Below are 144,179 nucleotides of genomic sequence, written 5' to 3'. Positions count from 1 at the left end.
AGTTCTCTTAAATTCCTAGTCTTTAACTCCAACATCTCTGCTATACCTGGTTCTGATGCTTGCTCCGTCTCTGTGTCTTCAAATTGTATTTTTTCCTTCTACTATACCTTGTAATTTTTCACTGCTAGCAAGACACAATGTATCAAGTAAAAGGAACTGCTGTAAATAGAGCTTTAGTAATGTGCTGGAGGGAGAGGGAAATCATTTTGTAGACCTATAATTGGGTCTTACTCTTTTAGTGAGCCTATCCCTCTGGACTATAAACTTCACAAGTGTTTCTCAGTGGTTTTCTCCTCCTTTAGATGGGACAGAATGGCCAGAGTGAGCTGGAATTGCACGTTTCTTTCCCCAGGTCAGTTAGGATGTGATAGCACCACAGCAATTTAGGCTCCTTAGTTTCCCCTGAAGGCAAGACTTGTTAAGAAAAACAGAGTGCTTAGGGGCACCTAGGTGGCTCAGTTGCTTAAATGGCTGAGTTTAGCTCAGGTCATGATCTCAGAGTCCTAGGACTGAGCCCTGAGTTGGGCTCCCTGATCAGTGGGGAATCTGTTTGTCCCCCTTTCCCCAAATTGTGCTCGGTCTCTCAAATAAATAAATAAATAAATAAATACATCTGAAAGAAAGAAAGAAAGGAAAAGAGAGAAAAACAGAGTGCTCTGACATTATTTTTAAATGATTCTTTTTCCTCTCCTCTTCTAGGAAGCACAAGGATTTTTTTCTCTAATATTTACTATGAGAACCTGGCTGAACTCCTGGAGGTAAATCTTACAATATTGTGGGGCCCCTATATGACTGGGGTCTCCCAGCATTTGTAACTCTCAGGCTTATCCCCACTGAACTGCCAGCAATTCATCAATTGTAGTTCAGGTTTTCCAACCCTGGCACTGTGGGTGGGTAATTTCCATTCTCAAGTCTCTGTTTCAATAAGCCAAGGCTCTTTGTATTTTCCTGTCTGTCCCCCCAATCTGGAGGTTTATCTCCCCTATGTTCTTCTCTCTCTTATGGATCCATGAAGAGCTATTGATTTTTTAGTCTTCAGCTTTTTACTTGTTGTTAGGAAAGAGAGAGGATTTTCAAGCTCCTTATATGCAGAGTCAGTTGTAGATCTTGATAAATGCCAATGTTACTGAGAGTTTTTATTCAAGGTGGAAGAATTTAAGATATACCAGGAGAATCCAGATGCTCACTGAGGTCTAATTATAAATATTTTACTCTAACTACAAGGATCAATTGTGAAGAACTTGGTTGGAGTGATGGATGGGTTGAAGATTACGAAAAAGTCTTGCTCCAGTCACCAGGCTACCTAGGCAAGGTGCTGGTCTTTCTTTAATCTCTGTAATCCCTCTTGGAAAGGCAATTTTCATAATGAAGGGATCTAACTTAACTCAGGCTTGGGCCTCCATAAGGCAATATCTGTAAAGCGGGTATATTTCTAGTTAGTAAAAATACTCAGAGGATTTACTGTATGTATAGTGTTGTGTTATTTTTTTCTCAACAAATCCAATGTAGATATCCCATGCCAATTCTTTCTATCAGTTCTAACTCTCACCTATTTGTTTTTTGAATAGAAAGTGATAGAGTATGATGTTTCCTTTAATACTGAAAATTTCTTAAACAAACAAACAAAAAGCCAGGTTATTCATTGTGGGAGGAAAGTGAAAACCAGTGTGTTTGTATCTTTAAATAAAACACAGCCTAAGAAATAATACAATCTTTTGTATTAAGTTGATGATGCTGTGTATTGCATATCACAGTGCTTTTTTGTTTTTGTTTTTGACTCCCGCTAAGGTCTGGTAAAGAATCTGCAACCCTGTGTTGAGAAAAGGCTGTGTTCTGATGGAGCATAGGAGAGATGGGTTCTGATAAAAAAGGCCTGTGCCTCCAAGTATAATAGCAGTGCCTTCTGATTTTGCAGTATCTCTAGTCAATGAAGCCACAAGGTGAGATCATTTGGAACATTTTATATTAACTTAGGGCAAGATAAGGGAGAGAAGCAAAACTTTAAAACACAATCTGGTTTAATCAAAATCAGAGGACCATGAACTATTTGGGCCTCAGGTGGGAAAAGGAGAACTTGAAAGTGGTTATAATAAATGAGCTCCAGTGCTGCTGCCTGTGATGGCTTCTACTTAGTAGAAAGCTGTGGTTCTCCAAGGTAAAGATAACAAATCTGATTAGGGACCTGCCTGAACAGGGAGTGTACTCTGACCTCTGGAAGAGGGTTTTGCCTTCTCAGAAAGCCTCGCCACATCCTATGTGTACACTGGATGACTAATATTTATTATAGAGCCATGTGATGGAAGAGTGAACAAAGGTTGTCCCTGGTCACCTTGGGTCCATCCTCACAATTGCTCCTCTTGTGGAATGTGACATATTGTGGCCTCCTTCAGCAGTTTTTGAGCCACAAGCAAATGCTATTTTATGAATACAGCTCAGAACTCCCAGGCATGTGTTAGTGTAGCTTATCAGACATATTGCAGACTCACCCTGAGTCTCAGTTGCGAAACGATTCTCCCAGTACTTCCTTTGCCTTTCCTGTGCTTGGATTGGCTATGAATGATGTCATGACACTGTTTACTTTTCCTGGTGAAGGCGAGGATCTGAGTGTGATGTGCGTGTCCACGTTGCATTAGGTAATAGGAGAAACTCTGTGCATGGGTCTTGAACCATGTTGGACTCATTTACTATGAGTCTATGATGTGGCAACTGAATGAAATACACATCAAATGTGTGCCCTTTGTTATTTACAACTTTTGGAAATGTCTGTTTACATCGGGCCCTTCCTCCTGTACTATCTCTCTAAGTTTAGTATTCAGGCTCTACTGTTAACAAGTTGTGTCTTTCCACAAACACAAGGCAAACTACTAGGCACAATTTAAAAAGAGATTTATTTTTTTTTTTTTTTTTTTTTTTTTTAATATTTTATTTATTTATTTGGCAGACAGAGATCACAAGTAGGTGAAGAGGCAGGCAGAGAGAGAGGAGGAAGCAGGCTCCCCGCTTTGTTTAGCCCGATGCGGGGCTCGATCCCAGACATTGACCTGGTCTTTGCAGAGGCTTTAATCCACTGAGCCACCCAGGCGCCCCTAAAAAGAGATTTATTGATAGAATTCTGCCTTGACAAATTTTTAAGACAAGGAAACTTTGTTTATATTGTGTGTTGAATTGCAGGTCTTTGCAGCTCATTTCCACAAAGCAGAAAATACCCAGAAAGGAGGCATTTGACTAGGTGGCTTTAGAAAAATATTAACATATCTCAGGAGCTTAGAGTAAGTTAGATACTTCTCATTTCTAAGGAGGTAGGAAAATACTCATCATAGAGTCTACAAAAAAAACTGTTTAAGTCATAAAGTTGAATGTATGTGATTATACTATTCAGTCAGATGTCATGGATGTCATGGAATAGACCAAATTTCAGGAGAGATAAAATTCTATCAAAATGTCTTCAAAGTGGTTTCCTTTTTTTTTTTTTTTTTTTTTAGAATGATCTCACTCTGCTCTATACAAAATATATTCCAGTATATTTGGTTGGACAGTCAAAATAAAAAACAATAATTTTTCACAATTACTTTTGTTATAATTTTGGAAATAGGATGTTCAATAAAACATTATAGACTCCAATTAAATAAAAATTGCATTAAGAATCCAAGGAGCATCCTGAGACATTGTTTGGCTCTTAGACACTTAAAGCTTTCACATCCTCATTATTCTACGCACATAAGCCTAACAAACATTTGTTAATGCTGGTAAGAAATATTTCACATGATTTTAGCATACCCATAGAAGCAACTGTATATTAAAACATTCCTCAAGGTTAATTCTTATTTCATTGATTATTTTGGCTGTCTCCATGGGATTTCCAGAAGTTTCATTATTCTTTTGGGCCATTTAGCACAACTCACTCACTTGAAGCTGTGTTCCTGGACAAAATTCAGAATGTGTTGCTTTTATTATACCACATTCATATTCTAAGAAGCAAATTTACACTATAAAGATTGATATAATTTTGGATTCCTATTAGAGTATGTATTTATCTAGAACCTATCAAACTTTTTTAGATAAATATTTATAGATATTAAAAATTTCCCAAAATATTTAAAATTTTGAACTTAAAAAATAAAATTACTGTAACCATATTGAAGAAGTTCTATAAGGTATTACAAATCACTAGCCTATACTGTGCTTTGTAGAATCACAGCTCAGACAAGACCACTTGGACTTAAGGATAATCTATGACTCATAACATCAGCCTGTCCTCAGACACTTCCTGTGATGGGGAACTTACCTTTCATGATAGCTCTTTGAACTTTTTATAGCTTTTAGAGGAAATTTAGCTGGCTGACCTTGCTTAACATTTTTAACCTTTCAGGTCTCAATTTTTTCACTTGTAAAGGTGTTCAAGACATTTTTTGCATTCCTACTATGGGTTAGGCAATCCCAATTTTTTTGGTTACCCTGGGTGGAAACCAGGGTAAGGTATAAATAGATGGATGAAATGAAAAAATAAGGTGCACAGAAACTTTAGGCTTTGGGGATATAAAGTGAATAAGACAATAGTCTAAAGGGAGAGACTGGGACATACACAAATAGTTATAAAGACAATACAATGAATGCTTTAATAAGGTACACAGAATTCTGGGCACACTAACACTACTATTTTCTCTTTTAGCAACTCTCTTCTACCCAACCTCATGTAACAACCTCAAGGTGTTAATTTCCGACAAAAACTGACCAACAGCCATGCCCTCTGGATCTGGACTTCTCTCTAGGTGCCTTCTGTCTATTGTCTCTATTCCCTTCAACTCCTATCAAAGCAGGGATTTCATCTGTTTTGTTCATCCAAATGAACCATATCCAGAAACTAATGGGGAGCTACCAAAGGAAGTTATATAAAGTAGAGACATGAACTTCCCTTTTCTTATTACCTTATCTGTAAACATAATTCTGTTAGCAGTGGAGACATGGGTCAAAGAAGAGATAAATGGCCATGAAGGAGGGCATTGCAATAATTCAAGTAAACATGCACAAGGGGTTAAATAGGGTGATGCTGAGGATACTGGGGCAGCCTCAATGACTGGATATGGGGGTGAAGAAGTGACAGAAGTTGAGAGAATTACTTTCGGAGTTCTGGTTTCATATTTCTGACCAAATTAAGGCACCTGGGAGGAAGAGTAATTTCTAGAGGAAGATCAGGAGTTCACCCTTGGACATGTTGCATTGAAGTTAACTGTGAACAGTAAGATGAGGAGACAGGCAGTGGGCACATGTTAGAAGAGGTGTGGCGCTGATGTTACTGCTCTTGTTGACACCTCAACACCTATTCTGGTCCTCTCTCAATGTGATTTCGAAAATTGACCTCATCTTCAACATAGGCCTATTGATCTAAAAGTGCTTATCTAAATGTAATTACATGCCAGGAATCAAGGATAGGCACGTGATCTAATTCCCATCAATGAGAGGCAAAGAGAGATTCGCAGGAGGCTTTTGGGAGAGGTGCTGGAAGCCAGGCTTTCTCTCCTAATGGATTTGGACGAGGAGATCTACAACCCTGGTGCTCCTGATGGCTTCCCTAAGCCACAAAGATACCCAGCCACAGGATGAAGTCAATTCTGAAGTACAGAGTGGGGAGAGAGAATCTGCTTCCTTGATGGCATTGTTGAACCAGTGCATGTCAGCCATTTGGGAAGTTTATACCACCTCTGGACTGCCTCTTATATGAACATTCCAGTATCTTTTATGATCATTTAGGTGAGAATCTTGTTAATGACAATTGAAAGCATGTTAACTGAGGCAGCTGAAGATATAAATTTGGCAGTCACTAGCCAATGGGTTACAGCTAATACCAGGGGCATGAAAGAGATTCCCCAGGAAAAGTGGCTGAAAATGAAGTTCTGGGCACCTTATATTTAATCACTGAGTGCGATTCTGAATTCCAGCCCATGGCTCAAGATCCCTTTTTAATCAAACTCAATCTCCTTCAACAAGTCTATCCTTTAATAAGTAACTCTGTGACTCTGAACATTCTGCAAATCATGTAGGTGTTTCAATGAACTCAACTGTGAATTGAGGGTATGTATTCAGTCTATCTATCCATATGGTCATATTCAGGTTTTCTACAGTTTGAAATGCACAGAATTTTGAGAGACCCTCTTAAAAACTGGGCACAAAATCTTGGAAGGAACCTGTGCAAGTGACCATAAAGCTTCAAGGTCCATCTTCCTCTGCTTAGCCTCCAGGTTATTTTGTGGAGTGAGTAATTGTTCAAGACATATTAGCTGGTATGATTAGGAAGAATTTAATACTAGACTTAATTTAATACTTTAAATTAATTTATTAATTAATAAATCTAATTTAAATCTAGATTGTGGAAATACACAAAATACGTACTTTTAGAATTTTTGTATTGCTCATTTTAACTCTGCCCTCACTTCTGAGCAAAGTGTTCTTCCTATCTCCCTTACTCTCCCTCTATCCGTAGGGCTAAGTTAGCCATAAGACACAGTGGGCACAGTGTCTTGGGCTCATCATTCTTTTAGGAGCACACAAAAATAAGTTTATTTCTTTTAAAATCAGAAGCAAAAGATGAACTTTTTTTTTGTTCAAAAAAATTTTTTGAAGAAAATTTATAATGCATAATAAGAGGGTAGTTATCTTTATTCCAATGAAGTAGTAAAATCTCATCTTTAATATTTTCTTCCAGAAGAAGGCAAAATTTCCCAAGGCCCACAAAAGTCAGAGCATAGCCTTGCTGTCTGCTTTTCCCTCTTGTGTTGCTTTTTCTCTCTTCCCATTATTTTTTACACATTCTTCTCTTCCTTGCCTCTCTCTACTCTCCACCATATTACTTTTCTTTAAAAAAGGCTTTATTTATTTAATTTAGAGAGCCCACGAGTGTGAGCTGGGGGAAGAGGCAGAGGGAGAGGGAGAGAATCCTCAAGCAGACACCCCACTGAACAGGGAGCCTGAGAATGGACTCCACCTTTGGACCCCGAGTTCAAGACCTGAGCTGAAATCAAGAGTCAGCACTGCTTAACCAACTGAGCCACCCAGACCTCCCTCCACCATTTTACTTATAATTCTCCCACCTCTAGCATTTTCTGGCCTCTGTCTCTGTGACTCTCTCCTGTAAAATGAAAATATAAAAAATAAAAACAAGCATTTTCCATGCGTTAGCTTTTCTTTCCTGTCTCAGCTGCTTATTTCCTCAGGTTATCAGCTTTCTGAGAAAGATACATAATCCCTTTTAGAGTGGAGGGCTCAGAAGAGAGTTCGAGACACTCTTTCTGAGATGGCAGCCTCTTGAGAACCTGATTCCCAGTAAAAGAGTGTTGCCGCTCCACATTTTTCACACAGAGCACAGTGAAGACAACGAACATTAATTAGGATTACAGAGCCAGGGAGGCTTACCGCCCTGTGACAGCTCACAAGAAAGAGAATGCCACTTCTTTTTTTGGATGCAATTCTGAGTGTCATGTATGTATTAATTCTTGGGCTCAAGCCAAGTTACTTTGGGGGTGAGATGTAATCTGTTATTTTTAGGTCATATCGGGTAGGAGTATAGGCTATTATTTTAGGTTAGTAAGAAGGTAGGTTTGGCTAATTTTAGATGATCAAGTTTCCTATTATGCACCTTCCTTCAAAAACTGATTTTGCAATGTTATCATTTATAGTTCATGCTTATGAAGAATTTAATGGTGGAAGCATTCCTCAGTTCAAGGGGATTTCACGCCTGGGTAGTTTTCACGTTTTATTGTCTTCCAGCTTACTTGCCTGACTTAGGATCCCTACTGCTTCTTAAATTTCACAAATTAAAAATGAAGTAAAGAAAAAAGCATACACAACAAAAACAAACCAACACTTAGTTCCCCCTTTCTGACAACCCCACTGTCCAGAGGGACATACACTTATGTGTAAGAAATAAAGTGGCAAGTTTCCTGTTTCATGAATGCCTTGGATTCTAATTATTTCTTACAGACAGATTTAAAACAAAGACTTATGAATAATGTACAGATCATTAAGATTGTAATCTCTAAACTCTGGCATATAATACAAGCCTCTGATTCACCATATGAGTTCACACTGATTACCCAGGATGATTTCCAGATGTTTACTCTCTGCATGTAATTAAATTTTGGTAAAAATTATAACTTAGCTGCTTAAAAAAAAAAAAAAAAAAAAAACAACAAAAAAAACCTCTCAACAGAAACATGAAAGAAGTTTTCACTGAGACGTTTTGTCCCCCCACAGGAGTCCCTTCTCTCATGATATAAATCTCCTTCCTCAAAAATCTCTGGCTTGCTTAAACCCACTCCTGATTGTAACCAGAGAAGAGAGTGTTGCTCTAAGAAATGGTGATGGCTTGATCACCTCAAGTCCATCATTTGAGAGGAAATTGCCACAGAATTTGCATAACTGATAGAAAACTGATAGAAGTAAATTATTGAGTATTCACAAACTTTAAAGGAAATAGGAACATATTACAATGGGCAGTAAAATTAAATCTTCAGGGAGAATCAAAGTATCATGGAAAAAACAGGATATGAGCATTGTCTTGTTATGTGTTGGGAACTGAGATTCTAAGTTTGAGAAAATCTGTGCAATGTGTCAACTGGAACGTGACAGGATAACGTGCAACTACTAACAAAGAGACAGACGCCCCAAGATGAAAAAGGAACAAAAGTTAGATACGTAAGAAAATATCTCAAAGATACATATCATGTAGAAATCATTTAAATATATCAGAAAAGAGGAGATGGAAAATAATCAAATACAGAGTAATAAAGGAGAGAGTAGACAGAGAGACGAAGGGAGAGGCAGAATAATTTGACAAGAGAGAAAGGATGGAGAGATAGAACGAGAGCAAGTGCTCGGCACTGGTTCCGTAATGACCTGTTTCTCATGAAAAATGCATTATCCGAGAAAGGAATGATTTTTCTCCTCCCTCACACTCCTGTGATTTGTGTGTCTACAACATGCCAAGCCCATGGGGATGCAGCCGATGGATTCAGAGTTCCAGAATGATCAACCAGAGACTGCCATTCCAGAAGCCAAATGCAGTGTAAATAATTAAATATCAATGCAAGTCAACTAACATTTCTTGAGTGTGCACTCCCAGAACAAAGCACGCATCAACATTCTGACAGAAGTTTTAGGATCTTGACAGAAAAGCAAAAACCACCGTGGTGACTCTGGTTTGGGGGCGGGGGGGAACGTGACTCAAAAAGGGTTAATGTAACTCAGCCTGGAAGTTCTTGACCTTGTTTGGAATAATGGATGTCATGTTGGATGAAAGCCTCAGATGTTTACCCAGGAAAATACACATTTGTGTGTACAAACAAAATTTTGTTCATATTGGGAGGTTTAAGGATGTTCTGAGGTCTGTGTTCCCCCTAGTTGAGGATATAGAGTTCTAAACTTAATAGAGATACAATATGTAATATGTCACTATTTAAACTACTTGCTGATTCAGTTCAGTTACAATCTGAGGAATAATTGGAACTATGGAATTTAACTAATGAGTGAGGCACAGATGTTGTCTCTGTGAAATCTTTATTCAAATAGCTACTTCCTCAGTCTTCCAGCAGGATTTGAGATTTTGGTTTGCTTATGTAGTGTTTATACCTTGTAGTGTTCTAGAAAAGAAAACTGATTTTTAAAACGCATACACAAAATTACAAAATAAATACTTGGAGAAGGCAGGGCAAAAGGAAAACATGGATTAAAAACAAATAAACAAACATAATGCGGAGGCAGCTGGCTGGCTCAGTCAGTAGAGCATGCGACTCTTGATCCTCGGGTTATGAGTTCAAGCCCCGTGTTAGGTATAGGGCTTACTTAAAAATAATGTTGTTGTTTTTTTTTTAAAGCTCACAATCCAGAGACAAAAATTAAAGCATATAGTCTCTGGGGGTCAAGCAAGAGGCATGCTTTAATTACAAGATTTATAAGAAGCCACACAATGGAAACCAATCTGGTGGCTGGATTATTGGTTAGAGCATGTTAGGCTGCAAGTAACAGAAAACACAACTAATAATGGTCTCCATGAATTGGTGGTTATTTTTCTTCCTCAACAAGAAGTTCAGAGGAGGCCAGTTGTTCAGTGATGCTATCAATCTAGGCTTTTCCTGTGTTTCCCATGGCTCTTAGGGTGTTGTTTTTCTTCACTCTTAAGAGTCTCATAGCCTCAAGCCAAATGAGGACTACACTCTTTCACCAGGAAAACAACTGCCATCCAAGAAGTTTCTTTGCAGACTTCTTTTTATGTTTTATGGCCAGACTGGATCATGTGACGACTCCTTGGCCCCACCCTCCCTACCAAGAGGCTGGAACATTGAGCATCTACCTTTTTGACTTTTATAGAAAAAGAAGGGCAAGTGAAGGCTTTGGGGATGGCTTTGGGCTGACATTGTCTAAGCACAAAAAGAACAGTTTTTCCTGCCATTGAGCAGCCTCACTCCTGGGTGTTCTCAAAAGGAGGACACTGTCTATACCTTTGCCGATGCCCTCAGCATAAACCCCTGCAGTAAATGCACCATCAGTTTCCATCATGTTCCATGGAACTTCATGTTCCTCTTCTGAGGCTGATGGCTTAGGCTAAGGGACAAAACTGGGAAACGTAGGTCTACAAGGAGTCAAAGCAAGACATCAAGTTTACAGACCTGTGATGACCTGGTTTAACTCAAGGGTGATATTTAGCCTGTCTAGAATAATGTATGGGCAGCAATGCCCTTGAACCACTCCTTTGTAAATATTATTTCTCACAACTGGCCTTTGAATAAGAATGGATCCCCAGGGAGTTAAAGCCTGTAATCTCCAGCACAAACCAAGCTGGAGTACAAAAGTCTGCATGGCTGATAAGGGCAGGCTCCTGATTTAACAACCAACTAGCAAGGAGTACTAAGTGCTCTGTATGCAAATTCAGAGGCATAACAAAGACATATATATGCCTGACAGATAAACATTCATCCAAGAAGAGGTGCTCCAAGAAGAGGTAATCATTCTTTTTACAATACTCCCTTAGCGCTTTATCTCAGTGATAGTATATTTATGTAACTCTATTGCTGGTTATGAGCCTACTTATTTTGTAGCCCCAGACCGTGTTATTTTTCATATAACAGACTTATGCATGTTTTTAGAAATAGGGAGAAAAAATTCTTCTAGTGAACAGCGGGTGGTGGTTCACTTAGGTAATAATTGGAAGGACCTCTTTGCACAAAGAAATCAGTGACAATTTTCTTCATGCTATTTTTAGTAGTAATTTTTTTCTTTTTTCTTTTCTTTTCTTTCTTTCTCTTTTTTTTAGAGAGTAAGTGAAAGAGAGAGCATGAGCAGGGGGAAAGAGAGAGGGAGAAACAGACTTTCCGCTGAGCTGGGAGCCTGACGCGGGACTCAATCCCAGGATACTGGGATCATGATCTGAGCTGAAGGCAGATGTTTAACCCACTGAGCCACACAGGCACCCCTATTTTCGTTAGTAATTACTTGAAATAAGCATTATTTGAATGCTTACTGTTTGAAGATTGGAAGGCTAGATGCAGTGGTCTAGGCACCAAGGCTCATGGGAGGGTGGTGGGGGGAGTAGAACACATCTGAGAAAGGAAAACAGAAAAAATGGTGAATTCTACATGGAGCAAAAAAAGGTACAATTTGATTATAATCTTTTGTATCTAATTCATGTTTGATAAAAAGGATTAAGGTCTATGACTTGTTCTTTAATTGGAGGCGTTATTAAATGAAAATAATTGGTAAATGGGTTACCTGATGTGAAATCTTAAAATGTACCTGTGAGGGGCGCCTGGGTGGCTCAGTGGTTTGGGCTGTTGCCTTCGGCTCGGGTCATGATCTCAGGGTCCTGGGATCAAGCCCCGCATCGGGCTCTCTGCTCCGTAGGAAGCCTGCTTCTCTCTCTCTCTCTCTCTCTCTCTCTCTGCCTGCCTCTCTGCCTACTTGTGATCTCTGTCTGTCAAATAAATAAATAAGATCTTAAAAAAAAAATGTACCTGTGAAATATACCCTTCATCATTTGTAATCAAGCCACATCTTTTGCATTGTTGGTTTAGAGTAGAAACACAGAAACACACCTTGCTAATTGTTTCTTGCCACTAGAGACACTAAGGAGGCATTCCTGTTTTATTTGGGGTTTACTAACAAAGGGAAAATAACATCACACAAATTACACACTTAGTTGCAAGAATAATAGGAAAAGGAAGATGACTAAGACATACAAAGTGAACAAAATGCTCATTTAGTGTCACAGAAAGTTAAAGAATTAAGAGGTGGGATGTCAACTGGGGAGCATGAAATCCTGGGCAAAGAAGTTCCAATTTTAAATGCTAAGAAATAGAAAGTGATGGTGCTTTTTAAAATTTTTGCATTTTTAGATTACAAGATTTTTGAGAGTAATAACTGTCATTGATGTTTACATTTATTCATTTACACACTATAGCACTATGGGGGATCAAAAATAAATAAAAAATAATCCTTGCTCCTCTCTGGCTCATGGTCTACTAGACAAGAAGTGATGTTTATGTAAAAAGCTGTAATAGAAGGTAGACTGTTTTAAATCCCATGGCAGAAATATAGATCGAGTTCCAGGGATTCTGATAGGAAGGCTTATCTCCAGCTGTAAGGCATCAGGAAAGGCTTCATAGGAGAGGTGACATTTGAGCTGGAAACTAAGGGATCAGCAACACTTTGACATAGGGAGATGGAAAGAAGAACATTCTAGGGAGGAGAAACAATGTAGCTTCAAGTGTTGGTGGCAGAAAAGAGAGACATATGTATAGAGGATAGAAAACAATGTAGTGTTTCTGGTCCACAAGAGCTCCTTTAGTGGAAAAATGAGAGATAAGGTTGAGGTCAGATTCTAGAGCGTCTGTTAGGCTTAAATGAAGGCAGTTGAACTTCAGTTGGCAGATAATGAGGAGCTATGGATGTTTTTTTGAGTACCTGATAGACGCTGAGCATATGTTTTCTGAGTGGAAGAGGCATCAGATGATAAAAACTGCAATTTCACTCTGCAGGCCTAACATGGTGTTAGCAAGGAATAAATGTATAACGGGATTTGTAAACTGTCCACAGAGAAATGTACCAACAGGGAAGCTGTCTCAGAAAGCTACTGAGAATGTGCGAGGTCTGAGAGAAAACCAGCAAGAGATGGCCTGAGGAAGTGGGCGGGTGCTCAGTGTTCCTACCCACCCCTGCGGTGCGCACTCCGGCCAGCACCGGGGCTGGGAGGCGAGCGTGGAGCCGCAGGCCTCTCGGGCTCCCTTCTGCTAGGGTCTGAAATGCTTCCCATGGGATTTAGAAGGCAAAATGCAAGTGGAGGTCATTTTCATTTTTACAACAGTGGCAGGTTCTGGCAGAAACGAGTTATTAGGGCGCCTGGGTAGCTCAGTGGGTTAAGTGTCTGCCTTCCACTCAGGTCATGATCCCAGGGTTCTGAGATCGAGTCCCACATTGGGCTCCCTGCTCAGCGGGAAGTCTGCTTCTCCCTCTCCCTCTGCCTGCTGCTTCCCCTGCTTGTGTTCTCTCCCTCTCTGACAAATAATAAATAAAATCTTTAAAAAATAAATAAAAAAAGAAATGGGTTTTTGCTGTGGACAGACTTCCCATCCCACTGTCTAATGACCAGCTTCATGAATGTGCGGCAACTGTGAAATTGGCAGCAGGTCCTTGATGTCGGGGTATTGATCGTGATTTCCTAACCTCCAGCTCACGGCTACCAGGTTAGACACATGGCAGCAGCATGCCTTTCCATTTAGTGGGGTCTCTTCCCTTACATCTCTGTAGCTCTACCAATGCTTTTGTGGCCCCCTAATTCCCTGTATTCAATTCCTTTATACTTGCAATACCTAAAATGGCTTCTGCTTCCTGCAATGAACACCCACAGGAATGGGGGATGGGAAGCTTGCAAAACAGAGGGAAACTCATCAAGGGATGACAAGGACAACTCTTTAATGGATGGAAGGAAACAAATTCAAGTCAGGGGTCCTTTCGCACTACAGAGGGCATCGGTGTGCCTTTCAGTCTCATTTGTAAACAGTCCACAGAGAAATGTGGACCTGTGTTCTGGGTCCTCTCTTCTATCAATCTAAAAAAACACACAAATCCCCCACCCCATTACAAAAATAATGTAGATTCACTCTAAAAAGCTTGGGAGATATGCAAACTTATACAGAAGGAAATAAAAATCACCTGTCGTGATATTCAAGCTGTGTCTTGAATCGACAAGGATGAGGTTCAACTATGACTGAGAAGTCACTCTAGCAGTCGCTTAAGTAGAGCAGACACACATTTCTTCCTCTGTCACATAAATAAATTCATGGGTAAGCGCTCCAGGGATGGTATGGTGGCTCCATGACCACTGAGAACCCAAGCTTCTTTTCTCTGGTACTCTTTTCTTCATATGTTCCCACTTAATTGTCCAAGCTAACTGGCCTAGCTCACCCTCTCATATCTGCATTTCAGGCAGCAGGAGGGAGAAGGAAGATTAAGAGCCTGCTCTTTCAGGAAACCATATGTGACATTTTGCTCGTGTTCCTTCGTTCCCAGTGGTCACATCTATGTGAAGAGGAAGGTGTGAAATGTAATCTTTATTCTGTGCAGCTGTGTACTCAGCTAAAAATGGGGTAAGGGGAGCTTCCATCCTTTCATCTTCCATCGTCCTAAGGGAGGAGGCAAGAAGGGATACAGAGGACAGTTAGCACGCCCACTCACATCACCAAACCATCCCCTCTCCTTCCTCCAAGCTTGCTGTTTTCCTTTTCTTTTCTTCTCAGGTCCCAACACCACCCTCATCCCAGGTGGTAATCTTGACCCTACTGCCGATGTCGTTTTTTGTCTCTGTGCCTGCTTCAGTGCCCTTTGCCTGGATCATTTCACTCAGAATGATTCTCTTGGCCTTAGCTACTTTCCTTTTAAAATTCTTTTTCTGTCTTTTTCTGACTTTCCCTCTCTCATCTTAGAGGACTCCCTGAAAATGTAACACCCACTGGGCCCCCCCAGGGCAAACTTCTATAATGCCCTCTTGTAAAGTCATTCTGACCTGGCTTCTCAACCCTTCTCCAAGAAGGGCTTCAGACTGTATGGCTCTCCTCCTGACCCACCATTCTATTTTTCCCTCTAAAAGTGCAGTAGTTCCTGAAAATGACATCTTTCCTGAAACTTCTCCTGACTAACTACAGCCCTTTTTACACTTCACATGAAGCTCCAACCAATGTTCCTTGTGTGCCTTACCAAGACTGCAAATCATGTTCTGTAGTATAAACTACATCTCTTCTGATTTCCAGCCAGTACTCTTTTAGGGCTCTTTGTAGTTTGTGAGTTTCCTCCAACTATATTTTTCTTTTTCCTTTTTTTTTCCACTTTCACATTAAAAACTGCTCAGGGACTGAAGTTCTCTGACCACAGAAATATATGAAAACAGACACGTAATTCATGCATCTGGTTGATGATGTTTCTCTCTTGGCTCCCTTGAGGCTGAGCCAGTCCCAGTGAAAATCTTCCCGCATCTTCTGGAACTTTCATGGCTCTCATCTGCAACACCCTGGGCTTCTCAAAACTTGAGGCTCTGAGATGCAAGCCTAGTCAGTCTACTTTGGTGAAACTCCCTAGAGAAATTTCTGGCTGTGAAACCTTCCAGTGCCTCAATAAGGTGAAGATGCTTTCCCAGCAAAGCTGAGGATTTGACTTCAATAGATTCAATATTTAATCTCTGTGAGTGTACCAGCTCAGTGAAAAGAGAGTCATCTGGCCCTTCAGCAATTATAATGGTCTAGGTCACGTTGCCATAAATCTGCAAATCTTAGTGGCTTTAAACCAAAAAGGATGATTTCTTGCTCATGCTACTTACCTCATGTGGGTTGGCAGCTGAAGTCTGACATAATAGATATTTGAAGACTCAGGCTGACAGAGAAGCTACCATCTGAAATACTGGTGGTCCCCATTCCAAAGAGGAAAGAAAACTCTGGAGACTTTTGCATCAGTAATTCAATACTCCGGTCTGGAAGAGACCCTTATCACCTCTACTCACTGGCTAGAACTAGTCACATGGTCCTACCCAACCACAACCACAAGTAGACCCGGAAGCACATTCCACCTTGTGCTTGAAAGGACAGAGAACTGGAAATATTTAGAGAACAGCCATAATAATATCCGCAGAACCTAAGAAAAGTTGAGCCAGTTGTGATAATTTACATTCACAGGCCACTATCAGGCCCAGACCAACTTCAGGCCATTGCAATCCATATTTCTAAACCTCTTTGTGTCTCAATCAAAGGAAATAACTTTCATCGTTTTGCTCCTAATTACTCTGTATACCTCTCCAAGTGTTCCTACTTCGAGGTAAAATGTTTCGAGAACCGTGGTGCACACTCCCAGGACTGTCTCAGCTTCCTCGCTGACATCCTTGGCATTTGAGCTCTCCTTGAGTGTCCTCCCCAGCCCCACCACCAGTCCCAGCCTCCCAGCTCCCTCCCGCCTCCCCTGTCACCCTGGGAGCTGCTTGCATGCCTCACTGTTTCAGCGGATGGCAGCAATACACAAGGGCACCTCATTGTTGGAAAGGAACAGCCTTCTGCCTGCCAAGGACAAATGCAGACACACAAAGCAGTATCAAGCAAGACTTCACATCAAAGGGAACCCTGCCTGGGCTTGCCAAGAGCAGGGCTGCCTCTGAGCCTCTCCTTTCAGCCTTGTTGGTATTCTTAGGGCCTAAGGGGCCCCCATGGTGTTCCTGCCAGGGCTCCTCATTTACCCAGCACTCCTGTTCACTCAGACACCTGAAGCTGAAGCTTTCCCTGAATCTGGACTCGACCACTTGAACAGAGCAGACTGCCAAGCATTTAACAATGTTGGGCGATTAGGAAGGAAAATTCCTGAGGAATATTTACCCCGTGAACTCCCGCTGAGTAAGAGAACGGAATACTCAACTTCTTCAAGGCAACAACCCAGAGAAAATTAAGAAGTTCCTGCCTTGGGCCTCATGGAAAAAGACACATGAAGGAAGGTGTGCCTCCGGAGGAAGCAAGGATGCCTTAGGAACGGAAGTTGGGGAACATGAGAACCGAGGCCGAAATGGAGACCAGTTGTCCTGGGCAATTAGGCCTGGTGAGGAGAAGTGGTGTGCTAGACTGAAGACCCAGACAAACCGAGTTCTCCTTTAAAATCAACATGAGGGGACGCCTGGGTGGCTCAGTGGGTTAAAGCCTCTGCCTTCAGCTCAGGTCATGTTCCCAGGGTTCTGGGATCAAGCCCAGCATCGGGGCTTTCTGCTCAGCAGGGAGCCTGCTTCCCTCTCTCTCTGTCTGCCTCTGCCTACTTGTGATCTCTGTCAAATAAATAAATAAAATCTTTTAAAAATAGATAAATAAATAAATAAATAAATAAATAAAATTGGCATGTGAATTCAGGCTCTGTTGCTTTAAGGAAGAGACAAAAGTCTTTTGTTTTAAAAGAAGGATGAGGAAAAAAACCAAAAATGGAACCAAGAGGGGACAGAGATAGGGATGAAAACTTGATTTTAGAAAACAGGTGAGGCTTTCTGTCCCGGAAGCTGAAGAACTCTTTTGGAAAGATGCATGAATTGTCAAAATACAATGGAAGTTTTAAAATCACCTCCTGTGAGAGCCAGGAGGGGAACTTATGGTTGTTGGTCCCTTCCAGATGATTTTTTTGAGTTCAGAAAATCTGAGGCTCAGGGAGTTCAAAAGGCTTTTTTGCAGCCACAGGAGCCAGTTAGTGGCAAATCTGTTCGAGCTCCTGCCTCTCAGGCATGGTGGACAGGGCAGCGCTGGGCATGGCATATGATCAGAGCACACAGCTCCACGACTTCATCAAGTACAGTATATTTAACTCCGTGGCTTCAACCTTTTGACTAAGATCTTCCACTGTGGCCAGCCCTACCACCCTGTTCCAATAGCTTCCCAGAACAGTAGTAATTAGAGCGAGAAAAATAATGGATAGGGCCCAGAGAAAATGTCACATTTCTGCAAGTGGGAGGAGGTGGAGATAATGCATTTACACAATTTCCAAACTTCAGAGCACTTCATGTGACCATAGGTCCATGGAGAGAACCCAGACATTCTATGACAGAGAAAAAGAAAGTTATATCTTTTATTAACCTCCCATTGAAAGGAAGCATTTTCTTCATTATGACTGTAGGCAACAAACCACAACAGTATGTGCAGTCCTTGCACTCTGTCACTAATAGAGTTCATAAGTATTCTCATATTTTATTAGTTGTGGTAGAGATCTTGAAATATCTTTACCCTCATTACCACTCTGAAATTATGGCAGTTAGATCTCCCACTAGATCTTGTTATTTAGTGTTTAATAAATAAGCACATATATTACAAAGCCACAGATTTTTATAAATATTTTGATAACAAACTTTCAATGTAATTAGATTTCTTTATAATTATGTGTTTTCTTTAATGCAGTTAAAGGTATTATTCTGAGAAGGGATCTGTAGACTTTGCCTGACTGTCAAGGGCTAATTGGCACAAAGATTAGGAAGCCCTGACATGTGAGGGGTGAACAAGTGTCAGGTTGCTGTTGGAGATCCATGACACTTGGTCTCATGTCCCTGTTCCATCGCCCTGTGGGCTCAGTGTGACAGAGATGCTCCCTTGTCATTCTGGCTTGGAGAATTGCCAGTGTCTCCTGCCACAGACTGTGTTTGTAATTTCAGGGCACACCAGCCTTTGAAAGCTGGTATGACTGTATTACAAAATGTGACAGGAGAGAATCCATTGTGCATTATTATTAAAATTAAGGTTGATGGGGATTTTGTGGCATTTGCTTTAAGAGGGTGTATTCACATGCCCCATGGAAGTTGACTTTTCCCAGGGAATGGGCACTCCAAGGTCTACTCACACGGAAACTAGTTTTTTCAAGGATAGCTAAGTTGGTTTAGTATGACAAATAAATGCTTAGAAAGAGAATGAAATTTTAAAATATCAGGGCACCATTTCCACCTCTCAAATATGCAAAGAATTTAAAAGATGTAATTCTCGGGACTGATGGAATGTAATGAAAGGAGTATTTTCGTAAACTTCCCACAAGACCAAGAGTTGGCATAACTTTTCTAGATGGCAGTTTGAGCCCTATGTTTTAAGTGCTTTTCAACCAGTAATTTCACTTCTAGGAATTTATCCCACAGACAGAATTATAAAGATATTCTTACAAGTAATATTTCAATGGACATCCTTGAAACAGTAAAAAAAAAAATTGGAAATAATGTGAATGCCAACAATATGAGGCTGGGGGAAGTAAGTCATGCTACCTCTGCAGGGCAACTATGATGCTGCGATTTTTTTTTTTTTATTTTATTCATTTATTTTAACAGAGAGAGGGAGAGAAAGAGAGGGAACACAAGTGGAGGGGGGTGGGAGAGGGAAAGGCAGGCTTCCCGCTGAGGAGGGAGCCCAACGTGAACCTCACAGGACCCTGGGATCATGACCTGAGCTGAAGGCAGATGCCTAATGACTGAGCCACACAGGCACCCCAACGTTGTGAATTTTTAAAAAATCACCATTTCAAGAATATTTTATGAAATAGAAAAATGTGTAGATATAGTGTCAGGCTTAAAATGCACGGCATAAAACTACAGGGGTAAAATTCTGTTTTTTAGATTGAAAAATATTCATTGAATCTTTTTGCAATCTTACTTATATACATATCTGCATATAGAATCTGTATGTGTTTTAAAAAAGACTGACAGGAAATGTGTCAAAGGGTTAGGACCAGCAGTCTTTGGGTAGTGGTGTTTTAATTATTTTTCTTTACTCCTTTTTATTTTTTTGTATAATCTAACCTTAGATAAAGCGGTAAGACTTTTTAAAAAGATGATTTGGTGCCACATGAGCTCATCCAATGTTTGCTGTGCCTTCTTGTTGCTCCAGACCAAAGTTTGTTTTGCTGGTTGCTACTGAGTGTTATTTTTCTCCTAACCTTTGCTCTCTTTCTCCACCATTGGCCTCCAGATGTTGGATTTAACCAAGTTCAGGGCACTCGACTCATGTCCTTCTCTCCCCTAGCTTGGACAGAAAATGCAGAGACTATAGCAAAGCCTGCCAACCTGAGAGAGTCAGCACCAATGCAAGCGTCAATTAGAAAGCCCTTGGCAGAATGAAAAACCGTGTGAGGGGGAATTCGAAGCTCTGGTCAACAACCTCGAGGACTGAACTTAAAATCGGGTGAGGCTTCCGGGAGGCATGTGCCCCTCTGCTCTCTTCACCTGGGGCTGCATCTGAGCTTAGAGCTTTGCATGCGTCCAGAGCCGGGAGGGAAGAGGACAAAAAATTCTTGCAGAACTACTTCACCTTTTGCTGATATTTGGTTGAAAGGGATATATTTTCCAACTTCCCTTGCTTATTCAGCATGTAGCATACATAAATCAGCTGGAAAAAAAAATCTGTTTGGCTAGATGAAGACAGATTTTCTTCTGATTTTAACTTGTAAATGAGAATCATGAAGGTAAGTTTTCCATATTTAAATGTTTGTTTTCAAGGTTCTACTATTTGCAGTGCCATTTAGAAATTTGAAAACACTAGAGTCTATATTCTGTTCCTTCTCTCTTTCTTGAACTTGGATCAATTTTCTCCTGGGTGAAGTTTAAAATAATAAAAGCTGAGAAACCATTTACTCAATGCCTCCTGTTGCATAGCAATCTAAACAAACAAGCCCCTTTCCTCTGTTTAGAACTTCCAATAAAACAAATCACAAAGGCTGTGTTTTAAAAAGATGATTTCCAAGCCTCCTTTTTTTTTTTCCTTAAGATTCCTTAAAAAAAAAAAAAAAAAAAAAAAAAAAGAGGTCAAAGATTGCTGGCAAAAGACTCAATTGTCTTTTCAGTGATTTCATTTCACTTCTCATGCTACTGAGGGATTTGAGAACGTTTTTTGATTGTGGCGAGGCCTGAGGTGCTGAGCTGGATACATGAATACCAAGCCAACCAAAGCAGGAGAAACACTAAGAAATCATAATGACCTTCAAGTCTTCAGTACCTTCTGCATGCCAGGCTCTGGGCCATGTCGATTACCTAATCACGTAACAAACCTTCTGTGTTGTGTGCCTTCCATCTGCACCCCTGGGTCGCACTCGACTCTTCTCCATCCTGTCCTCTGTCCAGGAATGATGGCCTATACGGACTGAAGAGAGGGCTCCTGCCCAGGCAGGAGAGGAGTGGGAGGAGGGAGGATGGGCTATTTATTTTCCTGGTTACCTCCCTGCTGCTTGCAGCATGTTGGTTGTGTCCCCCCACCCAGAGTCACAGCTCCTGCCAGGCGGCCCTCGGATCCAGCTCCGCTCCCGGAGTCCAGGAATTGCACCTCAGTCTCTGCCCTTTTGGGGTTTGCGTTGGTAAGAGCTACAGAGGATGACTTGAGCTCTGATGGCAGAGTCCAGCCCTACCAAGACTACCAAGACCGCTGGGAAGAGCCCCTCTGTTAACCCTTTTCAGTCACCCCTTTGGTGCAGGTCGTTGGTTTTCTGCTTCTCTGTTTTCTCTGCCACCACCCTCGAGGAGACCGGCAAAAATTCTGCTGAAGAGGACAGCACTGGCCTCCTAATGGACTCTTATGTTCCAGCTTATTTAATATACTCTAGCAGAACAAGCCTTTCAAAGGCACTGCTAAGACGCTCCATCGACCCCCAATGCCCAGAGGAAAGAGTTCAAACCTGCCATCTTTAGACTTTCCTGAGCTCTTGGCTTTGGGCAAACAGTTTGTGCCCTGTCCCTTAGAGAGATGGTGCAAACTCCTGTAGGATTGCTCACAGAGTCAATGGGCTTCGGCTACCCTTCCAAAATTACACTCATCCCTCAAGATTGTCTTCCAACCCCACCTTTTCCAGTCAGCTTTCTTGCCCTGAGGTTCCATTTGGAAGTGAACTCTCACAGCCTTGTCTTCCTGTGGGATGTGCTGGGAATCAGTCAGCTAGCACCTTACTACACATCTTCTGGTGTCTCGGAAACATGAATTACATTTTAAATTCTTTGTCTTTTCAGAATTGCGGGCTTTGGCACCAAGGAGTTTTGGCCTTAACCATCAGCCCTGTCAACATTGGAAACGTGTACAACTTACTAACCTGGCAGATCTTCCTTACTCAAAAATGAAAGCATAATAGTAATACCTGCCTTATCCCACAGTGGGAGCATTACGTTTACGCATATAGAACTCTTATTACAGGGTGCGGCAGATGCCTATTATTTTACTTCTCTTTTTTCCTTTTCCTTCCAACTAGGGCTCAAAACGAGCTAAAATTAATTGAGTACTCTTTATGTGTCCCCTACTATTCGAAGCATTGTGCACACATTAATTCATAGGCAGCAATCCTGTGTCCTGTTATTCTCCCCACTTTACAGATTGAAAAACTGAGGTACAAAGAGGTTAAGAACCTTGTCCAGGGTATACCTGGACATAAGATGGGAGCATTAATTTACAACTATCTCGTTGATTTTGGGGGGCAAAGATCTACTTTATACCGACTTGCTTTCTGTCTTTCACAGGGCCTCACAAGATGTCTTACACAGAATATAGCTGGTGTTCAATAAATGTCGATTTCATTCCAAGAGGCAGAAGCAATGGATCTAGTGTTGCAATAGGCAGGGGGCGAGAAACACACTTGGTCAAAGCAGCAGCTGCTTGCATTAAGCGAGCAGTACCATGTGCAGCTGGGAAAGGGTGGGATGCCAGGTTCTGGCAACCGGGGAATGTGGCCGCTGCCGGGAGTCACAGAGGGGCCAGCGAGAGGCAAGGCAAGAAAGAACCTGAGCCGGGAGGCCAGCAACAGTGCAAAGTTGCTCAGCTGAAGCCCAAACTCCTCTTTTAGCTATCCTCCAGGGTCTGAGGAGACAGTAAATCTCCCTCCATCCTGTAATTATACCACACGAGCATCTTTAAAAATACTTAGCCCCAAACTGATGAGCCCTTTCCTGCTGCTTTTCTACCTGAGCCAGCAGCCTCAGAGCTTTCTGGGATTTCTGTTAAAAACACTCAGATCCCAGGAATCCTTCCCCACCAACACAATTGTTGCTCAGGCCAAGCATGGGACATATGGCTGAGCATCTGGGAGGGGGCAGATTAGCCAGGAGCGCTGGCGAGCGGCACATGCTTTCATTAGGCTGGACGTGTCACAGTAAATCATTTTGTAACTGTTCCCTCCCTTCTCTCTGCATAGCAAAACATAAAGGAAGATGAATGACCCAAAGCACCATAATGCTGTTGGGATATGCCAAAGCTTGTGCCTGAGACACTTACTGACATTTCCTTAAATATCTTTTTAATATCTTGGCCAGGTCAGGCATACCAATGACATTACAGAGCTTGCAAATCAATGCCCCAGCTGTTTTGGTTTTTTAATAAAACTGAATGTGATCTCTTTAAAATGATTGCCTTCCGCCCCCCCCCCCTTGCTTTTTACAGGGCTTTCAGAGAGCGGGACTGTGGGAGCCCTGAAGTCGGGAGCTGGCTCTCAAAGAGTAGTTGTTCCTTCGGCCGGTGGGGGTGGGGGTGGGGGGAGCGGCAGAAATCAACCATTTGCTGGATTATTGGCATCATCTGTTCCTGGTCCCCTGTCTGACAAATCCGATCTACATGATTCCCCAGACCAAGTTATGGTGTGCTGCTGTTGTTAAAAAATGAATTTACCAAGAATCTTGATGAAAAATCTGAAGGCTTCGACTTCTAAAAATCACATTGGTTTCTCCAACTGGGATCAGTCCAAATGATTTATTCATAATTTTATTAGAGAGATCTTTTTCCAGAGAAATTCTCTGTATCAACATAACAGAAATTGAAAGAGACACTCTACCAAGAATCCAACCGTATGCATGTGACTTTTGCCCCCTGAAGAAATGGAATATGTTAAACTGTCATCAGTGGTCACCATCCTGGCCACTGGAAAGCCACCATCCCCCAACTGCAACAGGAATTCCTCACGCAAATGACGACACAGTCCTGTCAAATGGGAGGTCCCAGTGGGAGGAAAAATCCAATATAAGTGCCTATAAATCAGAGTTTTATAATGATATTAGTTGACTGCTACCTATATGGGTCATAAATGTGACACCACAATAAACAGCCCAGTTTCTTTGAGGATGTATTTGAGGACTCTTTTTAGTGCCCTTGAGAAGTTACAGTACCTCTCTTATTGCTTTTATTTTCTGTAGCTTGTACAAAATGTCTAAACTTTCTTCCTTCCAACATTTTGCCTGGGCTACATTAGCGCAAGTCTGTGTTTTCCTGGGCCTGCAGAACCACAAGCCAAATTAAGACAAATGGGGAGTTGGAGCCTCAACTGGGCCCCTGGAGAGGCCTCCTCCCACTGCCTTTCCCCTGTGCTGACTTTTCACAAACCAGCTTCGAAGCAACTGAAATTTCCCTTTTTGATTTTTTTTTTCCTGACCACAGGCAAAGTCCTGTCTCCTCAGTTCTCTGAAAGTTATCCATTCCTGAATTTTTACCCTTAACCACAGTGGAGGAAAGGGAATAGCTGAGGTTAGGAAATATGGAAAGAATGTTAACAATTTACCACGAAAATATACATTAAGAATATTTTCAGCAAGTGTAATCTCCACGTTGAACTTCTAAATCTAGAATTCTCCTGTCACGTGACCTTCCTCGCACTGATGTGTGCCCCTCTGGGCCTCAATTCCTACCTTCCGGAACGAACTCTCTGGAGAAGGTAGGACTGATTAAAAATAGACAGATTCAGTCTCCAAGTTTCCCTCCCTGTTCAACATTTGGCCGCACTGGTTATAAATGTTCAAGCGGTTAGGTTAAAAGAGTTGTCTTTTGCATGAGCCCGTGTGTGAAGATCGCCAGAGATTTTAACAGTCATAAAAACAGAAGTGAAAATTCACGCAAAGATAGTGCCTTCAACGGAACAGCTACTTCTGCTAATAGAAATTCAAACTCATAAATACTTTAGCCTTAAGATTATCACAGAATGTCACTATTAGAAAGGGACTTAGAGGGGTGCCTGGGTGGCTCAGTCATTAAGCATCTGTCTTCAGTTCCGGTCAGGATCCCAGGACTCTGGGACCGAGCCCTGCATCAGGTTCCCTGCTCAGTGGGAAGCCTGCCTCTCTCTCCCTCTCCCACTCCTCCTCTTTCTGTTCCCTCTCTCACTGTGTCTCTGTCAAAATAAACAAATAAAATCTTAAAAAAAAAAAAAGAAAGAAAGAGATTTAGAGATCCTCCCACTTGTTCCCTCATTTTACATAGTCACGATTAACAATAATTACCACTGCCAGTGTCTCTGTATCATCTCATTTAATCCTAACCAGCCCAGAATATGGCTTCCCCATTTTGCACCCGGGAAAAAGGCAGGGAAACAAGGCAGGGAGGGGTAAATTAACTTGCCCAAGGTGAGACAGTGGAGGGTGGATCTCAGATTCCTAATTCCAAAGTCAGGTTGGACAGCCTCCAAGGACTTGAACCCTTGTGACCAACAACTGGCCTGGCTTTATGGGGTCCTTCTGTGTGGCCCGCCACCCACTCACCCTGTTCTCAGGTCGGCCCTGAGGGGCTGTCAGGATCCGAGATGAATCTGCCTCGGTCCCAAGGGCCAGAGCTGGTGCCTCTACAGACAGGCATGCCGGGCTGCATCTGTCACTAATGGCATTTCCAGATTTCTGCCTCTTCGTGAGCCCCCCTCTTGGCAGCTTTGCATGTCCGTGAACCTAATGTGAATAGTGTGCCTGCCTCTCAGCTGTTCCAGGCTGGCAAGAAAGCAACCACGTCTGTGGCCAGGTTACTTTTGAGGGCACCTGCATTATGGAGGAGATGGCCTCGCACAGGGTTTAGGCTTCTGGGTCCATCTTTGCAGGGCTGAAGCTACCTTGGGAAAGTAATGTGTAATGCTGACCCTGGACTCACCCGCAACTTGCTTCTTTAGTTACGAAGCACTTCATGTATATTTCTTTGTATTTTAGAGATTTTCCTCCCCTTCTTCCCCCTTTTTTCTTAGTGACATAGGATAGTAACTTGAAGGTCACTGTATTGTTCAACTTTGTTCCTCTCTCTTTCCAACTTTGGAAACCAGCAAATGATTTTTTTTTTTAACATTTTATTTATTTATTTGACAGAGATCACAAGTAGGCAGAGAGGCAGGCAGAGAGAGAGGAAGGGAAGCAGGCTCCCCAAGGAGCAGAGAGCTCGATGTGGGGCTCAATCCCAGGACCCTGGGATCATGACCCGAGCTGAAGGCAGAGGCTTTAACCCACCCAGGCCCCCCCGGGCAAATGATTATTAAATGCAGAACAGAAAAGCCTATAGTAAAGCCCTCTCTTCTTACTTGATGTAGTGGATTTTGGCCTTTCTTGGCTACCCACTACCATTCTATATCCCAACATCCCGCTTTCCTTTTAAGGAATTCTCTTTCCCTCACAGTGTGAGATCATGGTCACAAGTTCAGCACCCACAACCCACTCTGGAAGCTAAAGGGGGGGGGCCCTATTTCACAGGGTGATAACAAATGCTTAATGAGTGACTTCAGATAGCATCTCAAGCACGGACTAACAGCTCAGGAACTCTGAGCTCTTCGACGCAGCATTCTTCTTTGTCTCTTCATCTTGGTCTAGTTTGCCTTTTCATTTTTGTTACTATTTTTCGATTACTATTCCTCTATGGCAGTCTGCACTGGGCCACTCCGACTCTTTATCCTGGTATATTGAATGTTGTACAATTAACACAGGACAGGAGGTATGGTCCTTTTTTTTTTTTTTAAATTGTGAAATATAACACTACTTCAAGAAGAGCACATAAAACTACACAAAAGATTTATAAAGAATTGAAAGCAAGTGCCCATGTAGGACTACGGTCATGATTATTTGCCTCCTAGAGCCTCCTCCGTGCCCTTCACCAACTGAAACCCTTGTCCTCATTCAGGGACGACTTCATGGGTGTGTGAGCTGGGCAGTCACACAGGACTCCCTGCTTAGAAGTGTCTGGGGCTTGTGTTAATGTTCTGCAGTTGTCATCTCGAAATTCTATAATCTTTCAACGAATCATTCTGCATTTTGCCTGGGGACCTATAAATTATGTAACCCATCCTATCTTTATTTCTTGAGTTTACTATTAACCCAACTTTTATGAAGGTGATTTTCTCGCTTTTCTTTATAATTTCACCACCTGCATGAGCATCTAGAGCTCTTTGATCGCAGTGGTGTGCTCAGACATATTGTCCTGCTATAAGGCCTACCAGTCCTAAGATTCCTGTTTCCCCAGAGATGCCCTGTTTCCTTTCAGTATTCTCCCAGTACATTTTACTTTGCTTAGATTGCCAGTGTTGATTTCTGTTGCTTGCAAATGAAGAAACACAACTGGTACTATTTGTTACTAAAAGACTCTTGAAGGGCACCTGGGTGGCTCAGTCAATTAAGCATCTGTCTTTGGCTCAGATCATGATCTCAGGGTCCTAGGATCGAGCTCGGCGTCAGACTCTCTACTTAACCAGGGAGTCTGCTTCTCCCTTGGCCCCTTCTGCGCATACCCTCTCTCTCTCAAGTAAAGTCTTTTAAAGAAGATAAAGACTCTTTTGGAGACATAGACAGTATATAATGGTTTTTCTTTGTTCTGTTCCTTTCTGCACATACCCCAAGGTCTTATGAGTGTTCTATAGATTTGAGATTCATTTAAAAACCAGCTAACATTCAATCTGATAGATTCTTATTTTCTAGAAGAAATTGAAACTTGAAATTGTGAAAGCATTTAACTATATTTAGGAAAATATTCAGATCAGGCCATGAAGTCCAAATTCCCTGCCAAGGACACTTTTTTTCTTTTCAGAAAAATTACCTCAGGTTGTTCATGGATCACCACTTTCTTGGAGAGCTCCTTCCCACAACATGTGGCTGAGATAGGACTCTAAATCCCTGGCGACATGTGTATCTCCCATCCCTCTACCTTCACTAACTGGTGCAGGGACACACAAGGGACCTAAAAAAACCCAATAATAACCTTCTCTAGGAGGGTTCTGTTTGAACTACCGAAGAAGTTGATTTCTGGTCCTTGGAGTTCCCAGAAAGACATAGGCTTAGGACGTAGAGACGTGTAGAGACGGACGCCAAGGTGTAGAGACGGACGCCAACACACAAAAGGTGGTGAGCAGAGCCATGAAGCAGTAGAAGTTGTGAGATTTGGTAGCTGGGGATTTGGCAGTTGATTATGGCACAAAAGCAGAGGCAGAGAAATTCTGGCTACCACACTGCTTTGAGCCTCTGGGGTTACTGCAGTCTCTAGAGGAACATTTCGGTGCTCCACAAAGCTTGTCTTCATCTCTGTCAAGATGGTTTCCTCTGCTTGCTCACTTCCTAGTGTGTCCTAAGATAAACTTCCAACACCTGCATCTGCCTCTGGCATCAGAAGTGGCGCTTGTAAGAAAATGTATTTACAAAACCTGGACTGGATCATTTGATTTGAGATCCTAAAAAGAACCCTTCTGCAGACTCCCTGTGCTTGAACAAACCGTGTTCTTACTAACTCGGACTGGTGGAAGGATGAAGTGTAAATGGTTAAGCAGATACTTTAAATCCTGCTAAAATAGGAGGAAAGAGAAGAAAACCAGAAACGTCACCTCTAGCTTGGCCAACATGAGAAGAGCTGATAGGTGGATGACAGTGCATTTTGATCATATAAGAATATTGGTTTGTTTTCATTTTCTTTTAGGAAGATTTCTTTGGGGCCCCTGGGTGGCTCAGTCAGTAAGGAGACCAACTCTTGATTTTGGTTCAGATCACGATCTTGGGATGATGAGATCGAGCCCTGCATCAGGTTCTGTCTGGGTGTGGATCCTACTTGGGATTCTCTCTCTCATTCTCCCTCTTCCCCTCCCCCACTGAAACAAACAAACAAAAAAAGTATTTCCTTTCTTTAGAAGAACATGATATAAACAAGCAGACCCTGGAAGGCAATATCTTATGGCTGAGAGAGCACTGAACTGAGAGTAAGATCCTGGGTAAGTCACCTGACTTCTTGGAGCCCCTGTTTCTTTATCTGTAAAATGGGAATAGTGATAACAATTGAGCTTTCCTGCCTGTTGAGAGATGCCTCCGGAGAGAGTGTAAAAATAAAAACTGTTTTGTAAAAGACAGAGCACTCTGTAAATGCAAGACAGCTTAAACCCTGCCTATCATGGCCTACAAGAGAAGCAAAGCCAAGGAAACTGAATCAGTAAGCATCAGGTTTGAAGAATTGTTTCTGAACCAAAGTCATGAGATCAAACTTTATGATATCAATAAGTGGGAGGGAAGCACAGAAATCACATTTTCTTTGATCAAATTATTTTAAATAAATTCCCCTTATCAATTGTGCTATATTATTTTGGGGCATCCCAGGCAGTTTTCTACAATGTCATGGTGTTAAATCAACTAGTTGGCAAAATAGTTGCAAGTACTGAGGTTCCCCTTTCTCTTCAGCACAGAGAAGGGACACCAAAGGAATGGTCAAGAATGTATTTCTATCTGGGTCTCAAGTAAAGATGACCATTGGTACCAGTTCGGACTAGACTGAGGATAATCACAGGACATGCACATAGCTACATCCCCTCACCATGGCAACCATCAGCAAGCAACCACAGCACCTTTTCCCTCTGTAAGCCTGGAGATGGCCTCAGAACCCTTCTAACTCAATGGTACCTTGATGAGATCAGGGCGAAAGCCATCTGTTGTACCCAATCAAGACTGTTCATAATCAAAGTGTTAGGCAGGTATTAGGTGATGCCCTAATGCCCATGGAGAGAATCAAACCAACAACTTATAGGTTTGTGACTTCTTTCATTTTCAGAACACTTCATCGTTGCACTTAACTCTAAGCAAAGCAAACAAGTTCACAGGGTTCAACCAAAATGCCTGGGTTGTAATTCCATAGAAGTTCCTCTCTCTTCATCCAGCCATACAGGATATTTGATCCTTCTAATGCCTTTAGCTGTTGGCTGCAAACAACTGTGAAGAAGAGGAGGAAACCTGACACTTTAGCTGGATGATGTTTACACAGATGCAGCTTCTTCCTCAGCATATTTGGTTAGGAAGAGCTCAATGAGCTAGAGGCTGAATCTCAGGAATGTGTAAATAAAGTGACATTGACACAGACCTTTAGGAACATTTACAAACCCCACTCTAACCCCACTTAGAGCAGGGGTTCTTAACCTTTATTGGGCGTAGATCCCTTTGGCAGTCTAGCAAAGTTAATGGACCCCTCTCAGGTCTTTAAATAAAAGTTTAAAAAAAAATACACATTGGGTTATAAAGAAATCTGACTATCCTGAAATATAGTTATTGGGATATTCTTTTAAATCTGTGATATAATAACATGTGTGCCTCTTTATTAAGTATTAACTAACTAGGTCTAATTGCAGGTTGAATAGCTACCATAATTTGGGAGTAAAGATGAAAGCAAATAAATTGAGATATGTGGGACAACTGTCATGTTCTATAAAATTATCTGTGATTTCTATTGGTGACTAAATCACAGGTCCTGACTGATAATACTACTGTGGTTTGTGATCACAGTTAAAAGAGAAAAGTTACTAAATTTCTGAAAGAGGTTAGTAAAGATAAAGACAGATTTTTATTCCCTGCTCTAACTAAACATGAGCCCTCTGAATTGTGTTCTAGGATCCCAGTTACAAACCTCTGACTTAGACAGCTTTGGCCTTGGGGATCTATAAGCTTATGAGGGAAAACATTCTTACCTCTAGTTTTTCACTGTGGGAATATTTATATAAAAGAAAATCGTTTTCTGTGGGCTGCTTTGCTTTGGGGTGTGACAGCCAAGCTCTACTCAAAAATAAAATCTTCTGTAATCTCACAGCTCCCGCCCCCCACTGCCAGGGGTACATACAACTTAAACACATTCTCTGGCCTAGACTCTGTGCAGATGCGAGGAAATGGGGGCTTAAGCAGGTTAAGTGACCTTTCCTCCAGAACTAAACAATGGGCAGAGCCCTCAAACCCTACAGCCTCTCATTCCTAGAGGCAGAATAAAGTTCTATTACTTATGGTCATTTTCTATCCCTGGCAAGTTGAGGGTTAAGAAGGCCAGGAGCTCTTTCTAGATCAGACTTGAACCAGAAGTCCGAGAAAGGAATCTTGTAGGTAATCAGGGACCCCTCATGGTTTATTGGAGTTTATTTGACATAGGAGACTCTAAAGAGGTAGATGACCGCCCCCCCAAGCCCATGTGGTGTTGGTAGAACAGGCTCTAACAGGGTATCATTGAAGCATTGTTCGAGCTTGATACTTCTGTTTTGTGGTTGATCAAATGAAATCATGGATGGATGGGTGGGGTGGGGAACTGGGTAAGAGAAGACATTTTAGAAAATATTATCCCTAGGTCCAATAGCCTCTGACACAACGTTATAATTTAAATGCACGTTAGAATTTAGATTATATTCCTTATGTCAGCATTAAAGTTGACTTTAATGATTTATTTTAATTAATTAAATTTATTTTATTTTAATTGCAATATCACTGTTTTATTTATTCACAGGTGATCACAAAGGATCCCTTGAATTACTTACCACCAGAAAAATAACTCCCGAGAGTAAATCAAATAAACCATCTGTTTCTAACAATAGGGAAGCCCACAAACAAATCCAGTACTCCTAGTATACTACTTTCCTCTGGTTCTCTGTGCTGGCATTATTTTTGATGGCCAGGAGGGGAGAGGGGAGCTTCTGGGGCATCTCAGTTTCTCCTGAATTTAGATGATTGCGGGGAGTGAAGGGAAGGAGCAAAGACCACTCTCTACAACTTCTTGGAGGATCTCTGTCTTTCAATCCAGTGCCTTTTCTCCCACTGGGAGGAAAAAAAAATTACCCAAGTAATACATGCTCTTGTAAAAATGTAAATAATATGGGGGCACCTGGGTGGCTCAGTGGGTTAAAGCCTCTGCCTTCGGCTCAGGTCATGATCCCGGGATTCTAGGATTGAGCCCCGCATCGCATCGGGCTCTCTGCTCAGCAGGGAGCCTGCTTCCTCCTCTCTGCCTGCCTCTCTACCTACTTGTGATCTCTATCTGTGAAATAAATAAATAAAATCTTTTTAAAAAGAATGTAAATAACATGGAAGTGAATTAAATAAAAGTTAAAGTTTCTTTTTCTTTGCCTTCCTCTAACCCACCTCCCTCCCCAGAAGCTGAGTATCTTCTAGTGTTTGTATGTGTAATCACATAGTATCTTCTATGTGTTTGTATGTGTAAATGCACAGAAAATACATAAATGCAAAAAAATACATATCTCTACATAAATGGGAACCTATTATAATTATACATATTTTTCTTTTACTTGCTTTTTTAAATTAACAGTGTTTCTCAGATATCTCTTTGTGTTCGCACATGTAGATCTTTTTTTTTTTTAATGACTACAGACTGCCCATAACATAGCTGGGTGTACCATATTTGTTTCACTATTTCCCTATGCATGGACATTCCTGTTTGCAGGTTGGATTTTTGTTGGTTTTCTTCCTAACTAGAAACAGCACTCCAACATCATCCAACCTCCTTTAAGCGGCTCAAAACCATCCCTCAGTGTGTCCTCTCTCTCTTCAGGAATCAGAGCCGGGTGAGAAGAATAGATAAGGCAGAGTAGGCAATCGTTTTTCTTCCCCTTTGCTGGCTTCCTTTGCCACCCCCACGGGAGTTCCACGCAATGCACAACAGGAGAGCTCCCCCTGCTGGGAATGCCCTCCCTTCCTCCCTCTCACCTGGGGAACTCCTCTCAACCGGTAAGCCTCGCCTCACATCTGTCTTCCAAGGCCCCGCCCCCACCGCCACGCCAAGTCAGCGGCCCCTCCTCCCGGCTCCTTTGGCTCTTTCTGCGTCTGGGATCACTTTAAAGTTACCTGCCTGTGCACCTGGCCCATGAGGGGAGAGAAGGAGTTCACCGTGTGTCCTCAGCTTCCAGCACCTTGATTAGCGCGTTGCCCGGGGACACGCCGGTGACCTGAACCACAGGGCCCCCAGGTGAGCAGCTCCTGACGTAGTGTACGCTTGGTCTGGTTACCTACAAATCTCTGTTGAAGCAACACCATTAGGTTGTGAACCATCTGGATCGCATCTGAGATAGAACAAGGTGTACAGACTAAGAATAGCCTTGCAGAAGGTTAAAATAACACGTGTCGCCGGCGCGGGCCGGTCCCTTTTCTGGCTTGCCCACACTCATCACATCCATGGGGATCGCTCTGATCTTGGCAGGAGGCTCCCACGGACTGAAAAAGAGCAATACCGGTTCTGCAGTGACTCTGTTTAATTTGTGTTAGCGTTGGTGCTCATGCCCGGCCGGTCGGCTCTCATGCAAGTTGCTCTGATAGAACCGGTTGTTACTCCCTTTCCAGCTGCAACCCTGCCCGGCCTCGTGCCTCTGCCGGGCCTGCGGGGATCTGAAGGGCTTTCCGGCACCACGCTCCCAGCTTCTTACGACAGGAGGCCCCAGCGGGCTCACAGCTGCGGCGGAAAGGGGCCTGCCTTTCTCCAGCCTGTTTGACGTCGGAGGGCAGAGCAGGAAAAGACGGAAGGCAGATAGCACGGAAGGGGGAGCCTGGGTGGCTCAACATGGTTAAGCGGCTGCCTTGGGCTCAGGTTATGATCCCTGGGTCCTTGGATAGAGCCCCGCATAGGGCTCCTTGCTCAGCGGGGAGTCTCTCTCTCTCTCTTTCTCTCTGCCTCTCCCCTGCCTGTGATCTCTTTCTCAAATAAACAAGTAAAATCTTAAAAAAAAAAAAAAAAAAAAAAAAAAAAAAAAAAAGCACAGAAGGGCTGGAGAGACGTTCCGTCTGAAGTAGCCACTAGGTCAGATTCCAGAGTTGAGGCTGACATTTTGAATCCTAAAACTCTAGGCTGTACGGTATCTTGGGGATAAGATAAGTGTTAGAGCCGAAGGACGCATGAGAGCTGGTAAGCCTTAGAGCCGAAGAGCGGCTTGGGTGGAGGTGGGGAGGGCACCGTACTATGTAGAGCACGCGCCTGCCCGCTCCACCCTTCCACCAGATTGCTGCTCCCTATTCAACCTACACAGAACTTCTGGGGGTGACTCGCGATAGGCCCTGATTTCCCGCTTCGGCTTACACAGCTGGCCTGGAGTAAGCGCTGTTATCAGTTCAGGGCCCCCAACAGTGAGGGGGAGGAAGAGGCAGGAGGAGAGGAGATGGTGGAAGGAATGGTGTGGACTGGGTCTTCCTTCTGTCCTTCATTCTTCAGAGACGCAGACCGATGTCCAGAAGCGGGAGGGGTCAGGGCTGAGTCACTCAGCTGGTAAAGCCGTGATTAATCTCCACGCTCCTTGCTGCTCTCTTGTATGTCCCACATTTTTTTTTTAAAAAAGATTTTATTTATTTATTGGACAGACAGAGATCACAAGTAGGCAGAGAAGCAAGCAGAGAGAGAGAGAGGGAAGCAGGCTTCCTACCAAGCAGAGAGCCCGATGCGGGGTTTGATCCCAGGACCCTGAGATCATGACCTGAGCTGAAGGCAGAGGCTTTAACCCACTGAGCCACCCAGGTGCCCCTGTCCCACATCTTTGAGAAGGGAGAGTAGGCATCTGCGGCGCTTCTGGGAGAATCTTTGTCTAGGGGAGGGATGTACTATGGCTAAAATGCTTCCCTTACTTTCCAATACCTCCTCTATATTAGTTTTACTCTTTGACCTCAAGTTTGGCTCTTTTACAGATGCAAATACCCCTGGGAGAAGCAACAGAACCTCACCAAGAATAATTTCATTCAGTCTTTTCTGTAAAGCCGACTGAGCAAAGTAAGTTGTAGATGAGGAAGAGATGTGAATGTGTGTTAAGGTTTCCAACTATTTCCATCTATACTCCAGAGGAATCTAGATGCCCAAAGGGAAGAGATGCCCCTTGGTTTACTTTTTGCCTAGAGACTGGTCTGACATCAGGGACTCTTCCCCTGAGAGAGTGCGCGTGGTCACTCTGACCACAAAGTTCAATACGGAGTCACCATAGTTCACATCCTGGGCTGGCGGCTCCTACAGCTAGAAACTCCCACTAACCCAGATACTTCTTGGCAGCCCACAGGAAGGTGGGTCTATGCTGATAAGCACAATCATTCTCTAAAGTGGAAGATGGCCAGGGAGATGTGTCAGAAGCTCTCCTTAGCAGCAGAAGGTGGGGGAGCTTGCCTTTTGAGCAAGGTATATCCTGGGCCAATGGCTCATTTCTGGGCTCCTGAAGTCATCTGCTAATTCCCAGGCAGTAAAGAAGGCACCTCCTTTCCTCCCTCACAAGTGGACTTACAAGTCCACTCAAGAACAAGATCATTGCTTTGCTCCAAGTGCAAAAGTGCCTCCAAACACTGACGATTGCCCCCATTCTGGTGGCTCTACCTTCGTCGTTCATTTCTCTGGTGGCTCTACCTTGGTCCACATTTCTCCTGAGTTATAGAAGCCCAGAATAGAAATAAGGAATATGGGACTAAGACAGCTGAGCATGCTGGGAGGATTGCTTAAAAAGCCTGCCCCCCCCACCTTATCTTCATGTCCCTTGTGAGGTTGAATAAAAGAAAGTAATGTTTCCAAAGCTCTCTGAGCTCCTTGGGGAGAGAGATTATGAATGCCCAGATTCTGTGGTTATACAGGGCATTTAATAATATACTAACAGCTAGACTTTCCCCTCCTTGACAGAATTTGATTACACGAAGCTCCCAAAGGTCTCCTCTGAAATAGAATTTTCTAAAAGTCAACAAAAGTGGAAAACACTGCAGGCTTCCAATAAGGACTGACCCCAGGCAAGGTTCTGCTAAGTCTGGGGGAGGGGCAGCGTTTCCTATGGGACAGGCAGAATTCTTCCTCTCTGGAAGATCTCAAACACTGGAGCCCTAATGGGAAACACAAGAGTTTGACTACTGAGACTTAATAAGGCCTGACATTTCTATTCCTAATCCTCATATATATTCCATTATGGTGATTTTTCATGACAGAGCACTCAAAAGGAGCCCTCTTTTGTTCTGGCGGGGGGTGAGGGAGGATAGGGAGGACACAAGGCAAGTGGTGGGGAGAGGAGACTATAATTGCTATAAAAATAAGAACAATCACAAGTAACCCCAACAAAATTTCTGGAAAGCCCAGCCCTGACTCCTATTTCTCAAAAAATTCTCCCTTTAAATGATCTGCCCAGGCTCCAATGAAATCCTAAACCATTTTCTTCTGTGCTTAAAATATGAAATCCAATGTAAAACTAAACGTTTGAGAAATAAAGACACGAAATAACATTATGAAGAGCTGGGGGAGAGAAAGTTTGGTAAGTCAACTCTTTCTAAAATATCTGAGCCTGCCTGGGCCTGGATAAGGGAGGAATTCAGAACCCAGTCGTGCAGCTTCTTTCTGCGGCTGCTCAGCCATCCTTCAGTGGCTCTGGGCGGGGGTGGGGGTGGGGGGACAGGTAACCTGCTTCACAAACACTGAGCAGCTCCCATTTGAGACCATTAGAATGCACAGATAATCGGGACTGTATTCACACTGGTCCGATCAATAAGAGATTACACGCCTCCTGTGAAGGTTACAGTACGTACCATCTACCCTCGAACAGAATGAGTAATTTTGTGCTATTTTTGGATGGTGTGGTTCTTTAAAACAAAGTGATAAATTAAAGTGGCCTCAGTAATGCAGCAAAAATGTTAAGCTGTTTTAAGGCAAATGGAAAATGTGGTCTTCGTGTACAAAGAAGGAGTCAGCAGATGGAAAGGTTTGGAGTCGGCTCTCTACTGAGTTCAAAAGAATTTTAGCCCGTCAGTCTGGTATTGAACTTTGGAAACTATGCAGTGCCCAGGATTGTGCCAGGGCATGAGGAGTTATTAAAGAGATTTTTTTTTTTCTAATGCATTTCCACTTAATAGAGAATTCCTTGAGGGCAGGCATGTTGTCTGTTTTTTTCCATGATAATATCGCTGCGTTAATATCCCACCTTCCACAGTTCTCCCAGACCACTCAAATGGCTTCGTGTTGGTCACTGGCAGCACATATAACCTCTTCCACTGCTCCCCAAATCCAGGCCCTCTTTGTCCACATTTCTCTTAGCTAAATCCTACATCCCACACAACCTTCAAGGTCCAACATAGACCCCCGTGCATTCCTTACCGCCTTCAGCTGGTGCCGCCACCCCCCTTCTTTCCTCTCCCATTGCACTTAGGGTTAGACCACACAGAGGGGTTTAGCTGAGCAGCAGCGAGAAGGGGAACATCCAGGAACAGCATGGGCAAAGGCTGAGTGGGTGCCCCCCCAGTGATGCTGGGGGAGGTGGAGAAAGGGAGAGAATGAGGGGAGCGAGAAGGAGGAAGAAGAGGGATTCGCGTTCAAATCCAGGTCCCTCCATGCCTGAGGTGGGTAATTTGGGACAAATGGTGTCATGTCCTGGAGCCTTGGGTTCCTCCACTCTCAGAGACCTCCCTTTTGTGACTGACTGCCTCTAGTATCTATAAGACAAAAAATAAAATAAAATAAAATAAAAATAAAAATAAAAAAATAAAAAAATCCATCGAACCTAAATCAAACTGGTGCCCTGGGGTGAGGAGGGTACAAAGTAGTGGGAGTTTCAGGAAATCTTTCTGAATTAGGGTCTCCTCAGTGATCCCCTTCACAGCACCAAGTTATTTTTTGTTGCTGTATCAGTTTAAGCCCGGAGAGGTGTCTGTATGTGTGGGTGTCTGGCTCCCTCACTAGGCTCTACACTCCCTGGACATGGATGTGGTATTTCACTCACTGTTTTATCCCCAGGATCAGGCCCAGTGCCTCCTCAATAAATACTCATGGGGTCAATGAATGCGTTCACCCTCACTGAGCTGGTAGCATTTCAACCAACTGAGCTACCCTAGCACCCTTAGCTAGTAGCATTTTAAAAGGCACTTTAGAACGTTCTATCAATGGTGTGCTGTGTAGATAAGAGAGGGAGAGGCTGGAACCACAACTTCAGTGGCATAGCTTCTGAACTTGAGAAATTTCTGGCATTCGTTGTTGCTTTTAGTTCTTGCCAGCAAGGGTACTCCTCTTCTCAGTCCTAGCAACAGTTTCTGCTCTGTATACTTGCTACCAAAGATCTTCTAAGGGAGCCCAACACAGAATTAACCTCATCGTGTTTGATTCGACATGATGTATCTTAACAAGATTTATTGTGTGCTTGGTATGTGCTAGACATTGTCCTAGGGACTTGACATGTTGCATTAGAGCTCTCCAGAGAAACAGAGACAATAGGATATATATGTACATATATATTAAATGATTTATTATAAGAGTTTGGCTCCCACTATTATCCTTATTATTTGGGAGGAGCCAGGATTTCGGCCTGTCTGACGTCAGAGCCAATAGGCTTAACTAGTACTGTGTACTAGATACCTCACCCTGCCTTGGAAAACAATCCTAGGGTTTTCCTTCATCCTTGCAAGTGATTTTCATTTTATTTTATCAAATAAGATAACTTAGCAGCATCAAATAAAAATTTTAAAAGTAGTTTATTATTTTTATCTGTTACTTTCTAGTCCTCACTCACTTTTACATGTAATTTCAAAAAGGACCAGGTTTGCCTCAATTTTATACACAAAGTTAGAAGTGATGCTGGCATAAAGAGTGTCACCCTCATTTGGCCCTGGTTAGTCATTCATAATAATAATGATAAAATAAGGGACGCCTGGGTGGTTTAGTGGGTTAAGCCACTGCCTTCGGCTCAGGTCATGGTCTCAGGGTCCTGGGATCGAGCCCCACATTGGACTTTCTGCTTGGCAGGGAGCCTGCTTCCCCTTCAGTCTCTGCCTGCCTCTCTGCCTACTTGTGATCTCCCTCTCTCTGTCAAATAAATAAATAAAATCTTTGGAAAAAAAAAAAAAAAGAACAGGCTCATAACACCTTTGTTCTCAGCCTCCTCTTTAAAAAAAAAAAGATAAAATAACATGAAATTATTATTACCAATTGTGTTAAATAATTATTTAATGAATATTTAATATTATTAAATTAAATTAATATTAAATAAAACACTCTCTTCATCTGCAGTTCAGTTTCCTGAAAAGGAGCCCAAAAAGGTGAATCTGTTAGTTATCATAGCATTTATAGCAACTTCTCTTCAGATCAAGGGAATATAAGATATCAAATGTTGGATTTGAATGATAGGAATACAGGTAATTTGGGGGGCTCCTGGGTGGCTCAGTTGGTTGAGGATCCAACTCTTGATTTCAGCTCAGGTCACGATCTCAGGGTTGTGTGATCCAGCCCTGTGATAGGCTCTGCACTGGACGTGGAACCTACTAAAGATTCTCTCTCTTCCTCTGCCCCTCTCAGCTACTCTCAAAGAACAAAAAACAAAAACAACGCCCCCCCCCCCAAACCAGATAATTTTCTTTTGGTCTCTCTTTTCTGCCCTTTTTTACACATCATAAGAGAAATGTTTATAATTCACTTTGTTTTTTCTTATGTTGGACAATTACAGCATTAATTAAAACAAGACAAAACTGGGCCAAACTGCCCCTAAGAAATACTTCCTGTGGCTGAAGGAACATCAGGGCTGGTCTACAAGCCATCTCCACTTCCAAAGGCCTTTTAGCACCTTCCTTATCACATCTTAGTCCACAACAGAGCCGGAAGATACAGATCCCAACATCGATATCCCAACACATTGATTTCCTCCAAGATTCTTAGTTACTTAGTGACGGGCCAAGGAACAGAGCCCAGGCATCTAGATTCCCCACTCCCTTATCTGCTAATTATACCCCAAATTAGCCAGCTTTCTGAATTTTTTTCTTTTCTTTTTTTTTTTTTTTAAGATTTTATTTCTTTGAGAGAAAGAGAGTGAGAAAGAACATGAGAGCACGGTGAGGGGTAGAGGGAAAAGCAGACTCCCCACTGAGCAGCAGTCCTGATACGAGGTTCAATCCTGGAACCTGGGATCATGACATGAGCCAAAGGCAGATGCTTAACTGACTGAGCCACCCAGGTGCCCCTGAAATTTTTTTCTAAAAAGGTTTCATCACATGCATTTTCCTGCTTCATATTGGGTCCCCGGGTCCATGGCTATAGGAACATAAATACAGTAATTAGGAGCAAGGGTAGCAAAAACATGGTGTGCCCTCACCCTCCTCAACCATGGCTGACATCATTCATGGGTCAGGGAACTCTCTTCCCTGAGCTCAGCTTTCCTTTAGATTCTTCTCAACATAGTGCTCCAGGCCTCCGCTACAAACAGCTGGCTCCCAGGGTGAGTCTACTTGCTCTACCTGGATAGGGTAGTGATGTCCACCTTGATTCTTTCTCTTCCTTACATCTGGCCTTGGCTCTATACTGGTCATGGCTATAAACTTGCACTTCTTTCTCACTCTGCTTGAGAGAACAGATTTTGAAAACAGATCTTCAGGCTGGAAGCTACTTTCATCCCAAAGCAGGTTCCTGGGGCATGAGACCTGGGGAGTCACATCTAACCTGTTTATTGTGCCTGCTTTGAAAGCCTTAAATGACCAGTTCAGGCTCACACAGCTGGATTCAGGGCAGAACAAAAGCCACCCGCAGGTGAGCCGGCTCTTGGTCCAGTGCTCTTCACCACTGCCTATCTGACTCTGGGCTTTATCAGACAGAACAGAGAAAATGTTCCTGGGATCTGACATGTGTAAACACTCCTCCATCACCCTGGTCATGGCCGCTTGCCAAGATAGGACTGAGGCCAGATTTAGTGGGTCCTTCAGCCCAGTGACCCTGATGGAAACAATCCCGTGATGTAGAACAGAGGGAGCGGGAGAAAAATGTGCTGTCCTACAAAGAACAAAGCCTGGGATGATTCATTCTCCTGATCCTGGTGATTTACCCCGGGATGCCGGTCACTCATAATGGCTGTCAGCAAATTTGCTGGAATTCTGAATGCTTGTCCTGAACATATAATCCCCTAGTTACTTCCTCATTGTTCCCAAACGTTCAGAGCTTTCCTGGGAATGCTTTCCTGGTTGCCCTCTTAGTACTGTGCAAGAGAACTTTTTAAAATGCCAAATAGTCCGGAGGCCTTGGGTAACTCCCTTAGCTTCCCTGGGCCTCAGCTCCTCAGCATCCTTAAAAATCAGGAATTGAACTCACTGGCCTGGAAGTCCTATGACAAGACACATTTGAGGAAACCTTTTAAATAGTAAAAACTTGTTTGAGCTTTCTCTATCTTAAAACTTGTCTGATTATCTATGTGTTAACTGGACCAGGCAGGTAAGGTGGGTGGGGCAGGGTGGGCCAGGGCCTGGCTGTGGGCATAGCCCCACCAAGCTCTCACTTCCCTGCCTTGGATCTCCCACCATATCCTGGAGGGATCACTTATGTTCAGTTCATCACGACTTATTTCTTGCCAAATTTAGTAAATTCTTACAAAGTAAAAGAAAAGTAAATGACATAAACACCGTGAAAGTATTATGAAAAATCAACAAAGCAGAGTATGTGTATATACAAAGTCATATGAATACAAGTAAATATTTACATGGAAATGTAAACATTTACAACATTCCATTTTTAAGGGGACATGTTGTAGGTGTCCCCCCACCCACAAGGTGTATTTAGTTTTATTTACAGAAATGGGATCAGTTGGAACACATTACTCTGTAACATGCTTTTTTTGCACTAAACAATATGTCTTAGAGTGCTTTATTATGTCAGCTCATGAAGCCTTTTAAAATGGCTACAGAGTCCCTTGTGTGGATATATCACATCATGTTTTAGCTACTCCTTTTTGTCAACCACTTCTTCATTGATGGATATTTAGTTTGCTTCTAGGGTGTTGCTATTTCAAAAAAAAAATATGGCAATAAACAAATATTCTTGCCCATATGTCTGACCATAAGCAAAAGCATTGGGTTTATAGAAATGCACGTTTTACATCTGAAAAATTCTGCCCACTTGTCCTTCTGTATGGTAATACGAATGGGAATACCCATTTCCCCATCTCATTGATCTTCCATTGTTGTTTTATATTTGCATTTTCTTTATTACCAGCAAGGCTGAGCACATTTACATGTTCATTTGGCTGTTTATATTTCTTTCATGGATTGCCTATTTATACCCCTTGCTTATTTTTCACTTAGGTTGCCTTTTTTCTTATCAATCTGTAGGAGTTGAAAAAGGTTTTTAATCAGCTCGTGTACTCATCACCCAGTTCTGATACTGTAGACTCAGGGCCAGTATATTCTCCTATCCATTTCTACCCCATGCATAGATTCTTCTGAAGCAAATCCCCAACATCATACCAAACCATCTGTTAATATTTTAGTAAGTAAACCTAAAAGATCAAAGCTCTTAAAATATCCACAGTAATATCATATCCAAAAAGAAAAATTATTTCCTTAATATCATCAAACATTCAGTGTTCATATTTCCTTCATTAGCTCTTGTAGTTTTAAAAATAATTACCTCAACATCATCAAGTATCCAGTAAATTTCCTCCATTGGCTCATAAATCTTTTTTAACAGCTTGTTTGAATCCAGATTCAAAGAAGGTCAATGAATTTTAATTGGCTAATAGGCCTTCTAAGTCTCTTTTAATTTACAGATTCTTTCTCTCATTTGTTGGAGAATTCTGGTTCTTTTTCTTTGGAGTTTCCCATAGCCTGGATTTTGCTGATTGCATCTGATGATATCATTGGACATGTCTCTGTGTCCTGTGAGTTTCTTGAATACTTGTGTCGAAGTCTTGCTTAGATTCAAGATTGATGTTTTGACAAGAATATCTTATAGGTGTGTTGTGTTTCCAGCAAGACCCCATGACTCCTGCTGTGTCTGTGAGGTTAGTAGTAGGCATTCCCTTATATTTAATCATATAAAGAATGATTAACTGTGATAGGAGAATAACTGTAAAGAAGGATGATGTATGGTATCCAATATCTAAGGGAGAATACTCATGGAGAAATGAGCTTGGAGAGAGGGTTCTCCAAAGACTGAGGCTGCCCCTTAGTTGGAGCAGGTCTGGTTGTGCACAGCAAATGAAGGCAGTTGAGTTCATTGGGCTTCTTGGCCAGAGCTAGTCCACAGTCGCCAGGCAAGCCAGAAAGACTCCACGGATGCCGGCAACGGTGGGAGCTGGCGGCTGCTAAGGGTGGAAGGCCTGCGCGCAGCGTTCAAGTTGGGAACAGTGTCCTCAGGCACAAGTCAGCTGATGCTGAACAGTGCAGAGGAGGAGCTGGGGCTCCACTGCCCAGGTGAGGCCTGGAGAGCGCAGTGCCGAGTCAAGGTGATCGCTGGGCCCAGGCTAGGACTCTGAGGTCTCTGAGGGACTGCACGGCCTAAGCACGTGGCTGGGGCAGAGCAAGCACCCTTGAGAGGCCACGCGGTTGGACCAAGAAAAACAATACCTTTACGCAGACCGAGAAAAACCCCCATTCTCCAGCAGTGTCCCTCCTCCGCCCTCTACTGACAAAGCTTAACATTGCACTCATTGTTCAAAAAAACTGCTTCAAGAGTCCAATCCATTATTACGGAGCAGGTACTGAAGGGTGGTAGGGGGCTGAGAGACAATAAATTGATAACTGACACAATGATCAGGTCCTAGGCCCTTTATTTCATTAGAGGTTGCAAAATGGTTACATTTTTAATTCTCGCTATCTTCATTTATTAGCCGGAACACTCCTAGAGGGAGACACTTTCTACATCTCTTTGGTTGTCCTGAGGCACAGTATATACAAGAAACTGGCTCTTTCTCCACTGCCACTATTTCTCCCTGTGTCACAAAGTCTGAGTCCTTAGGGTTCCAATATTCTCTCTTCATTCACCAGATCTGAATATGAACTCTAATTTTTGCTCCCTTGCATCTCCTTCTTTCTCTGGTCCAATGTCTGACTTCAGGTTAAAGCTCTTTTGTTAACACCTCCTAAATCCTGACTCTATCTGTAATCCCCCAAATAGAACAAACAGGAAGTGGAACTTTTCATTCACAAACCCCAGAATCATCACAAACACCTTAGGAAGTGGATGTCCTCGTCCAGGTTTCACAGATGGGGCCCCTGAGGCTTAGAGAAAGGATGAGAGTGCTTCCAGTCCCCCCAGTGGGAAAGGGCAGAGCTGGGCCTACCCTTAGCTCTGCTTAACTCTGAGTCAGGAGAGCCTGCCAGCCCTGGAAAACTCCCAGCCTTCTGCTTATTTCTCTCCAGGTACCCTCCAATGCACTTGTCTCCTGACTTCTCACCAGTTCTCCATTTGCTTTTGCTTCTGAATTTTCAGGTCATGAAAAATGTTCTCCCAGAATCATCACTAGAAATTCTCTGCCAGGATCACCTCCTCCAATATCCAACTGAGGGCTTACTTCCTAGGCTGTGGTGTCTTCTCAAACAGGAGTCTGAGAACTGTATTTAGCAACAGCTTATTTTCTCTGGTCTCAGGTTGACGGGACAGACACCTCTCTAGCTTTCAAGACACTGTTTGACCTCCTCCATCCCCTGTCCCTCTCCATCCCCAACACACGTGTCCGACAGAAGGGAATGAGGATAGAGGTGAGAACATCTCTTCCTCAGAGGAGGTTATGCTACTCTGGGGATTGTAAAGAAGAAAATAAACAACACCAAACTTGGCACGGACATTAAATACGGCTCTCTTCATTCTCCACTCTCAGGAAACCATAAGCCAGCTGTGAAGCTGCGTGGAGACTGCTGAAAATCCTATTGTGGTCCTTTTCCTCTCTTCCTTCTCCAGTTCACTTTTCTTCCTCAACAACACACCTGCCACTTTTCCTTTCCTCATGCGTCACCTCCTCGGCCCCACAGTTGTCACTCCCACCTCCTGTTCTTCCTTAGCCCTTTCCCCTGAATTCCTTCCTTTCGGTCCATGGCCCCCTGTCTTCCTCTCTTTCCTTCCTCCTACCCCAGCTTTACTGGCAAAACCGAGCAAAATAACAAAGAATGGGGAATAAGTAAACAGCTGCCTACCCTCACTTGGAAGTCCCTGGAAGTGGCTTCCTTCACCTCCATTGCTAGAGTGTCTCTGTGTTTCAAAGTGTTTGGCCCTCATTCAAGGCCAGTCACAGTGGCCGCGGAGTCATTGTGTTGAGATGAAGGTAAATCCAGGCAGTTTCTATTTTTAGATGCAATTGTGTTTCTGGAAAAGGCTGCACATAATAGGAAATCCTGAGTGTGAAGACTGTTTCCTGCCAGTTGAAGCATTGTTGTCTTTGGCAGTTCTGACAACAGCAGAAGTCTTCTAGTAAGTGCACAAAGGTGGAGGGGCAGGGTGAGGAAGGAACCTGGCATGTTGGGCAGATGAGAAGCAGTCGAGGGTGGAGGAGTTGGGGAAAGTGGGAATTGCCAGAGAAGGTGATTTAAAACTCTAAGTGAAAGCAAATAAGTTACAGAATCCTGTCAGATAGGGAAAAAATAAATGGTTTACTTTATAAATATACTTGTAGAAACGGGGTCAGCTAGGACAAGGCATTGTCTGCTCCATATGTGCTGGTCCACGATGAAGTGTCCGCCTCATCGATCCTGCTCGAGGTGATAACGCTGACAGTCACTGATGATGACAAGGGGGTTGGTGATGATGGAGTCGGAGAAAATTAGCTCTTTTACTCAAGCCTAAGAAACTGAAGACTCTTTTCTGCTGGGGTCTCTGGAAAGCTCTGAAACAGGGCTTCTCATCCTTTCATATAAAGATGAATCACCTGGGAGCTCATTAAAAATCCATTCTGATTCGGTGTTTGGGAGGAGCCTGAGATTCTGCATTTCTAATGGACTCCCGGGTCAGTTCTGCTAGCTGATCGATATAGGCATCCTGTTCATACACTGAGGGACCAGGAAAACAAGTATGGAAATTCATCTTCAGAGTATTGAGTCACCGTTGGGCCACAGAAAAATAAGGCAAAACTTTTTTATTTGACTCACTCTCATGAATCAGGACTCACATCCTGGGGAAGACATGGTAGACACTTTCTCCAACAGATAAAGAACCATTAGCTGGGAGGGCTTACACCAACACCCCTGAACAGTTCAGCAGTGGCCGCCTTCTGTAGACCAAGACTGACTGAAGGATATATAACGTTAAACTTGGGCTCTAGGCATTGTATGGGGGGGGGGGAGCAGGGAGGCATTTGCCCATCAGAGGCAAGGTGGAAGTTATTGCCATAATGGCAAGCAAGGCAGAGAGACAACCCTCCAGAGGCCTTTGTTAATGACTGCTAGACCACGGTGCACGTGGGAGTCAAGTCAGGGGAGCCAGTACGGGAACTTCCTAGCCTACCTAACAGAAAAGATCAAGCGCAAATGGACAAAGGCTGGTGTCAGCTGCCACAATGAAGAATGGCAGTCCTCACCCAGTATCTCAGTGTGGGTTGCAACAAAAACAAGCTAAGACCCAGCCAAAAAACACAGGACAATCCACAGGACAACCACACACACACAAACAATAGAAAATAATTAGTTAGGATTGTCTCCTAAAAAAAAAAAAAGAAGAAGAAAGAAAGAAAAGACAAGTAAGAAAAGAAAAGAAAGAAAAAAGACGAGTAAGGCTTTCTTTATACAGAGAAAGTGCCCACTCGGGTTCCCGGTCTCCTGGGTCAAATATGTTAATAAAGGAAAGAAAAGTAGTGCTTCATCCTGATTGGTTGGAAAGACCTTATCCTGATTGGTTGGAAGAGCCTAATCCTGATTGGCCGATATGGGCGGCAACCCAGGCAGCTCATTGGTGCTTTTTGAAGCCGGATCTTGTTTTAAATCTGACTTGCGCAGGGTACCGACTCCTGGCCGCCTCCTGATTCTGTTCTGTGAGGGAAGCCGTCCTACCCTAAGAGCCAATAGAAGGTACCTTGGCTGCACAACATTTGTCACTTGGGGCTTGCCTCCAGGCTCCGTGTCTCACGGTGGTATGCTGGTGGCAGGCCAGCTCTCTATGAAGACGGCGGAAAACGCGGGAGCGGAGGGGAAGTGGCACGAGGGGAGGAGAAGAAAAAACTCTGACTTCAGTACGTGGCGTTTACTGATTTTTAGTTGGGACAGAATTCCACCATGGCCAGTTTCAAGCCACTAACATGAAGGGACAAGATGGTTCAGTTCCTCCGTGTAGAAGCAGGAGGGTTCTATAGAACAGCTGGCGGAACTCACCTGGGAGTCGTTTAGAACTCGGGCCAGGTCTCCTTCCCGTAGCGGGGATATTACTCCCTTTCCAAGCCTTACTAAGACAGGACCGTAATTATTGATAAAGCTGCAAATAGGAGTCGGAGGAGCAAATCTCGAGGCTAGCAAACACTGTCGAGCAAGGTATCTGGCGGCGGGGAGGCCTTGGTCTAATCTCCAGGTGGTAGGTGGTCGCTCTGTTACTGGGAGAGGGCTGCTGTGACAGCCTAGAGCTTCTGGGGCACATCACCCCAGATGTCCCATCTCAGAGTCCCACTCTTATCAGGGCCCTCACTTCCTTATGGGAGATCTGGCCAAGGCTGTGACTTCAACTCTCTTGTTACTGCAACAGCCTGAAAATCCAGTCCTAGACCTGGTTTTCTTTTTGACTGACCCTCCAGCTGCAGTGGAGGAGGGTTCTTAAAATGTTGCCTGCGAAGCCTTCTGGCTTTTTTTTTTTTTTTTTTTTTTTTAAGATTTATTTATTTGAGAGAGGGAGAAGCTTTTAGCAAACTCCTCACTGAGCTCAGAGCCTGACATGGGGCTCTATCTCACAACCCTGAGATCATGATCTGAGCCAAACCAAGAGTCAGACACTTAACCGACTGAGCCACCCAGACGCCCCAAAGTCTTCTGGCTTTCACGCTATGTTCCAAGTTGATGGTTGGCTGATCTGAGCTTGTTGTTTTCTTCAACAATTAACCAGCTCTATAATCTTTTGCCACTGAATCTCTGATATGCCAGTGCCAAAGCCATTGCATAAGCGGATGCATCTCCTTCCAGCAGACTCCATTTCGGCACTACAAGTGAGTCTTACCCAACTTATTCACAAGCTAAAGAGAGTATCTTCTAGAATCTTTCAAAGCCCCAGATAAGACTCACAATGGGCCCTTGTTGCCATTGGGCTGCTTAATGGTCTGATTCCACAATGCCATTCCAAGTTTAACTTCCAGTACCAACTGTCCTAGGTTGTGTTTTCCTGAATCCGACTCCGACACAAGGATTTGGGTGTAAGTAGTGGATTTGTGAGGGGTTCCCAGGAAGCACTTGTAGAGACAGGGAAGGGCAGGAAGCCAATAAGGGTGTGTATCAAGCAAGAGCCCTCTGGGAGATACTGGGATTTAATCCCACTGGGAAACACTCTAGAATATTCCTCAGTTATCCAGTGCCCAAGGGATGAGAAACTTGATGTATTTATCCACACCTCTTCTGACTTTGCCTGTGGGCTGCATCTGGAGGTGCTGATTCATTGGCATCCCAAAATAGCCCTCAGCAAAGAAAAAGCAGGTGTTTACAAAAACAGCTGTTGGTATTTAGAGGTGAGCGCCAAGGAGATACTGGCTGGGCATGTCAGCCTCAGCCACAAATTTGTATCAGAACTGAGCTAAGGATTATCCCCACTATGATAGTGGTAGCAGTACCAAAACGATATGACCCAGCCCAAATGGGGATGGTGGTTGGAAGCTACTGGGGAAAGAGACATAGTCTCAGGTATAGTCTGGGTGATCTCCATGCTGGAGCCAGTAGGTAGATAACACAGTGGTCGGGAGTTCCAGTTAAAGAGCTAGAACCCGGCCCTGCTGTGTGGGGTAAGTCCCCAGTTCCCACTGAGCCTCTCCACTGGAATGCGGGTAGACGTAATCCGTGGGTGGATTCGTGGGATAGACGAGCTACTGCAGATAACCGCTGGGCCCTCCAGGTAACAATGCCTTGCCCAGTTAGGAAAACCCCTTAAGAGTGACTCTGTGGGTCAGAATTTCCAGGCACAAATTGCAGGAAGGTATTTTAGAAAAAAATACAGCTTTTGGAAGGGCCAAATTATACTGAGAATAACAGCGTCTAGCTGCATTGGTGTGGGGTTTTCAGAGCACATTCACAAGTTCAGCTGACCCTCACAACGAGGCAATGAAGACAAATGAGGGGGTATTTTTGTCCTCATTTCACAGATGAAGAAAACTTGAGACTCAATGAGGTCAAGTGACTATTTCTGTTACAGGATTTCTTTTACTTTAATGCCTGAGGTTTTTGCTCACACTACTTTGAAGAATAAAGAGGTAGATGACCAGACAGAGTGGTTGGCAGCAAAGTTTATTGAGCGATAGCACAAAGCTCCCGAGGAGGGAGGGGAACTGAGGGTTGTCACCGGAGTTTCTGAGTCAAGGGGGTTTTATGGGCTTGTTGTCTATTTTAACCTGATTAACCCTTCCTGTGCCTGTCATCCAGTCAGGTTTTTGTCCTCTACTGCGGCTTGGGAAAGGGTGGAGGGCTCCTTTCCCCATGGTGTAAATCTTTTTAAGGGTGGTTCCCTCTTTGGGCAGGGCTGTCCCTGTTCGCCTTTCTTCCAACTCCTGCATTATTTCGAAGATCACAAAGCTGCATAGTGGTGGAGGAGAGGCTCAACATCACATCTTCTGATTCTGTGCCATTCAGTGCTTGCTCCTAGGCCAGTGTTTCCTATAAACTGTCCCCCATTAACTGTAAAAGAGAGCCTTGGTAGCGGGATCATATCTGGTTACTTTTGGTGTCCCCAGTGCTGGTATATTTTGATTGCTTGATATCTGTAGGTAAAGCAAATGAATTTTTAAAAAAAATTTTTTAAAGTTTTATTTGAGAGAGAGACGGAGGGAGAACGAGCAGGGTGAGGGCTAGAGGGAGAAGCAGACTTCCCACGGAGCAGGGAGTCTGCTTTGAGACTTGATCCCAGCCCCACCGAAGGCAGATGCTTAACTGACTGAGCCACCCAGGTGCACAGTAAATGAATTTTAAAATCCCTCCCCTCCCCCAAGACCTGTAAAGAGATGCAGAAGTTTTTGTCACTCCTTTTTCTCCTCCCAGCTACATTTGCATCCAACACACATGCACACACTTCTCTCACACATACCCTCACACACTTTGACACACACGCGAACTTCAACCCTGCAGACTTTGCTTCCTCTCCCCCAGCTGTATTCATGGATAACTGGCATATTAAACTGTAAAATACTTGGTATGGGTATACATTGTGAAGCATTCCATCTAGTTAATGAACACATCCATCACCTTACATATTTACATATGCTTATCTTTATATGAGAATATTTAAGTTCTACTCTCAGCAAATTTTTTTTATTTTTATTTATTTATTTTTTTTTTATTATTTTTTTTTAAAGATTTTATTTATTTATTTGACAGAGAGAGATCACAAGTAGGCAGAGAGGCAGGCAGAGAGAGAGAGGAGGAAGCAGGCTCCCTGCTGAGCAGAGAGCCCGATGCGGGACTCGATCCCAGGACCCTGAGATCATGACCTGAGCCGAAGGCAGTGGCTTAACCCACTGAGCCACCCAGGCGCCCCAGCAAATTTTTTTTAAAAGACTTATTTATCTGACACAGAGAACACAAGCAGGGGGAGAGGGAGAAACAGGCCATCCCTGCCACTGAGCCAGGAGCCCAAAGCTCCATCCCAGGATCCCAAAATCATGACCTGAGCTGAAGGCAGATGCTTAATTAACCAACTGAGCTGCCCAGGTGCCCCTACTTTCAGCAAATTTGAATTAAACAACACAGTTCAGGTGTGTTCTTTTGATGCCTCTTGGAAACCCTCATAGAAGAACATGAGAAATCATGAAGGGGTCATGATTCTCAGAAATCCTAAGAAGAGCCCTCACATTCATTAGGAGACCCAAACTGCTCTCTGGGAATGCCTTTAAAGTTAGAAGACAGAATCTTGACGGACTCCTGACAACTTGCGGAATTGTTCAGCTACCTTGGGGGAGGCGGTTAGGGTGGAACTGCTCTCCCAGGGTCAAAGCCTCTCTGGAAGTTGCTGGCAGCTCAGCGGTATGCAGTGACCCTCTAGAGCCACAAGAGGGAGCCAGTGGTGTAGGGAGTTGGGCTTAAAAGAGCCACCCGCAGCAGGAATGAACCCCCAGAGGCTGGACTGAACCCACAAAAGGAATCTGGACAGAAAGCCAAAGTGAGAGAAGGGGGAGGCCTAGTGGGGAGCAGAACAGAGAGAACATGAGGGAAAACAACTGTAGAATTAAACAGAGGGGGAGCGTGTCAAAATTTAATCATGTTTTATGCGAAGAATAAATTGTTGGGGGACTTTCATCTTTTACTTTGCACTATTCTGATTTTTTTTTTTGTCTAAAGAAGCATACATTATTTTCTAAATTGACAGCATATAAAGAAACATATTTAAAATAAATGGGAAACAGAACAAGCAGTGAGAAAAATGTTGGAAAAATCCCAAAGTTGCTCTGGAGTTCTAGGAAACATCAATGTCATTCTTGGATTTTTGTTTTGTTATGAGGCACTGCCCCTCCACTTCCACATCTGTACTCCTCTCCATGGTCTCTTTTTCCTTCCTTCATTCTTTTATGAATTCTAATTGTCTTTTGAACACACTACCTTTAGCCTGAAATTAATAGAAATAAATTAATACCAGATAGTATCAGTGTTTTGCAGTGATTGTTTTTTTTTTTTTTTTAAGATTTTATTTATTTGACAGAGATCACAAGTAGAGAGGCAGGCAGAGAGAGAGAACAAAGGAAGCAGGCTCCCCGATAAGCAGAGAGCCCGATGTGGGGCTGGATCCCAGGACCCTGGGATCATGAACTGAGCAGAAGGCAGAGGCTTTAACCCACTGAGCCACCCAGGCACCCCAATTGCAGTGACTTAACTGAAGCTGTTCCCATTTCCATTTTTTTACGAAGATAAAACTCCAAGTGTTTGATGCCATTCAATTGTTAGGAATTCATTAGAAACAATAGTAAAGCTATTTCAGCTGCCTCTTGGAAGCCTCTATTTAGAGAATCTGTTTTGCATATCCTAAGAGGCATAGCCATAAAGCAGTGACAATGATTTTTAATTAAACATCTTAGACCTTTTTTATCTAATTGACACTCTTCCTGCAAACCACAGGAACCAATATGATTATTGCAGGCATCAAAGCATTTGGCTTAGGAAATTACCCTTGGAGTCCATTTAGGGAAAATTTTTTAAAAATTGACTTGTGTCATGGCTCTTTGGGACTCCAAATATTATTAGCCATCTTACAAAGTGTTTAATGCAAGTGAATTTAGCCTCCGGTGACCCAAAGCTTTTCTGGAAATTAATCCACCTCCAAAGGATAAAGACTCACCACCTCCATTAGGGGCTACCATTCCACGACGAGGAGGGAGGAATAAACAGAATCCAGCCTTGGTGTTGGGGTTATAGCTCTGTGATGTGAGAGGAGGTTATCTTTGTGGCATGCTCTCTTAGCCTCTCCCTGGTTCTTACACAGCTGAGAGAAGGCTGGGGTTGGAGAGCAGCCTCTGCTCCCCTTCCACTCCTCTGAAGGTGGGTCTGAGCTGGTGTGGGCCCAGAAGTGGGCTCCTACTGTCCCAGTGCTTCCCAACCATCTTTATATCACAAATGCATAAAGAGGGCCACTTTTCCGTATTAAAAAAAAACTAGAACTTGGGGCGCCTGGGTGGCTCAGTGGGTTGATACCTCTGCCTTTGGCTCGGGTCATGGTTCCAGGGTCCTGGGATCAAGCCCCACGTCGGGCTCTCTGTTCAGCAGGGAGCCTGCTTCCCTTCCTCTCTCTCTGCCTGTCTCTCTGTCTACTTGTGATCTCTGTCTGTCAAATAAATAAGTAAAATCTTTAAAAAAAAAAAAAAAACTAGAACTAAAGAGGATCTGGAGGCATCATATTATATTACATAAGTATTGAATGTGTATGAAACTTTCAAATAAAATCTTTTAACACTTTTAATGAGAAGCTTGAGTTTGCTTTCATCAACAGAATTTTTTAATTGGATTTTGATGCCTAAAATGTCTCCTTACAACAATTCCTCAAGACGTTTTAATCATAACCTCTTCAGAGTTTTGACAGTCACCATCAAGGATTTTGTTTGCTATAGAAGGCAATAAAATTTCTAAGACTGGCTTTACAGCCGTCCAAAAATTTACAACATGGGAAATTCTAACAAAAGAGACCCCACTGTTCTTCATCTTCTTTCATTGGGAAAGAGAATGTTGGCATTTCCAGTAGATTATGAATTCAATGGAAGGTTTTTAGAACAAATATTTCATTTGCAGAGGACATATGTCATTAGGGGGCTTCCCTTGCTGCAAATGGCCCAAAGTATTCCAGGGATATAAAGACAGATAGTAGGACCTATGAAGCCTAGAAGCTGGGACTTTTTGTCTCCTTATTCTCCTCCGCTGGCCACCTCTTGGGCTTCATTCTTGTTTCTTGGCTCCCTCATCGGTACAGGCACTGCTGCTCTCTGCCAGGGTGTAGATGCCTAGGGGGAGGGTGCCTCCTTCACTTGCCTTCAGCTCCACTGTGCATGGCAACCAACACTGAAATCGCCAGTGATGCCCCAGCCTCTCAAGCCTGGAGGCCTAAGAAAATCGGGGTTTAGGACACTCTAGTAACCCATCCAGAGCCCCCCACTACAAACCACTGTGGGGGAATTCTCTTCTACATTGAATTCAAGGAATCTTGAGCTCTGGTACCAATCTGGCCTCCAATACTGACAGAGCCATGACCTCTCCCTGCTGGTTTAGCAGAAGGAAATCTCAGGTCATGGCTCTGTCAGTATCAGAGTGCCCTCAACTGACTTTGCACCTGGGGCCAAGCTCTGTAGGAGCTCACCAGGGTTAGCCACAGTCACAGAAAGAAGTTCTGGAGTTTCCGTCTTTGGGTATCTGTTACTTTTTTTTTTTTTTTTTTTAAAGATTTTATTTATTTATTTATTTGACAGAGAGAAATCACAAGTAGATGGAGAGGCAGGCAGAGAGAGAGAGGGAAGCAGACTCCCTGCTGAGCAGAGAGCCCGATGTGGGCCTCGATCCCAGGACCCTGAGATCATGACCTGAGCCGAAGGCAGCGGCTTAACCCACTGAGCCACCCAGGCGCCCAAGGGTATCTGTTACTTTTGAGGTGTGACCAGCAACTTCTTGACTATTCAAAGTGGAGTATCTGAGAATTGTTCCTGATGTGGTTGGAACAATTGTCATTAGAGTAAATGTACAGTCAAGGTGACTATTTTGAAAGGAGTGACACTCATTTGGATATTAGACTGCTCACGTTAAAATAACTTACCTCTTCCTATCCTTATACATAGTCCTCTTTCATCCATAGGTCAAGAATTCTGCATTTCTGAAGTACTGTTCTAATGCTTCCTCCGTGAGTGAGTCGGCATGAAATCAGCTTGGTAAGTGGGCCTCTTCTAATATTAATCAGCTGTTGCTTTGTATCGCTCATATATTTGTAGCCCTCCCTAAATAACAAATTACCCCACAATTTAGTAGCTAAGATAACAAACAATTACTACCTCATGGTTTCCTTGTGTCAGAAATCAAGCCGGGGAGCGGGGGTGGCCTATCTGTGTGCCTCTGGCTTTAGAATTTCCTCTAAAATTTTAGGTTTTGCAAATTCCAGTTAAGTTCATTGGAGCTTAAGTTTTCCTTTTCTTTCTTTTTCCATCCTGCTATGCTGGGGCCCTAAACATTTTTTTTTTTTTTTTTTTTTTTTTTGACAAAGAAAGATCACAAGCAGGCAGGGAGAGAGAGAGAGGGAAGCAGGCTCCCCACCAAGCGGAGAGCCCGATGCGGGACTCGATCCCAGGACCCTGAGATCATGACCTGAGCCGAAGACAGCGGCTTAACCCACTGAGCCACCCAGGTGCCCCGGCCCTAAACATTTTTAAGTCAGCCCAAGTGGTAATTCACATTGACTATGGCTATGGGGAGAGTTGCCACAAAAATTATACCTGCCTCCAGAGGTGATTTGGAGGCTTCCATAAGATAAATGTACATGAAAAACTCCCTTTCATGGCATGCAGTGGTTCCTCAGTTCTAGGAGATAGAGATATCTGGGAGTCCCCCCGAGTACCTACCTGGCTAGGTACACACATTGTTGAATCCCCTCCCTTAGAATGTGGGCAGGCCGAGGGGGTGATGGGATGGAATGTCCCTCCCATGATTAGGTTACACTAATCCATCCACTGTGAGTTAATAAAGGAGATTATCTCAAGTGAACCTGATCTTTAAAAGACAGTGAAATATTACAATCTCTCAAACTACCACACTGTTGGAGGGTCTGTGGAAGGAAGTACCTGGCAAGAACTTGCAGAAAGCTCTAGACTCTAAGGGCAGTCCCGGCCCATGGCCTGCAAGGGAAACCAGGACCTCAGCCCTACAACCACGGGGAGTTTAATTTTACCAACAACCAAGTGAACCTGGAGCAGATCTTGTCCTAGTTGACCCTCCAGATGAGGACACAACTAGCAAACACCTCCCTCAGTTTCAGCTTTGTGAGGGGTCCTGACAGAGGACCTCTGGACCCTTGCCCACAGAAACTGGAGAGAATAAATGTGTTTTTAAACCACTAAATCTGTGGTAATTTATAATACCACACTGGAAAAGTAATACCTTCTCCATCTTGAAATAAAATTCATAGATAATGTAGTCTGTTTATAAAACATAATAAAATTTCAGTATAGTGTCTTAATCTATTATAAGAAGTATAAGGAAGGTTTTCTAAAAGGAGAATAATACATGTATTTCAACAGGTGAGTGCCCAATCCTAATCACTGAAGAAGACACATGAAAGAGCCAGATATTTGCACCCTGTGTATAGAACCACAGAGAATGTCACAGGTACAAATCAGACTGACCACATTTTTCCAAAACAGTGAACAGTCGCTGGTAGAATTTTGTACAAAACAGAGTACAATCTTCTGTCCATTTGTACACTAGTGGCAGTTCCCCAAAATGTCAGGGTATATTAAAACTTCACAAAAAGTACCTTGTAATTCAGGTTAGGTTTTTTACACATACAACTTATGAACACATCTCTTATTTACCCAACCATCCAGCGGGACATTTATAATTTATTCGGGATACAGAAAAATTCTTGTATGAGGGACACCTGGGTGGCTCAGTTAAGCATCTGCCTTCGGCTCAGGTCACGATCCCAGGGTTCTGGGATTGAGTCCTGCATTGGGCTTATCGGGCACCCAGCTCACTGGGGAGCCTGCTGTTCCTTCTGCTTGTGTGGTCTCTGTCTCTCTCTGACAAATAAAATCTTTTTTAAAAAAATTATTGTTCAAGGTGAGAGCCCATGCTCTACAGGTTGGGAACCCCCTTCCCAAGTCATGGTGAAATCATAAACTCCCCCATAAATTTCCAAAATGAGCCCCAGGGGAGGGCACTGCTAGGGCATCAGTGTAACATTCAAGTGCTGTTACTGCTTTGTGGTGCTCATGTCCCATGTCCTGTTGGACTGGCCTTTGGGGTTGTCACCCTGAAGAAAGGGATGCCGTTAAACATTTCAAATGCTTCTGGTACAGGGGATTTGTTTGTTTGGCAAGATGACAATATTGAAATTAAAAATACAAAAACCTTCCAGTGGTGATGACCAAGAATAAAACCACTGCAGAGTGCCCTCCCCAACCCCTGCCTTGCTCTGCGCACAGCTTCCCAGCAGAGAAGCGTGTGGAGGCCAAGCTGTGAGACCCAGCAGGGTGTGCCAGCGTTCTGGAAGCACAGGAAGCAAATGGAGCCACTTGCCCACGACTGCAAATGTTGTTGGTGACAAGGTCACTCCGGCTAGTTAACAAGATGCCTGGCTTGGTTTACGGGGAACGCTGATGCCCATTTCTGCTGCCGCAAAGGGGGCCGTGAGGAGGTGTAGCATGCTTCCCAGCCAAAAAGCAAAAGGTACCCCAAGAGAGCACCATCACCTGGGAACTCTGACTGCCCCACTTGCCACAGGCAGGCTGGGGGGCCTTCCCCACCCCACCAGACAAGCCTGAACATGCAGAAGGAAGGTCCTTGGGTCCAGTCTGGACCCCGGAAAACAGCACCAGTCAGATCCTTCTGTGAGAAACTCGGAAGGAGAAATGTTCACAAATCACAGACTTCCAGCCTCAGAGCCCAGCACCCCAACCCAGTCACGGTGGGGAGGCTTTCCTCCTGGGACTCCCAGCTGCCCAGGGCCTTGGCAGCGAGACTGAGAATAGAAAAGCTCTCCAGCAAGCAGGCAGGTTCCCTCAGCGCCTCATAGCCTCAGAATCATGAGTTGGTTTTTAACGAGGTGTTACTGCTTCTCCAGTACCACCAGAGAGAATCCACTGTTGGGATGTGCTCTCGCCACAAGCGCGGAGAGCCTCTGTTGTCCTGTGCCTTCCCCCAAGAATCTGGGGATGAATGCTATGTCCACTCTCGGCTCTGGCGTGGACTTGTTTTGGAAAGTAAGCAATATATCTGAGTCCTGTGCTGGTTCTCATTCACCATGAGTCCTCTCCTTTCTTGGATTTCCAGAACTGTTCTTCTGTAGTCTACCTACAAGGGAACATTTCTGCTTCAAGCCAGGAGTGAGAAGGGCCCTATTTTGCAAAATTCCCTGGTTCAATGAAGACCGATCTCATCACATCTTTTTGCTCAGACAGCAAAAAAGAGCACCTTACTGACACCCCATCGGGCAGGACTTTTATTGCTGAGCAACAATCTTTTCCCTAGCAGATGGGGAGAGCAAATGGCTCTCCACTCCGTTCAGCCCCACTGAGGAAAGAGCTACTTTCTAAATGTGGACCTTGAAAAAGGAATCCGGAGTAAGACAGGAACTTTCAGCTTTAGGACCAGTACCATGGTCCAGAAATGCTTGATTCTTTCCTCTCTTCTTAGAGTCACACCTTACACTCAGGGCCATATGGTCCTCAGTTACAAAGCATACATTTCTTACATTTCAGCATCTTTAAAACTAGACGTGCCTTGTATATCTCTTACCATTATGACATTGGGCTTTTTATCTCTTAGTAACTTAAATAATGGTATGTCTTATAATTAATAGTTATGTTTATGAGATAAAAACACATAGGCAAAGCAGCTCCAGCAAAGAGAGAACCTTTCCTAAAATTCAGAGCAGTGGGAAATGCCTTGTGAAGAAATCTTGGGTTGTACCTTTTGATGGGGTTATCAGATTACAAATGGCATAAAAATAGTAAAATATTTCCAGAGCGTCAAGGATGGTGTCTTAGCTCGGCTGCTGTAACACAGTACTATACATGGGGTGACTTAAATAATAGACATTTATTTGTCATAGTTCTGGAGGCTGTGAAGTCCAGGATCAAGGTACTGGCAGATTTGGTTCTTGGTGAGGACCCTCTTCCTGGCCAACACCTTATTCATATCCTCACAGAGCAGGGGGATGAGGGAAGGGGTGGCAGAGTGCAAGGCATTCTGGTCTCTTCTTATAAAGGCATTAATCCTTTCATGAGGGCCCTACCCTCAAGAGCTCATCTAAACCTATTTACTTCCCATACTAGCATGTTCCAGCTGCTATAACAAAAATGCCATAAACTGAGTAGCTTATAAATAACAGAAATTTCTCACAGTTCTAGATGCTGGAAGGCCAAGATCACGGTGCCAGCATGGTCAGGTTGTGGTGAAGGCCCTTTCTTGGGCTACAGATGTCCCACTTCTTCTTATGTCCTCACATGGTGGAAGGAGCAAGGAGCACCGTCAGACCTCTTCTATAAGGACACAGATCCCATTTATGAGGGCTCTGCCCTTGTCACCTAATGCCTCCCAAAGGCTCTACCTCCTAACACTATTACCTTGGGGGTTAGGATTTCAACATATGAAGTTGGAGGACACAGACATTCAGACCATAGCACCTTCCAAAGGCTTCATCTCCGAATATCATCAAATTGGGGGTTAGGACTTCAGCTTATGAATGGAGGCACGGGGTGGGGGGGTTACAATGTAGTCCATAGCAGATATCATCCCCAGTGAGGTGTGACCATTTGGATGACAGTTTTCCTAAGTCATTTCTGTTTGAACATCATAGCACATACAATGTAGTGATTAATTTCTGTGTCCAACTCGTTATTTTTGATGTGCCACCAAACACCCAACCTTGGCCCTTTTCTGGTCAATGATTTTCTACCAATAATTTTAACAATAGTAACATAGAGTTGTTTACCTAGTTATTTATAGTTTATTCAAAGCAAGGAGGACAACTTCTATCCTTTGGGGAAAGACAGTTCCCACTGAATGAAATAAGCAATTTTTAAATTGGAATGGAATTTTTCCATTGGAATGGAAATTTCTAAATGGAATGGAATTTTTAAAAATGAAGGATTCACTTGGGTCCAAAGAATAATGGCCTATGTATAAGATGAGGAAGAAGGTGATCAGACCATTCCTCATAGAGGAAGGTTATTCAACATAAGGCTTGATATGAAGCAGGAGTGTAACAGTCATGAAAATGAGTAGCAAAGAATTGCATTCTAGAATGTGTTCTGACTTTAAAATATAATGGTTCTACTGGACTCTGGACAGATTCATATAAAGCAAAGTTTCTCAACCTCAGCACCACTGACACTTTGGACTAGGTAATGTTTTGTTGTGGGGCCTGTCCTGTGTATTGTATTAAAGGACATTTAGGAGGATATGTAGCACACATACACACTACATATCTGTCTATATAGAAAGAGGGGGGTTGGGATGAACGTGCAAATATGGCAATATGCTAACAATTGTTAAAAACTAGGTGGAGTGAGGGCACCCGGATGGCATAGGTCATGGTCCCAGGATGGTGGGATGGAGCCCTGATCAAGCTCTCTGCTCAGAGGGAGCCTGCTTCCCCCTGCCCCTGCCTGCCTCTCTGCCTACTTGTGATTTCTGTGTCAAATAAATAAATACATAATTCTTAAAAACAAAAACAAAAAACTAAGTGGAGTGTGTATAGTTGTTTTGTCCCATTTTCCTTTTCCATATGTGCGAAAATGTTGAGAGAATAAATGGTTTGGGAGAAAAATTGGTCTCATGGTTCAAATGGAGACCAGGTCATTTTGTTATTTATTTTTAGAGCCAAAAAAGATTGACCTTTTCTCCAAGTAGATCCCAAATAACTTTATTTACTTCTTCACCCTCTTCTCATTTCTGGAGGTACTTGGAGTTAACCATTGAGAGTACAAACTGTCCATAATAATGTAACCTGAAAGGTTTTTTTAAATAACCTCTTTGGGGACTGGTGTGTAGTTAACACACACTGTGCCTCACGCAAGGGGGCATCATTCACACAGGCGCCTTCATGAGGAGCCCCGGCCCTGGAGCTGTGTGGGTAGGATGGCCAGTTTATGCCAGTTTGCTCTGGGTGGTTCCAGTTGGCACCCAGAACCCCTCCTTAGTGGTTGGTCACTCTGTGTGCAGTGCAGAAGGTCTGGCGGTGTTTTACAATGTTGGACCACGAGGAGCAGGGCAGTGTGAATTCTTGACAATTCTTAGTGGGCAGTAAGATGTTCTGTTAGTAGATGGTTCTGGCTCCATGCATGAGCCCACTAGGCCACACCTCCGCTAGTCAACAGGTACCATCCACCCACAAAGTCTAGTTCAAAGAGGAGGCGTCAATGTCAGGGACACTCTTTAGAAACTCTGACCTAGACTGAAGGCTTTGAAATAGGCAGAACAAAAGGCCAACATCACCAGCCCAACATGTGAACCTTATTTTTGACATGGTTGCCTTTCCATGTTATTTCCCCTCTTAGGGTTTATAAACCATGTCCTTCTTCCCTATCCTCTGCTTTCTCTACTCTTTGTAATCATGTAATTACTGCTTTGAGAAGATTGAGGTCTGGAGAAATTAAGCAATTTGCCCAAGGTCCCAGACCTAGAAAGGGGAGACACAGGACTTGAGACCAGGGTCCCCTGAATCCAGAGTTCCTCCTCCTAATCACTTCATTCCTGCTGTAGACCGTGTCCCCCTAAAATTCGTATGTTGAAATCGTAATCCACAATATGATGGTGCTGAGAAGTGGGGCCTTTGAGAGGTACTTAGACCTGGGGTTGGAACCCTCATCGAGAGAAGTCATGCCCTTATTTAAGAGGCCCCCCAGAGCTAGCCTGCTCTCTCTCCTCCATGTGTGGATACAGCAAGAAGTAGACTGTCTGCAACCCAAAACCGGGCTCTCACCAGAACCCAACTGTGCTGGCACCCTGATCTCAGACTTTCAGCCCCCAGAATCATAAGAAATAAATTTCTGTTGTTTATAAGCCATCCAGTGTATGGTAATTTGTTGTGGCAACCCGAACAGACTAAGACTATTCCTTTCCAGCTCATCAGATGTTCATGAGCAGTGACTTCACCTCACTGGTTCTGCCTTCTCAGGGGGAGTTTGTTCTTACAGGAATTTATAAACACAGAAACCCCCGCAGGACCCGCAGGGTCCCAGAGAAAGGAGAGCGCACTGGTAGTGGTGGCATTTCTGACAGCACAGAGTCATGGAATGTTCTGTGCCTATCAGATGGGCATCCCACCCACGACTGGGGGCTCACAGTCTCCTAATCCTTAGTGTGGAGGAGCGGTTGAGAGCCTCGCTTTGGAAAGAATACACCAGGGTTCGATAACCTGGTTCTGCCCCACAACCTGTGACATTGGACAAGACATTTAAACGTCTCTCAGCCATGATATCCTCATCTGTAATATGAGGATAATAATAGCCATAGCCCCTACCTCATAGAGTTACTGTGAATTTAAACCAGTTCACGTGAAGTACTGAAAGCAGTGCCTGGCCCATTGTGAGCGAATCTTAAGAAAAACACTCTTAAAAGATGCCTACAATATTGAGGGAAATTCATGTGTTCCATTTCTCCCAACACACTTAATGTACCTCGGTGGAGCCAAGTCACACATGATTCACACTGAGAACAGAGTCATATTTTTAATATTTAAATATTTAAAAATTAGCTTTTTAAAATTCAGTCTTCAAGTTTTTTGAAGGAATGTAAGAGTAATCAAATACAATCCTTTATGAGCTTTCTAGGACCCCCTTGTCTCTTCGTTTTAATAAACCTCAGAGTCTCCCCCAGCCTCTCAGCTAGCTCACCCACACCCTCTTCCTGAGCCCCAGCCCAGCAGCTCTCCAGGACACTGCTTTTGACAAGTCCTTTCCACCTCCTCTGCCCACCCCTCGCCCACTTTCCTCCCCCCGTTACCCTTCCCCACGGTTCTCCCCACTCCTCAGTTTTGCTCAACTCCATCCTTCACTATCCGTCCTCTGATTTCACAGCACAAAAGTCTTGGAATTACATATATTTCTGGGAAACACACTGAAGTAGGTGGGGGTGAAATAACGTGACGTTTGAGATCTGTTTTAAAATACTTCAGAAAAGAAAAAAAATGCAATAAATGCAGCAAAATCTTGACAATTGTTAAATCTGGGTGATGGGATTATGTGTGTTTTTGGTTTTAATTATGCTTTCTTTTGTGGACGTTAGGAATCTTTCACAGTTAAACAAATAGTAAGTCTTAGACCAATGTGGCAGAAAGACCTGCCACAAAATGGAGGGAGAGAGGGGAGGAAGTGGAAGGGAAGCTGTTCAGTCAGGCCTCAGGGGAGCGGGGGGCAAGACTCAGGAACTGCAGCTATTAGGAACCCAGGCCACCACTCTGGGGGGTGTGGGGTCTCCTTCTGGGGCTACATGGTTTCTAGTCTTTCTTCATTCAGCATAAGTACCTCCTACTCCCCCCCCCCCCAACCCCGGCACTTTGTATCCCTATGCACAAGGCAGAACACGGCTACTCCTTAGGTCCCAAATTCTCAAACCCTTGGCTCAAGGCAACTGGTAGAGGCTGCAGGACTTTCCTTAAATTCTGACTTCCCAGTTGCCAGGAAAGAGAATCTGAGTATCTTCCTTTGGTCAGAGATTACTCTCAGCCCAATTATCTGTGGTACAAACGCATTCACTAGGTGCCCGTGTGTGTGAGTCTGTTGGGGTAAGGGCAGTAGTTCTCAAAGGAGCACTCCCAGCCACAATGGGGGCTTTCTCTTGTAAGTAACCCCAATACTGTAAAGTGAATTTCAGTTTATAAAAATGATCAGTTCCAATTTTTTTTTAAATTCTGAAATATAAAATCGAGGCATTGCCAGATCCCGAAATGCCATCTGAATCACCACCTCAAAGGAAGGGTAGGTTGGAGCCTCTATCATTCATAAGTGCTTTCTGTATCGTTCTGAGTCTTTCCAAAAATCTGTCATTTATGTCTGAGCTGGGTGGGGATGCCCAGCTCCCCAGAATATCCTATGCTCGGGCCTGCCAAATAAATAAGGGTTTACTGTCTTCCCTGGAGTCTGGAATGGTTTTGGTCAAATAGGCTCCACATTTCCATGAGTTTTAAGATGCTGAATATCAGCCAGCTCCACCCCACCAAGTGTAATTGTTGACAGCTGTGTCTTGAAAAGACTTTCTTTTGTTGCTCATCCTGCTGAGTGAGCCGAATTGCTTCATTAACATTTAGGCCATGTTACACGTTCAAGTGCTTGTGAGGTATTTGGATTTCAGATGAGCTTGGTTGGTTTTTTTTTTTTTTTTTTAATTCTTGTTCCAAACATGACAAGCCTCCATTTTTTTGTAATGAGTTTTTGTGTATATGGGTGCCGCTGAAAGCGAATTTGCATCTTTGTGCATTTGTCATGCAAAGATGTACAGAAATGATTGGTATGGGTTGACCCAGTTATTAAGGCCTTTTATATTTTGTGAAGAGCAAATTTCAAACCATTCCCCAGAGTAGCTGAGGAGGCTGGTGCTTCATTGCCTGAGAAGACAGGGTCAGTTTCAAAGGGTGCTCAGTGGGGGAGGGGAGTCGCTCCCCAACTAAAAGAAATCACAGGCTTCCCTAAGCCATCCTGATAAACGTTTAAATGAATTTAAGCAGAAACAAGTGAACTTGCTCTGAAAGTTCAGCTTCCATCACCTACCTTTCTGAAAAGACTTGTGCTCTAAGCCATTTCTCTCTAGGAATTCAGGACCTGAAACAAAAGCAGCTTCTTCCCTGCTTGAGGCTCCAGGACAAAAAGAATCCTTGGGAAATATGCTCACTGCTTCTCTACTACCCATTCTCTCTGCTAACTCTGGTTATGATGAGGGCGACAATGTGCTGTGCTAAAACCTTCTCAGACTCCCTTGATGGCTGGAGGTACCCCCTGTGATCCAAATGTTGCCAAAGAAATGCACAGGAAAGTCACTGAATGAAATCTCCATAAAAGCTTTGGGGAAGAAGCAGATTTGCCTGGCAGTCTCCTAGGCCTTTGTCCTCTCATTGCTCTGCCCTTACCTCTTTTTACTGTCTTCAGTGCTGCTGCAGTGGTTGGAGAGATTATAGTCATCCTGGAGGAAGCAGGAAGGTAGAGCCCAGCCCACAAGGGTAGCCTGGAGAAGTTGTCCCATTCCAGGACACCTGGCTCTGGACTTCTGTTATCTCTTCAAGCCACTAAACAGGGTTTTCTCTTATTTGCAGCCAAACATATTCTTTATTGAGACCCTCCATGAGGGCACAGAAAGGGGTTTTGGTGGGAGCCTATTCTGGTTATCTATTATTGCATGACAGACCAGTCCAAAACTTAGAGCTTAAACCAACAATTATTCCAATTACTCTCTTTCCTGGCTTTGTGAGTCAGGAATCCAGGCAGTGTCGGCTGAGCAATTATTCTGATCCATATGGCATCAACTGTGGTCACTGGGTGGTACTCAGCTGGCGGCTGGTCTAGTCTAGAGGCTCCAAGACAGCTCCACCCACTTGTCTGGTGCCTTGGCAGGGAGCCCCTGAAGCAGGGCTCAGTGGGGTCTCTTAACTGCAGCACATACACATGGCTTTTCCACCACAACAGCTTAGACATCCCATGGTGGCTCAGGGCCCCTGGAGAGAAAGAGCTCAAACAGAAGTTTCTAGTTTCTCAAAACTGGCCCTGGAAATGGGCCCTGTTTCACTTTCACCGTATTATATTGGTCAAAGCAGTTACAGAGCTTATCTAGATTCTTGAGCAAGGGGACTTAGACCTACCACCCAACTGGAGTATTATCTAAGAATTTGTGGCCATCTTTCATCCTCCATGGTTGCAATGAACTATAAGATTGCCTGAACGTGATCTACAGGCCTAGAATAGATAGACACAGCTGTGGGAGTAGGCCTAATACTCCCTGTGATTTCTGTAGGGAATACAGATTGTCCACGAGGTGTCAGGAACTAGTCTAGGCTCTGGAATGTAATAAACACCACCAACAAAGCCCCCTTTGTTTGAGGTTCTTATTGGACACATAAGAGGAGATAGAAGACATATTTGAAAATACACAATAACTGCGATGGTTAATTTTATGTGTCAGCTCGAGTAGGCTAAGGGATATTAGATAGCTGATAGAACATTATTTCTGGGTATGCCTATGAGGGTGTTTCTGGAAGAAATTTGCATTTGAATCAGTAGACTGAGTAAAGATCACCCTCATCAATGAGCCTGGGCGTTATCCCATCTGTTGAGGGCCTGAACAGAACAAAAAGGATGGAGGAAGGACAAATCTCTCTGCTTGAGCTGAGACATCCATCTTCTTCTGCCTTCTGCCATCTTCTTCTTTTGTACCTCGGTGTTCTGATTTGGGGTCCTTTAGACATGGACTGTGACTTATACCATTGGTTATCCTGGTTCTTAGGACTTCGGATTTGGGCTGGAAGGACACCACCAGCTTTCTTGAGGCTCCAGCTTGCAGACCATAGATCATTGGTCTCCTTAGTCTCCATAATCATGTGAGCCAACCCTCACACTAAACCTCTTTCTACCTAGTTATGTCCTTATTGGCTCTGTTTCTCTGGAGAGCCCTGATTCATATAGTGACCTAAAGTGGCTGCTATGGTAGTATAAAGAGCCTGGCCCACAGATGAGGTATCCTGGGTTTTCATCTTCAGCTCAGTGCTAAGGATCTATGTGACCCTGAGAAAGGCCAGCAACACCTCCAGGCTGTAGTTACATCATCAGGAAAACTATGGGAGTGGATTTTATAATCTCTGAGGTCTCTCTCCCATTGTAAAGTTTTATGGGTCTAAGCAATCACTAATTAGGATTATTATGAGAAGAGCTGGAGTCATGATTTCTTCCTTTAATTCTTAAAAATAACGTGCTTTTCTGTTCTCAAATTCCACTGAACTTTTCTTCCAGAGACTTAGTTCATTCATAGAGCAGACCTCAGAGAAAACTTGGGGTAAAGGTAATATTTTTATGAAAATTAAATCTTCCCAGATAATTTGATTTCTCTGGTTTTCCCTGAGAACTTGTTCTTTCCAAACATACCCTGCTGTTCTCCTTTTAAGGTTGTAATAGAAAATGTTTCCATTGTCATTGGAACATGACAGGTGATTCAGGACGGCCAAATATTCCAGAATTCATTGGGTTCTGAACCACAGGGGAATCGAAGAAGTCTTAATAAGAAAGAATCTCACAGGGAGTCACTTAGGATTCAGTTACAACAAGTGGACCCTTCATGACTGCAAGATGAGTGCCTAGAAGTGTAACATTGAACTTGGCGGTGGGAGAACAACCATAATTACTTCTTTTGGTGAATTTATTCATTTCCACCTCAAAGATTTGCAGTCAATTCTGACTATAACATGGGCAAGTGGGAATTTATTGCCAAGGAACAGAGCAGGAGTGAGTAGGTGGACATTAGAGGAAACACTGGGGAAGCAGTGGCTAAACTGACCTAACAGGATTCTTGCTGCAGATAGGCCAAGGTGACCAGACATCACCCAGAGAATGTGGAGGCTGAGGAACCTAAGTAGAGGTTCAGAGGATCAGATGTGGAGCATGGGGGATCCTTGGAACACTGACTTAGCAGGGTTCTTGCTGAAAGTGGATTTTGTAAGTAAGTGTGCCATTGGGCCTAAGAAAAGCTTCAGGAGCCTGGCTTAAGTTTGGTCAAGCAAAGAATCATTGTCAAGAGGTAGAAAAACCTGGGTTTCTTTCTGAGGGACAAAAATGTATAATTTTGGCTTTGACTTCCTGAGGTTTTCCAGGTCAATCTGTTAATTTATGATTATGTTATGGATATGTTATTTGGGTTTGTGGAAGAGAAAAAAAAAAGATCTACAGTGTATGCTTTCTACTATATTAGTACAGAGCACTATTATGTAAGGTTTATAATTTGGGGAAATAAACCTATGACCTCCCTGTAACTCTATCCTTGGGATCCCTCCCAGGAGACAGACTTATAAGGTTAAGACTGCTTCATACAGAGGCCTTTGTGATTCATCAGTAACTCTTCTTTGGATTGGCTCAAGAAAGATGCAACGTGTGCAAAATGACACTTTATAGTGAATAGTGTAATTCGAAGAATCATTACTACTAATAATAACATAATAATCGAACATTTACCAATGACTAACATGCCAACAGTGTGCCACACACTGTGCTAGAAGCTTCTCCACATCATCTCTAATCCTCATAGTAGTCCTGGAAGGTGTTACTGTCTCCTCTGAAAAGGCTGAGGTTCAGGGATGTTGAGTCTTTGTACTGGTGAGTAGTGGGGCTGAAATTCTAACCTAGTCTGTCTGTTGCAAAAGTCTGAATTTTGGAAGTCTGAGTTTTCTTTACATTTGTCTGTATCCAATTATCCCTTTGTAGATGCTGCAAATATTGATAGAACACCACAGAACCATAGAACAATTACGAACAAACAATTTGCATTTTGCTCACTTGGTAACAAAAGACAAGACAATGAGGCAGCAATTAACATTGCTGAAACAGGATATTTTCCCTTTAAGATTTATTTGGTAAATACCCATTGTCAAGTAATTCTGGATTCTACTGAGCTCTCTCTCACCTCTCTCATGCAATTCAGAGGTTCATGGAAACCACAACAAAGACTAGCTCTGGCTAGTGGGTAAGAAGTAAAAATGCTCATAATTTTATCAAGTGCTGGCTCTCTGGATCATTTTTATTTTTGAATTTACAGTCTCCTCCACTCACCTCGTCTTTTGAGGGAATTCTTCTCTCCTAAATCTCTTCACTCTTCTTTTTTGCCTCCAAGGTCTCCCCTCCTGCCCATTCATTTGCAAACACCTCTCTTTAAAACCGGCTTGCTGCCCTGACTCCTGTTAATCTAAGGTCATTAAAAAAATAAACGCCTTGTGTCGCTCTTGCCAGCAAGAACGACACGGAGACACGCGTGGAGGCAAACTTCTTTAATGGCTTCTTTTTATCTTTTTCCCCCTCTGGCGCAGCACAGCACGCAGCTCCCGCCGCCCCGCTCGGGTGCCGCCACCGCCGCCGCCGGCCGCGCGCCGCCCCTTGGCGCCCGCTGCCATGGTCCGGGCTGCGGCCCCCTCCGGCAGGCGAGGCGCAGCGAGGCCTGGCTCCCAGCGGGCCCGCTCTACAAGTACATTCAAGCATATATACACCGGCAGCTTAGCCCGCCTAGCCAATCACCACAGTGCTCATGCACCTCCCGCGTGAGTGGACCTAAATGAACAGCCAATCATATTCAGTCCCTTACAGCTCTTATAGTAGGCCTCCTGTACTGGCTCCTGACAGCCTTGAGAAAGGCATCTCTTTCAGTAATGACTGCACATAATACTTTCCGGCCCTGGCCCATATTTTTGATTTTTTTCACCTTCTTCCTCTGCTAGGTGACTTTGTATATATTTCATGTCTGGGTCCTTGCCATAAGTCATGGAGAATAGATAGTAGAAAAATAAATCACCCCAACTGGCTACTTCTTGGCATCTTCTGTAAAGATTTTGAAGAAAGGAGAGCAAGACCAGTGGCAAAAATGTAGTATTTTAAAAGTTTTCTCATATTGAAGTAATTATAAATTCATAGGAAGTTGTAGACGTAGTAGAGACAGATCCTATGTACCCTTCTCCCAGCGTTCCCCAGTGATAGTGACAACAGCTAACAAGGATAGCACAGTATCAGAACAAGGAAACCGATATTGGTACAATTCACAGAACTTCTACAGATTTCACCAATTTTATACACATTATTTGTGTGTGTGTGTGTGTGTGTGTGTGCATGTGTGCACATTCTATGCAATTTTATCACATGTGTATGTAAGGGCCTATTTAGCCAGAGCGGCCCCACCTTGGTTGAACAGCCATTTTGTTGTTTATGCAGTAAAATTTAAATTGACCCTGGCCCCCGCCAGGGGAACTTATTTAAAAACAAGTCTGAGAAACCAGTCCCAGGTTTTGGGCTTTGTAACAAAGCCCAAATACAAGGGTGGGTCAGGTCAGGTGGAGATAGCAGCCCAATGCAGGGATGAGTTGGGTCAGGTGGAGACATCCAATCAGTAGAGCACGCATACTATCTCCCTAGCTACCAAGGAGTGCCCCCCCCCCCGCCGCCCCTGCCTTTTGGGCACCAATTCTGACCAAGGTGATAGGCTAGTTCAAATGTCTATTATAGGGTAAATTGTAATTCAGTTGGTCACTTATGTGTGACCTAGCATGACTGTGCAGCTTTCTCTGTGTGTTACAGTCTCATTCACCACCTGTGTGTGGCCAGGCCCAACCACATGGTTGCTCTATAAAAGTTAGTCTGTGAGGCAGGGAGGGGTCGCACTCTCTCTAAGAGATGTACCCCCGGCCAGTCGGTTTGATTCTCAATGCTTGGCGCAAAATAAAGCTTTGCTTCACCTTCACTTTGTATCAGTCTCGCTCCTTTAATCACGGACCCATTATTGGGGGACCCAACAGTGTACATTCATGTACCCACTGCCACAGTCAATAACTACTTCATCACCACAAAAATTCCTCATTCACGGTCATACCCAGTCTCCTCTCCCCTGATCCTTTAATGCTTGGCAACCGTCTATCTGTTCACCATCTCCATAAATTTTCTCATTTTGAAATGTTGCATAAGTGGACTATTTTTTTTTTTTAGATTTTGTTTATTTATTTGACAGACAAAAATCACAGGTAAGCCAAGAGGTGGCAGAGGGAGAGAGGAGGAATCATGCTCCCCCGCTGAGCAGAGAGCCTGATGTGGGGCTCAATCCCAGGACCCCAGGATCATGACCTGAGCTGAAGGCAGAGGCTTTAACCCACTAAGCCACAGGCACCCTGCATAAGTGGACTATTGAGATGGGATTTTTTTTACTCAGGACAATTCCACTGAAATCCCTTTTGGTGAAATGTCTGTTCTTGTCTTTTGACCATTTTCTAATGGGATTACTTGCTTTTTGTTTTGTTTTACTGTTGAGTTTTTAAATATATATGTATTCCAGATATATCTTCTGTCAGATATGTGGTTTGCAAATATTTTCTCCCAATCTATATCCAGTCCATTCATTTTCCTAGCAGAGTCACAGAGCAAAATTCATAATTTCCATGAAGTTCTGTTGACCAGTTTTTTTCTTTGATGGATCATACTTTTGGTATCATGTCTAAAACCTCTTGATCTAAAGATCAAGATCTAAAGATCCTAAAGATGTTTTGTTTTCTTCTAAATGTTTCATGGTTTTGTATTTGAATCTATGATCTATTTTGAGATAATTTTTATAGACAGTATGAGGGTTTAGGTTAAAGTTCATTAGTTTTGCTTACGCATGTTCAACTGTTCTAGCATCATTTATTGAAAAGTATATCTTTCCTCCTTTGAAATGCTTTTGGAAGTCAGTTGGCCATACTTGTGTACAGGCTCTATTTCTGAGTTATCTTTTCTTTTCCACTGGTCTATGTCCATATTGCTATGGCCATTCCACAATGTCCTGGTAGCTACAGCTATATATTAAGTCTAAACATCAAGTAGGGGGATTTAGTAAATTTTATTCTTCTTTTTCAAAATTATTTGCTATTCTGGTTCCTTTGCTTCTCCATATAAAATTTAGAGTAACTATTCCCATATCTGCAAAAATTCTTGTTGGATTTTGATAGGAATGGGACTAAAACTGTAGCTCAATTTGGAGAGAACTGCTGTCTTTATCATGTTGAGTCTTTCGATCTGTGAACATGGTATATCCTTCTATTTTTTTAAGTTCTTTAATTTCTTTCATAAATATTTTTTATTTCAGCATATGAGTCCAGCACATGGTTTATTAGAGTTATGCCTAATTATTTTACTCTGTTTTCAGTGGTTACAATTTGTTTTTAATTTTAATTTCCATATAATCATTGACATATATAGATATACAGTTGATTTTTGCATGTGGATTTTGTATTCCACTAACTTGCTCAACTCACTTATTAGTTGTAGAAGTTTTGTTGATCCCAAAATATAGATTTTATTTAATCTAAATTTAAATTGTGCGTACCTCCACTTTTATTTTCATTATTATTAATATAGATTTAAATCCAGAGAGTACACTAGATAGGAACATGGTCCGTAGTGTTACCAGGTATAAAATATTCCTTCAGAAATTTTATTAGCATGGAGATACAGAATCCTAAATTCTCAGTGGACATAATAAAGATTTTCTCTGTACTATAATGTATTTCTTAAATCTGAAGCATAACCCTCAAAATATATAGACTTCAAGCCAATTCTCCTTATTTTCTCAGTTATTTTTTTTCATCTATGTGCATTAGCTATACATATAAAAAAAGCATGAAAATCCACTTTTATTTCAATAAAATATTAGTGTTCTATATGAAATTATTGATAAAAAACTATTTTCTCATTAGAATGATAAATACTGTACATGTGGATTAGTCAGTGGTTGGGAAAAATAAGACCATACAGTTATCATAAATAGATTTTCTTTAAACACACCTTAGCTAAGTGCTTTCTAAATAAGAGAAAAATACCCTGAACATTTTGCTCTAACATATGAATTGAGTAAGATTAGGGTGAATAATGGAAAGTAGTCTATTCAGATCTACCTATAGATCCTGAGACCTTAAAACCCAGGGCCGGACAATGTCAGTCTAGTTAAACCAGAACTGGTCTTCTGGCATCCTACTCTGTCTGATTGTGGTAATACCTAAGTGGACCAAACATCATATTTGTGGTGAGGAAAAAGTTAATAATGTTTCTATTTAATATGTTATGCCTAAGGCAAATTATTTATTTTAGGGCATTTCTTTAAACGTACATTTTCTATTGACATTCTTGTTTTTGTACTTAAATGAAGTTTTAGTATTTCTTTTTCTAAGCTTCTCTCCCCTTAAAATTAGTTAAGTCGATTAATTTTTTTAAGATTTTATTTATTTATTTGACAGAAATCACAAGTAGGCAGAGAGGCAGACAGAGTGGGGGGGGAGCTGAGCAGAAAGCCCAATGTGGGGCTCAATTCCAGGACCCTGAATCATGACCTGAGCTGAAGGCAGAGGCTTTAACCCACCGAGCCACCCAGGCAACCCAAACTGATTAATTTTTAAAACCAAAAATTTCAAACTCTAAATTTCCAACATCTGGAAATGGGGAGCTAGATAAATGAGACAAACCCATTCACTGAGAAAAACGAGTAAAAAATGGAAAAAATTATATATAAGTAGATATGTCTAAAAACATGAGAGAGTGTAGTAGGTCAAGAGTGGGAAGAAAATGAAAACTCATAAAGGTGATGCTTATGCCTTGAAATTTTTGTTGATTTAGAAGAGGCTGTTGAAATTCCAAGAGGCCAATCAGTACTCTTGTTAGTTTTAGAGTCAGAGAGATAAAAGAGTAAATGATCTGTCAAGGTAGGGCTTTGGTGAGTCCCATTTTGGTCTGGGACCCCGAGCTATCCCCTGGAACTAAGGAGCGAACCTAGAAAAAAGTCTCTCACAGTCCTCTTACAGACCTCACACAAGTAATCCAACAATGCTAGGGACTCCAGATTCTTGACAAAGTCAAGCCAAATGCACTCTGGAGAAATATAGTATCACCTTGGCTTCGAAATAATTTCAAGAAAAAAATTTTCTAATATAATGCCTGGCACACAAAGATAACTGAGCACACAAGAAGATAAAACAACACAAACTATAATCAGTAGAAATAGCGACTTCTGGTAGAAAATGATGTATGGAAACTGCAGATATTGGAGTTATCAGAAACAAGTATTAAAATAACTGCAGTATACATTCAAGAAGACAAAAGACAAAACGGATTATCTGGTGAAGGAACTGAAAACTTTGATAGCCAATTAAAAAAAAAAACAGAAATTCTAGAACTGAAAAAAAGAAACAGTGAAATTAAAAATGCAATGGATGGGGGTAGCTGGGTGGTTTGGTGGGTTAAGCCTTCAGCTCAGGTCATGGTCTCAGGGTCCTGGGATGGAGCCTCACATCAGGCTCTTTGCTCAACAGGGAGTCTACTTCACCCTCTCTCTCTGCCTGCCTCTCTGCTTACTTGTGATCTCTCTCTGTCAAATAAATAAATAAAATCTTTTTTAAAAAATGCAATGGATGGGCTTAATAGTTCATTATTCACAGCTGAAGAAAAATTAGTGAACTGGAAATAGTTTAGAAGAAAATATGCAGAATGAAGCAAAGAAGTATGAAAGAATGTAGTAAAGATAAAAGAACGCAGGGGCACCTGGGTGGCTCAGTGGGTTAAAGCCTCTGCCTTCAGTTCAGTCATGATCTCGGGGTCTTGGGATCGAGCCAGGCATCAGGCTCTCTGCTTGGCAGGGAGCCTGTTTCCTTTCCTCTCTCTCTGCCTGCTTCTCTGCCTACTTGAGATCTCTGGCTGTCAAAAAAATAAATAAAATCTTAAAAAGAAAAAAAAGAACACAGATCTTATTTAGAGTTGGAGAGGAAGAAAAAAGTTGGACAAGAGCAATTTTTGAAAGGAAAATGGCTGAGAATTTCCAAAATTGATGGAGGATGTCAATCCACAGAATCAAGAATCCAAATTAATCCCAAGTAGGATAAATACATAAAAATACATTAATATACATCTGGCCAAAAGAGAGAGGGAGAATCTTACTTAGAAAGATTGCTGAGAACACTCAGTCAATCTGAATGAAGTCAAGGAAAGGGACTATATGTGAAAAATTAATACAGAGTAACAGAGATAAAATCCAAATATATCTGTCAAATATAGTAACTATAAATAGAATAAATCTTTGAATTAAAAAGCAAAGATTATTAAATTGCTTTCAAATATAATGGGACTACCCATTTCCAGTCCAGCTTGTAAGGCGCTTGGAAATCATTGCTCTATTCCAAAACAAGTTAAAAACTGAACAAATTGAAAAATCAACTCCTCTTAGATTTGTCAAGAGAATTGAGGTAAGAGGGCAAACCACTGCCCCCTAAATTAGACAGGCAAATACAGAGAATCACAATTTACTGAAGCAGAAACCCATGAGCAGAAACCTCCCTGAGAATGAGTAGTGGGGCAGGAAAACCTTAACTGTAATTGATAAGGTGCTAGAGACCCAGTGTGAATACGTCTTAGAGTTAAAAGCCCAGTCCTAGGGGCCCTCCACATTTTTGTGAGTTTTATGTCAAAACACAGCAAACTTCAAGGCAAGGAAAGTTATCAGTGATAAAGAGGGTCATTATGTAATGAAAAAAGGAGGGGGTATCTGGGTGGTTCAGTGGGTTAAATTCTTTGCCTTTGGCTCAGGTCATGAGCTCAGAGCCACCCAAGCGACCAATAAATAAAATCTTAAAAAAATTAAAAAAAAAATAAAATGGATTACGGACATGAATATAAAATGTAAAACAACAAAACTTCTAGAAGATAACGTGGGAGAAATCTGCATGATCTTGGGTTTGATAATGATTTTTTAGATATAATACTAAAGTCATGATTCATAAATGACTTAGGTTTAATTAAAATTAAAAATTGTTGCCCTGCCAAAGGTCCTATCCAAAAAAAAAAAAATGAGAAGACAAGTCATAGATGGGGATAAAAAATATTTGATAAAGGGCTACAAAAGACATATCTGATAAAGGGCTGTTATCTAAAATGTACCAAGAACTCTTAAAACTCAACAATAAGAAAATGAACAGTCGTTTTAAAAATGGGTAAAAGACCTGAGAAGATACCTCACCAAAAAAGAGATACAGATGGAAAAAAGTATATGAAAAGATGCTCAATATCATATGTCATTAGGGAATTGCAAATTAGAAAAAGAATGAAATGCCACCAGACACCTACCGATTTGAATGGCTGACATCTGGAACACTGACAACACTGAATGCCGTCAAGGATGTGGAGCAACAGGAACCCTAATTCATTGCTGGTGGAAATGCAAAATGGCACAGCCACTTTGGAAAACAATTTGGCAGTTTCTTACAAAACTAAACATACTCTTATTATAGAATCTAGCAATCATACTCCTTGTTATTTACCCAAAGGAACTGAAAGCTTATGTCTACACAAAAACCTGCACAGGGATGTTTATAGCAGCTTTATTCAAAATTGTCAAAACTTAGAAGAAACCAAAATGTCCCTCAGCCAAGCCATGGAAAGATAAATAGAGGAGTTTTAAATGTATATTACTAAGTGAAGGAAGCCCATCTGAAAAAGTTGTATGATTCCGACTATCTGGAAAAAGAAAAACTATGGCTATAGTAAAAGCACCAATGGTTGTTGGGGGTTAGGGTGGAGAGAGGGATGAACAGGTGGAGCGCAAGTATTTTTAGGGCACTGAAGCTACTCTGTGTGATATTATAGTGCTGGATACAGATACATGTCATTATATATTTGTCAAAATCCATGCAATTTTCAACAGCAAAAGTGAACATTAATGTACATTATGGACTTTGGGTTGTGATGATTTGTTGTGTGTTCATTGGTTGTAACAAATGTGATGCTTTAGTAAGTTGTGTTAATAATGGGGAAGATATGTCCATGCAGGGGTAGAGCATATATGAGAACCCTGTTTACTGCTCAATCTTGCTGTGAAGCTAAAACTGCTCTAACAAAGTCTATTTAAAAAATTACAAAAGCCTAAAAAATCGAATACTTAGAAATAAGTCCAATAAAAGAAGTCCAAGATGCCTATATGGAAAGTTACAAAGTATTATTGAGAACAACTAAATAAGACCTATATAAATAGCCATGTTTATTGACTGCATACTTGATATTATAAAGGTGTCAAGTCTCTTCCAATAGCCTACAGATTTAATGCAACCCTGGGATTATAGATTTCATTCAGAAGGTATGAAGGTTTAAGAATGGCCAAGACATGGGATGCCGGGTGGCTCAGTCAGTTAAGTGACTGCCTTTGGCTGAGGTCATGATCCTAGGGTCCTAGGATCGAGTCCTGCATTGGGCTCCTCACTCAGTGGGGAGCCTGCTTCTCCCTCTGCCTGCTCTACCTGCTGTTCCCTCTGCTTGTGCTCTCTCTCTCCGTTAAATAAATAAATAAATAAAATTTAAAAAAAAAAAAAAAAAAGAATGGCCAAGACACTTGAAGAACAAGGTGAGATGACTAGCTCTCTAGGATATAAAGACACATTATAAACTTACAGCAACTGGGACAGTGGAACAGAATAGAACATTTCAAAACACAGAAACTGACACCTGATTTAAGATCAGAGTGGTACTGCAGAACAGTGGGAAGAGGACAGTCTTTCCAATAAACAGATCTAGAATTGGAAATCCACATGGAAGAAAATTAAAAAACATGAATGCTACCTTCTACCAACAAAATTTCATTTTCAGGAGAGTGCAGACTTCAATACAGGAAACAAAACTTTAATAAAGTTTTGAAAGATAATATAGGACAATGTCTTCTTGTCCTCAAGATAGGGAAATGGTTTTAAAATAGGACACAGAAAACACAAGCCATAAAAGAAAGGACTTATATTTAAAAAGAAAGGATTTATACATTGAATTCCATTTGAGTGTTCATCCAGGGATGCCAGGAAAAGAAAATGAAGAAAGAAGGCATGAGACATGTGCTGATAAAGACCTCTTAAACTGGCATATGTAATGAACAAATACTTTAAGAATTAAGAAAAAGATCATGGGAAAATGACCAATAGGTAATTCATAAAGAAGGAAATCTAAATAGCCAAGAAACTAATGGGAAGTGCTTGACTTGACTACTAACTAGGAAAATGCAAATTAAAACACCACAAAGTATCAGGACCATAGCCATCAGGATGACAAAAATGAATATGGCTGACAAAACCAAGTTTTGGAGACAACAAGGACTAAAAGGAACCCTCATAGAGTGTCAGTGAGCATAAATCATCATATCCCTCTTAGGAAAACAGTCTGCCATTATTCAGTAAGGCTGAAGCTATGTGAACCCCATGACCCATCAAGTGCAAAAATGTGTAAAAAGCTCCAAAAAAAGTCACCAATGTGCAGGACCCAGTGTATATGTCTCCCCAGGGTCCTCTGGATGTTGTCAAGGGCCCAGGCCCTGATTTTATAACAATAAATGAACCTCTGCGTGGGGCTGGGGTCTGCCATTCCAGGAGGAGATATTTTATGCGTTGTCATGGACGAGCAAGAGCTTAAGACCACTGAGTCTGCCTTCCTAGACAAAGGTGAACCCCACTTTTACTTTGTGCTGAACTCCCCCAGCAGTTCCAGCTTTTTAGATCATCTTTCTTGATACCGGACAAGGTGTGTTTGTTCACCTGATAAATGACGTTCAGGGTGCATTGGGTCTTGTTCTGTGACAACACTAGATGGAGCTCCTTCTTTTCGTTCCCTCTCAGCTGGTAGCTGGTGCGGGCGGGCGGGAGCCAGCTTGGGTTCAGCAGTTTCTCCGAACCCAGAGCTAGGGGGCCCCTGGCACCTCAGGCTTTACCAGGATGTCAGCTTCCGCCAACATAGACATCTTTACTCTGGGGGAGGGTGGAGTGCATCTTCCCTCAGGACAGCTAAGGAGCTTAAGCGGTCTGCCAAGCATCTTTATTCTTCTGCCTCTAGACCAGGGTGAGATCAAATCATTTCAAATACCATGGATCACTCCTTTTTCCTTTGGGACCTTCTTCAGCGGCAACCTTGATTTCATCCTTTTGAATAGCAAGTCTCTCTCCATAGCAGACAAAAAAGGGTTCAATGCAAGTTTATTGTCCATTGAAAAAGAACATTACATCAGTAAGGCGAGGAGGGAAAGAATTAGCAGTAGAAACGAGTAGCTACATGTACTGGGGTGGCTCTGCTCCTGGGAGACTAGACTTCCACCCTCCAAGGTGTTTGCAAATTCCTTATGGAAGTCTCAGCTTCCATATGGCCTCTGCAGGACCACCACCCATTCTCAAGTAGGTCCTCCATTCACATCACCTCCCCTCAATTTGTTTTCTCTTTTAGTTATTTGTTCAGTTATTTATTGTCCACCATTCCACTAGACTGTGAGTTCCCAGAGACCTTCTCTGTTTGGCTCAAGCCATTGTCCTCAGGTCCTAGAGTAGTGCCCACCACATATTGGTGCTCAGTGACTGTGGAATGGATGTTCATGGATGTTCATGGATTCCAGGCTCCACCCAGATCAGCTCTGTACATAGCTCTTTGCCCAACCTGCACAATGACGTCCCTATTTCACTGTTTGTCAGATTGTAGAATTCTAGCCCTTCCTAGTGTGCTCCTGGAAAACCTCCCAGAGAAGGTAGAAAGCCTTCAGTGATAATGGAAGAAACAAAGACTTATGTGGAAGTGACCAGATAGTTTAACACTGAACACGCATGTTTCACGGATGTGGCAGATTCATCTTCCTCCCCATCACATCTCTAATGCTCTCACCTTGCCAACTCTTCTGGCATCGCGGGACTTTGCCGTCACTTCTCTCTACATTTCTTCCTTTCCTCAACTCCCATCCTTAAACGTCCCTGCAGAGTAACTCAACCAAACCGTTCGCCAGGTCTTCCTCCCAAACTGAGTTCACAGCCCAGTTTTTACGCACCTTAAGCCCATGGAAGATTAGCCTGATTAAAAACCACCTCCATTAACACACCTGGAGGTCAGAGATACTATGATGTTCTCTTATGGTAGCATTGCCCTCTTCTTCACAACTGATTTTCTCCTGTTTATCTGATTCTGTTACTCTGCCCCTTCTCCTCACAAAAAAGCTAGGGTAAAAACACCTAGTGTCCTTCCTATTCTACATTTTTGTCTAGAATCAAAGTGGTTTAGAGATGACAGATGGAGGGCTTAAGAAAGAGAAATCAATCTCCCCCAAAGTCTGGAGCCTGAAGCCTAGTGTAGAAGTGGAGGGGGAGGGAAGTTTCATTTACTTGGCCTTGGTGGCTGCCTAAGATGCTATATCTTAAGTTCTAGTTCAGAGGAGTCATCACCTTGATTCTTGAATTGCCTCTGTTCCCCACAGGCCTCCTCTGACCTTTCATATGTATTTTATATGTACTAAGTAAAGCAGGCTGCTGAAATACACAAACCCTGAACTCTCAGAGACCCAAAACAATAAAGTTTCTTTCTAATTTCTGTTGCAACCTAATGCAGGTCTTATGGCCTTCCATGTGATCATTCAGAGGCCCAGACCTCTTTCCTTTGTGGTTCCTTCTTCCTCTTCATCTTCTTAGAAGCAGGCAAATGGAGAAAGCGATTATCTGGAGATACATGTGTTCTCGTGGCCCACTGGCTCCCTTGACTTTTAAAAAAAATCTTCTGCTCACATTCCATTGGTGAGAAGCAATCAACAGCCCACCTGCATGTAAGGGGTGGGAGATGTGGTCTCTGGCTGGCCAGGGGGATCGTGAATCTGTGGTGATCAACTAACCATGTGTATCACATGTCTTTAAAATCCAAATTTCCATCTGGGGATTTCTTTCTTCCCCTGGGCCTTCCTACTTTCTTCTAGCATGATTTCTCATCTTTTCAGCCCAGGCCACTCCTCTTAATCCCTTATAAACTTCCCCCAAATGCTTTCCCTTCTCTTCTCTCCGTTTGGTACCTAACTTAATACATTTCTTCTCCCTGAAAAGGTTCACTTGTTTGGGGGGCACCTATACTTTGGCCTGTTTCTGGACTTTAGCTTTTCTCTTGCTGGCCAAGCCTGTGTCTCTTTGTTTCTGATTCCACTTCATGAATGTGCTGTCACATTCCCAGGATCCCTCAGGACTCTAAGAGTCCCGAGGCCTTCTGCCCAGCCAGGGGCTACACTTCTCATCCTCCCCCACCTACCCACTGTCTAGATGGGTGAAGTGACTGATTGTCGCCAAAGGAATGTGAGCCCAAAGAAGGGTGTGTGTGTGTGTGTGTGTGTGTGTGTATGTGTGTGTGTTTTAAGACCCGAGTAGTTAAGAAATAGGACCTTTCTCTTCAGGCTCTTTCCCCATCTGCCAGCTGCTAAGAGGAAAAAGGAGCCATTAGGTGCAGCGGGCCCAGGCTCTCGATGATCACACAAGCTTTACAGCTTGCCTTAGACTGCTGACTCACTCTCAGGGAAGCAGTATCTATAGCAATGATGTCATATGTATGAAAGTTAGCTTCTGACACCACCTCAACCCCTTCCTGACTTCTGTCCTCCCATGTGGCCACTGTCCCCTGATTTTCTTTGCCTTCTTTCTAGACTATTAAAAGCTTAAGGTATAAGACTTTCAAAATAGCTTCCTCAATAAAAGTATTTTCTAATAAGATTTCAAAACTCAGTAAAGGAGTTATAGGCACCGTGACAGGCAGAGAGGAAGATATTTTTGAACAAGGTATTTGCCCATAGCTCTTTAAATCTCCTACAGTTATTAATATCTACCATTTACTGCTGATTACCACAGACTGTGCTTAGCACTCTATATGTGCTTTCATTGAATTTTTTCCACAAACTTGGGTTTATATTAGTATCTGTCTTCTCCAACTTTTGGGCATCTGAACTAGGGACCATTCCTGGGAAATCTGCCAAGCTGTCTCCTTCTTCTTTTCTTACTCAGTTTAAAACATCTGCTTATTTCCCCCTGGCATCATAGTTCCATTCTATTCTCTCCATCCCACGGGACTATAAGTTGATATCTGAGAACATCCCTGTCTGTCACTTACCTGCATAACTTTCTTGTCCTCTGCTCATTTTCAAAGGCAGGTGAGGCAGCCTAAGTATTTTACATATTTATAAACTCCATAGAACTTAACTAAGCAAATTTTTCATAGAAGATGCTTAATGACCATATATTTGAATAATAGATGAATTCCAATGATTTAAGTATTTACATTCCAACCACCCCCATAGTTCCTAAACCTATCTGTATATCAGAATCAAACAGGGAAATTTGTAATGATATCAAAACTTTTTGGGGTGGGTTTCAGAAATCTCTATTTTTAACAAGTTTCTTAAGTGATTCTGAAGCAGCCAGCTTGATCTCAACCTGCCCACTGGTGTTTGAGAACCTACAGAGCCCTCCATCTTTCTTCACCTCAGAATCCTATAACATTTCCTCTTTCCTCCACCAGCCATGCTGCCCTAACCATTTTCTCTTAGCAGCCAAAACCCAGCAACCAAGTTGATCCATCCTGAGACTTTCTCACCATGAGACAAAGATCTGCCCCAAAGTCTAGAAAATGTTTAGTTCCACACCAGACATCCAAAATTCCCCCTGCCAATCAGCCCCTTCCTACAAATGGGGGAATGTTCCTACAATTCAAAGAAGAGAGACTATTTCTTGGACATGTTTCCCCACATTGCATATTTTACTGAGTTTGTCTTTAGACTATCTTCTCATCATCTTCTTGGTGTTGAGGGGGGATCCCATGTTCTCAGATGACCCGAATCCAGTTTTCTCATGCTGACCCTACCTGCAGCATACTCATTTGGGGAGCTTTTTGCAGAGAGGCTGCTAAAGTAGAACAGGCAGATTCAAGAAAACTGCCATCTGGTTTCCATGCTGCAGATGCCCACACGAGTCTTGAAAAATCTAGCTGGGGAGGAGGTGGAAGATCCTGTGGGCTGGCTGATAAAGGAAGAGATGAGAAGGGTACTTTTTCCCCCTTAATGTTGCAACAATTGGGTCTAATCACCATAATTTGAGAAAGAGAAAGAGAGAACATGATCTTATCACTGTTGGGTAGAGCGAGCTAAAGGTTTCAGAAAACAACCTTATTTTTGAATTCTATATTCTAGAGACCCACAGTGTATGGCCCCTTGATAGCTCTTTAGCGCTGCCCAAGAAGTGGAGTTCTTATCTAATCCCTCCCACTTTTCCCCTTGCTTGTACTTTCCTGCCAAACTCCTGTTGTGACCAAAGGAACAAGGCAAGTTTCCATCTACTTGTATGCATGTTTATATTCTTTCATTGTATATATTACATAGAACTATTTTCTACATTGGCTGAGGCAAGGTAGAAGTCAGGGTATGAAAATTCAGTTTGATTTTTTTTTAATTTAAAATTTTAGAGTTCCAAGAAATCCTAGAGATGATCTAATCCAGTCAGCCCTTTTCTAGGAAATAAAATTGAAACCCCAAGTGATGCTGCCCAAGTGCATGGTGAGACCATGACCAGATCCAGGGTGGTCTCACTAATGGGTCGCCCAGATGTCTCTTGAAGGACTGGTTGCCAGTGCTGCTGGGAGGGCCGCTGAGCTGGCCAACAGCATTCAGCTGTCAGCCTTTTTAGGATTTGCCCCAGTTGCAGAGAGTAGTCTCTCCTGGGAACAGGCCTTTCCTGGGGCAGCCCATATCCAGTGACTGACTGAGAAGGCAGTAGAAAAGCCCAGCCTTTAACTTCATGTGGGACACCTGAAAGGGCGATTTTCACTCCAGAGATCTCTGTAGTGTTGGCTGAGTCTCTTAGGCAGTCAGTCAGTGGGTCTCATTCTTCCTTTGCTTTCTTTTCCCCTTTTCACAAATGTTCATCCCAAAGGCACTGCTGAATACACTGCATACTTAACCTTCCTCTGAGGGTGGCCAAGAGAACCAGTCTTGAATAAACCAAACATAAAAATTGTCTAAAATAAAGACTGGTTCCTGCTAAAATGTCATGCTGGAACTACCCGTGTGTGTATGTGTGTCTATCAGTGAGTGTATGTGGATTTTTTGTTTTGTTTTATTCAGAAGAAGTGGCCTACAGAAAAATAAACACACAAGGTACACAGTGCAGATTTGAGTCAGGTCCAGACTTACCCCAGAATTAATCTGTTCTTAAGGATCTATGTAAATTATTATGAATATATAAAATAGCTGTACATTTAAAAATATTCTTACAAATTTGACATTTGAAAGGCGACTCTAAATGTATACCACATTTTCAACCATTTGGCAAATAACTTAGTTATTTTCATCCCTCTCCTCTTTCTATTTATATCCATGAACATTACGTTGTAAGTGTATTGACACACTGACATTTTAAAGCCTTTTTATTTTAAGCCATTTGTCTTTGAAGATTCTTTACCACCATCCCCTGTCTACTCCCTCTTAAGAATGAAAATATCAGAGGGATAAGGATGCAAATATATAACTAAAAACAGAGCTCCTGTTTGATGAATAAGTAGCCTTATTAGATTATAGAAAGGACAGACTGCTACTTCTGGATACATTTTGTAAGTCTAGAAGGCCCTACGTTTGTTTCTCAGTGAATAATAATAAAGATGGATGAGAAGAAAGGAAAAGAAGTACTGAGGAATGAAAGTAGAAGATGTTGATGTTTTAAAATATAGTATATATTTTTGGGAGAAAATCATCATAAAACTTAAAGTTGAGGGGCACTGGGTGGCTCAGTGGGTTAAAGCCTCTGCCTTCAGGGTGCTTGGGTGGCTCAGTGGGTTAAAGCCTCTGCCTTCAGCTCAGGTCATGATCCCAGGGTCCTGGGATCAAGCCTCGCATCAGGCTCTCTGCTCGGCAGGGAGACTGCTTCCCTTCCTCTCTCTGCCTACTTTGCCTACTTGTCAAATAAATAAATAAAATCTTTAAAAAAACAAAACCCCAAAAAACCCTTAATATTGATACATGTAGTAAAAAGAGAACAGATTATGAAGAATTGCACTATGCCCTTAGTGATGCCATCCCCCTTATAAAACATTTTAATACTGAGATATTTTATTTTACTGTTAAATTATTAGTATTGTATTTTACATTGGTGAATTTATTTATCAGCATCATCATTTTGGGCCAAATCCTAGCCTCCACATTTCTAATAGAAACTCCATAGAATACAGAAATGAGATCATTTTGACAAAATCTACACGATGAGAATATAGGGCATCCTTTCCCTACAATGTCAATCTAACATTTATGGAATATGAACTCTGCACCAGGAGCTAAGCGCCTACACATATTAACTCATTTACCTTTCAACATCCTCTTGCAGGTCGGCTACATCACTTTACAGTTGTATTATCCTTTGTACTTTACAGTTGAAGAAACTGATTTGGTGATGACTCTGGTCTGGAAGGCAGCTGTCCGCTCTGCGCTGGCCCTGACTCTGCCAGGGCTTATGGCGTGACCTTGGGCCGCCACTTCCAGACAGTCAATTTCTCATCCGAAGCATGTGGATGCTCCATCGCATCCTCTTGAAGGAGTCCCCTTCCCCTAAGATAGGACTGTGTGCTTCTCTATTTTGTTCCTAGAAAACTTGATTTTGGAATTGCTAAAACATCTTCTGTGGCTTTAAAAAAAAAAACGGATTTATAATGAAAACCTCATCATTTGTCTGAAGGTGCAAAATGATATTGCCTGCAGATTTTGTCTTGGAAGTGAGAAAAAAATAAGAAATTGTGGTTGTGTGGATCACTACTTCAAAAGAAAAAAAATACATATATATGTTTGTGTGTATGCTTAGAAGAAGGTGTCTTGTAAAAAAAGTCTTTAAGGAGAGGTGAGGGATATAAGAGAGGGGAATTGAACACCACAACATGTTTTTCCCTTTAGAAGACCATCTGCTGAAATTCTGAGCATGAGAACAAAGTAGGATTTGAAGGATCTGGAATAAATGAAGTGAAAGAATTGCTGAGAAATCTTTTGACTGAGCAATTTCCAGACAAGTGAAGGAAGTCATGTGACTTGCCCTTCTGGTCCAACAAAAGTATGCAGGATCTTGGAGGGCAAACTGTGTCGCGAGGCTTCTCTGACTGAAAGCATGTGATTCAAAGACCGTAATAACAGAGCCCGCAGCAAGGGGGAAGGCAGATTTCAGAGTGCAGGCATTCGGGAGCCAAGAGGGCAAACCTCAAGGCCCAGGGAAGTGAAGAGAATTACAAAGCTCAGTGCTCTGGGAATCCACGTGCTAAGGATTCACAGCGTGAATTTTAGAAATGAGATTGATGCTTGAAATCTTTTACTTTCTTAAAATATGGAAAAGACACCAGGAGGGGGGAAAAACTTTCCCAACAAAGGCACTAAGTGGTAATCCTTGGGCTCTTCAGCCATCTGTTTTGAAAGGTATGGCATTAATCTATCATGTCTTCTAAAGCTGCTGACTTGTTGGTTTTTTTTTTTTAATGTAAGAAATTATGAATCAACTGAATTAGCAAGCTTATCTACTGTTCTTATACTATCTCATTTAGGGTAACATTAATAACAGAAGATGCTCTACAATGCAAGAATTAAAGCAATAGGAAATATACATTTTTTAAAAACCTACCAAACCCTTCTTAGAGGAAAGCAGCAAGGATACAAGGGCCTGAGAAACTAGAGAAAAGGATAGAAGATCCACCCAGGGTTATTTTTAGCTGTTGTAATTTTTAAATTTTATGTGTTAAAAGTAAAGAAGAATTCCTCAGAATAGAAACTAAGATTCATCACTGAGAAAGAAAAATAATGGTATACACGTTTTCCAAGACTTACAGGATGTTTTAATCTACCTGCTAGATTTATGACCTACTGCAGTTCTCCATGCCTCACATTTTCAAAAATGGAAAAATCTGCAAATAATAAAGTGCTTTGTAAGTATTTTTTTTTTTTTTTTTGTTTTTAGAAACTGAGGTTTTAAGCACTGAGCTGGGCCTTAGGTTCTCGACCCACGTGGACACTATTGCTTGGGTCTCAGGGATGGGGCTGTGGTATCTGTTGCTTCCTTTTCTATCTTTAATTCAGATTGTCAGTAGCTTTTCATCCTGGCCTTTCAAAGAGGAGCCAGTCTCAAACCCTGCTTTTTGGCTCCTGATTTTTTCATGAGTGCTTTTGAAATGATGGACTCCACACACTTTCAGGAGTCCAGGAATGAAGGGCATTGGAACAGAAAGCACCTTTACCTCCTTTCCCTTTAATTAGGGAGAAGAAAGCAAATGGCCCCGTGGCCTCTGACCTGCAGGGCCTGGTGGGCAGCATCTGGCCTTCTAGAGAGGCCAAGAGGAGAAAGTGGTGGCGGCTGACCTGCCTCTCTTCCTTGAGCTGCCCTACATTGCCCGAAAGTTCTCCCAATCAGGCCAAAAGCTCCCGAGAGATGACTGCAACTAGACAAACCACCTGCCTTAGGTCCGGTCTCCTCTGGTCGTGGCTTTGGGGACTGAACTGGAACGAGGATCATAGGTGAATGCTATAGTTGGGATTTGAGCCATTTCTTCAGGTATCTCTTGGTCAATAGCCTTTCTGAGAGTAGCCTGGCATGCCATTTCTTGCCATCCGTGGTTGCCAGGTGGCTCCTGGGGTCATTAGGCACTAGCAAGCCCTGTGCAGTTAAGTTCTTCCTGTCCTTGAAAAGGTCCAGGCACATTGCAGAGTAGTTTCAAGTTCCTCCATTGCAGAGCTTCCTGTGAACTTCAAAATTATTTGGGAACCAGTTTGAAGGGTTTAGACATTTTTAGTAAAGATATCTCCCTCCAATTTCCTTTTCACCGTTACTTCATTTAGCCCCAATTATTTCTCTTCTGGATATATGGAGACTGCTCTTAATTAGTCTTAATGCCTTAGAGCTGTCCTCTTTCCCACCACCTGAACATCTTCCCACATTGACTGTCACCCAGCCCTCCACTGCCTACCTTGCATTCTCTGATGGGCATTGAGGCCCACCAAAGTCCGGCTGTCTCTGTCCAGCCCCTCCCTTCATGAACCCTACCCCCTTCATTCTCCTTACCCCACCAGGCAGGGCTCCATACTCTTTCCACCTGGGCCAGCCTTTTGACATTCTGATTTGCTAGCACCTACTGCAGACTCACTTTGAGATGTCAGGCCCAGTGTCACCTTCTGTGGGAAGACTTCTCTGATCCTCTCACACTGGGTCAAATATCCCTCTGCTGGGCCCCTACCATTCTTTGCTTCTGCCCACAATGAACTTAACTGTGCACATGTCCATCACCCTCACCAGAGTCTGAGCTTCTACAGCCCAGGAGTTGTGTCTTCCCCCATCCAGTCCTCAGACACTGGTCCGGTCCAGGGCTTGACATGTGCAAGAGCTCAATACATGTTTGGGGAATGAATAAAGGGTTTCATTGACCCCCAACAACCAGAGAGAAGGAGCTGCCTGTCACTGGAAGAAGATCTGGCGGCTTCTTCCATTCTCCTTGCCTCACTGGGGCTAAGAGAGTGCCAAGATTCCCCAGTCTCCTCTTGGCAGCCAGGAGGAGGGTGAGGAGAGGGGCCTTTATTCCTCCTCCAGATGGCTGGAGCTGGGATGGAGCCCAGCAGCTGTGTTTGGGTGGAAGGCAAGAGGGCAGATGGCCTGGTGTCTGTTTGCAGACAGCCTGAGAGGCAGCAGCCCTGGTACAAGACATTCTCCGAGGTAGACTCACTAGGACAGCGGTAAAGTGGAGCACACGCCAGGGCGGGCCACTGTGTTAGCATTCACCGCTCAAACACTGACCAGCCTGATTACAAAACAACATAAAGAGAATCCTTTGTGCATAAGACCCTTGTGTTTCTTCTGGTCTTAGCTTTTAATGTTGCCATCTAAACAAAGCCTTTCCTATATGAAAACTCTCTTAATTACTATCATTTAAAAATTGGTTTAACACAAGCAAGCCTCATTAGATTTCAATTTCGTTGTCTGCAAATTTTGGCAGCCATTGAATTAGTCACCCAACCAATCCTGGTGGTAGGGAGGAGTAAGTAGAAGAGGGATTCTTCATTGCTGAAAGATTTTTAGAACCAGAACATAATACAAGGCATAGAAATTTGTACCAGGGCACTAGTCTCATGCTTGCATACTTAGATCAAAATAAGCTTATTGATCTCTTCATATCGTCAAGAAATTCTTCCACTAAAAAAAAAAAAAAAGCCAAGATCCTGAAGGACCAGGGTAAGAGCTGAGGGAGGTGCTGTCACCATCTGCCTGATTGCTCCTCCTCTCTTGATCCAAAGTCGGTGAGCCTAAAAAGCGAGGCACTTGTGTCCTGGGGTTGTATGCATGGCTTCCCTAAAATGCCAGTTTGTAATGGACATGCATGCAAGACAGCCCCCTTCCAAGTCTTCAATTTTTCGAGCCTCCATTGTGATCATCTTTCCCTAATTAAATATTGAAGCCATGACCTTAAATCACTTTTGAGTTTCTTCATGTAGTGAAACCAAGCATTTGAAAAATGGCATTTCATGGTGCTGTCACATAGCACAGGTATAAAACACCCACCCCCTAAAAATAATTTTTAACAACAATAAGGAATCTGATTCTACCCAGAATCCCTTAGGGACATCCTGGCGATGGAAGTGCAGTTGCCTTCTTTCTTCTCATCCTCCTGCCTCCCACCCCTAGAATACACAACTTTATGGACTATGTGGAGGAAGTACTCCAAATCAGGACCATTCAAATACCCACCATTCTTTAAGGCACCTATAACAAAACAGCTGTGGTCAGAGGGACTCCCAACTTTCTTTCTTGTGCCTGATGCTTTAGTGTCCTCTCACCAAGGGTTCTTGGCTGCCAGATTGGCATTTGCCTGAGCTGTCCAGTATGGTAGCCGCTAGATACATGCAGCAAGATAAAAATTCAAAGTGAAATTAAATGAGATACTTAGTCCCTCACTCACACTAACCGCATTTCCAGTGCTCTGTAGGCACATGTTGCTAGTGCCTAACATATTAGCACAGATGAAGAGCATTTCCACCAGCACAGAAAGTTCTATTGGGGAGCACTGCTTCAGACGATTTAACTAGGCAATTTACTTTGGCATCAATTCAGGCTTGCTTGATTTCATGGCTGAATTGATCCACTGTTCGAACTTATTAATCGGTTCAGTTGGGCTAACTGTGCCCTGAGGCAGCTGTTGAGGAGGTGACAGAAGTGATTTGTTCCATAAAATGGCAATAGTAAAAGTGAAATTATGAACAATAGTAACAGCTGACATCTATTGAGCACTTATGATCCAGACACTGTGCTAAGCACTTCATCTGTGTTACTTCATAATCTTCACAAAGCTATTATTATCTTAGTGAGAAAGGAAGTTAATTGCAGAGGTAGAGTCTTTAGCATTCATCTAATCTGACACCCCAGATGACACAGCTCAGACTCTGGATTCAGATGGTCTGGGTTCAACTGAGTATCTCAGTTTCCCCATTTGGAAAATAGAGGAAATAGTAGGATCTAGCTTATGCATTATTATGGAAATTCAACATGAATGGTTCATGTAAAGTACTAAGGACCCTGTAGGTGTTAATTACTTTGATTATTTATCATAGGTGAGAAAAATCCAGGGAGGTTAAGGACATGCCCAAGGTCACACAGCGGATGCTAGCCTAGCACTCTTTCCATTATATCAACGAACTCCTCTTGCCTATGAGTCACATTGTGCCCTCTCTTCCACCTCCCACATGCTTTCAACTAGCTTGCTCCCTTTTATCATAACCACTTGGCAGCCAGCTGCTAGTATCATGAGTCGCATCAGCACTGTTCCATTGGCAAAATGTGCAATGACTGTCCCTTGGAAGCAGCCAGTTTCCATGGCTCTCTGGCTTGTTGATATTTGGAGTATAGCCTAGATCATTTCCAAGGTCCCTGTCATTCCCAATGTTCTCAGAGGATTTAAGCTAAGAAAGCAAAGGCAGTTTTTCCTCTTAGGTAAAAGAGAATAAATCTTTTGACTCTGTTGTCTGGACTAAAGATAAGGCTCCTTAAGATTTTCTACAGTAGGATCATATCTGAGGAAGGAGAAAAGAGAAAGAAAAAAAAAGTAGTTCACTAGAGTGTCCCTATCCAGGTGACCACCTACAAGGTACAATTTATTGATGACATAAACCTTTCTGCCTCAGTTGACTGCTTGTTGGTATGTCAGAGTGGCCCCCAGTCCCAAGTCCTGCCAGAGTTACTCTCTTTGGTTTATTTCTTGTGCTGATCCAAGGTGCTCACATTAGAGTCCTTTTCCTAAGAGGACATCAACTCACTGAGTGTCCATGTGTTTGGATGTGTCCACTCTTACCTGGAAATTTCCGGACTGAAAAAGAAAATTCTCTTACACATCAGCACCAAGAATGGCCAGGCGACTAAAACAGCTGATTGATTTTTTATCTTACATACAGAACATGTGAGTCACAGTATTTTACCCTTCTCATTGGCCGCTAGGAAGCTCAGAACCAAATTTACAACCTCTTTCTAGCAAGACATTCTTCAATATGGTATAGATTTGGCACATAAACCCTACTCATGGGGGCTTTTTCATATTTTGTTACACTTATTTCAGTTCTTCAATTCTTTTTAGCACAATGTAAAATATAGGATATAAGTAATAAAGATGATCTCTGATATCATTTCAGGACCTTGAAAAATCCCTGGGCATCCCAGTCTATTGAGTTTTCTCCAAAAGGCTTAGTTCTTCTCATTTCTTAATTGGAGGGAAATTATAAATTGTAGACACCTTTAATTCTGTTCTCTGTAGTGTGATGCCATTTGGAGTGTTGCTCAGAGCTTGTGCTATAGAAGAGAGGTAAAATAAAGAGACAGCACTGGTTAATCTAAGAAAGTAATTAGAAAAAGGAGGACCCCAAATATAAAAGGAAAGAATTGGAATTGAGGGGGTTGGTGTAGGGATACTGGAGAAAAATCTGCATGCATAATTGTTTTTCCTCAATCCAGTCTCAGGTACCAGCCAGCTCCATCTGGCACAGGTACCCAGGCAGGCTTTCTGCAATGCAGTTTTAGAATCTATTTTAAGTGTCCTATAGCAGCAATTCCCAAACTATAAAGCACGTACAGATCACTGTAATTCTTATTAAAATGATTCTGATTCAGTAGGTCTGGGGTGGGGCATGAGAGTCTGTAATTTTAACAAGTTCCTAGGAGATGTAAATGCTGTTGGTCTAAGGTCCACACTTTGAACAGCAATGAACAGCAAAGATATGCAGAATATTTACAGCAGCAATTGGCGATAAAAAAACCTTTGGATTCAAAATCTTCCTGGTTGATGTCGTCTCTTAAAGTCTTGCTGGTGTGGATATCTGAGGCTTACATCAAATTCCTTTCCAAACACTTGCATAGACCTCAGAATGCTTCTGGAGAACACACTTGCCCAGGCTACCCCACTTGGTAGGCTGCCTCCTACAAGGCAAGGTAACTCTTTAGTGGGTTAGCATTTACATCTGCTTCTTGCTATCTCTTGTAATTGCTAAGTTAGCTGGTGAGGGCTATCCTTTGGAGGGGGAGGAATGGGAAAGCCTTGTACCCAGAATGTATAAAGAACTCTTACAGCTCAATAATAAAATTAAAAGATGCTCAACACTAGTAATTATTAGGGAAACACAAATAAAAACCACAGTGAGACACTTCTTCATTCCAGTAGAATGGCTATATAATAATTTTAAAAAATATATCAGGTGTTGGCAAGAATGTGAAGAAGTTGTAACTCTCTACATTGGCAATGATAATGTAAAATGATGTAGCCACTTTGTAAAACAGTCTGTCAGTTCCTCAAAATTTTAAACATCAGGTTTACCACACAACCCAGCAATTCTACAACTAGGTATATACTAAAGAGAAATAAAAGCACATGTCCACAAATAAGCCTGTACAAATGTTCATAGCTGCATTATTCATAATAGCCAAAAAGTGGAAACAACCCAAATGTCCATCAACCGATGAATGGTTAGAAAATGTGGAATAGTCACACAAGGGAATTGTCTTAGTTCATTCAGGTGACTGTCACAAAATACCATAGAATTGGTGGCTTAAACAGTAAACGTTTGTTTCCCACAGTTTTGGAGGCTAAGAAGTCCAAGATCGAGGCATTGGTGGATTTGAGTATCTGGGGAGAGCTCACTTCATGATTCACAGACAACTAACTTCTCACTGTCCTCACATGGCAGAAGGGGCAAGGAAGTTCTCTGAGGTTCTTTTATGAGGGCACTAATTCCACTTATGAGGACTTTATCCTCATTACCTAATTACGTGAAGTCTCCATCTTTTAACACCATCATAATGAGGGTTAGGGTTTCAACATATGAATTTGGGGGAGGAGTATAAATATTCAGTCCGTTGCAGGAATATTATTTAGCAATGAAAATGAAAACACTGATAACATGCCACAATATGGATAAACCTTGAAAACATTATGCTAACTGAAAGCCAGTCACAAAAGGTTACTCGTTGTATGATCCCATTTATATGAAATACCCAAAACAGGCAAATCAATAGACAGAAAATAGATTAATGGTTGCCAAGAGCTAGGAAGAGGGATAGTGGGGAGTGACTGCTACTGGGTATAGTGTTCCTTTTTGGGATGATGGGAATGTTCTAAAATTAGATTGCACAACTCTGAAAATAAAAACTACTGAATTTTACATGTTAAATGGGTGGGTTTCACAGTGTGTGAATTGTGTATTAATAAAGTTGATAATAATTTTGTAGGGACAGAGAAGTGGGGAGCATGTCTTAAGAAAACCCTCCATGCAGGAGGTAGCACTCTGCCTCCATAGAGGTTTGTGCTTCTTTTCCCCCTCTTGGAGAACCCTACCCTTCACTATGTGCTGTCTCAGTTTTGGTAATATATCTACATTTAAAGCAATCTCATCCCAACTTAGTCTTCAAGTATCCTTTCTGTATGTTTGCCACAGCTGATTACCTCCTGTGTTATGGTTTACTTATTTTTTTGAAACAGATTGGTTTTTACCTAAATATATATTTTTTCACAAGAAACCTTATATCATTACCATAAATGGAAAATCAGTATTATTTACCATAAACTGAAAGTAACTTCAAAATAAGTGCCATGAAAACCAAACAATTTTATTAACTTCTATCTTGATACTGGTGCTTAACAAAATCTCTGAACCTGGGCCTGCTTTCTCATGTGTTTTGTTTTATTTATTTTTTAAGATTTTATTTATTTATTAGAGAAAACAAGCAGGGGGAGCAGCAGGAAGAGGGAGAAGCAGGCTCCCCACTGAACAAGGAGCGCGATGTGGGGCTCCATCCCAGGACCCTGAGATCATGACCTGAGCCAAAGGCAGATACTTAACTGACTGAGCCACCCAGGCACCCTGGGCCTGTTTTTATTAAAGAGTTGTCAAAACTTTCAAGTGGAAAAACTTTCTTCCTGATTTAACCAGGATTGAAGAGTAATTTCAAAGGGAATACATTTCTCAGCATGTGATTCAGCATTCTATAATACCAAGTCCTAGCGCTATTTTGTGTACCACCATGACATACATTCCACACTGGGGATAGAGTTTAGCAGTGTACAATGTACTGTCTTGGCAATTTCTTCTGTGATCCTCCAAATCCTACTTTTCTTTGGAATGGAGTCCTGGTCTTTCCAATTACCAGAGTGCCTTTCCTTACAATCACCCATCATGCACCAAACCTAGCTAAGTCAGGATGGAATCAGGTCATAGGGTCACCCTCATGTTCCACCCTAAGAACATCCTCTTGTGCTTGTTATTCTTTGTTTCCTCACCCCCTCATTCCCCACCCCTTCTTTGACCTATTCTCTGTCCTGGGGATTACCTGCTAAAGACTGGATTGGATTCAGCTACAAAGCAGCAGCAGCAGAAGATGGATGCCCAAGAGAAGAGTGGCCAGGATATTTGTCATTCCACTCGCTTCCTGCTTGATGAAGTGGTTCTGGAGTCTCGTCACCCCTACATAACTGCACACCCCTAAGAAGGCCCTATCCCCATGGTTCTAACTATTACTAGCTTCTATGAACTATTTCCTCACATTACTCTATCAGATCTAGAGGTGATAATGACATCCTATTGATGATGAGTCAGCAGTGATTTAGCATTCCTTGTTTGAGCCCTCTGTCCTAGTGACACTTCCATAATAATTTCTTATTAAAATACCGTTGTATGAATGAGTTGGAGAAATTTTTGTTTCTTGCCAGATTCTAAGTGATACAGATAGAATCTTACTTTCCACTGTGTATGCATTTATATGTGTGTTTTCATGTGCTTGCATCACCTAGTCAAAATATAAAAATAATAAAGAAATAACAATATGACACATCAAAATTTGTGGAACACAGCCAAAGCAGTGCCTGGAGGGAAAATTTTAACTTTAAAAGGAAAAAGTTGACAATTAATGATCTGAGCTTCTTTTGTAAGAAAGTAGGCAAAGAAAAACAAATGAAGCAAAAAAAAAAGGACAAGAGCAGAAATTAATGAAACAGAAACTAAAAATGTATTCTTTGAAGTGATCAGTAAAATTGATAAACCCCTAGCATGGGATCAAGAAGCAAATACATAAGTTAGCAATATCAGGAATAAAAAAGATGACATAACTATAGATCCTAAATATTTAAAAAATTTAAAAGGGTAATATACCTATGTAACTTTATGCTAAAAATGCAATATTATAGTTGAAATTGACAAATTTAATATTATAGTTGAAATTGAAACATAAATTACTTAAACTGATACAAAAGAAATAGGAAAAATAAGTTGTCCTACATTGATTAAAGGAATTGAATCTATAATTAAAAATCTCCCTTCTCCTCCACAAATCCCTACAAGCCCAACCCAGATGGCTTTGTTGATTATTTTTTTTCTGAACATTCAAGGAAGAATTAATATACTTTTAGAGGAGAAAGAAGAAATAATTCCAAACTAGTTTTATAAGACCAGCATAACCCTGATACCAAAAACTGCTAGGGATATTGTAAGAAAGGAATGTTATAGGCCATTATGTTTTAAGATTACAAATACTAAAATCCTGAACAAAATAATATTAATAAATTGAATCCAGTGATAAATAGACATACATATGACCAAGTAGTTGCAAGAATAATTTAATACTCAGAAATCAATGTAATTCACCAAATAAACTAAAAAGGAGAATCATAGATCACCTCAAAACACACACAGCATTTGACAAAATTCAATAATCATTCTTGATATAATCTCCTAGCAACCTAGGATTAGAAGGGAGCTTCCTTAATTTATAAAGATATTTATAGAATACCTTGTTATTGTGAAATAGCAAGGTATTATGAAATAAATGTGATATTGACCTGAAGATAGGCAAGTAAGTTGAAAATAAGTTTAAAATAAACTACAGAATCCAGAAATATACCCAAATATATACAATTCCTTGATGTGCAAATTAACACAATGGCAAATGGATCATCTTTTTTTAAAAGATTTTATTTTTAAGTAATCTCTATACTCAAAGTGGCGCTCTAACTGAAAACCCCATGTTCAAGAGTCACACACTCCACCAACTTGAGCCAGTCAAGCACCCTTTTAATAGTGGTGTTACAGCAATTGTATATCCATGTATAAAAAAATAAACATTGTCTCTTACCTGACATCAAACACAAATTATTAATCTAAGATTGATAATAGACCTATATGTGAAGGGTGAAACAATAAAGCTTCTAGAAGAAATGTAAAATATTTTCATGAACTTGGACTAAGGGGAAAGATTTACTAAATAAGACACAGAAATTGCTAACATAAGAAACTGATAAATCTGGCATAGTTAAAATTAAGAACTTCTGCCTGCCAAAAGTCAGACACTTGTAGGGGAGAGAAAAGATAAGCAATAGCCTAGGAGAAAATATCTGAAATGTACATATCCAACAAAAGACTTGTATCTAAATGTATAAAAGATTTGTATAAATCAATAAGAAAAACACAAACAGCCAAATACAAAATGGGCAAAAGACTTGAACAGACACTTCACAAAGGAGGATATGCAAATAGCTAATAAGCATATGAAAAGGTGCTCAACAACATTACTCCTCAGAGAAATGCAAATTAAAACACAATGATGTAACCCATTCCATCCAACAGAGTGGCTGAATTAGAAGTCTGATGATACAAATCATTATTAATTAGGATGTCAAGCAACTGGAATTCTAATACATTGCTGGTGAGAGTAGGGATTTGTACAACTCCTAAAAAGCCATTTGGCATTAGACATTAAAGGTAAACACACAACTGTCTTATGACTCAACAATCCCATTCTAGGTATATCCCAAGAGGAGTGAAGCCTATGCTACCAACTGACATGTGCCAGAATGTTCTTAGCAGCTTCTTTAATGATAACCAAAATTGGCAACAACCCAAATATCCATCAGTAAGAGAATGGGTCAATAAGTCATGGCCTATTCATTCAATGGAGTCCTATGCAATAAGTTTTTAAAATACACAAAACCACATAAGTGAATCTCACAAATATTAAGCTGAGCAAGAGAACCCAGACACAAGAAAGTACAGTGTACAATTCCGTTTATGTAAATGTCAAGAAGAGGAAAATGCTGTACTTCATTTTATAGCAACTAATCCCAAATGCACACAAAAGGTGCACTTGTATAGTACAGGAAAATATAATAATGTCCACTCTTTAAATAAAAAGACATGATCAAAGGAATCAATTAATTGACTGTATGCGAGCAGGGTCTTATAATCTAATCACCACCTAACAGGGAGACTGAGTAGGAGCGTGATATACTTAGACATTCATAAAAAAGCCAAAAACAGCCCTTGCCAAACATTACATATCAGACCCCTGTGGTGGAATAATATTTTAAGATATTAACCACAGGGGCCCCACCCAGCCCCAGGATTTTCCCATGGCCCTTCCTCCCACTCAAGCTCAATGCACTTTGCCTCCGGGCAGGAATGACATAGGGAGAGGAAAAGAAGCCTTTGTACTTCCAAAAGCCTAACCCACAGCAGGGACCAGAAAGAGCACAGGGCATAGGACAAAAGATTCCAGAAGAATAAATAATGACTCAGAGCCAGTTTTTCCCACCCTCCAAACTAGCTTTCCCAAATCCCCTGGGTTGCCAGGAGAAGAGGACTAGAAGGGAGTATAAAAAGCTGGGTCCCTGAAGAGGTGATCTGTGCCTGTCTTCCCTGGGGTCTGTTGTTGGGGGAATGCTGGAAACCCCATACAGATCTGAGGGATCCAAGTGCAGAAGGTGTGTATTCTTATTGCCCAAGTGGAATCCAAGTGGTGATAAGCCTCCCCCATTTATCCAGCACTGGGCAGGAAGCAGGAGCAATGAAAGAAAATGGTTAGGTGGGGTGTCTGGGGTGATGAACCTGCAAGAGCCCCATAGAATTGCTCATGCTCCCAAACAGAAAAGGAAGATGCACTAAAAAGTGGGCCCAAGAGTGGACTGAGAGAAGCAAAAAGAGCCACACTTCGAGAGCCCCAGAGGTCAGAAATGGGGATGAGATAAACATACACGTGTGGACCAAGGGGAGGGAATACACATCTAAGCAGATGTCAGCCTAGTAGCTGTCCCTTCCCAGTGCCGTGACACAGTATTAGCCTCCTGGAACTTAGACCCAGTCTCACAGAGAAGGAGGAACTCTGAACGAATGTTAAGTTTCTAGCAGCAGGTAGGATGAAAGCTGAAGTATGAGTACAGTTAAAAAATAACAAAGAAAATTCTGCTTCTTGCATGGGTGGGTATATGGCCTGGGGTTTGTTGCCCACGTTATGATTTCCTACAGTGCAGGCTGTTAGTCTGTGGTGTATTCTAGTCTGTGGTGTATTCTACCTACCTGTTTCTTGGCCTCTCCTAAGCTGCACAACAAGACTTGTCTGGAGACTCTGGGTTTCCCTGCACAAATTCCCATGACCACTGCCAGTTCTAGGCACCGAGAAGCCTAGCAGTAGAATGGGCAAGGTGGCCTCACTCATTTGCGGGATATATGGCAACAAAAAAGCACCAATATATGAGAATTCTCAGCCTTCCTCTCCCAAGTTCATTGCAGTGGGTTCTGCCTTAACCCGTCCAGCTTTAATCATTCTAGTGCCTGCTGGGAGAGATCTGCCTTTGCCAGAGAGGTTCTTCAGGAGGCTTGTCTGTGGAACTGAAAGGCAAAAGGGAAAGGTGGAAGAATGTGAGAATCTCATTAGCATCCTGGGAAAGGAGTTTGCTGAGTAGTGGGGAAGTTTGCAAGGTGTGAAGCAAGTGGATGGAGAAGAAAAGGTAGCTTACAAATTATGTTTGTAATTTGCCCTAGACTAGTAAATTATGTTTACAAATTTGCCCTAGACTAGTATTGCTTTGCTTTGTGCTTGAGTAGTAAATTTGTCAGATATTTTGAAATTACTTTTAGATGGCTCAGACTGTACCACTTTTAGCTACAGTTTCAATAGAATCACCGTGACCTAGCCGCCACAATTCTCAGTAATAACTCTTTTGAGTGGCAAGTTTCATTGCTCTTACTAGTAAGCAACAGCAAGCTACACATTCTCATGGATTTAAGCTTAAATGTCATTTATTTAAAAGTTTTTGGGTAACTCACAGAAACTGAAAGGCAGTAGAGAACTGGGCTTGGATCTATATATCTAGAATGATTCTGAAACCTTAACATGAGTCTTACAAGCTTTATCATATAGCTCATCTCAGTTTTCCTTTCCTTCACTAACTTTGTTTCCAAGGTGTGGCTGAGAGTCAAGTCCAGGTCATGCACCTGGGATCTTGGAAGGTGTATAATTGTCTTTATCAGCTTCATGGAGGGTGGTGGTGGACTCTCTCTGATACCTCCTTAACCCGGAAAGAGGAGGAATGTTTCCAGAATTCTCCATTAGAGGGAGTCATTGGCTGAAAACCAGAAAGATGGGACTTGTCTACCACTGAGGTCAGCTACCTCAAAAGCCCTGCCTTTGGGCATCAGATTTCCTCTTTAGTACTTGTTAAAAAATGCAGATTCCATGTTCCTTCCTCTGAGCTACTGAATCTGAGTCTATGAGAATTGGGTCCTGGAACTGTAATTGTTTTTAACCAGCATCCCTAGTAATTTTTATGTACCTCAAGCTTTAATGTATACTCCCAACAGCAAACCTGATATTCACTCTAAAAATCCACATATGTTGGAAGCATTGTTGCCTTCCAACCTGGGGTAGTTGAGAGAAAAAGTATAACTCTATGGAGGTTGTCCTCTGTATAGCTTTGGAGTGTAATAGGTGTTAGTTTGGATCCTAGTTCTACCCTGTATAGCCCTGCAATTTTTCAAAAATTAATTTATCTCTCTGAGCCTTGGTTGATTTGCCTGTAAAATGGGATAAAAATAGTATTAATCCATATTAGTTAAAGTAGGACGAGCTATGCTGTTGTAACAAACAAATCCAAAGATTCAGTGACTTAAGGGAGTCAAAGTTTATTTCTTGTTTCACAGGAAGGTACAGATGGATGGCTGTCCCTGGCAGCTCTCTCTGACCATGTGGGCTCCTTTCACTGGGCACAACTTGGAGTCAATTGCTTGCAGTTTTGTAGATGAAGAAGAGAAAGCAAAAAGGACATCGGGATCTTACATGACCAGGCTGAAAGGAGGCACCTACCTTTTGCCTCTATTCAATCTGTCAGAAGTCTGTGGTGTGACCAACCCGACTGCAAAGGTAGGCTGGGAAATGCTGTGAAACACACAGATTTGGTAGAACACCAATGGTTTCAACTACAATTATCTCATAGGATTATCATGAGGACAAAATGGGCTACATGTATGAAACACCTACAAATTTGTTTTCATTCCATTTTTTTTTTATTATTTGACAGAGATCACAAGTAGGCAGAGAGGCAGGCAGAGAGAGAGAGAGAGAGAGAGGAGGAAGCAAGCTCCCTGCTGAGCAGAGAGCCTGATGTGGGACTCGATCCCAGGACCCTGAGATCATGACCTGAGCTGAAGGCAGCGGCTTAACCCACTGAGCCACCCAGGCGCCCCTCATTCCATTTTTTTTTTTTTTTCTGTTTCTGCTCTAAAGGAGGAAAATGCCAGATGGTAGAGTTTTCATGGCTTTATTTACCACAAATAAAACATGCCTATGAGCTGCCTATTCGTTTACTTTGCTGTGCAGCCTCACAGTGGAACTGGTGACTATGATAACCAGCTGGGCAGTTCTTTCCTCAATGACTTTGTGGTTCTTGGAGGAAACCATTTTTTCAGCAATCTCTGCATAGTAAAGTCTGTTGCACATCAGCAGCACTTATAGCTCCATGGTGTTGTGGAACAGGAATTTCTGGAAGCCACTGGGCTGCACATACCTCATTTTCTTCTTATATCCATAACCAGTGCTAAGCATCACAATCTGGCCCTTGAATGTTCTCTGTATCCTGTTGTCAAATGTCTCTGGATTCCCACCAGTTACATTTAAAATTTTTTAATTAAAAATAACTTTGGATACAAAATTAATAGATGTTCAGTTACAGAAAAATTATCTAGTACATATAAGCAAAGGAGTAAAATAAAAATTAACTGTAATCCTCCACTTAGAAATAATAACTATTAAAATGTGAGTCTTTTCTTTTAAAAAAAAGATTTTATTTTACACATCAACTTAGAAACTTTTTTTTTTTAGACATGGTGGTAGAGTATAACCTGCTTGAGTTGTCATTGGGTTCTCTTTCATATCATTATCCTTGTTTTTCTTTTTAAGATTTTATTTATTTATGACAGAGAGAGAGAGAGAGGGAACACAAGCAAGAGGGAGCTGGAGAGGGAGAAACAGGCTCCCTGGTGAGCAGGGAGCCCAATATAGGGCTCTATCCCAGAGTGCAGGGATCATGACCTGAGCTGAAGGTAGATGCTTAATGACTGAGCCACTCAGTCGCCCTTTCCATATCATTTTCCATAACTATGCAATTGTGAATGAGTGTTACAGGTATACTGTATTTTTTAAGCATTTCACCAATTGTTGGGCATTCTTACTACTATCATCAACTCTAAGAAGAAATGAACATTGTATGCTAAATTTTTACACTCACCCTTGGCTATTTCATTAATAGCCTGGGTTTTTCCACTTCCTTTGCGTCTCTGTGTTGGAGCTGGCTAGCTATGCTGGTCATTTAATCAGCCATGCAGACTGAAACCAGTGGAACAGGTTGAGTTTACTGCCGTAAAAACCAGCCAACCCTAGCTAGGACTCTTAAAATTATTGCTGTTCCCTGGGGATTATGCCCCCAGCTCAAAATTTCTGGCAGACACAGTGAGAAAACTGCTTTATAGGTTACCTCATATTCTTAAGAGAATACAGTGTCATCTTTGCCCTCGTCAAGAGGGCTATGCTACTATTTATACACCATGTTTTATACATGCTGGAAGGTGCCAAGTGTATTAAGTCAATGAGAGTCACTTGCACGATGCATATGGGATCAGGATATAAAATGACTTGAAGTCCTTTTTTTGTACAATGAATCTTCTTCTATAAAATCTACAGATCAGCTTCCAAACATAATTTTTTAAAAATCTGGCCAAAAAGTTTCATAAGAACTTTTATTCTTCTGTTAGTTCTTTGCTTACACTCACCTCTGGTTAAATGGGGCTCAAACAGAGGGGAGTAAAGCCCTTAAATGATGGTGCTACTCCCTCTTTTTAAAATGCACTCCCACGGGGCGCCTGGGTGGCTCAGTGGGTTAAGCCGCTGCCTTCGGCTCAGGTCATGATCCCAGGGTTCTGGGATCGAGCCCCGCATCTGGCTCTCTGCTCAGCAGGGAGCCTGCTTCCTCCTCTCTCTCTGCCTGCCTTTCTGCCTGCTTGTGATCTCTCTCTGTTAAATAAATAAATAAAATCTTAAAAAAAAAATAAAATAAAATAAAATGCACTCCCCCAAAATAAAGAAAAGAAAGGGAAAAAGAAAGGAAAAGAAAAAAGTCCCAACCCCTTGATTGCGTATAGAGGATGAAGTCCTAACCTCTTAACACATAGGATTCCTTAGACTCATTCCTATGAGTCTAGCCCCAAACCTTTCCCTACAGCTTTCTCTCCTCCTCTTCACTTCTTTCTTAGTGTTACATGATGGATCTCAATACTTTGTGTCGCAATTGCTTTAAATATCTGTCTTCCACTCCCCATAACTTATCTTTTTAACCACAAAATACTGTTCCTCTCTTCTGTCTGTATGTAAGAACCTAGTACCTGCCATATAGTAGGCAATCAATAAATGCGTGTCACTAATAATAACTAACATATGATAAGAAGGACTAGCACTTACTATGTTTTTAGGAATTTATTTGTGTTGTCTCACTTAATCCTTGCAATAGGCCATGAACTTCGTACTATTATTATCCCCAGATGAGGAAACTAAGGCACAGAGGTTAAGCCAAGTCAAGATTACAACAATAAATAGAGGGTAGAAATGAAATTCAAACCCAGGCAGTAACTCTCTAAAATCCTAGTTCTTAACCTACAGCGAATGAAATTCATTACAGAATAAACAGTGTTGACCATATTCTGGGGAGAGAGACCACATGTGTGGAAGTAGATCAGTTTTTCTGATGGCTACACAAGTTCCACGGATTGACTGCTTATATTTAAATTCTGTTTTCACCACTTAGTGGCTTTATGAGTTTGGAAGAGTTATTTCAGTCTTCTAAGCCTCTATTTTCCCATCCATACAATGTGGAGAAAAGTGACCCCATTCTGATAAACATATAGCAACCATGAAATGATATAATCCTTATTAAGCACCTGACATTTCATAAGAGTGCAGTAAATACTGCCTACCCACAGCTATTATTACCAGATCATAAGACTTGTACTTACTGCAGTTTGCCATCTTGGAGTGAATATTTCAAATGCCTTGGCAAACAGGTCATTCATTCTTTAGTCACCTGCTTTGAGCTTGAGTCTGTGTCTGTGTATGTAGTGGTCACACAACATTACTCATGTTGTGTAAAAATGAAAAGGTTCCTAATCCACCTGGAAGTCCTCCAGAATGTTGTTCTGCACCAGCCATGTATGTTATAGCTTTTCAGGGCCACACCAAATAGGGCTGTGGTATCGCACTACCGAACAGCTTTTAGGGACCCTCTGGTTTCAGCGTTGTATGTATCAAAGATCCAGGCTCTTCTAGACCTCGGGGAGTCATGAAGTCATGGGTGTAGAGTAAGGGTTGGAGGCAGTTCTACCCAGCACCCAGAAAAAAGCTCTCCCTGCAACCCATCAGCTAATAAGACACCAGTACATGGCATCCACCCCGTAAGACTTTGAGCTTAACCTGCCAGAGACTAAATTCTCACTGGGCTCTTCTCCAACCAGGAGACAGCCAGGTGGGATTTGCCCATTACCTCATATCTCCTCTTGTTTTTATTTCTAGTGGGTCTAGGCAGCTCTGCCCTGAAAATATAGCTCTGACTAGAAGAAATACAATCTCCTTCCTTTCATCACCAAAGCTCCAAGTTCAAGCCAGAAGTAAACTGAACTTCTGTGAAGGAAAGGAAGAGATCAGCCTGATTCAGAAGGGTGTTGGGAGAAAAGAGAAGCAGACTATACAGCATGAGGGAATTCCAAAGACGAGGAAGCAATAGGCCATGGCAATGATGACAGCCAGGAAACCCAGAGCCCGCCTAAGTGGGCTCAGAACCTCTATCCTCAACTCAACCTAAATTCAGCTTGAGTCAGACTTTACTGGTGAAGAAGGGTGGAGGGCCCACTGTAATCTGCTTGGGATCTTGTGAGTCAGTAGAGGCCTATGAGGACCTGCATTGTTTCCTCTGTCATTTCAGAGGAAGTGGTCCCTGGGAGAGGTGCATAGACATAGAATTTTCATGTTGGAATCTATCCAGCTATGCTCCCTCTTTCCTCCTCTCCTTTCAGAGGGAATCCATTTGCCCAGGGTCACAAAGCTAATTTGTGGCAAAACATCGCTTCTAGTCTGTCATCCTCATAATGACACTTTCTGCCTCCTACAGCTGACTCACCCATGCCACTTCCATTTTACCCACTATTCATGCCTAATATAAGGGGGGCTGCATGTTGGAGACTGTGACCCTCCCTTGTGTGCTGCCAAATGGGAAACGGGACATATGACAGCATTTCTCAGGACATATCATGGCATCTGTATTTCCGACCACTTGTGGAAATCATTTTATTTTGGACTTCATATATGAAGTTATTTCTCGACCCAAAAAGGAGACCACAGAGCTCCCAGACCAGAGAGAAACTTCCAGGGCCCAGGGAGATGTTTTCGGTAATCAAACAGTTGGAAGGGCCAATAAAGTTGCAAAACATTTGATAAAGTCATTCATTTGCTACACATAGCTGATGATTATGAACATTTTTTTAGCAAGAAAAGAATCATTTTCAGAATGGCTCTAGTAACATTTATTGAGTGCTTACTGTATATAGGCAGTATTATTTCATCCTCAACCACGCCACCAAGCAGTTACTGTTACCCCCACTTCAAAGAAGAAGAAACTGAGGCATAGAAAGTTTAAGCAACTTGCCCAAACCCTTGCCAATAACAGTCTGACTCCAGAGCCTGCCTCTTCGTCATGCTTTTGTTAACTGTGTTGTCGTGTATCTCTTGCCTCATAGCATGGGTTTACTCACTCTCATTGAGTTCTATTCTCTTTATGAAGGCCTAAATCAAAGTACCCCTCAAGGTATTATTGTCGATTAACTCCTGAGCCAAATTTGTTTGTAACCATTCAGATGCTATGTTCAGGTAATTTTCAGTCCTTACAAAATACTGCAATACTGCTTTAAGATTTTTTTTCCTGTTTGAATGTACTACACTACATAACCAATATTAGCATGGTGGTATATTTTCTTCCTGCCATTTTCCTTTTTATTTAACATGTGTAGAGGAAGAAGAACTTTCTCCTCTATCCTCTTAGGTTAGCTCTGGGGCCCTGCAAATTAAACTGACAAAGAACAGGTGAACAGGAGAAGAAAAACCCCAGAGCTTATTTATGTATCCAATGTGCACATACACTGGCAGACTCAGTAATGAGTCACTCAAAGGAGTTGTCAGAATCTGGGGCTTATATACCGTCTTAATAAAGGATGAAAAATTTGTGGAGAAGTGCAAGACGAAAGAAAAAGGATTCGTGCTCAGGGGGGTGGTAAATTGTGGGAAGGTAAATAAATGGAGGAAACTACTGGAAGATAAGGGTTACTTCAGTATGATTTGTTTGTGCAGACCCATCGCAGGGCCAACTTTCTGTCTCCAATGATAATGACTGCTCTTCTGGTCCAGGAGCAGGGAGGGGGACACCTTCACAAAGGAAGATTTATATCCTGCTTTTAGGCAGATGGGGGAAGCCAGAAAGCTCTTTCTGTATTTGTTGCTTCTTAATTGTTATCAGCTCAAAGCAATTTTTATGCCAAGTTGGCATATTTTGGGGTGGCATATTTAGATTTCCTTCACATAATAAAAACTGTGGGGCACATTTAACTGCTTTCTCCCCTCCCTTGTTATATAATGTATTTTTGTATGTGTGGCTAAAGTCTTTTTGCTACCATTTTTCAATGAGTAAATAACATTTCATTGAATAGATCTATCATTATTTGCTCGTGATGATAAATAAATAGGGCACATAAAGCCCTAGTGATGATGAGATGTTTGGGCTGGTCCCAAACTCCTCGTGTTATCAATAACTACAGTATACTTCCTATTTTCTTTCCTAACCAGATGTAATTTATTCTAGGTTAGCAGGCATTTAATTCTCTTAAGTAGGCTAAAAGCATGCTTTATATCTTTGTTGACTTGAGGTAGGAAGGGTTTAAGGAGATGTGGATGGGCCATGAGCCAACCCAGAAGTCTCAGTAAGTTCAATGAACACCATGAAAGGCCTGCATAAATCAGGAGTGACAAGAGAAGCACGTTGCCACACCAACCAAGGGAATATGTACAAGTAATTTAGGAAGGCTGGAAATACTACCCAGTCTCAATGTCCTGGTTGGAGAAACCATTCCTATCACAGGGAACACTGGCCCTTTCACCCAGGAGAAATTTTTGATGATGACAAGATAATCACGATTCTCAGGTTATTCGGAGCATTCTCCATTTTTTCCAATAACCAAATGCACAGCACACATTACACACAAACACGTCCAGAAATGGCCATTTTCTGCTCATTCAAGCAGCAAAGAAAGGCAACCTTTGGATTAGGAGACAAGAAGATCTCAATTAAGACCTCGGTGTCATCCCTTCCCATCACAGCCCATAGGCTCTTACTCAACATGGCTATTTCTCAGTCTTCTCAGCTATTGAATGGGTATCTCATTTAAGGGAATGATTGAGTGGTTTAGAAACTTTTTGCAAACTACAAAACAGTACATAAATGCTAATTTTTATGTACTGTTGGAGCATTTTCAAATACTGGCTCTGTTATATAATGATTACCCATCTTGAGGCCTGAGGTAGAAGTGATTATATACCTACTTAACAGGGTATTTGGTGATCTGTAAAATGTGAGATATTGATAATGATTTTTATCTCCTGCTGTAGGAGATGCCAGAAGGTGTGTTATTTTACTCTCAGTTAGTCCCAGTGGTGTTCAGAGTTTGAGCTATACCCCTCCAGGGGCCCAAGTAGCTATCCTCCCAAAAGAATAGGCATGCAGAAGACCTCCCCTACACACCCCACCTTCTTGCTGGGAAGGTGGGAGCCCATTTTACTCAGTTCCTATCTACTGGAGCCCTTGTATTCTTTCAACTGAGTGTCTCCTCTCAGTCCTCCTGCTGCCTGCCTAAACTCTGTCCATAGTATCTCTTGCTTCGTGTATTATGATCACCTATTTGGTCTCCCTGCTTCTGGTTTCTCCTCATTTCAAACCATCCTACATTTCACTGCCAGAAATTACATTTCTAAATAATGTCACATTTTGCCTCAAAATAATCTATTGTCTCCAAGTTGCTTGATGAATTAAGAACAAACTATGCTAACGTGGTATTCAAGACCATCTACAGAATGTTCATGTATCAGAGCCTACTAATTTGTCCTCTCTCTCCTCATTAATAAGAAATATTCTTTTCCTACTGAATGCTAATACCAGACTTCAGGCTGCTCTGAGTAAGGACTACGTCCTCCAGCCTCCCTTTAATTGGATATGGTCACATGACTTACTTCTGCCAAGGAGATATAAGAAGTGACATGCACAACTTCCAGGAAGTATTGTAGAGGAAGACCATGCTTTTCATCCTTCCCTTACTTCTTTCTGCTGCCTAAGATGCCAACGTGGTCACTGAAACCCAAATAGCCATTCGGAATCATAGAGGGAAGCCACATGCTGAAGATGACAGAGCATGGTTCCCTGACCTTGTGGAATACCACATCATTCCTGAATTGACTGTCTTGATACTACTTTTATATAGAGAAGAAAAAGGTTTATCTTAATTTTACATTTCCAAATATGCATTTTTTACAGCTCTATGAGGTATAATCTGATGTGAAAATATTGGGGTTCAGAGCAAACAGGAAAGAATTCTTGAGATGACTTTGGTGCAAAAAAGTGATTTTATTAAAGCATGGGGACAGGACCTGTGGGCAGAAAGAGCAGCACTGGGGTCATGAGGAGTGGCACATTATTCACTTTCAAGCTGGGAGAGGCTTAGGGATGGTGCAAGTCTCTAGCAAATTTTGGAAACAAGGTTTGCAGGATCTTGAGGGGGCTAGCCATTGTTAGGAAAAGGTCACTTATTACTGTCTAGTAAAACCTTACTCATGAGACCCTTCAGGTGTATATCAATGGGCCATATGCTTGGAAGACTTCTAGTATGTATCTTGAGGGGTAGAGATAAGTAGAATCCTGGAGTTTGGGACAATGTTAACAAAAAATTGCCTTTTTTTTTTTTTTTTAAAGATTTTTTATTTGTTTGAGAGAGAGAGCAGGAGGGAGAGGGAGAGAAGAATTAGAAGCAGACTCCACACTGAGGACAGAGCCCCATGCAGGGCTCCCCAACGAGATTATGACCTGAGCCAAATCCAAGAGTGGGTGCTTAACGACTGAGCCACCCAGGAGCCCCTAAGATTGCCTTTTGCCTTCAGCAAAGGATCAACATCAAAGAAGCTGAGTTCTTAGAGGAAGTTCACTCTGCCTTTTCAAGGACTTGCCAGTGGGGTATAAGTAGTAAGAAAATTCACTTTTTTTTCTTTTGCCTTTGTTTCCCACATCATAATTGATGTGTAAAAAATGCACATATTTAATGTATATAACTTCATGGGTTTGGACATAATGTGATACTCATGAATCCATCATTGTAGTCAAGGTAATAGACATGTCCATCATTTCCAAAAGTTTTCTTGTGCCTCTTATTGTTGTAAGAACACTTAACATGAGATCTAGTGTCAATACATTTTTAAGTACACGATTCAGTATTTTTAACTAGAGGCACCAAGTTGTACAGCAGATCTCTACTCCTTATTCATCTCATATATCTAAGACTTTTTACTAAATAACTCCCATTTCCCTCTGCCTCCTGCAACCAGCTCCAGGCAACTACCATCCTGTTCTCCGCTTCTATGAGTTTCATTATTTTAGATCCCTCATATAAGGGGAGTCATTTGTCCTTCTGGCTTATCACTTAGCCTTATATCCTCTATATCCTCCAGATTCATCGGTGTTGTCATATATGACAGCATTTCCTTCTTTTTAAAGGCTAAATAATATTCCATTGTGTGAATTATACCTTTTCTTTATCCACTTATTTGTTGATACACATGTGGGTAATTTATATATCTTGGTTATTGTGAATAGTGCTACAATGAACACAGGAATGAAAATATCTCTTTATTTTGATTTTGATTATTTTGGATATATACCCAAAAGTGGGACTGCTGCTAAATATGTATTTTTTAATAACAGATGTGTTGAGATATAATTCTCAGATATAATATAAATTCTATAAATTTCACTGTTTAAAAGTGCCACCTTCTCATAGATTTGTTTTTATCCTTTGGACCCAGAACTTTCTTGTTTATTTATTATAGTTGGTCTTGTTTTATAATTATATGTACCTGTCACGTCTCGTCAACTCCTGTCCTATAGTACCTGGCACTTTTAGGACCTCAGCTGTTTACTTGTTAAGATTTTTGTACTGATTATATTTGTGATCATATGACAATATTGATTAAGCTCAAATTCCAAGATGAGCACAAATCAAATATATTTAAAACACTTACATATAATTGGACTTATTCCAAGAGAATGAATATTCTATTTAAGGCAACACATTAAATTTAAAGGAGCTTAGCAACATTAACAATAGAATTCAAAACAGGATCTTAACCAAATTGCCAATTGTTCTTTCACTATGCAGATTTCAGTCAAGGTACTGACAAAGACAAAAATAGGACATCTCTTATGGTAGCAATTCCATTTTGCAAATGAGGAAACTAAAGCTCAGAATTTAAAAAGTATTATCTCAGGAAATGGTACCTCATTATTAGATATTATTTAAAGATTTTAATCATAATCAGTTTCCTGCAGTTGTGAGAATCTTACTTCTTCCACATCAATCTACCCTTCCCAAAATTGATCAGTAGAAGACTCCAGATGCTTGATTAACATATGGATGCTGGGCTCCCACCCAATGTCTATGAATTAGAATCTCTGGACATGAGGCTCAGGAAACTGCATTCTTACTAAGCTCCTCAGGAGACTGTGATGCCTGTGGAGTTTTGAGAACCTAACCAATACCTAATTAATGATCCCTAATTAATTAACATTAAATCAGAGGCTCCCATGGAACCTACCCTGTTCTTGGGCTCCACCCCCAAAGATTCTAAGGTAGGTAGCCAGTTTTGAAGACTATTCCACTTTATTTCCACTCATCAAGGCTCAACTATCCAGAGGTTTAAATTGTTTAGTGGGCTATGCGTTTGGATAAAAAATCAGTACTCAGAGATCAATTAAGGCACTGAATAATATCTGGAAATAGATAAGATTCCCTTATGTTCTTCATGGGCAGCCATCCCTACTTAGATGAAGAAAGTTGGAAAGATTTTTCAATAGAATTGCATCGGCTCCTTAAAAGACCATCGGGAAAACCTGTTAATTAAGAAAAACTAAGATTTTTGTCTGTATTGTATTGGAAGAGAACCACCTTGACACTCCAGGATGTGTCTCAAAAAGTGAAAGTCAAGGGAGGATGTTCATAGGACTTTAGGGCCTGGGATGGATGACTTGAAGGCAAGACTTGGAAGGCAGGAGACTGGGACTATTACACCTCAATGGCTTTGGGTTGTCAGGCTGGGAGGAGAGAGTCTTGAAGTTGAGCTTACTGAGCAAGCTGTTACTTTTGGTAAGTCATCTTAACCTCAGTCTTACTCTCTGGGAACAAGTATTTTCTGGAGCAAGTAGGTAAGTTATTTGGCCTGGTCCCAGGATTGCTAAACATGAGGAAAATGTTTCCACTTTCATTGAAATAAAAACATTTGCACAGAAACCTCAATTATCCCTAAAAATTCATTCCAAAATTTCACATGTTGTAAACCCTGTGGTAGAAATCATTAACATTTGTATTTTATTTAACAGTTTACAGAAAGCATTCACACATTGTGTCTTTTGATACAACTTGTGAAGTAGTTATTGCCAGGTGATTTAATATTCCCATTTTACAGATAAAGAAATGAAAACTCAGGGAAGTTATGTAATTTGTAAGTTATGTAAAGTGCTTTAGTTTTTAGGAAATTGAATCTAGCATTCAGACTCCAAAATCCATACTCTTTTAAAAGATTTTATTTATTCATTTGACAGAGATCACAAGTAGGCAGAGAAGCAGGCAGAGAGGGGGGTGGGTGGGAAGCAGGCTCCCTGCTGAGTAGAGAGCCTGACACAGAGCTCAATTCCAGAATCCTGAGACCATGACCTCAGAAGGTCAAAGACAGAGGCTCAACCCACTGACCCTCCCAGATGCCCCCCAAATCCATACTCTTAAACAGCACCACAAACAGGCTTTTTTTTTTTTTTAAAGATTTTATTTATTTATTTATTTGAGAAAGAGAGAAATAAGGGTGCCTACACAAGCACAATGTGGGGGAGGGACAAAGGAAGAAGGAGAAGCGGACTAAGCAGACTCCCCGCAGAGCCAGGAGCCAGAGAGGAGACTGGCTGGGCTCAATTCTAGGACACCAGATCATGACCTGAGCTGAAGGCAGATGCCTAATCAACTGAGCCTCCCAGGCACCCCCAAACAGGTTTTATTATGTTACACTGTAGGCTTTTTTTTTTTTTTTTAACTTGTGAAATCTGGGGATCGCCCTTAAAATTTGTTAACTTAATTTGGTCATAGGAATAATAGAAGGACTTCATTATAACTTGGCTAAAACTACAAACTAGAATCATGGATCCTAGAGAAGGAGCTTTAAACTAGTCAACAGTGGAGATAATTAGCAAAGTATAGATCAACTGAGAAGTAAGGAGTAAATGATGACTTGCTGAGTACCAAAAGCACCACATAGTACTTTTATCCTGTTTTTTTTTCTTTTGAAGATTTTATTTATTTGACAGACAGAGATCACAAGTAGGCAGAGAGCCTGAACAGAGAGCTGAACAGAGAGCCCCATGCGGGGCTTGATCCCAGGACCCTGGGATCATGACCTGGGCGGAAGGCAAGAGGCTTTAGCCCACTGAGCCACCCAGGCGCCCCTATCCTGGTTTCTATTAGTTCCTAATGTAGACAGCCTAGAAGCAAGTTTTGTGGGTTCCACATTCAAGTACGTACCCTGCCCAGGCCTGACCAGGAAGTTATAAAGCTTTTCAAGTGGAAACCTATTGGTGGGGCTTAATGAGCCAAGTCATTTCCATTAAAGAAATGAACTATACCACATTTCCAAATATCCCCTTAAATTGCAAATTGATCAAAATGGGTCTTTTCAGATAAACAAATGCCATAATTCCTTCTGGATTAAAAATCACACTCTGTGATGATCTGGGTAAAAACAGCAGCAACACAAAGTCAAATACGGGACTATTTCACAACTCTCATGGGCATAAGGTATATAATGAACCATCTCTTAGAAACTGACTGTCCGAACAGATGAAGTAAATAACCACGGCTGCTCCAAGAGCAGAAGAAATCAATTGTTCAATGTGCTTTTCTCAAGTGGGGCCAATTCTCTAAACCAAAGACTCTCAGTCCTCATTGTCAAATCACCAGCAGAGCTTGGACAATTCCTGATGTTCACGTCTTACCCCAGACCATGTGAGTGTTAAAATTCCCCAGGTGATTCCAATGTGCTATCAGAATTTGTAACAGTGCTCTGAATCCGTGGTTCTCAAAGTGTAGTCCTTGGGCCAGCAGCATCACCAGCACCTGTGAGCTTGTTAGCAATGCAAATTTTCCAAACCCCACCCCAACCCCTCTGAATCAGAAATTCCAAGAGTAGGACCTAACAATCATTTTTTTTTTTTTTCACAAGCTCTCCAGATGATTTTGGTATATGCTACAGCACTATTGACCAGTGCTGCTCTAAATAAAAATGCTATGTCTCTCCACCTGGAGCTTAAGGGAATACAAGCCTTACCTGCCCCAAACACTGTTTTGTCTAACAACAGAAGCCACTATTGACACAACTTCTAGGCTTCTGGGTTTAAATTGAACTTTGCAGGACCGTGCATAAACTGGGGCTTTAAGATAGAAGGGAACAACAGAAGTCCCCAGCCTCAACTCTGGAGCTGGTCCCATGCGGCAGGCTGATTCCATATGGAGCATCTACTGGGGACTATTGTCCATGACCCATAGCCAGCATTTGAGGTTTGCCTCCCTGCACACGGTATGCCTTCTTAGGACTGTGGCTGAGACTTTGTTTAGGGATCCACCTCTCCCCGACTTTCAGTCCCTGGGTGGAGCCCATGAGCCAGGCCATCACCTAAAGGCTTTGCACTGAGAACATTGACCCAGCCTTCCTCTGCCTTCCATCTACTCCGTCCTCCTGGCAACAGAAACATCACCCAGGATGGCCATCGGTTCCTCTGCCATGTACTTCCCGAACGTCATTTCCAGCGAGTTTCCCCTATACTAAACCCACTGCTGCTCACAAATCTTTAAATTCACTCATTTAAACATCCCATGTTCAGCCTCCACCCTTGGAGCAAGTCCCTTCTGCTATCCATGGCAAATCTCCCCAGATGCATTCCGGTACCTTTCTCTACCCCTCTTCTAAGAAACCTCAAGCTACTCAGTATCTGCCCTTGTTCTCTGCTAGCTTTTCAATCTTATTCTAGCAATTTGATCCTTTCAACCACCTGTTAAACATGTTCCAATCATTCTTAACTGAATTTTTTTTCCTATATGAAGATATTACAGGTGCTGTTCTATTCCCACCCCCTTTGCTCATTCTTCCCACCAAAGTCATCTGTGTTTCCTCTCTCGATTGGTACATCATTTGTTCCTTAGCCCTCTCTGGTCTGGTTTCTGTTCCCACCATACTAGTGTCTCCAGTGAGCTCCATGTGGAAAAATCCATTGGATGCTCTTCGGTCCTCATTGTCACTGACTTCCCAGAAGCATTTGCCACACTTGACCTCTCTCTTGTTCTACCTCCTTCCTTATTAGCCCTACCTGTTAATCCCCACTAGAAGATAAACTTCATGGAAACAGGGACCCTGTCTGTCTTGTACCTGCTGTATCTGTATCCTGAAACAATTCTGGCACATAGTAGGTGCTCATTAGATATTTATTCAGTGAACAAATGAATCAATTATGTAAATGCTTACTATAGTACATGATATAAAGTGCAACCTGGAGAAGAGCATATGAGGGGGGCTCTAACCTCATTTTAGGAAAAAACACTTGGGTCAGGAGACTTCTGGTTTCCATGAAGCCATACTCTCATACTCTTTTCTTTCCACCTTTCTAACCTCTCCTTTCCAATCTCCCTAGCCACATGCTTTCTCTTTCTCTCACCCTGATGTTTTGTGACTCTTCAGAAATTCTGCCCAGGACCTCTTCCTCACATTACATTCCTTCCATAGGTAACGTCAGCCCTGTCATTTACTATCTATTTACCCACACCAGCCCCATTAGATGTCTCAGCCTAATGCTCTCTTCTGAGCCCCAAACCCATACATCCAATAGATCCCCACCTGCTCAACATCTCCACCTGCATGTCTCATGGGCACCTCAAACATAACATGTCCAAAATTAGACAGACAAATGTGCTTCCTAAAGACCCCCAAGCAGGGGATCAGAGGATCCTCTCGAGAAACTGAACAACCGCAGAACAAAGATACCCAAAAATTGATGTTTGACAGTCTTCTGAAAAAGCCAGATTGTCATGCAATTGCCCTACAGTAAAGTCCACACCAATAGGCTCCATCCAAACACACTGAGTAGCTTAAGCTGAATTATGATATTCAAGATCTTTTAAGAACAGCCTCCACTGTGAAAGGGAATGATAAAAATTCCTTAGAAAAACAATAGAAAAAAAGGTGACCAAAAAACAAAGTTAAACTTTGGAACCAGAAAGAGAGAGAGAAAAAAATAATGGAAAAGGAAATTTTATATTAAAGGAAAATTATTAAATTTAATATTATATATTAAAATATTCCATATTAAAACCTAGTAATATAGACATTTCTTCAGAACATGAGCTTTCAGATTGAAAGGATCTAAGAAATGAAAGAACAAAGATATGTATCAGGTCCATCACAAAATTTAAGATCTCCAATGTTAAACAGGGAGTTCAGAATCTTTTAGAGACAAAACATATCATACATAAGAATTAGAAATTAAAATGGCATCAAACTTCTCAGCCACAACATTTAAAACTAAAAGACAATAAAACAAGTTCAAAAATATGATGGAAAATTATTTTCAACTCGAAGCATTCTAATATGAGGATAAAGATATTTCAGACATGTTGAATTTCAAAAAATTTATTTCTGATGTTTTTCAGAAGCTACTGGAGGAAATGTTTCATTAAAATGAGACTACACCAAGAATAGAAGACATAGGATCCAGGAAACAGGGCATCCTGAAGGAAAAAACACTTAAAGAACTATCCCTGGAAGAAAAATGGACTGGATGAACTATGTAACAGTTTTGACAAAATGGAAGATTATACTCTTAAGTGTTTTATAGAGCTATTCAAGGTGTGGGAAGAACAAGCCAGTGAACAGATGGAAAAAAAAAGAGGCAATAACTCCAGATAGAGCAGATATATAAAAGAAAGTTACATATAAATATATATCTGCTATAACTGGGATTTACCTGTATTTAGTAGACAAGGGAAAAAAGAATAAGGGGCCTGAGAAAGAATTCCATTTATTAAAATAGATGATATCAGGGAAGGAAGATCCACTATCAGTTATTTGTACCTTAGTGTAGCTCATTATAAGGAATGATGTTAATGTTGAAGAATATCAACAAATTAGAATTGCAGAGTTAGTGTCATTGCAAACCTATTAATCAATTATGTCTAATATATAAAGAACATTAAAGTGAACTTTGGGGTACCTGGTGGTTCAGTCAGTTAAGCATCCGACTTGGTTTTGGCTCAGGTCATGATCTCAGGGTCCTGGATCGAGCCCCATGCCAGGCTCCCTGCTCAGTAGGGTATCTGCTTCTCCCTTTGCCTTCTCAATAAATAAATTTTTTTATTTATTACTTCTCAAATAAATAAATTTTTTTAACAAAAGTTTTAAAATGAATTTATATGGCAGAAATTTTGTAATCTGACCTTTCTTGAGATCTGACACTATATCTTTAGAGAGAGATGGCTCTGAGTGGCTGGACACTGACATGATGGAGTCCATGTCCTTCCCACTGCCTCCACTTTTAAAGTGTCTTTGCTAATTCTGATGTTCCTTTTGTCTACAGTATTTTTATGTCTAATAGGAATCCAGCCCCACTGATATGTAAAACTTAGATAACCTGACTCTTAGGCAATGACTTACTTGTGGCAAATCTGTGTAGTGGGGCTCATACAAACCTCCATTTTGTGCAAGGTTGGGGTGAAGAAAATGTAATGTTTCACCTGAAAACATCTGAGACTATCCCTTTGATCCATGTTTCTTGCCTGGCTTTCCAGGTACAAAGCTACTTGAGTAGTCATTGTCCATTTAAAAAAAATTATTGGATTTTGAAAATTGTTCCTAATTGTGGCAACAACAACAAAAAAGTTTGGTGTCTCATAAAAAAGACTTTAAAATTAGACCAAAAGAAGATTTTTGAAGGTGTGTGTGGGAAAGAAAGTTGGAGATTCTTTTCACACTTGAAATGAAACCACTAACACAGTGCTGTCTGTTAGAAATACACCTATGTAACTTGAAATTTTCAAGCAGACTCATTAAAAAGGATAAAAAGAAACAATTAATTCTAATAATATACTTTACTTAAATCACTATATCCCCAAAATTATCGTTTCAGTATGTAATCAATGGCAAAAAAATCATTGAGATACTTCACATTTTTGGTAATGTGCTAAGTCTTTGAAACACAGTGTGTATTGTACTCCTCCAGCACATGTCTGTTGGGACTAGTACATTTCTAGAGCTTAAGGTGGCCAGGGGCTACTGTATCAGATGGTACAGTTCTTAAACCTTTTATTGTTAAAGGGAAGAAAAGGGTTGTGATAAGAATCTGAGCTTGAGGTCAAAAATTGGTTTATTTGAACCATTCAAATGTAAAGCAGGTTTTTTGCTATTAAGAATTATACCATTCGGGGGTACCTGGGTGCCTCAGTTGGTTATGTGACTGACTCTTGATTTTTCTCTGGTCGTGATCTCAGGGGTTGTGAGATTAGGCCTTATGTCTGGTTCCATGCTCAGCACGGCGTCTGCTTGGGATTCTCCCTCCCTCTCCCTCTGCACCCCCCTCATCCTGCTTGTGCTCTCTTGCTCTCTCTCAAATAAATAAATAAAGTCTTAAAAAAAAATTATACCATTCAGCTGAGAAAACTCTGGGCCTGAATGGCATAGGCCTTAGAGGCCATTGAATGGAGACAGCTTCTATCTGAAGGACCAGCCCCACTAGCTATAAAGTTGTGAGCATTTTCCTTTCCTGAAGCATCCAGCATTCTTCCTCACTTTACCAATTAAGACTTTTATTTTCCTGATTTCCAATGTGTTCTGTATAGCGACTAAGATATAATTTTATGAGCCTCTTGGGAATCTCTGGAATTCAGATGGAATTTCATCCATGTGTGATGGATGAGCAAAGCAGAATGGACTCCATCTGCTCTCTGGGGTGGATGGGACTGAACCCAATTACAACTAATTTCTACATTAATTGAACAAGCATGAATTCAAATAATGTGTTCCTTCGCCTCACAATACATTAGCTTCTCGGGATCCCAAATGCATTATCAAGATGACCTAATTCCTTCTCGCTCTGCAGGCTGGTTGAAGCTGGTTGTTGCTGGTTGTTTTGGCTGGTAAATGCCCAGTTTTATCAGACTGCTTCATTCCATGAGCTAGAGCTTATTGCTCCTATAAGAGGGGGCTGGGGATAGAAGGGGGGGTTGCTCCCACTTTAGACCAGCTGCCTTCTCTTGTTCTAAGACTCTCTTTGCTTCCTGTTCTTTCATCTTCCATGCTATTCACAGACAGGACTGAGAGGCATTCGTGAAGACCGAAAGGCACACAGAAGCCCCATGTTCGACTTTCAGAGGATCACCGATGTCACTTTTTTTTTTTTTAAATCTGCGTGAAGGATGGCATCTTGAAATTTTCCAAACTGGGAAACCAACTCAGCAGACAAACAACCTGCTCATAGTCAAATCACCCAATCAGGCCAAGGAGGCCACGGCACCTGGGCCTCCTGACTCCCAGCATCCCTCTCCAACAAGCGACTCACACTTCTAAAAAGGTGACATTTTAGCAGTCTGTTTATAAACTGCCAAAGGAACATTTATCATGAGGTGCAAACAAAAGAGGCACTGGAGAGGGATGTTTTTCTGTGGGCTTTTCAGAACTGGAAACACACCTCCCAGACCTCCCCAACACCTCCTGTTAGCTGACTCAGCCCCTCTGCTATCAGCAGAGTGCCTTTCAGCAGAACAGGGGCCCCGAAGGAAGACAGGTGCTGAGGGAAACTAGGGCTGGCAGGTCCAGGGTAGCTGGCATGTCAGAATCCTCCACAACTGTGTCCAAAGGATTATTAAAAGAATATGCTGAGGGGAAATTTTTCTGATTAGAGCAGGAGACAAGAGTTCAGGAGGTCATGGAATTGCTGAGGGAAAACACCCCTGACTGACTCTAGGCGCCCCCAGCATTATATTAAATTTTGACAGGCTACCCAAGATGGAAAAACAAATAGACACTTCCTTCAACAAGACGGTGATAAATCAAGTTGTTCTCCATGCCCAGTGGCCCCTGAAGCTCAGACCTAAGGAGTGCTGTGCTGTATTCTCTGGTGATTTATCCAGCTTGCTGTCTGCCAACTCTTTGGGGAAATACCAGAATCAGAAGTTAATGTCCTGAGTAGCAGCTACCATGAGAACATTACTCATTAACTTGGAAAACCTGAAAGTAATCAGAAAGATCTGGCTCCAGCCTTGATGCCAGACAAATATGGAGCTGGCTGTCTCATTCCCATGGAGGTCACAGGCCAGGCCATCAGTGACAGCATGGGCAATAAACCAAACCAGTGGATCAACCAGGCTTGGGTGAGTACTGTTGAAGCTCAGAAGGGTGCAGAGCTACAAGGTATTCTGAGCATCACAGCATGTCCCCCAATACTGGACTCAGTCAAATGTTTATGGCCAATGTACGGACCTGATCCACCTTAGATCCAAGCACCTGTGGGCCACCCCGGACTAGATACCATGCAGATTCCCTCTGTCCTCCTCCCATTCCCTCCCTTTTTCCCTCTCTCTTTTGTCTTTCCTCCCCCTCCCCTCTTTCTCTCTCTGTTCTTGCTCTCTCTCTAATTTCTCTCAACCAACAAATGGAAGTGAAGGCTTAAGGGGGCAGAGATGGGAGTCAGACAAATTCTGTGCTGTTCTGGGAAAGGGGAGAGACAAACACCTTATGCCCCATCAGTTAAAAGCTGCTTGGAGTAGTGGCGCCTGGGTGGCTCAGTGTGTTAAGCGGCCGACTCTTGATTTCAGCTCAGATCATGATCTCAGGGCCCTGGGATCCAGCCCCGTTCAACAGAGAATCTGCTCCAAGATTTTCCCTCTTCCTCTACCCCTCCCCCTGCATGTTCTTTCCCTCATTCTCTCAAATAAATAAATAAATCTTAAAAAAAAAAAAAAAAAAAGAGCTCTTAGAGCCACCGCTTTCAGGCTGGGGCAGGTAAGCGACGCAGCGAAGTCTCGCACTGACATATTTGTTTACATGACTGCTCCTTCCTAAGCTGTGGGCATCTTAAAGACAAAACCTAGGTCTTCAAGTCTTTCAAAACAATATGTGTTTTTCTCTGACTATGAAAAAAAATACATGCTAATTAGAGGAAAAGGAAAATACAAAAAAAGATCTTTTCAAAAGTAGCTTTTAGAATAGTATTTGGAACAAAACAGGGACTCAATAAAATTGTGTCGGAGAGAGGTCAAAAAGGGGAGGAGAGGTCAAGGATAGGCGAACTGTGACATCAGTCTCCTCATTAGAATGCACATAATTCAGCAGCGGCCGCGTGGAGGCCGTGAGTCATGAGGCGCAGAGCTGCAGAGGGGTTCTGTGTGGGGCTTCGGCTTCGCGACTTCCTCTAGCTCTGGACACCAGCCCTGCTTTGGGGCTCCTGTGTTAGAGTTTATCGGGCGGTCTACAGTGAATTCGCCCCACAGCCAGAAACTGGGATTATTTAGCCTGGAGAAGGGAAGCCTCAGGAACAATTTAGCAATTGCTCTGGTGCTATCAATTCCGTTAGCGAAAATAATTATGTTTATTAGGAACCAATTGGGGCATAGACATGAATCCCCGGGAGTTGGTCTTGTTGATATTTGGCACAGCTCCCCAGGCACGTTTCCTAGACGTACACTTTTGTCGTTTGGTGTTTTCTGTCAGTGGAGTCATGCTCAGTCTCAGCAGGGGCATGAGTTATCAGTGGCCAGGAAACCCATGTAGTGAGCCTGGCCTTGAAAAAGACAGGATGGAGGAGCATATAAAATGCCAAAATGCATGGCATGCAGGGTAGGCAAGCATTGTTTCAGGCAACCTTCATGTCAGTGATAAAAATACATCTGGGCATCCTGGGTCGAGATGTCAAATGAACTGTTTACTGTGGGCTGTGATGAAATGGTTTGAAAACCACCATAGAATATTTCTTTCTGTTTGTTCCACTGACCAATTTAACAGAAAAATGGTTATATGCTATTTATTACATATTAACAATAATGTCATTGTAATTAGTCTAACACACCATCAAATAAACATACTGTAATTTACCAAATACTTCTACTTTAAATCACTTCATTACTAGAAATAATATGGAAATAATAATAATAATAATAAATTAATAAATTAATTTTTATTATTTTAGTAAATTGTCTTATTAAATTATTAATTAATAAAATTATCTTTATTAATAAAATAATATATTAATAACACTATGGAAATGGTGGCTCAATCAGTTAAGCGTCTGCCTTCAGCTAAGGTCATTATCCCATAATCTTGGGATGGAGTCCCTCATCGGGGTCCTTGCTTGGCAGGGAGCCTGCTTCTCCCTCTGCCTGCCAGTCCCTCTGCTTGTGTACTTGCTCTCTGTCAAATAAATCATAAAATCTTTTTTTAAAAAATGGAAATAAAACATATCTCTGCATAGTATTTTTTCTTTTAAGAATAGATTCCCCAAAGTGACATGATTAAAGGACCTATGTGTGGCAGAGATGAACTTCAATAGACTACAAAACTCAGAAATGCAGTTTGTGAATTTCTTTAGAGAATTGAACTTAAATAGCCCCCATGCCCTTGTGTCTCCTAAGTAGAAAATAATCCCACTGTTTCAAAGTTAGTTAGTTCCTCCAATTTAAAATTCCATTTGTTCTTAGTAACTTCTCCATCAATTTGGGATTCTTATTCCTCCCGTGGTTCCCACTGAGCCAGGTGAAGGCCCCTGGGAGGTGCAGTTCTGGTCCACAGTTGTCTGCTGGCCTCGGTGACCTCCCCTGAGATGTGACTGGTCCCCCAGCTCTCAGGCATCACTCTGTCCCTGCTGCACCTCCTTCCTGTGGCCTGGGGCACTTGGTCCACATACTCTGCCTTCTCCTAGTCTGACCACAAAGTCTCTCCAAGTCTTTCCACCCTTATTGGCTCTTTTGCCCCCCATGCTGGGATCTCAGGACCGCTTAACTCTTTCCCCGGGACCAGACAGGGTGGGTAGGGTGCTGTGAAGCTACCCCCAGGTTCATCTGGTCCAACACTTCCCCACACATTACCTTTCCAATATTCAAGGGCCACAGTCATGGTCATAGTCATGGCCTCTCTGAGGAAGACAGGCAATGGTGCATCTTCTGCTGTGGGATCCTTCTAAACTTATCTGGAGGTTTTCCATGATCCTATCTTGTCCAGCCATGGAGCTGTACAGGTTGGATCTCCCTTTAAGGAAGAAACTTGGTATTCAGATGCAAGAATGGTTTTAGCTACTAGGCCCCACATTTCTGACGCAGGGCCTTGTCCAAAACTGAGCACGTAGCGGGATACTCCAGTCTTGCCATTTCTGCCCAACATTGGGATGCTTCCAAACAGAGCCCTGTTTGGGCTGGAAGAGACTTTGTCAGATTTGCATTATAGGGGTTCCCGCGTGGCACAGTCAGGTAAGTGACTGACTCTTGATTTCGACTTAGTTCATCTCAGGGTGGTGAGATCACGTCCCGCCTCAGGCTCCACACTTGGTGGGAAATCTGCTTGCCCCTTTCCCTCTCTCCCATGGATCTCTCTTTCTTTCTCTCAAATAAATAAATAAATAAATGAGATTTGCATTGTAGTCTGAGCTCCCCCCACCCCATCTTCCCCCTTTTATCTTTCATGGGCAGCCTCTCCTCAAGGTCTCACCTGCTATATGCTCCTAGCTCTTCCCCAGAAACTTGGGCTCCAGCAGTCATAAGCACCTAAACCTTAGTCCCTTCTGTCCAATTCTTCGTTTCTTACCAATGGGTCAAACTTAGACTTCCATTGGGTGGGAAGGGTAGAAGTTCTGGGTCTATGTTCCCTGCTTCTATCTCTCTTGGGCCCTCACTGTATGGAGCTTTGCAGCCAGCTGCTTTCTCTGTCTTCTGACATGGACTCCTCAGAACCACGGTCTCCATCTTACAGATGCAGAAAGTTAGATTCAACGTCACTCAGGTACTATGTAGATCATTCCCAAATAACATGTGCAAAATGAAGGACAGAGGACCCACCTAGCAGGAAGACGTTACCACTTTCTTCTTCTTTTTTATTTGCCCGCACTGATTTAACCTTTAGCTGTCCCTTGGTATGTAACTTACCTGACTCTTGACAGTTATATTAATAGTTAATTTCTAAAACTTGATAGAGGCAGGAGAGCTCTGGTCTATTTCCTCAGGACAGCTCAGAATTTGCTGATTATAAAAGGCCTTAGGGCATTATTCATCGTCACTGTAGCTTTGATTAAAAAAATCTAGGAGCTATGGCTTACAAATGACACAAAGAAGGCATTTAATCTGTGTTTGAGTTGATGAATGAATTGATACATAGGATGCAGGAAATGTAATAGCAAAGGAGAAAACCCCAAAGGTGTTCATTGCTCCCGTATCTATGACCTCTACAGCTCTAAGGTGAGAGCGCCAGCGATGGACGGAGATACGCTAGTATTAAGTGAAACCCAAGGATTTGGGGAAACTGGTTCTTTTGTGCAGGTGACCTATCGGTTGCAGAGAAGCTGAAGGGAAACACAGCAGACACTTTCAGTCTTGGCTGAAAGTGTGCAGCCGGCATTCCACAGGGGGAAGCGGATCTCTGAGTCCAGACTCTGCACCCATCAGCTGTTTGTGGTCTAAGCTGCATGACCAGGCCCCAAGCACTGGATCCGGGCTCCAAGTGCAATTCTTCTCAACGTTTATTGTGCACGTATCAAAGGGCATCTGGTTAAAATACACGTTCTAATTTAGTTGGTCTGGGTAGGGCCTGGGACTCCACATTTTTGACAAGCTCCTAGGGGAGGCCATGGATGCTGCTGGTCCATGGGCTACACTTTTGAGTTCTGGTGACTTAGGAGATGTTCATAATGCATAATGCCAGAGGTGCAGACACTATGTAGGTTAACTTATTCTCTCCCCCATTCCCAGTCCACATTTTCAGATTCCTGTGGGAGTTCAAGTGCAGCTGGCAATGTGCACTGTGGCTTTTCTTATTGAGAAAAGTTATCAAGAAGTAAACATATGGTAGTCACAGCCCCTGCGGCTTTGTCTCTATCAGGCTACCCTGTCTCCCAACCTAAGACCAATATTCCTCAAATGAGGCTTGTGTGCCCCTAAGGTGATTTTGCCTGATAGATGGACACGGCATTCAACGGCCTTGAGTCAAGAAGGATATTACTCCCCTTCCACTTCTCTTTCAGTCCTCCAGATTATATCAAGAAGAAAGTCTCTGTTGAGTGCTGGTATTTTTTGAATGCTTGCTTCTTTCCCTGTATTGGGATTTGATGGGTAGCTAACAGAAAACCCAACTCAAAATGTTCTCAGTCACCAAACTAGCCTAGAGAAGGAGAGGGGAAGAGCTCTGGCTGGTGTGCTCAGCTGGCCACTTCCAGCCTTGCAATTTGCCCCCAGTATTAGCCCCAGTCAACATCCAAAGGAAGAGATGCATTCTCTTCTAGGGGCTCCCAAAAGACAAAATCTTTTTTTCCCCCCAAAAACCTCTAGGAAAGATTCACCACCCCCACCCTGCCCTATTTCATCAGATTGACTCACAAGGCCTTTTCTGAACAATTCCAATGGCCAAGAGTAGCCTTGAGCCTTAGGCCTGGTTAGGGGACTGACTATGCTGACCAGTTAAAGCAAGACTCGTTCCATTCCCTTGTTAACAAAAAGAGAGCAGGCCTCTGGATGCCTCTGGGCAAGCCACAGTGTTTCACTTGATTTGAATAATGTGTGGGGTGTTTGTTTTTGCCTTTTTTTGTTTGTTTGTTTCCTTCTATTAATGGCAAGGGGGACTGAGTTCATTATTACAGTTGTAATAAGAACTTTGTTTTTATTCCTTATGTTTCAGTTTTAAGTGTTATTTAATTTAGTAAAAAGTTTTAATTAAAGGATGGAACATGATACATGAATGTGGCAAAAATTATGAAGGTGGTAAAATGAGAAGTTTGAGAAATATCACTAAGCTATTACTTCCTGGCTAACAGATATTTGGACCTTCTAAATAAGTCAAAGGGACAACATCAACTGCTCAGTTGCTGTGATTATAGTCTGATGGGTTCTCAAGCCATGCTGGATGTCTTAGTCCGCTGGGCTGTTGTAACAAAATACCACGGATTGGGTGGCTTATAAACAACAGAAATATATTTCTCCCAGTTCTAAAGGCTGGAAATCCAAGATCAGGGTGCAGGCTTGGCCAGGTGGGGACCCCCTTCTAGTCACAGACTTCACTGTTACATCCTCACATGGGAGAAAGGGCAAGGGAACCTCCCATAGGGATGTTAATCTCATTCATGAGGGTTCCACCTTCATGGCCTAATTGCCTCCTGAAGTCCCCACCTCCCTATATTATCACACTGGGCATTAGGATTTCAACGTATTTGTTTCAGGGGAACACAAACATTCAGACCACAGCACTGAATTAGAATCACATAGGAGTTTTGAGAAGGGAAGTACCTGGGCCTCACCCTGCAAAGATGTTCTCTCATGGGCTTCTGGAAATATGTATTTTTTTTTAAACTTCACAGACTCTTCTAATAGACAGCCAAGATGAGAAGAACTGCTGAGGACTTTGGAAAATCCTTTTGAAACCGGAAATTTGGGGGCAACAGGAATTTGGTTTGGTGCCTTTGCCAGGCTGTCCCATTCCAGAAATATCTTGTTTTATGTTTGTGTCTACTGTCAGTCCAGTCAAGAAGAACATAAAGTTGTGTACTGTTGGCCAGAGAGCAAGGAGGGCAAGAGCTTTATTAGGGGTGAACACAACACTTTGTGAAAATACTCTTTCCCAAGCAGTGTTCTCCTGATAACTTTGCAAGGATAGTTACAAATGCAAGTTGGGAAGGTTAGATTGTGGGGTCTTGACTGTGTACTTTGAAAAGAAGTGTACATTGAGATTTGACATGTTCAAGAACTGTTTTTTAAAAATCAGTGTCCATTTTGTAATTATATTCTTGGTGATATAAAATACTAACCTAAATGTGTTCGGCTTTAAACTTCAGATATCCATATGCTCCAGATTTTAGCTAGGTGTTTGAAAGTAAGTATAGTCAGTGAAAGACCAGAATTATTACAATTTCAACATGTAATCATTGTCAAGTTCACATGAAAGGTCATATATTTATACATGAGTGCTTTTCTGTTGCTCATGACATTTGCAATATTAAGTACTTCACTCTTCACTCAACACCAGTGAGATCAATGTCATTTAGGAGGTGGCTTATCTTCTATTTCCACATTTCCTCATGAAATTACACTTGTACCTTTGGTTTTCCTTCTGTGTCATGACAGTTGACATTTTTAATTCAACTGCCTTGTAGCATAAATGAATGTTAACAAAGGTGCTTTGAGTTCACATGTTCCAGCTAAAGGTGAAGTGCCAGTGAAGGTCCACAACGTGGAAGAAACCCAGGCACGGGATTGAATAAAATTTCTGCAACCCTGAAAGGTGCCTTCTTCGCTAAGGAGGTTTCTGTAATGGCCCTGGTGCTGGACCAGGAATAAATGATTTTTTGAAGAGAACATACCACCACCATTTGCCTCACTTCCCATTCTGCTCATGTTTTTTATTCAACATTCATTTTTCAACAAATATTTATCAAGTACTTATATGTACCAAGGTCTGGCACTGATTTAATAAATGCAAGTACAGATTCCTCCTTGGAGGTCAAAGTCAGGCCAGAAGGTAAGACCTTGATCTCCAGCTAAAGTCCTCTTTGGAGAAAGAGGCTGACATTCAGTTCCAGAAGGACTAAACTCCTATTTAGATCATAACAAGCAAGTTAACCTTAGATGGGAAAGATAAAATCCCTTCAGATGATGTCAGGGTTGTTGTTTTTTTTTTGTTTTTGTTTTTGTTTTTGTTTCTGGAGAGCTTTCATATATCTAGACTGCATCTGACCTAGCAGGCACGACTGTTTCCTTTCCTTGCCATTCTGACCACCGCCACTCTTCTCACCATCTCCTGGCCCAATTTTTGCCTACCCTCACTAAACCACCATCTGCACCTGGACCCCTATTCCAGGAACCCACATCCCTGGTATAGTTCTCAAACTTTGTGTCTTTATTACAAGCCATTAACACTAAAACTTGAGTGAATATTCCCAAATCATATATGAATTTCCCTTTTTCCACATTTACATTCCACATTGAAAAAATTTTTTACCTGACCTTTTTTCTCAAAGAATTTATAAAGCTGTAGGGTAATTCAGAACCTAAATCATGTGTATTCCTTGATGCAACCATAAGTCTGTATATGGTCTTACATATAATACCTACAAACACTTGGACATTGAAACTAACAAATATGACTGTAGAACATCAACAGTATTCCTGTTACAGAGGCCCCAGAAGGATATATTATATAACATTACTTCAAGTTGTAAAGCAAGTCTCTGAATCTGGCACCATTTGAAGTGTGATAGCACATAAACATGATACTTAATTCCAGAGAGAACCCATTGCATTGCCAGCTGCTAACTAGCCAAGTTGTGTTGCGTGTGTATTTTCATAGACTGTTACTTATACCCAACCTTGCTTTTTGACCAGTGTCCATTCAAATGCATGTTTTAACTAGATTCTTGAAAATAAAATATTTATTTGCTACCAACCAAAGATAATATCCCTTGAAATTTAGTACAGAAAGTGAATGGTGCTGAAGGGTGAGGCCTGACACATTCTCCCCTTAATTTATCAGCAATTAATGATTTTTATGGTTATGTTTGTGTGCAGAGAAAAAAAGGGAGAAAGTCATCCAAAACAAATTATTACCTATAAAATAATTTTCTTTTTAATTTAATGTTCTTTTCTTTTTAATTTAGCATCAGAGATTGTAACCCCAACAAAATGGATTTTTTCCTTTCTTACTTAAAAGCTTACAATGACCACAAGGGACACATTTTGTTTGCATCCATGAAAGCTGCCTTCATTTAAAGGGTTCAATGTTACAGTCCTGGAGGGCAATTAATTTATTTAGTTGCCTTTGGTCAAAATGGTTTCTGGGCACTTTAGAAGAATATTGATCATTCAGCCCACTAAACTACTTGCAGAAAGGCAGAGGAAACCACTTCATGCCTTTCATAAAAATCCTTTCAATTATAGTTGAAAGAGTTTTATTTACACCTGCCAATGCTGCCTTTCATGTCTATGTTTTCCTTTCTCCAGAGTTTATCTTCACTCTATCATATCTTTAAAAAGTGTAGGTAGGTCATAGTGATTATGGTAAAACTCAGGAGGAAATATGGGACTCCCACGGTGGATGTTTCACTTTTTATTTTTATTTATTTATTTTTTTAGATAGTCATTAGAGCTGTTCCCATATATTCCTGCTCTCCTGGCTTCTGGATTCATGGTGGGATCGTACCTCCTTGCCCATGGGAGGTCAGGAGTGCTCACAAGACTTGCTCTGGTGGAGATGGATCTGGAAGTACCTATGTCACTTTTAGACAGAGCTTTAAGAGCTGCTGCATGCTTTACCACATTCTATTTCCCCATAGCCACGGTGACCAGCCAGGATCCAGAGAGTGGCTTCTTCAGTGGGTCCCAGGGAAAGGATCATAAGGAGGTAAAACAAAACTCCTGCTGACATTTGATGGGCATGCAGCATAATTATAAAACTTTGTTGTTTTAAGCCATCAAGGTATGGGGGCTGTTTGTTATTGCAGCATAACCTGTACTCTCTCCTATTACATCTGTTGTTTGGAGTCTCAAGGAGAAACTAAACTTACAGGTGTTGATTAAAAGGGAATTTTGCTTAGGAGTCATAGGAGTTACCGCTTACCTAAGTGGTGTCAGTTAATTAAAGTTCTATATTTATAGAACAACCAACCCAGTTCCTTCTCCCTTCCAGCAGTATTTTTATTCTTAAATAGAAAGTGAAATCATGGGGATTGGGGCGGGGGGGTACTGTGAACTCCCATTGTCATATTTTTTTTTAGATTTTTTTGTTAAGATTTTATTTTTGAAAAAGAGCATGAGCTGGGGTGGAGGTGCTGGCAGAGAGAGAAGCAGAATCCCCACTGATCAGGGAGCATGGGGGTAGGGTGGGAGGGGGTTTTTGATCCCAGGTTCCCAGGATCAAGACCTGAGCCAAAGGTAGATGAGTAACCAACTGAGCTACCCAGGCACCCTTGAGATTTTTTTTTTAATGCCCATTTTATTACTAAAGAACATGTGGCCATGAGCAAGTCACTTCACTTTTCTAGACTTCAACTTCCCCTACTATGGAGAAGGGAGAAATTCAAGTCACTTGACGTTCCCGTGATTTCTCATAGCAGTAACATTCTGTGCTTAGTTTGCATAAGTCAACAGGAAAATTAAGCAGAACCTAGAACTCAGGTCTTTTATTACTGCTTCAGTTTCTGAAAAGTGTTATCAAAGCAGTTTTTTTTCACACAAGGCTATAATCTGAGAGAGATAGTCATATTCATGAAAGAATACTACCATGAAAGAAAGGATTTTCAAAGAAATACGAGTGTTGGAAATTTTTGTTTTTATGTTTGCTTTATTTAGTGAATGTCTGATTGAAGTGTAATCCACATATGAAAAAATGCACAAGCCATAAATGAGGAGATGCTGAATTTGCACAAAAACACACTCGTGTAACCAGCATTCAGAAACCCTTCTTTTCACTACTCCCTGACCAGTGTAACTTTTTTTTTTTTTCAAGATTTTATTTATTTATTTGTTTGGACACACACACACACACACACACACAGAGAGAGAGAGAGTGTGCACAAGCATGGGGAGCTGCAGGCAGAGGGAAGCAGGCTCCCTGCTGAGCAAGGAGCCCAATGTGGGGACTTGATCTCAGGATCCTGGGACCTGAGCCAAAGGCAGTTAACCAGCTGAGCCACCCAAGCATCCCACTAGTCTAACTTCTAAAAGCAGAGATTAGGGGCGCCTGGGTGGTTCAGTTGTTAAGCATCTGCTCAGATCATGATCCCAGGGTCCTGGGCTGGAACCCCACATCAGGCTTCCTGTTCAGTGAGAAGCCTGCTTCTTCCTCTCCTACTCCCGTTGCTTGTGTTCCTTCTCTCACTGTATCTCTGTCAAATAAATAAATAAAAATCTTTAAAAACTAAAAAAAAAAAAAATAAAAGCAGAGATTAGTTTGCTGCTCTTGACTTCATTGAAGAGTACCAAATGTACTTTTTTGTGCTTTCTCCTTTCATTTAACAATGGATTCATCTGTGTTTTTGCACTAAGTTGCCTTTTGTTCATACTCCTTGCTATGTAGTATTCAACGGTATGAATTTACACAATTCATCCATTCCATTGTGATGGATGTTCGGGTGGGCATTTAAATGCATGTCTTTTGGTTGATGTTATTTCCTTGTATTTTCATGTATAGGGTTCAGGAGGTAGATATCCTTAGACCTAAGTAAGAGGAGATAGCTCTGTGGCAAAAGATCTTAGGTTGGATGGAGCATCTCCCTAGGGACAGAGGGAGTTTCCAGGGAGGGAGAAGGAAGAGAGGGGACAGAGGGACTGGAAGAGAGAACAGAAGTTCTGGGGAGCTAGAGGAGTGATTGCTGTTGAGCTCTGCTACTCCTGACAGGATTGTCATTGTCCCTTTAGCTCACTCCTTTGAACCCTCAGGCAAGGACACCCTGTAGAATTTCCTCGAAGCACTTTCTGGAGCAGCTCTATTATGTCAAGGTAGGGAGTCAGCAAAAATGGTAGATACTTACAAGGAAAATCTTTTTCTGGATTTGCTATTCAAAATTGAAGGAATCTTGTAAACAAACACAATATATCAAATATTAAAATTGCATTAAAATTCATAAGGGATATGAAGAGTGTGAGCAGTTGCTAATTCACCTGATTCCAGTTTTGAGCAATGTTGAAATCCATGCCCCCTGTTCTCCACTCCCACGGGGTATGCAATCATTTTTTAAAATGGTACCTGATCCTTAGGCATGGCTTTTTCTTTTCTCTTTTCTTCACAAAACCATGAAATAAGGAGGTAATAAATAAGAGGCAGCACACCCATAAGCTTGCCAGTTCAAATGTCATACTTGTTTTCATTCCTGAAATGTGGGGCTCGTTTTGGCCTCTCAGAATTCAAAATCCTTTTTCATCAAACCCATTCCATTTCTCCTGAATTTCCAGCTCCTCTCTTTAGTCCTGTTTTTCTTTATGCCTGTTTTAGTGAGTTAATCCACTAGTTATTGTTCAAAAGAAAGCAGTTGCTTCATTACATTAATGTAATTTATTGAGTTCTTTATGAACATTCTCTCTGATCCTCTCTACAGTTTTGAGACTTATCATCCCTGTATTGTAGATAAGAAAACTGAGGCTCGGTGAGGTTAAGACCTGTGGCTTAAATGGTGCAACGTCAATATTTAGACATAGGTCTGCTCTTGCCTTCCATTTTTCCATTTTTCTGAGGTATACCTATGCTGAGACTTATTATTTTTTAATTTATTTGAGAGAAGGAGAGAGAGAGCCCAGCAGGGGGAAGGGCAAATGGAGAGGCAGAAGCAGAATTCCCATTGAGCAAAGAGCCCAATGTGATGCAGGGCTCTTTGCAGGGCTCCATCCCAGGACCCTGGGATCATGAGCTGAGCTGAAAGCAGATGCTTAACTGACTGAGACACCCAGGTGCCCTTATGCTGAGACTCATATTCTCAACCCAGAGCTGTAGAGATTCAACAAAGCATACATGGTTTCCTTAGAGCACTGGTTCTTTTTTTTTTTTTTTTTTTTTAAGATTTTATTTATTTATGTGACAGAGGGAGAGATCACAAGTAGGCAGAGAGGCAGGCGGAGAGAGGAGGAAGCAGGCTCTCCGCTGAGCAGAGAGCCCGATGGCGGGGCTCGATCCCAGGACCCTGAGATCATGACCTGAGCCGAAAGCAGAGGCTTAACCCACTGGGCCACCCAGGCGCCCCAGAGCACTGGTTCTTAATGGCAGGCTATTTTGCCCCCCCATGGGACATTTGACAATGTCTGGAGACAACTGAAAGGAGGAGAATACTACTAAAATCTAGTGGGTAGAGGTCAGGGAGACTGCTAATCATCTTCCAATGCACAGAACAGCCTACGACAAAGAACTACCCAGCCCAAAATGTCAATAGTGCTGAGGTTGACAAACCTGCCTCACAGTGTTTGCACATCATAATGGTATTTATTAAGCCTAGAAGAGTGATAAATTGCATTTGAAGGGGACAACGAGGGATAGTTGAAAATATGTCAAGAGTCAGAAGATCTGTGTTTTGGTCCCAGGTCTACTGTTCACTAGCCTTACAGCTTTATGAAAATAGACTTTCCAAACCTTAGTTACCTCATGAGTAAATGAGTGAAAATAGACTTTCCAAACCTTAGTTACCTCATGAGTAAATGAGTGATATGAATATCTGTCTTATCTGTTTATTTATTAATTCATCAAATTTTTCTTCATTACCTACTAAACACAAACAGTGTATTGTGGGAACACAATCTAGTCCCGGGCAGTCAGGGGAAGCACCACCTAAGCGGACAACTGCAGAGCCAGAAGTTAGACAGGAAGAAAAGGGGAAAGAGCAGAGGTTAGAGGGCCTGCAAAAGCCCAGAAGTAGGAAAAGGCATGGGACAGCGAAGGACCCGAGAAGTGGGCAGCATGACTGGAGTGTGTGGTGAGAAGGGAAGAGGGAGGTGTGCCTGGGAAGGGAAGTCGGGGGCAGCTCTTGGAGGGTTTTATGGACCAGGCTAAGGAACAGAAACTTTAGCCTAAGGCAGAGCGGAGAAATTGAAAGCTTTTGAACGCACAGGGGTGATATGATCCAATTTGAGTTCTAGAAAGATCATCCAGGCTACAGGATGGAAAATGGATTCTAATTACTCTAGGGCCTGGGAGACCAGGTGGGAGTTTGTTGCTGCTGACCCAAGAAAGGGTCACTCTGGCTTCAGCTGGAGTAGAAGCAATGGGATAGACTGAAGTGAGCCTTTAAGAACAGATCAATTCCTACTACTGATGGGTTGACAAGATATCCCTGTTTTAGAGCTGCAAAGTTCCCAGAACAAAGTATGACTGCCACAGCTATGTTTAGAAGCTGGAAGTATCGGCAGACACTGCACCAGACTGGATTCTGTACAGCGCCTGTGTCCTTGTCTCATCAGTGTGAAGTGACTTCACTTTGTGGTACCTGACTGGCAGGGCCTAGGTCACAGGTTTACACGCAGACTGCAAGGGGTGCTGGGAAAGTGAGAATCTGGCTTCTCCCTGGGAAGAACATCCTAAACTTAGGAAGATGATTAAGAAGGACAGACTAATATGCCCTACAGTACCAGTGGAGAGTGATTTGTTAGCACCTATTTATTTTTAAATTTATTTATATTTTAAAGATTCTATTTATTTATTTATTTATTTGAGAGAGAGAGAGAGAGAGCACATGTGCACACACACAAATGGGGGTGGGGTGGGGGAGGGGCAAAGGGAGAGGAAGGAGAACAAGCAGACTCCCCAATGAGCACGAGCCCAACATCAGGCTGGGGCTCGATCCCAGGATCCTGAAACCCTGATCTGAGCAAAGGCAGACACTTAACTGACTGAGCCACTCAGCCACCCCTGTTAATGCCTATTTAGAATGCAAACCTGATAATATCTCTCAAATTAAAAATACTTTTTCCTTAAAATCCCACTTTTTGTAATTTATTCTGTACAAGTAAAATTATTCATACATAAGAGCATATATTCCTAGGGATAGTATGTAGCACTGTTCTTTGTGGCAAAAATTTGGTAACAGTATGAGTTTCATGTAATTGAGAGATACTGCATTTATACCATTAAGTATGCAATTTACATGCACTTATACCATTATGCATTTATACCATTAAATATGCAATAAAAAGAACTGAATTGGAGTCAAACCAGTTGGGACTTAAACTCTATGAAAGACTGAGAGGGACAAGCTGGGGCCCCTCAAATACTAATCTCTTCAAATTTAGCACAGATCTTGATTTGTACCATATCCCAGGGAATGAGAGGGGAATGAACAGCCTTGTTCCTCCTTCTAATTCAATACCACTAACCAGATCCAGATTCCTGCATATTTGGCTCATAACAGCTGCTTCACTCAGAAATGAGGTGGCCATTGATAAGCAGGAAGGTACCTAGCTTACAACAGAAATCTGATTCTGGGACTTGTACATACCCTGGATTACCTTTGAGTGAACCATATAACTCAATCCCATTCTACAGTAAGCAAGACCCTCATAAGGAAGCACTTAAAATAAATCCCTGGGTCTGAGTGGAAGCTCTTCTGTCTACCATTCCCTGACCTCCTAGGTAACAGCTTGATTGTGCCAGCTTAGTGGTCTGTCATAGTTTTCTTGGGCTGCTATTCCAAAATACCAAAGACTAGCTGGTTTAAACAACAGAAATTTATTTTCTCATGGTCTGGCTGCTGGGAAGTCCAAAACCAAGAAGCCAGCAGATTCAGTTCCTGGTGATGGCACTCTTCTTGGCTGGCAAATGGTTGCCTTCTCAGCGTACTCTCACATGGTAAGGAGAGAAAGTTCTAGTGTCTTCTCTTTTTATAAGGGTAGTAATTCCATCATGGGGCTCTATCCACATGACCTCATCAAATTGAATTACATTTCAAAGGTCCCACCTCCAAACACTGGGAGTTAGGACTTTGAACATATAAATTGGGGGGGACACAAATATTCACTCCACAGTGTGACCTCTGAGGCATTACAGTGTGGTTATCAAGAACACAGGCTCATACCTAGAGCGATATACACATTTAATGCAATCTCTTAAAATGCCACCAACATTTTTCAAAATGGAACAAATAATCCTAAAATTTGTATGGAACCAGAAAAGACCCCTAAATAGCCAGAGGAATGTTGAAAAAGAAAACCAAAGTTGGTGGCATCACAATTCCAGACTTCAAGCTCTATTATAAACCTGTCGTCATCAAGACAATATGGTACTGGCACAAAAACTGACACATGGATCAAGGGAACAGAATAGAGAGCCCAGAAATGTACCCTCAAGTCTATGGTTAACTAATCTTCAACAAAGCAGGAAAGAATGTCCAATTTTAAAAAGACAGTCTCTTCAATAAAAGGTGTTGGGAAAACTGGACAGCCACATGCAGAAGAATGAAACTGGACCATTTCCTTACACCTCCCACACACATACAAACACAAATATACTCAAAATGGATAAAAGACCTCAATGTCAGACAGGAATCAATCAAAATCCTTGAGCAGAACACAGGCAGCAACCTCTTCGACCTCAGCCGCAGCATCTTCCTCCTAGAAACATCACCAAAGGCAAGGGAAGCAAGGGCAAAAATGAACTTTTGGGACTTCATCAAGATAAAAAGCTTTTGCACAGCCAAGGAAACAGTCAACAAAACCAAAAGACAACCAGCAGATGAAAAGATATTTGCAAATGACATATCAGATAAAGGGCTAGTATCCAAAATCTGTAAAGAATTTATCAAACTCAACACCCAAAGAATAAATAATCCAATCAAGAAATGGGCAGAAGACATGAACAGAAATTTCTGCAAAGAAGACATCCAAATGGCCAAAAGACACATGAAACAATGCTCCACATCACTCGGTATTAGGGAAATACAAATCAAAACCACAATGAGATACCACCTCCCACCAGTGGGCATAGCTAAAATTGACAAGTCAGGAAACAACAGGTGTTGGTGAGGATGCAGGGAAAGGGGAGCCCTCCTATGCTGTTGGTGGTAATGCAAGCTGGTGCAGCCCCTCTGGAAAACAGTATGGAAGTTCCTCAAAAATTGTATATAGAGCTACTCTATGGCCCAATAATTGCACTACTGGGTATTTACCCCAAAGATAAAAATGTAGTGATCTGAAGGGGCATGTGCACCTGAATGTTTATAGCAGCAATGTCCACAATAGCCAAACTATGGAAAAAGTCTAGATGTCCAACCACAGATGAATGGATAAAGAAGATGTGATATAACACACACACACACACACACACACACACACACACACACCATGGAATATTATGCAGCCATTAAAAATGAAATCTTGCCACTTGCAATGACATGGATGGAACTAGATGGTATTATGCTAAGTGAAATAAGTCAATCGGAGAAAGTGAATTATCATATGATTATCATATGATATGATAAATTCAAGAAACAAGACAGAGGATCATAGGGGAAGGGAAGGAAAAATGAAACAAGATGAAACCAGAGAGGGAGGCAAACCATAAGAGACTCTTAATCTCAGGAAACAAACTGAGAGTTGCTGGAGGGGAGGTGGGTAGGTGGGTGATGGGGTAGCTGGGTGATGGACACTGGGGAGAGTATGTGCTATGGTGAGCGCTGTGAATTGTGTAAGACTGATGAATCACATACCTGTGCCCCTGAAACAAATAATACATTATATGTTTAAAAAAAGGAAAAGAAAAAAGAAAAAAAATGCAGGCTCAGAAGCCAGATCACCAGACCGAATCCTGGTTTTGCCACCTGACAGCATGTGACCTTGGGCAAGTTATTTAGTCTTTCTTTGTCCCAGTGTCCTCATCTCTAACAAGGGTTAGGAACAGTATCTATCTCTTAAGGTTGTGATGAGGATAAATTATGTAACACATGTACTATGTCTATAGAGCAGTGCCTTTGACATACAAAGACTGCAACAAATGTGATGATCATCATTCCTTTCTGGATCCGGATATGTCTTAATTCAGTCTCTTCCCCAAGTATTCAACCTGGTCAAATTACCCGGGCAACTTTCTTTCCATCCCAACCTTTGGTTGAAGATCCTAGTTTCAAAACAAAACAAAGCTGTATTTATTACACAAATATTATTATAGTAATGGGGATTCACGAAGGACAGGACTGAAACTCCTGGGGGTGGGAAAGGGAGGGAGGAGTTTCGGAAGTGCTCTACAGTCATCCCGGTTTGGGGATGGTCTGGAGGGTGTTCTAGCCCAGTGCTGTTCTGTACTTGCAATGTAGCTATTTTCTATTTTCAAAAGCTCTATTTAACCATTGTAATTTGTGGCTTTCTTCAAAGCTAAGTATAGAGCAAAACATAATAATGCAAACTGGCTCCTACTGAGCTGAAATGAGTAGTGTTCTCTCACCAAATTCTCTTGTGAGCTTTAATAACTTCTTTAATTTCTCTGTTATTTTCCAATCTTGTATACCTTTTGCAGAAGCACTCATTTTGTCTTTCTTAAACTGGCTTTCCTCTGCTGGGAAAATGACCAAATTATTCTGCTCCATCCTGCTGCCACACCTCTATTTTTTGGTTTTCAGCTCCTATTTTGGGTTTATAACCAATTTCGCAGTTGCTGATCATGGTGAGAGGCTATAATTGAGTGAGTACTGGAAGACAGAATGACTTGTCAGAACATTTTATTAGAAGGAAACCATTTTCAGGACATGAGACGAGAGAATGAGCAGGAACGTACACACAGGCTGTACTTGCTTAGAAACTAACAATGTGGATTCCAAAGTAGAGTTAGGTTGGGTCATTTTCCTTGACTCCATGACACAGAATTCCTTTTTTTTTTTTTTTTTTTTTAGTTCAAGATTAGCATCTAACAGAAGGCAGTAAATTTCTCTGGGTTGAGGCACAAACACTGTGTTTAGACTATACGCTCTCAGAAAGAGCAAAATATCAATGTCATGGGAACTCAGAAAACACGAATTAAAATTGACAGGCAGAAAGAAAGATCCATGCTTGCAAAAGACAGTGGGCTGGTCAGTGGTTATCATATGGCTGCTTTTACAGGTCACGTGTAGCCACGTTTGTTTCTACATTGGATATTCCTACCAAAAGGAGAATGTCTAGACATTTCAGAGGACCAGTCGAAGAAGCGTGAGTGGCTGGAGCTGAAGTTTCAGATTAAAGTTACAAGAAAGACCTGCTTCCTTGCTGGAATGTGAGAGGCTCTGGATTACTTTCTAGGAAATTCCGAGATGCTCCTCTACCCACATACTCTCCAGACTCAATTGCCTACAGTTCCTTGAGCACTTTTTATGCTTCCGCATTTCCATGCCTCTCTTTTCTCAGTGGGAAGCAGTTTTTCCTACAGGTACACTCACAGCCCCCACCAAGAGCCTATTCAAAAGATGCAAGTCTTCTCCTAGCCAGAATTAACCCTCCCTCGGCTGCATTCTCATAACACTTTGAATGTGCCTCTGTTACTTATCACTCTAGTGCTCAGGCATCTTCTAAAATCAGACCCAGAGTAAGGGTACATACATACAAATGTATGTAAGAATTGATTTGGAAAGAGATCCTAGGAAGCACTGTGAGTGAGTAGGAAGTAAGACCAAGAAAGGAGAAAAGCCAATAAAGTGTGTTTTAATGAACAGGTTACTCCTATGAGCAACTGGGGCTTCACCCCATCGGAGATCTACTGAGGGTCTGGGTGGCATAGGCTCAGAAATGTCCTACTGCAGAGCAAAGACCTGCCACCCTCATTGGTTGTGAGTTGTTCTGGAGATAATCTTCCAACACGTCCATCCTGCCCCTAAGATGCTGAGCTGCTGCAAGGCTAAGGAACACTTTTTCATGAAGAGATGTGGGAAGTCATAGCCTTCCATGGACCATGGGCTTTACAACAACAGCATACTATAAGGATTGACAGCGGGGTAAGCTTTTTGAAGATGGGGAATGAATTCTACTCATCTTCATATACCCCAAATAATCAACATTCCCCTTTGTGCCTAGGAAGTGCTTAGTCATTGCTGAGTAAACAGGGTTGATTATCATGATATCTGACCTACCAATGATAAAATCAACAAATGCATATTGAAATATTGGCTGTGTGCCACAGAGAAATCAAATGGGCCTTGTTGCTGTCCTTGGGGGAGCTGACTGTCTCAAAGAAAAGACAAGCAATAAACAAATAATACAACGTGGGAGATGAGTGTATGACTGACATCATCAATATACTCGTCACGCATTGGTACAGAACCTGTCACCTGATTCTCAACAGATTAGATTTTTATCTTCTAAGAAGGGGGAGTTTATTTCTCCTGCAGAGGGTAGGGACAGAAAATAACTGATGAAAATTTGGGGGGGGTGATTTCATATTCTGGGTTGATGGACCTGGATTTGAAATAAGCATAAATGGAAATGATATGGAAATGTAGAAATACTACTTACTGATTCTTTGTCATTTTTTACTTGAAAAATGAGCTGTTAAATTAGCTAAGTAGATTCTCGATTCCAGAAACCAGAGGGAAAACTGTGTTTTCTGCTCTTGCTTGATAAATAATTATTTGGGGAATGCTAAAAAAAGAAGCTCAGAAAAGAAAAGGAAAAAATGTTTCCTCAAAGTGGACTACTCTATTACTGATTTCAATTTGAGATGAAGAGGCTGAACAACATAACCACCGAAACTTGTGACCATAGTACTTTGGTTTTCTAGAACTTTAAAAAATAATGCCTTGAGGAATTCCCATTTCCAACCCAACATGTAAGGAGCTTGGTATTCATCTAAATGAATTGAAAAATTATGTCACACAAAAGCCTGCACAACGATGTCTATAGCGACTTTATTCATAATTGCCAAAACTTGGAAGCAACTGAAACATCCTTCAGTAGTTGAATGGATTAGTAAACTACAGTACATCCCGGTGATGGGATGGTATTCTGCACTAAAATGAAATGAACTATCAAGCCATGAAACAACATGGAGGAATCTCAAAAGCATATTACTGAGTGAAAGAAGCTGATCTGAAAAGGCTACAAGCTATAGGATTCCAACCATATGACGTTCCAGTAAAGGCAAAATTATGTAGACAGTAAAAAACTAACGGTTACCAGGGGTTGTGGGGGGAGGGAGGGATGTAGAGGTGGAGCACAGAGTATTTTTAGGGCAGTGAAACTACTCAGTATGATACTACAATGACAGAAATAGGTATATGTCATTAGATAGTCATCAAAACCCATAGCATGGGGGGCGCCTGGGTGTCTCATTCTTTTAAAACATCTGTCTTTGGCTCATGTCATGATCTCAGGGTTCTGGAATGGAGCTCCACATGGGGCTCTCTGCTCAGCAGGAAGTCTGCTTCTCCCTCTCACTCTATTTCTGGGCTCTCCTCTCTCTTTCTCTCAAATCAATAAAAGCAAAAAAAAAAAAAAAAAAAAAAAAAAAAAAAAGAGCCCATAGAAGGCACAGCACTGAGAATGAAGCCTGATGTAAACTGTGGACTTTGGATGATAATCATGTGTCAGTGTAGGTTCCCTGATTGCAACAACTGGGTCCCCATGTGGGATATTGATCGTGGGGGAGGCTGTACATGTGTGGGGACAGGGAGTGTGTGGGAACTCTCTGTACCTTCTGCTCAGTTTTGCTGTGAACCTAAAACTGCTCTAAAAAAATAAAGTTTATCAGTTAAAAAATAATTGAATTGTTAGAAACACAAACCAATATTTGCCAAATTAAAAAGAATACTTTTTCTGAATCGTGGTACAATTAATTAACTTTTAGGTGACATAATTTGATGTAAGAATTCATGGTGCCTTTTTACATTTATATTTAGACTAAATATAATTCAATAAAGTACCTATTATGGATTCTACTGCCACTCACTTTGACAAGTACTATTGAGAAATATTAATCTTAAAATACATAGTTCAGAGATGCTAGATCATCTTTATTCATGAAATTATGTTCCCAGAAACAGTCTAGATTTCATTTACACAATTTGTGCTTCCCTGCATTTCATTCCTGCATTTGTATTCTCTGTCTCCCTTCCTAAGTACACTAAGGGCTCCACATAAGGGTGCGTGATTTGCAACACACAGAGAAAGAACAGACCTAAATTGCTTTGGATTTTAAACTCCAGCATATATTGACGGGTAATTGTTCAACTATTTACTATTATTCTAACTACAGATAACTCTTTTGCTAGTCTTATCTGTCAACAGAAGAAATTTTAGCCTCAGGAAGATTAGGCAACTGAATGATCCTCTTGAGCCAGACTCTAGAAGAATACGAGAAGGTAGCGAATTTGGGGGCTGGCTCTCACCTGTCTTGGCTTCAGAGAACACTTCATTGATACTGCTGCCTTCCCCAGCAACTTACCATGAATCATATGCACATTTTTTTTTTTAAAGTCAGATCAGTAAGAATTTTGTTTTGGTTTTATCTTTGTTCTCCCTATCTTGTCTTTAATGAGCATGCATTATGGATATAAGAAAAATCTGTTTAAAGGGGTAGGATGCTTGTTAGAAAAGCTTCTGTAAGGAATTCTTAACCACTTTTGTCTATGATCCCCTCTGGCTATCTGAGGAAGCCAGGGGACACCTTCCAGAAGTAAATATGCTCTACAGGCTTGAAAAAGCCTCGGGTCACACCCTGATCTGAGTTAGGGCAGTGACCAGAGGAAGGAATACACAAACAAACAAAGAAAAGGAAACTCATCGGATTTTCAGGAAGCTCCTGAAAAGTGTCTGATGAGATGCCTGCTGCTTTGTTACAACAGATGCCCCATTTAGGTGGCCAAGCCCCACCTTCTTTATTATATGAGCATTTCAATCACGACATTTAAAATATTAAACATCCCCACTTTCCATAAGGCAGATTTAATTTGCAGGCATTCACAAAAGAGAGGTTAGCCCTTGACAGATGACATTGCTCCAAGTGCGTCCCTCCCCACTGGGGGCTGTGCAGGACTCCAGCATCATCAAAGGCCCTGCGGGTGGCATATGGCTTAAGTCTATCAGAATGACCTGGCCCTAGCATTTGGCTAGGCCCCAGGGCATCTGGGGGCAAGACAGGAATTCACAATGAGGAAGTTATTTGTGGCCTGTGTTGAAGATCTTTTCAATTAAAGCTTTAACATTTTTTTGCAAGCAATCCCCAGGGATTCTGTCATTCTCAGCCTCGGTTTTGATGGATGGTAGGCTACCACAGCAACTGACAAACCCCGCTCACTGCAAACACTATCACAACTCAGGTACCCCTCCTTCTCCAGAGACCTCTCTGTGCTGCTGACAGGAAGATAGATCAAGAAACTTGAAGAAACGTTGATTTTACTTAAATAAATGCATAAATGCTGTTTTCAGCAGAAATGGTTCTTGTTTCTTGTTTTGATGAGTCATTAAAGATGAGAACATACAATTAATAAAACTACAAGGCAACCTACAGAATGGGAGAAAATATTTGCAAATGAAATATCTGTCTAATAAATGGTTAATATCCAAAACATATAAAGAACTTACATAAATCAACACCCAAAAACCAAATAATCCAATTAAAAAATAGGCAGAAGACATAACAGGCATTTCTCCAAAGAAGACATACCAACCGCTAACAGACACATGAAAAGATGTTCGACATCACTCACATCAGGGAAATCCAAAAAAACTACAATGAGTTATCTCCTCACTCCTGTCAGAATGGCTAAAATCAACAACAAAAGGAACAACAGATGTAGGGAGGAGTGGAGTGGAGAAAGGGCAATCCTCTTGCACTGTTAGTGGAATGCAGACTGCTGCAGCCACTATGGAAAATAGTGTGGAGATTCCTCAAAAATTTAAAGATAAAGCGACCCCACAACCCAGCAATCACACTACCTAGTATTTACCCAAAAGGGACAAAAACACTAATTCAAAGGGATACATGCCCCGCACTGTTTATAACAGCATTATTTACAATAGTCAAGATACAGAGCAGCCCAAGTGTCCATTGTTTGATGAATAAATAAAGAAGATAGATAGAGAGAGAGATAGATAATGGAACATTATCTGGCCATAAAAAAGAATGAAATTTTGCCATTTGCAACAACATAGATGGAGCTAGAGAGTGTAATTTAAGGGAAATAAGTCAGAGAAAGACAAATACCATATGATTTCACTCATGTGGAATTGAAACAAAACAAACGCACAAAGCGAGAGAGACAAACCAAGAAACAGACACGTAACTATACAGAACAAACTGATCATTACCAGAGAGGAGGGGATGAGAGGGGGCCTGAGTGAAATAGGTGATGGGGGTCAAGGAGTGCACTTGACCTGATGAGTACCAGGTGATGGAATTAGAATAAAAACTTAAAATAGTGAATTCAGGATGAGGGGGAAAAAAAAAGATGAAGGGCACAACATCCTGTGGTCTCTTCATAGACTGAATGGCAATTCGGTATCAGGGGCAAAGTTGTTCTGATTCAAATCCCTGCCATGTGACTTTAGGCAAATCATGTCACTTCTCCAAGTCCTCTTTCCCTCAGATCTGCAGTGGGGGTAGTAATAATACCCAGTTTCATTTTAATTGAAGGGATGGACCTCTTCAATACCTAAGGTGTAGTTGCTGCTACTCCTGGTTCTAACTGCAAGGGGCCATACGTATGAACGCTGTAAGCATGTGGTATGCACATATGTGTGCGTGTCCTGTACAGATACATGAGCCAACATTTAAAACCTGAATGATTGCATGTAAAAACCTCAGATTGCCTGTTTCTTTTTAAAGTAAAATCAGAAGATCTGAAAACACTGGGCTGAGTCTGAGTGGCGGCTATCCCTCGAGTCACAGCAAGTGCGCACAATCCCACTCTTCCTGGACCACCTCATTATTCTGGGCTCAACCTGGCCATCTGACTGTGCCACTTTCTGTGGGTCCCCCTATCCCACACCACCCCTACCACAGGTCTCCAGTCAGGAGCTCTTTGGGAAGATAGACTGGGGTGGGGAGGTGGGCGTTCGCTTTCAGTGAGAGGCCTCCCTTATCTCTTAACTTATTGGGTAGTTAAACTTGAAAGAGAGGGATTCAGAGAAGATGAATTGAACTAAAATCTTTGCTTTTTTCATTTTTTAAAAATTTAAATTCAATTAATTAACATATAATATATTATTGGTTTCAGAGGTAGAGGCCAGTGATTCATCAAATACCCAGCGCCCATTACATCACATGCCCTCCCCAATGTCCATCACCCTCCACCCACCTCCCTTCTAGCAAGCCTCAGTTGGTTTCCAAGGATTAAGAGTCTCTTAGGGTTTAAAACAAGATGAAATCACAGGGGGAGTCAAACTGTATGGTAAATTAAAATTTTTAAATTAAAAATAGGTTTTGACCTAACCCTGTTCAAGTAAGGCACCTGAATAGCAGGTGCCTTCACTGCCTGGCTAAGCAAATGGGGTTCCTGGAGGTAGAGATGAAACAGTCGGTCCCAGGGCATATTTCAGCTACGACAGTGTTTCTCATCTGGGCAATACCATACCTACGGAGTGTGTTGATAACTTGTGGGACTTTTTTTTTCCCCCTGTTGTCATAAAGATTAGAGGGCAACATTGCATTTAGGGAGTAGGGCCAGGGTGTTGGATTACCTGCAATATGCAGGAAAATCCCCTACCATTAACAGATCTGTTTTATCCCCCACAACTTTTGAATAGCCTGTCAGATATTCATATAGGTGAAAAACATACTTATAATAACTTAAACCCAGAACCCAAATCCGTTATACATACAAAATCTTATTCAGGTATTGTGTACATTGAGGGAAGCTTATACTTTCTCTGTCCAGAAATTTACCATTTCAGAACTCCATTTCAGAGTGGTGCCTGAAGGCACCACTGTTTGATGGACTTGGGCTGACAATTTTGCCAACTGAGTTATTCTCCCTGGTAGATGCCTGATTTAGGGTTTTTGTTTTTGTTTGTTTGTTTGTTTGTTTGTTTTTACTTATAGGACATATGTCTGATTAATCCATTAAGGATGCATAAGCAAAAATTTGTACTTCATTGGAAAGCCAGGCACTGCCTACAGTGCCCCCCTCTGGTTTATCTGGTTCTGATTTTATGGTAGCTATTCTACAACTCAGGAAAAGGGTAGATAACTGATAACAATGCAGAAGGATTTTTGTCTGTAGACATGGACATTCTGTCTGGTCTAATAAAGGTACAATTGGCCTCTCTTCCACTATTGAAGAAACTACTTTTGCCTCTATTGTATACATTCATTTCATTACTTCTGATTTATAAATATGTTCTGTTCATTTTTAGTTTCTCCCCTGAACAGGTTATATTTGCCTGGTTCCTCGTTGTGACTTAATTAAAATATATGCATATGCTCCTTTTTCTATCTGGATGAGAGTCAAGATTTTACTTGTTTGTTTTTATAAACTGTCTTTTAATGGTAATCTTGTCTGGGTATTTGCAAATTGAGATACATCTTATTGGAAATTATTTTCCTTTCAGTTCTCCTTTTATAACAGGGTGTTTATATATATATATATATGTGTGTGTATATATATATATTTTTTTTAATGAGTCATATATAAATTTCATTTCAGAACAGTAGAAAGGATGTTCCTAAATTTATGATAGGGATGCCTGGCTGACTCAGTCAGTAGAGCATGCAACTCTTGATCTGAGGGTTGTGAGT

General features: G+C 41.9%; 1 long non-coding RNA gene across 1 annotated transcript; it reads left to right on the top strand.

The window, feature by feature from the left end:
- The first annotated feature begins 32,799 nt into the window (after positions 1-32,799).
- On the top strand, positions 32,800-115,047 carry LOC123394397. Its single transcript, XR_006609122.1, has 5 exons — positions 32,800-32,966; positions 34,667-34,748; positions 54,156-54,228; positions 99,053-99,272; positions 114,494-115,047. It is a non-coding gene; the product is annotated as an uncharacterized LOC123394397 (long non-coding RNA).
- Positions 115,048-144,179: the final 29,132 nt, after the last annotated feature.

This window comes from Mustela putorius, unplaced genomic scaffold (genome assembly GCF_011764305.1).
Source record: "Mustela putorius furo isolate JIRA1106 unplaced genomic scaffold, ASM1176430v1.1 tig00003834_pilon_pilon_pilon, whole genome shotgun sequence".
Classification (NCBI taxonomy): domain Eukaryota; kingdom Metazoa; phylum Chordata; class Mammalia; order Carnivora; family Mustelidae; genus Mustela; species Mustela putorius.
Note: the sequence above shows the minus strand (reverse complement) of the source record. Positions and strands in the feature narration are given on the sequence as shown.